At 41.5% G+C, this 121,896-nt stretch overlaps 2 protein-coding genes across 5 annotated transcripts; one reads left to right on the forward strand and one right to left on the reverse strand.

Annotated features, from left to right (window-relative positions):
• The first annotated feature begins 30,980 nt into the window (after nucleotides 1–30,980).
• On the forward strand, nucleotides 30,981–99,010 carry IKZF1 (IKAROS family zinc finger 1). 4 transcript variants are annotated; one of them, XM_068395979.1, is made up of 8 exons: nucleotides 37,191–37,260; nucleotides 42,381–42,434; nucleotides 50,501–50,620; nucleotides 80,700–80,960; nucleotides 86,703–86,870; nucleotides 88,856–88,981; nucleotides 93,376–93,510; nucleotides 97,761–99,010. In XM_068395979.1, exons 1-8 carry the CDS (start codon nucleotides 37,236–37,238, stop codon nucleotides 98,465–98,467), a joined length of 1,596 nt encoding a protein of 531 aa, XP_068252080.1. In that variant the 5' UTR covers nucleotides 37,191–37,235; the 3' UTR covers nucleotides 98,468–99,010. The 4 variants fall into 4 exon arrangements, with proteins under 4 accessions (XP_068252077.1, XP_068252080.1, XP_068252076.1 ...); XM_068395976.1 differs by lacking the exons at nucleotides 37,191–37,260; nucleotides 80,700–80,960 and adding an exon at nucleotides 30,981–31,033; XM_068395975.1 differs by lacking the exon at nucleotides 80,700–80,960.
• Nucleotides 99,011–117,329: 18,319 nt separating this feature from the next.
• Nucleotides 117,330–119,467, reverse strand: FIGNL1 (fidgetin like 1). Its single transcript, XM_068396843.1, has one exon. The coding sequence runs from the start codon at nucleotides 119,465–119,467 to the stop codon at nucleotides 117,392–117,394; it is 2,076 nt and encodes a 691-aa protein (XP_068252944.1). The 3' UTR covers nucleotides 117,330–117,391.
• Between the last annotated feature and the right edge of the window lie 2,429 nt (nucleotides 119,468–121,896).

Here is a 121,896-nt window from a genome sequence, read left to right on the forward strand (position 1 = left end):
AGCATTTGGTCCAGTGCAGGAGGCAGTAAAGCTGCTGTAAGAACAGGAGAAGCTGCTGCCAGCCTCCCAGCTGTGGAGGATCCCTATGGAGAGGGGGATTCTCTGGGGAGAAACCACAAGTGCTCGTGGCTCCCTCTGTGCTGCACAAGCAGTACCAAAAGGTGTAGCTGGGTGGAGAACCCAGCTAAATTTTGTCATTTTGGAGGAATACCTGTTTGAAGAATAATGTGGTGGTAGTTCAGAACGTACCTTACCCTATTGAGCTGTTTTGGCTGATGCCTCACTGTTGAGTTTTGCTTTCCCTACTGTTTCACATGGTCTCTATGTGACACTTACACAGGCAAAAATGAGGTGTCGCTCACAAAGACTTTCCAGAGCAATAGTAATGGGGGGTTTTGTTTCCTGGACATTAGTTTATAGCTGATGTGACTCAGCCTTGATAAGGTCAGCTTATAAGAGGGCAGCTGATCATGATTTCAGAGGGGGGGGGGTAATTTTTTTTTAAAAAAAAGGTCTATTTTTAACCCAGAGTGCTATTTCATGGTTAGCGTTTGTTCCTAGAGAAGCCAGAACAGTATTGCAGTCAACAGCTGAAGGGTTAGATTTTAAAGGATGAGTCTTCATAATCTGTGTATTGCCTTGTCTTTGTCACATGGCTCACTGAGGTGATACTGCCAACGTGCTCATATACGTACTGTATCTATGCTTCAGAGAAATTCTGCGCCTGAATGTCTCTGGTCTGCAGGTCACTGGATAGGCTTTTGCTTTCTACCTCAAGAAAAAGAGTTACATTCAGAGACAAGGGTGTAGTATCAAGCTACACAGGACCAGTAGCCGGGTTCTCTCAAAATCCAGGCTAGGGCTTCTTCGTCAGTGCCTCTTCACGTGAGGCTGTATGTATGAAGCAGGGGGGTTTAAAGGTCCATGTGTAACACTGACAGGAGGACTCTTAGTCTAGGAAAAGTTTCAGTGAAGTTAGTGCAGAACTCTGTTTCAATTGGAGCACTTTTGGGCTGAGAGAGCCATCACTGCCAAATTTTGCCGGTATTGCTGCATTAGTTAAGGGTGAGAAACTAACCACAGCACTGCCACATATATATGCATATATATGCCAGGCTGCTGCAAACAACCACCACAATCCTTTTTCTGGCAATGTATGTGGTGTTTGAGGAAGGCAGTTTAGGTGTGCCAGCATAAGGGCTCTGTCAGCAGAGACAGTTTGTAGCGCAGCTGGAGGATTTACAAAATTATCAAAAGAATTTTGGAGAAAGTGGTTTAAAAAAGAAAAAAAATGTGTTTTTCTGTTGCTGAAAGAAAATATTTATGTACAAAATGTCCATTTCTGGTGAATGTTTGAAGCATGGAGTACGTGGGAGAGAATGGCTGAAAAAAGAAAAAAAACAACATATGAAAAATTCCAAATTTTGAAAACCTGTTATTAAAAAGCTTTTTGTTTATGGTGGGGTTTTTTGTTTGCTTGGTTTGGATTTTTTTATTAGTTCCTTATGAGGAAAACAGTTTTCCCAGTAAGGTGTGTAGTTGAATGGCACTGTGAGAATTGTCATTAGTTATATGATACATATAGTAAATGATGTTTAAGATGTGCTCTAAAAAGCAACTTCAAATTTGGAGCAATACATAGTTTTTGTTATAACTACCCTTTCTCTTTGGAGATAATAAAACATTGCATTCTTAATTAAAAGACCATTCAGAGATGCATAATGGTTTGAGTTTAAGAGACGCTCAGTAGATGAGGGTATACTCTGAAGTGTTTACAGTAAAACTGTTGATACTTAGGAGGAGCAACTTTTTCTGAGGCAAGTCTGAAAGTGCTCCCTACCTGGCAAGATGCACTGCTCAGTGTTCTCTTCTCTCACCTGCTGCCCACCCAGATTATGTGAGAAATGTTTGAGCGCTTTACTATATATAGTCAAGACTTTATTCTCCAGTGCTGAGGTCAGTGGGAGGTGCTGAGACCAAGATGGGGAGGAAATGAGCCGTGTGGGAGTGAGCTGGTGCATCCTGAAGCTGGGAGACACTGGGAAGAGATGGGTCAGCTTTGGTCACCACATCCAGCAAACCTGTCCGTGGGAGTGCAAGGCAAAGAGACAGTGCAAAAATAAGTCATTAATACTTGTGCGGGGGTGGAGTGGGGTGTTTGCTTTAAATGAGAAGCTTGTTCTGTATGAATGAAGCTGCAGGGAAAAGGTGGGACTGAAAGACACTGGTTAGAAGAAATTGTGAATATGATTGCAGCTCCCCTTTGTGAGCTGGCAGTGTGTGCTGGGACAATCTCCATATGTGTTGTGCAAGAATGACATAGAAAGAGTCATATATTCCAGTAGCCATATGTGATAGAAAAGTTCCCATGGCTGAAAGCTTTGTCATGGCAGAGTTAACCAACCTGATCTCTTTTTATGACCAGGTGACCTGCCTAGTGGATGAGGGAAAGGCTGTGGATGTAGTATACTTGGACTTCAGCAAAGCCTTTGATACTGTCTCCCACGGCATTCTCCTGGATAAGCTGGCAGCCCATGGCTTGGACAGGTGAACTCTTCGCTGGGTTAAGAACTGGCTGGATGGCTGGGTCCAGAGAGTGGTGGTGAACAGTACTGCATCCAGTTGGCATCCGGTCACTAGTGGTGTCCCCCAGGGCTCAGTACTGTGCCCAGTCCTGTTTAATATTTTTATTGATGATCTGGATGAGGGTATCGAGTGCACCCTCAGTAAATTCACGGACGACACTAAGTTGGGTGGGAGTGTTGATCTGCCTAAGGGTAGGAAGGGTCTGCAGAGGGATCTGGACAGACTGGATCAATGGGCCAAGGTGAACTGTATGAGGTTCAACAAGGCCAAGTGCCAGGTCCTACGCTTTGGCCACAACAACCCCATACAGTGCTACAGGCTTGGAGAAGAGTGGTTGGAAAGCAGCCTGGTGGAAGAGGACCTGGGGGTATTGGTGGACAGCCGGCTTGAACATGAGCCAGCAGTGTGCCCAGGTGGCCAAGAAGGTCAACAGCATCCTGGCGTGTATCAGGAATAGTGTGGCCAGCAGGAGACTAGGGAAGCGATCGTCCCCCTTCACTCAGCAGTGGTGAGGCCACACCTTGAGTACTGTGTCCAGTTCTGGGCCCCTCATGTCAAGAAAGACATTGAGGTGCTGGAGCGAGTCCAGAGGAGGGCAACAAAGCTGGTGAAGGATCTAGAGGGTATGTCCTATGAGGAGTGGCTGAGGGAGCTGGGATTGTTTAGTCTGGAGAAAAGGAGGCTGAGGGGAGACCTCATCGCTCTCTACAACTACCTGAAAGGAGGTTGTAGCGGGGTGAGTGTCAGCCTCTTCTCCCAGGCAACTGGCAACAGGACTAGAGGACATAGCCTCAAGCTGTGCCAGGGGAGGTTCAGGTTAGACATTAGGAAAAATTTCTTCACAGAAAGGGTTATTAGGCATTGGAATGGGCTGCTCAGGGAGGTGGTGGAGTCACTATCCCTGGAGGTGTTTAAGAAAGGACTGGATGTGTCACTTAGTGCCATGGTCTAGTTAAGACAGTGGTGTTAGATCAAAGGTTGGACTCGATGATCCCAGAGGTCTCTTCCAACCTGGTCGATTCTGTGACTCTGTGATTCTGTAATCTGTCACTTGTAATAGACATTAGTGTTATAATCTATATAGTTGACCAGACAATATTCCTCAACTCTGAGAACTTTCCTCCCCTCAAGTTGAAATCTGGTAATGGAGAAAGACTTTTTTTTTTTTGAACAGGTTTTTTTGTTTAGCGTTTTGTTGGGTTTTTTTTAACAAAGTATTTTTTTTTTTAATTGAAAGTTTCTACCTGCACTAATGATTGATTCTTACTTGCACCAAGATCTTGTAGCTTGAAGGGCTGAGTGCTTCACAAACAGGTGCAAAGAAGGAGCCCCTGCTCTGAGCATCTCTCAGCCTTGGAGGCTCAGAGACAAATGGTGCATCTACTTTGGGGGGAAATGAGTGGTGTGTTAATATTTTTTTTTAAATAAGGAGTTTAAATTAAAGACACGATAAACAGTGAAACTGCAGGGGAAAGATAACACAGCTTTGAATGGGAACTGCAATTTATTCTCCCTGTAGATGATAAGTTTGATGGCTAACCATGAGCACTGAACAAGGATTAAAGCAACTTCTACGTAACTTGACATGTGCTTTTCAAAAATTAAATTCTTTTTCTTGGGTAGATGAGATTCCTTCTGTGAGGAAGGAACGTGCATCATTCTAATTTTACAATGGGAAAAGGCTTGCGCTCACAGAAGAATAGCGAAGTGAGGAACTGGACACAGGTTTTCTTAGCCAAAAACCTTTCTTTGATGGTTTCTTTTAGAATTTGAGGAACATTTGTGAGTTTATATATGAACCAGGCTCCACTGGGTTGAGTAGTACCCGCTTCCAGCTCAAGGAATCTTAAGCAGCTTTAGGATGTCAAACAGGCAAAATCTACGTATCCTTCATATTTCAGAAGAATACATGTGAGTCGTATATTCATTGGGTGAATTTTTCTTTCAAACCCAATGAATGAAAAAAGATTTGGTGTGTTGGACAAAATGCTGTGTTTTGGAATTAGAAAAGAAAAAAGGAAAAGTAAGGTGGAAAAGAGGAACCATTTTATTAGGCTGCAACTTGCATTCTTTATTTGGCATCTATTTCATTATCTTCTATTTCCTGATGATAGTGTAATGTCCTCTCTTTTCCTGTTACTCAAGCACTTTGCAGAACATGTATTGCACGCCTGTTGACAATCATGGACAATTTGACATTCTCAGCTTCTTTTTATATGACTTGATGCCAATTCTTTTTCAAAATACCCACCCCCCAACAGCAGAATACATCTTCCCCTTCCCATTGCTGCATTACACGCTGAACGGTAGATGTTGTCTGCAACAAATTTTAAGGCTACAGATCCATTTGTGTGCACTTGGACTGAGCTACCATCCTTGGCTGTTACCCTTTTGGAATTCAGGGGGTGCTCTTGGTGGTCCTGGGGGCATGGGACAGCCTGCGGCTTTCCAGGTGTTATGAGGAAATGACCCTGTTCCAACCTCCTCCCCGGGTGGGTTTTAAACAGCAGATTTAGACAAGCTGTAAGGTCTTCTGCAATCACTGTGGATGTCTCAGTGGTTTTTGGGCAGTTTGGACAGGTTCTTTATGTGAGACCCAGAGACATGTTCCCTAGCTCATGTCAGGGATATTTCCATATGTAAATATAAAGCTGAACCAACATCTGCTCTTAAACCTGCTGAGATGGGTTCCTCTTCACCCTGGAGACCCATTTAACCTCCCAAGCACAGGTCCACCCTTGCCGGGCAGCAGGCAGCTCCCTCCATTCAGCAAACAGGGATCTTGGAAACGTCACCAGCTCTGAATTGCTCTGAGTCTCCTCTCCCACTTGGTCCTTGGTCTCGCTGTCTGTCCTGGGCCCTCAGTGAGAAACGGAGATACGTTGTCGCAAGATAATACGCCCACTCTCCTTTTCCACAGCTGTCTGTTTCTTCACTGGGAAAACATGCTCTGCTCAGAGCATCTGTCATTGCTGCTGGCTTGGCTTGACATGACCTTACCCCTGCATCATAGCATTTTTGTTTGAATGTGTGGGTGGTATCTGTGTAGATCCACACCACAGGGACTTCTGTATGACATTTTCTCATAGGTAGTGACCTGATGAATCATCACTTCTGAGGTCAAAGGCAGGACCACTGAAACTATTACCTGAATCTATCCCTTCTCTATCTTTTTTCAGGGTGTCACCAAGCAGATGCTTAGTATCTCATCCTCTCATCTCAGCTTGTCATCTTCTTTGACATAACAAGGAAGATACAAGGATCTTATCGTTGGTTACAATCAGTGACTTATTTTCAATTATCGTGGGTTTGGATCGATGCAGGTCCGCAGTCAACGTCAACATTTTCTGACTGATGAAAGTTTTCTGAGTTCAGCGATGCATTTTCTTGTCAGGTTTGACAGTTCGTTCTGCAGTGACTCCAGTGCAGGCCATGAAGTGGTTAGATTTCCTTTGTCACTTCCACTCCTGCCTTAGGTCGGGGCTTTTTTCTTTCCGTTTTTCATTATTTGTTCCACAATGTATACACTGGATTGCTATTGTCATGCATGTGTTCTTTGCTGATCCCTGTTTGTCCTGCTACCAGGGCTTCTTTTTTTTGCCTGGACTGAACTAGTAGCTATTAGGGTTTGTTTTGCAACTTCTTGATCAGTAAAGGTGAACTTGTTACCTGGAATTTCTCTAGAGTAAGGCTTGTTTCTTGCATGAATCTTCATTATAAGAGGAGTCTTTCTGATGTCTCCAGTGATGCTGAGTGGGGATCCATGTGAATGCTAGCGTCCTCAGGTGTCTAACATAAGTATCTAGTCTTCTTTTTTTACTTTGGTTTTCGGGTTAAAATAACAAACTCAAAATCCTGTATTTCTCAGATGTCTATCTCGATTTCAGTAAAGCGTTTGACACAGTCTGCCACAGCATCCTCGCAGCTAAAGTGAGGAAGTGTGGTCTGGATGATCGGGTAGTGAGGTGGATTGTGAACTGGCTAAAGGAAAGAAGCCAGAGAGTGGTGGTCAGTGGGACAGAGTCCAGCTGGAGGCCTGTGTCTAGCGGAGTCCCTCAAGGGTCGGTACTGGGACCAGTACTAGTCAATATATTCATTAATGACTTGGATGAGGGAATAGAGTGCACTGTCAGCAAGTTCGCTGATGACACCAAACTGGGAGGAGTGGCTGACACACCAGAAGGCTGCGCAGCCATTCAGAGAGACCTAGACAGGCTGGAGAGTTGGGCGGGGAGAAATTTAATGAAATATAACAAGGGCAAGTGTAGAGTCCTGCATCTGGGCAAGAACAACCCCAGGTATGAGTACAAGTTGGGGACAGACCTGTTGGAGAGCAGGGTGGGGGAAAGGGACCTGGGGGTCCTAGTGGACAGCAGGATGACCATGAGCCAGCAGTGTGCCCTTGTGGCCAAGAAGGCCAATGGCATCCTGGGGTGTATTAGAAGGGGTGTGGTTAGCAGGTCAAGAGAGGCTCTCCTCCCCCTCTACTCTGCCCTGGTGAGGCCGCATCTGGAGTATTGTGTCCAGTTCTGGGCCCCTCAGTTCAAGAAGGACAGGGAACTGCTAGAGAGAGTCCAGCGCAGAGCCACGAAGATGATTAAGGGGGTGGAACATCTCCCTTATGAGGAGAGGCTGAGGGAGCTGGGTCTCTTTAGCTCAGAGAAGAGGAGACTGAGGGGTGACCTCATTAATGTTTATAAATATGTAAAGGGCAAGTGTCATGAGGATGGAGCCAGACTCTTCTCAGTGACATCCCTTGACAGGACAAGGGGCAATGGGTGCAAGCTGGAACACAGGAGGTTCCACATAAATATGAGGAAAAACTTCTTTACGGTGAGGGTGACCGAACACTGGAACAGGCTGCCCAGAGAGGTTGTGGAGTCTCCTTCTCTGGAGACATTCAAAACCCGCCTGGATGCGTTCCTGTGTGATATGATCTAGGTAATCCTGCCACGGCAGGGGGATTGGACTAGATGATCTTTCGAGGTCCCTTCCAATCCCTAACATTCTGTGATTTTGTGATTCTGTGGTCTAATTCTGCCAGTGGTCACTAGTGGTCAAACACAGCTACCAGGATTTACTGCTTTTCAGGCACTAATACTGGCAGCATTCACTACAAAACTGCTATGGTGGTTATTTAACTAACTGCCAGTAGGCCATGAGTGAGTTGCTGAAGACCACACTTCCTGTAAAAATGTTTTAAAGAATTAGTATATAGCTATCAGATATTGCTATGCAGAGCAAGAAGCTGATGTACCCCTAGCCAGAGAAAACTGATATTTTATCTGTAATGTATAGACCATCTGTTAATCAGCAATGGTTCCTGAATTGCTAGTAAGTGGAATTTAAATATAATTTAATATACAGAGGGTTCTACTAAATCCCCCAAATTCTCCCTCTTTCAAGCTACTTTCAGGGAGGAACTTCAGTATACACTTACTTGGGTAAGTCCATACTTCTGTTTATGTAGATATTAATACATACCTTCTCACTTATGCTTCTTATTAAAGGAAGCGACTAGATGTGAGAAACACTTACGTGGGAATGTGAAGAATGACTTATTATCTTGACTGTTTTCCAGGCAGAATCTTAGGGAAAAAAAATGTTATATTCCTTAGATGATATCACTTTACAATATCACATTATGTATCAGCTAAACTAGCAAACCTCCCTTTGAAGTGCCTTACATGCATATGTGGGGTTTTTTAATTAAACATCATCTTGGATAAAAATGTTATGAAGAAACAATTCTTCCACCTTATGATTGTAGTGTTTGTAAGATTCCTCTTGTACTCTTGCTGCATGCGAAATCTGCAGTGTTTCAAAGCCTTAGCTGAGGGAGATTAATGTCATGATGGTAAGGGTGATAGACATGGACCTCTAAGAGAACGTTCAGCCCTTGCAGCTGGGGTGGCTTTCACGCATGAATCCTCCATTGATTCCTAAAGCAGCAAGTGGGCATGAGTTTGAGACGATCTGGTCTAAGAATAGAGACCGAAGAACAAGAAATTCCTGTTCATCGGAGTTTTCTGTCTCATCTGGAACATCTAGTGCTTCAGAGGGGAGGAAATACTATCTATGGCAATAAGGGGGTGGAGGAGGAGGGCTCTAGCTGCCTACGCTTTTCCCCATAAAAGTACACCAGCCGAGTGCAATGATAGGAGTGCAGGAGACCTGAATAAAAGAATCTCTCTTGTCCCTTTTGAACTGTGTAAGCATGGATCTTTGGCTAGAGCACCTATTGTATTGAACAGTGAGCAGCTGCTGCTGATTTGCAATGGAGAACTGAAATCTATTTAGAGAAATAATTGCTTTAGTTTCCAAGATGCTCCTGGAAATAAGATCTAAATTTCTTATTATAGTCTTACCTGGCAAATACAGTATGTTCTAAACAATAATTTAAAATTCTTAAATTAAAAATTCTTAAAGAAGGTGAGTTAGTCTTTCAGGTTTGTAATCGAGAAACAAGTAGGAACAAACAATCTTCTTGTAAGGGGAGAATACTAATTGTGTCCTGTTCTCTCATTGGAGTGAGAAATGGAACATCTGTGCTTATCCTCTCCCAAGTAGTGCTTGGGACTGTATTTTTCACCTGGAGTATTTTTCCTGAAAAAAGAAAAAAGAAAAAAAAAAAAAAAGGCAAAAAAGAAAGAGACAATCTGGATACCTTTGTTTTTCCAGTCTATCCCATAGGATATGATGTAGAGTGTTTTATTGCTGAAATTTATTCCAGATGAACTAGTGCATTTGGGCAATTCTTTTTTAAGTTGTTCCCTCTTAAATTGCTCTTAAGGGACAGTGCTTTTAAAATGCACGCAAAATTACAAGTAACTTTTAAAAATGTAGCCAGCTAGCATATTTCTTGCATCTTGCTGTTAAGTGCCCTTGTTCCTTTCTTATGCTGATGATCTTCAGGATCTTTTTGAATGGCAGAACTGACAGCCCATACAGTGGAGGAACACAGGTAAGGCCCTAAATAAACAAAATATTGTTCATATAACTATCGTCTTAGAGTCACTTCCTAAATACTATCTAATACTGGGAATCAGGACATTGGTTAAGAGGTTACTGATTCTGAGAATTCATCTCCTGCATTTTATAGTTAAGAATTTCTTCCCTTTTTTTGTACTTCACAACAAAGATTGTAACACTTGCAATCTCCCTTTTAAGTGTGATAGCAGGACTAAAAATCTCCGTTAAGGTAGTTCAGTTGAAAAACAAACTTTCCTTACGTGGCATCCGAGTTCTGAACCAACCTTATATATGCTATCATTTCTATATCAATAAAAATGGATGACTTAACATTTTAGGGCATCACCTCCTACCTTTTTTTTTTTTTTTTCCCCCTGTTCCTACTAGCCCATATGGGTAAGAACTGAGAACTGCAGGATTAAACCAGCAGCAGCAAAAGACTTATTTCCAGAATTTGAATTTTGTTTGCACAGCTGTCCTTCTAAAAGCCTTTATTTTTAAATTAAAATCCTACAGTGACTTCCTGACAATCCTATCTTACACTGTTTGCCTGACTTTTTCCAGAAGTATGGAGCACTCACAAGTCTCATGTCTCAGCTGAAATGAAGCCTTGTGAGTGATTTTTAAAAAACACTGGTTTTGCTGAGTGAGATAATAAATGTTCAGCCTTTATCTCTTAATCCACTGGGCTTCTGCCTCACGAAGTGCAATCGTTCCCTTTGCTGTTTATCACACAGGAGTAGTAAGAACACTGTACCATCTTCCTCTATTTGATGAGTCTCCTGATGTGCTACCAGTTGAATACTGGTGCTGACAGGGGCCTTTGGGGGCTCCTGTGCCATAAAGGCTAACTATGGAGAAAGTGTTAACATCTGCTGTCTGGATTCAAACATTGCTCTGAGATTCCTTCAAGTGCAAGGGGACTAATCCTGCAACCTTGTTTCAAACAAACCACATCTTCTGAAGGCAAGAGAAATGCAGATAATCTCCAAGTAGACTAGGTAAGGTAAATACATGCCTTACTAATGACATTGGAAAAATAGCCTCCCACTACAACGCATCCTGTTCTTATGACCCTGTCTTGGGGAAGGACAGGGACTATTCCTCTTTAGCAGTACAGCATCAGTGTGGAGTGTCAGTGGAGCTGAAGAGTTGTTGCTCACCTGTGTTATATCACAAAGCATAATTAAGTTACTGGAAAAAGAGAGGGGAACAGAGAGAATAATTGATAGCACGTTTTCATGGGCCATCTCAGGTATGAAATCTGTTTTCATGGCTTAACTGGTTTCCACCAATGCAGACAGATGAGACGGATGGCTCACAGGCTATTTTAAAAATTGCTGGGGAAGTACTTCCTTCTGTAAGTGAAATTAGTCTTCTCAATGACTGAACAAGTCCACATCTAGATAGGACAAATGAGGCAGAAAATGCTTTGGAAGCCTGATCAGTTTCCCACCATAGTGCTACCCAGGTCTTCTGTGCCTGAAAGAGCTGAAAAGGAAAAATGTGCAGACAGTTATGGGGCGTTTGTCCGGAACAGGGAAAATTGAAGGGAAACAGGCCTTAAACTAGTGACAGGAAGGTAACCTATGGGCTCCCTGATCTCTGGTTAGGTTGAAAATCTGTTAGCTTACCAGGCATTAAACCTATTCTGTAATTTTTTTATAATTCTCCCCCCTCAATTCTTCATCTCTCAGACAGTTGGAGCATATTGCAGGGGTGCCTGCAGGAATGGTGAATTACTTCAGCTAACAGTGAGCAGGGTGGTGATCAGTATCTCATAAGTTTGGGCCCTTCTACCAAGATTTTAATAATTGGAGGAAGAGAGCAGGTGGAAACCACTTTCACCACAACCCGACTTGGACTGCTGACTGCTGTGAGTGATACTGATAGGGGGCAGAAAGCTAAAAATCCACCCTGTGCCTCACAAGCCGAGTAGCAAAATTGCATCAGTTTAACTGTGAGCTAAGAAAGACTCAAGAGCAGTTATGATCTATAATTACCCTAAGAACTAGTTTGAGAGCATTATTACTGTTACAAAATGTAATAGCGGTATTACATAAGCAGAAAAACAGTAGTATATCTCTAAATGGTCGCAGACTGCCTCTTTTGACAGCTGTGGTAGAAAATGGATCACTGGATGGTCATGAAATGAATATTTTCCCTAATCAGAATGGAGAGCTTTATTACCCTTATAATTACTTGTTTAGCAGTCACTTATTAATTTTTTTTAGCCCATGAGTAATAAAATGGGCCTGTTTATTAAATAACATTTTAATTAGGAATCATTTTTAACATGTGCCAAGTTCTTAATGTTTTCTCCTATGCAATTACTTAGATAAATGCTTGTATTTCTGATAACTCCATTGACACAATTTGCCAAACTAAGCCTTCCCTGGTATACAGCTCATATAAAATAACAGGCTCCAGATGCCTTAGCTTCCCCAAAAAGCTAATTTTAACATATTGCAATAGAATATTGCTTATTTTACTAAATAGCTTTTACAGACTCCTGCTAGAGACTATGTATTTACAGCTCATTTGAATTCAAATGTACTATTTTTGCTCAGCTAAATTTCTTATTGACTGCACTGGAAAGCTTGCATTTAAACTTTTTTTTCAGGAAATTTCATATTTTCATTAAAACACACCTCAGAGGCAATGTTGACAAATTGTTTTGCAAATGTCTGCATACTATTTGGCCATGCATAAAACTTGTTTAAAACATTATGAATGTTGATGTAATGTCGAGTAAATATTTTAAGTGTTGATCTCAAAATGAAATAGTCATGATCATTCTGATGAAATGAAAATGTCTGTCTTTTGTGTCTTTTACAAAAGCTGAGCTACTTGGTTTTTTTTGCTTTTTGCTGCTATTTTTTTGAATGAGGATCAGCACCATCAGAGTTCATGCTTGTTTGCACACGAGATATTGGCACAGTTTTTCTCGTGTCCTGAGACTGAAATTCTTGCTCAGGTCAAGAAGAGAGATGGCTGTCTTTTCACTAACATGGAACATGAGTTGATCAAATGCCTTGTGCATGTTTGTGGAAGTAAAGCTCTATTTGGCCAGCTAGTACACGTAATCTTGGCATAGGAATTAGGCTAATGAAGTATGAATTCTGGTAACAGCATCGGACCTACGGATTCCTTGCATAGTGCCAGGTGATTTTAGTAAGCCTTTGCTGATTTATACTCACCAACAATTTTGCTCTCTAAATACATAGTTTCCACATGCTTATCTATTGCTTCCCTATCTCTCTGTACAGGTTTGGGGCTAAAACTGGCTGTCATAGGTAGCAATACAAATTGTCGTGTCAGACTGAGTTTCAGACATGGGCTTGTATTTCAGTCCTTTGTCATTTTTAGGAGTTTCAGCCATGTGTCTCAGAGCTATCTGGAGTACTAGCCATTCAAGTGTCTATGCAATTTCACCAGGACAATACAGCCACTATGAGGCATCCCTATATAAGGGATGCCATGTGTTCCCTGCTTTTTCATTAAAACCTTTTCTTTGGCATTATTCTAGTATATGCTAGTTACCATTTCTCAGTAAACATTGAATGCATAAATCCTTGTTTATAAATTTAAACCCAGTTTTGAAGGAAGATTGAAGTGGGTTAAGAGTTCAAGCTGACTGTAAATAGCAAGTGCATTCTGTTCTGAAATGAACACTTCCATTCATGCACAGAAACAAAGGAAATAAAAGAAGAAATTGTCCTTTTCTCTGGAAAATTTCTACAGCATTTTTCACCACATGGCATTATCAGTGATAAGAACATAAATCTGTGAAAGATCTACGTTTATTTTTTTTTTAATCTATGGATTTTGGACAGCTCTAAAGAGAGCAGTCTTAGCTCACATGTAAACCTCAAATTCTATACCTCGGTCACTATGAGAAAAGAACTTAAAAAAAAAAAAAAGTCCATGATCACTTCTCCAGGTAGCAAAGAGACTTTGGAGAATGAGGCTTCCCAAAAATGTAAGAACCAGGTGAATTTGACTGAGGACTGGTCTGTAGACCCAACTGATGGCTTGTCTGCACATCAGGTAGATGAAGCAATTTGCAAAAATTGAGGGGTTTTCCTTGTTTTTGTGCTGCAGGTCATTATTTCTGCAGCTTGTTTCTTCTCTGCTTTTACTTGGGTTGGGTTCTAGCCAGTCTTGGGTAGTCAGTCTCACCATCCCATATGACTTTGCTCAAGTTTTCTCTGCTTACAGTTGTATACCGTACCTGGTAGTAGAAGCTCTGGACCCAATAAAATTGCCTTTGATTCTCACAAAAATATAATCCTTTGACTGGCATCACTTACAAGTGAAGCCTTGGTTATATTGATATTTCTGTGTAGTTTCTCCCAGTTTATCTCATGCTAAAGGATGGTGTAACTGAATGAATGATTTTCATGTGGTTAGAAATGGGATTTGAGATCCATATCTGGATCGTGGGCCTTCTTTGGCTTTATTGGAAATTGTCTCCAACACAAAGGTGTTGCAGTGTTGAATTAAAATGACAATTCAGAAGTTCCCTAGATTGCTGCCAGGTAGGGCAAATATTACTGTCTCTGGGTCATGTTGCCTAATTCCTAGGAATAAGGAAAGTGCCATCATGTTCTGGTATCATCAGGGCTCTTTGGAGGCTTTCTGAGTTGACTCAGAGCTTAATCAAGTTTAGTTTTAGGGGAGAGCTGCAGTGTCACTTGAGTGCAAAAGCCATAGATGGCTTGGGCAGTGTTGCTAAACTTCTCAGAACAAGATCTGCCCAGGTCAGTGCACGAGGAGGGAAGCACCTCAGCTCTGCTCATGTTGACTAGCTTACGGTCCTTCTCTTAATCAGTCACATATATAACTCTAGCCTGCTGGGAAACACAAGCTGGTACTTGATAGTCACAGCCCTGAAATCTCCTTTGATAGTTTTACCCTACGATGTCTGCCTTTTTTTCTGACAAAACACAGCAGAAGTCCCTCCTCTCACCCTGCTTCCTGCTCTCCCCATGCAAATTTTTATCTGATAGTCCTTGTTACAGCTATAGGAGACCTGGGTTCAAGTTCCCCATCCGCTTGTAAGAAGGAGCTTATATTTGCCGTAAGAGAACGTTGATTGAATTGCTGAGGTATTGACCATTCAGGATAATGCTGTCTGTCTTGCTTGTTAAATCCTAACAGCTTTATACAGGTGGGGAAGAGGCTTGAAGCTAGGTCCTGTAGCTGAGTGCTTTTCATGACTCCACAGGAGTGACAGGGAGTTGCAGGGATTCAGCCAGCAGAGTGCACAGGTAAATCTGAGTTTGCTCGGGCAGAGGAGAGATGTCCATGTGGATGCACAATCTGTGTGCACGGCCTAACTGCTGGCTTGTGGGGTAAAAGCAGGGTGCTGACTTCACTGGGGAAACACAAACTGAGGGGCTGCCACATTGAGGTGGCAGATGAGTCTTACTTTGAGACTCTGGATTGTTCTACCAAGATACCTAAGCATATAACAGCAACATAAATGTCAGTTTAAGACCTTTTGTGCATCAGCTTCCTTGACAGTTGGATCTGAGGCTTGGACCCTGCCTGTATCTGAGCTGCTTCTTCCTCTCTGAAAAAGCCTCCTGATGTGAAGATTGCCTTATCATGACAACCTCAACTCGACTGAGTGTTTGGAAATGTTCTTTAGACAAGATAAGTTTCCTTTTTACAAGAAAAAAAAGAAAAAGAAGAAAGAAAAATGAGGAACACTGGTGCACTAAGGATTAATAGAAGCTTTTCTACTTAATTAGTTTTAAAGTCTGAGAGGTTGCTACTATGTCTAGCTGTTCTGGTTTCAAGGAGAGAGGCAAACAATGCTTGTCAAACTTGATTCTGAAAAGACACTAGCTTTTGCTGTGGTGGTACCCCTCAGTTTCCATTGCACTGGCTTGTCTTATTTTAAATTTGTAATGAAAGAAAAAATTCTAAAGCTGGTAATCATGTGCCTTCCTTGTATAAAACACATCTTGTTTTTATCATCAGTAACCTGTACTACACAAGAGCTCTGACACATACATTTCAGGATAGATTAGGAATTGCCTGCTGCATTTACATAACATTAAAATCACTGTCTAGATACTAGAGAATTGGGAAGGTATTCATTTTATTTTGTGTATGGACTTGCATGAAAACGATTTTACCTTGCTTTCATTTTTTTTTTTTCATGAATGCAACAGCCCCTCTCTTTATTTAGTAGATTGGAAGAGAAGGATTTGATAGATGAGTGAGGGGACACCTATGTAATTTTTCTGGCAGACTTGGACAGCATGCTTACTGCATTTAAAAAAAAAATGGGGGGGAAAAGTGTTGCGAAAGAGCATATGGAGTGTGTGACAGCCTAGACCTATCTGGCTCCCCATCATTCCTTGCAGCTGCCGGAAGCCAACCACTCGTCTTTCCAAACCACAGGCTCATGTGGGTAATGATATGATTTCCTCTGTCTTGTGTTTTGTGTGTGTGCTTCAAGAAAAGTAAAGCCCCCAGAACTCTACACACCCAGTTAATCAAGACAGTACTGACTTCTCTCATCCTACTGAAGTGATTCTTGCAATGGTGGGACAAGCAGCTGGAGGCTTCATCTTCTGTCCCAAGCAGTGTTCGCCATCATTTACATTTTTCTTTCTTGCTTTGGGCTTTATCCTCAATCTCACTACTAAATAGTGCCCTCACCAATTGAAAAAAAGAAGGGAGTAGAGTTCATACAATCTGGTTTCAGACTAGTATGAAATCTTCAGTATTTCACTTTCTTGGGAAAATCACTCGCATGTTGCAAGAAAAAAACGCAAAATCAAGACTTCTTTGTTGCAGTTGTGATCACTGTTCTCTATTGAGGACCTTTAAAATGCTGCCTGTTTGTCTATAAATGTTGGAAATAACAGATGTTTTACCAAGAGAAGTAAGGCTATACTCATGTTGGAAGTATCCATATACTGATTTCTTATGATTAGAAATACCATAGAGTTTATTCTTCAAACAACCATCTTGTAGTCCACATGAAGCCTTTCCCACTACATTATAACTATAAATTTCAGTGCTTTTATGACTATTAAAAACAGCCTGTTGGTTTTAACTTTAAGAAACAGTAATTCTTATTTCCCACAAGGCCATAGGTGAGAACTTTGAAACAGTGAAGGCAAGGGTAGAATCAGGAACCATTCGGAGTGAGGAGCAGCATGGGAGAGAGAACAAAGGTTCTTGTTTGAAAAATAAATTGCTGGATGGTGGAGGCAAGTTTCAAAGGCCCACTGAATGTCAGGGCTTACCTCTGATAGGCAATGAGAGATTACAGGCCAGAAAGGACTCAAAAACCCCGCAGATTCCTTCCTTTTTAAAGTGATAGAATGACTAGCAGATGGAGGTATCTAGGAAAAGATTTAATTTGGTTAAAGGGGCAGGCAAGCATAATGATCTGTCTAGCCATATTCTGAATGAACATGACGGCATCTAGATGATTTTTGTCATGATTAGAAGAAAGAATATTGCAGTAATCAAGATAGAACGGGATGAGAACTTGGAGTTATAATTGTTGCATGTATAGCTGAGATAATTTTTAGAAATGTTCTAAATTAGTTTTCAAGTATTGGCAATAGTCTGAATGTGAAAAACATGAGAGAGTTCTGAGCTGAGGATGAGGTTTTTGGGTGATAGTCTCAGAAGAGGCAGGATGCTGATTTGGTGTACTATGATTCAGAAGGAGGTCGCGGTCAGAACTTGAGGGAGAGGAATGACACCTGTTTTGGCACTGTTGAACTTGGGCTTAGAGAAATATTCACAAAGCCATGTTAGAGAAGGCTGAAATGTCAGTTTGGACAGATAATGACAGAAATCAGACAGGAAAATCTGGTTGATAAGTCTGCCAATAATCAACATAGAATTGTTAGCTGGAATTGTTAGCTGAAATTGTAGTTGCAAAAGCACCTTGCATCTTCTTATTTTGGAGGGGAGCAGGGGGAGAAGAGGTCTAGGACAGAGCCCAGAAGCCTCCCCAGAAAAAATGGTCAAAGAACAAGAGCAGCTTCCAAAAAGCAAGATGAAGCTAGGAGGAGAACTAAAAATCAGCACTGGTTTTGAACTCACCAAGAAAAAGGAGATTATGTAAAAGAATGTAGACAGGACAAGAAGGAAAAGAATAAGCAAGTTCTGGCTCTGAAACTAGTCTGGAAAGTAATCATTACAGACTTTGACCAGAACTGCTGGAGGTGATGGGGAGAATATCCCTATATCCTTGCCCATACTGATAACACTTCACAGGCATCTGGTTTCGGCCACTGTGTAAGACAGAATATTAGGTTAGATGGTCCTCTGCTATAACCAAGTTCAGCTGTTCTTAATTTCAGTGGAAAAAAAGGTGCAGAAACTAGATGAGACACTCTAGGGTGGAAATGGAATACAGGAAGTCTTATCGGTGCTTGCAGACAGTACACTCAATGTGTTCAGACATGAAGGGGAAATGCAGGAGGTAACTGGACAGGTGAGGGAAGTCAAGGATTGGAGAGACTGCTGCAGAATTGGCACGGGAACAGTGGAGATGGATTATACAGAAAAGTAATGAAGGGAGTGAGAATGGGTGTGAGGGAGATTGAGGGATGATAGAGTGGATGGGGTTGCTGGGGAAACTGGAAGAATTAGAGGAAAATAATTGTAAAATTCCTGTGCCTGTGAGAGCGGTGAAGGAAAGTTGCAGGAGATGAAAGAGGCAAAGTGGTCCTATTGGGAGTGTAGAGGTCATACTGGGCCAATTTGCAATTGTTATACCTTTGCAAATTGTGAACAGGAATAGCACAGTGAAGTGCAATTGAAGTCATCTGTTAGTTTCCATCCTTTTTATTAACAAAAATGAAATTATGCATGGAATATAAGGAATGTTATGCACTTACAACTTGCAGTGCTTTGGTCAAACAGCTGTACACAGAGGTGACCAATTGCTGCAGTGGCCTCAGAATAGGTAAAGAAAGTGTGATTCCCTCAATGCTTTCTCACTCATCCTGGGGGTGCTGGAGGGGTTCCTCTTCCTACACCCTGGCCGCAGCAGCAGCAGCCAGCTTTCCCTCCATGATGTCTCCACCTCCCTGGTCAGTGAGAGGCTGGGCACGTAGTTTGCTTAGTCCTGCGCAGTCTCACTCAAGGCTCAGGAATCCAGGGTATAAAAGGGACTGACAAGTGCCGGAAGGTGTGTATTATATTTAGATCTTCCACTGGAAAAAAATATTTTGGGGGACTGTTTCCCCCGAAATGGTCTAGATGATTTAGGAAGCCTGTGCCACCATACACTGGCCGTACGTTAGACAGTCTGAAAATTCTGTCCTGGCAAAAAATGGTAACCTAATGGCAGACTAGTCCTAATGAGAGTACCTTAATTTGCCACATAGCAGTCAATCAAAACTATGTAAAATCCATTAAGATCTCAACTCACCTGAGGAATACAAATTTCAATGTAGTAGCATAAATGTATCGGATGAACTGGAACGTGTTTTCACCTGGTAGTATGGGAAATAGAAAATCGAGGTTTTTCCCTCAAAAGCCAAATTCAGCAGACAGCTTCTGAATTTGGTTATGTACTACTGCAGCAGGAGAGAAATGAGAACCCTAATTGCAGCTCTTTAGAGGGTAAAAGTAGTTTTTCATTATTTTGCTTAGTTATGTACTTATTCATAAGATATATTACAAGGTGTGTATGTTCATGAATCTTTATACTTCCCCTGTCTTAATGTAGTTAATAATCTCAAGTTACTTTATTTCTGTAAAGCATTTCTGTTCTTAAATTTTCAAAATGTAGCAATGCTTCTGATATTTCTTTTCCTAATTCTTCATGGAAAAAAAAAAAGGAGCTGCCAGAATAACCATAAAGATTTTTTTGTTAATTTGTTTATTTCTGTATATTTAAATAGTATTCTTAACTTTGTTTCCCTATGCATTTTTCCATGAAATATTACTGTTTTCAGATGGTAGAGAGATCTACTAGGCCAAATTCTCACTTAGTATAGATCAGACTAGCACTTTCACAGATGATTATTTTGCCTCACCGAAGTGTGGAATTTATTTATGTGATGGAGTTTGGGAGTGGCAAGTTAGAGTTTTGTTTTTGGTTTTTTACTAGTAATAACCTGTAGCAGCAACAACAAGAACAACAAACTGGCAGGAAAAGCTTTTGTAGTAAAATATTTCAGCATGTATTTGGAATAAAGAAGAAAAAAGATGAAAGTTCCCAGATTCTGAAAATGCTGAAGTTCTCAAATAATGGTCAACTTCTCATTTCCTCTCTTATTTCAAAGTCAGGCTGCCAGTTGCAACTGAACAATAGTTAGGATGCAGAGCTTGAAGATACATAATCACAAAACAGGTCCCAGGATTCCCTGGATGTTCGTACCAGTTGTTTAAACATCCACACAAAGAAATACTCCAAGAAGTTAAAAATAACCAAAAAAAGAGAGATGTATGTGGAATATTGATTGCCTCAGCTGAGTTCAGCAAGTACCGTTGTTATCTGATTAGAAAACTGGGTCATATATGTGGATGTTTATTATATGAGCTCAGCAGATGTGAGTGGTAGTATTTTCTGAACCTCATATACAGCATTCTACATATTCAGTATGACTTTTTTTTTTTTAAAACCCTGAGCCCCACAACTGTTGGAGGTAAGCAAGAAAAATGTTCTCATTTACTCTGTACCTGCTTTTATCCAATTACGAGCCAAACTTTTTCTCTATGTAAGAATAAGTACTTATTGATTTAAGAAGAAACAGGTGTATTGATCCAAAGGGAAAATACACTGTACATGTTGATCGATATTTACTTTGCAGGACAAAACATCCTGATATTCACTTCAAGGCATCAATATATACATATTACTGCATGTTTGTGTCATTAAGTCAGGTAACTGGGCTAGATTTCCATCTAACAGTATAAACTCTCTTAATGATTATTTTTTTCTAGTCAAATATTAGTCTCTAAGGGGAAGAACAAGTTAGAGGACCTTAAAAAGAATAATTGTTCACCTCTCTTGATATAAATAATATTTTTCATTAAACTCAGCTGATGCCTATCAAGAGCTGCTAGACTGATTATATATTATAAGCAAGGAGAAGTCCTCCAAACTCCTCCTAAAATTATTTACCTGTACTAAGGTAAAATTGGAAATTTAAGCATACATGTCTGAAGATATTTAGGTGCCTAGCTTGTAATTAGTTTGATGTCAATGAACTTGTACAAGAAGGAGCTGTTTCCTTTTAATTTCCAAAGACAGAGTGCATCTGAGTTCCCAGAATACCTTTAAAAATTCTGTGCAATACAGGCATCACCAGCTCCTCTCTTTCAGCCTCGCTGCAGGCCAGGAGTTTCTTCTTGCTGGAATTCATTGACATAGAGCTAACCATAAATTATACAAAGATAAACTAATTATAGCGTAATGGGGCAGTCATGGGACACATTTTTTTTCTCTGACATTTCTTTTCTGTCCCATAATAGCTGTTACACTGGGTTAATCATTTTTATTTAAATGTTTTCTTTATGGCTAATTTCACCCTAATATCACCCATCTCCATCTTGAGTCTCCTGAGGCGCTCGCTATGAAGGACACACCCAGGGAAGGGGCAGGCATGGGACAAAGAGAAGCTGTGGCAGCTACACAGTTAATATCTATTCTTGACATTATCAACTCCATAACAAAAATGTATAATACATGTTGCTTCAGACCAGAATAAATAATGTAGCCCTCCCTTCAAACCACCTTTGCTGTCTCCTCCTCTAAAGAATATACCTGAAAACTGTGGATACTTTCTGCATGATTTTGCCTAAGTGGGGCTCTTCCTAAGCCTTGCCCATAGCTGAAATTCATGTTTAAATTCTCATGACCTTGTGTCTCACCCTTGTCAGAGACAAGTCTATCCTGTCCTGTCCTGTTTATGTCCATTCAAAATGCTGGAAACACGTTGCCTTAACACGTGGCTTGGGAGTTTCTATCTGCTTCTGGCTCTCCATCCTCGATTTAGTCTAAGATTTTCTTTACTGACCATAGTTCTGCTGGGAAGCTCTTGTATCCCTGGCCACTTTCCCCAGCCTGCGCATTCTCTTTTCAAATCAGCACTTTTTCTGGTTACTTGTGGCGATGGGAAGGATGTGTCTGTACGTACCATCCCAGCTACTTCATTTTCTCCCTTGAACCTGTTTGTAGCTGTTATCCCTACAAAACTTGGTAACAGCTACAATGATGTTGTGATTTGAGCCCCGGCCTATTGATTTGCCTGATAATATCTCACCGTTTCCTTGTGTTCCCTGAGCTGTGTGTAGCTGTTGGTTTTCCATTGTCTGATTAAATATAGGTCATGAACTGTTTGCACACTGCCACATATGATGGAGTCCTAGTCCCTGAGTGGCATCTGCTTGCTTTCAGGTAATGCAAATAATAAAAACAATCTGAAGTACGGCCTTTTAGAAGCCCAAGTTGCAAAAGGCTGCTGGCCTGCCAAATGGGCATGCTTTCACACAGATGAAGGGAAGAGATGCAATGTTCCCTACCTTTGCTGTGCATCCACTGGAGTAAGCAGCTCTACACTGGGAGTCAGACAGCCGTGCTGGTATCTTCAAGCTAGCATAGGTGTGGCTCTTTGTCTTCCAGCCCATTGGGTTTACATAGCAAGGTTTTGGTAGGAAGGGAGCTGCAGGGGTGCCTTCTGTGAGCTGCCCCATGTCAGCTCTAAGACGGACCTGCCGCTGGCCAAAGCTGAGTCCATCAGCAATGCTGGTGGCATCTCTGTGATAACAAATTTAAGAAAGGGTAGAAAATGCTGTGCAGCAGCTGTGAGCAAGTGTGAGAGAAACAGCCCTGCAGACACCAAGACCAGTGAAGAAGGAGGAGGAGGAGGTGCTCCGGGTGCTCAGAGATGCCCCTGATACCTGTGGAGAAGACCATGGTGAAGCAGGTTGTCACCTGAAGCCCATGGAGGACCTTGGTAGAGCAGATATCCACCTGCAGCCCATGGAGGACCCTATGTCACAGCAGGTGGATGTGCCCTGAAGGAAGCTGCACCTCGTGGAAAGCCCATGCTAGAGCAGGCTCCTGGCAGGACCTGCAGCCCATGGAGAGGAGCCCATGCAGGAGCAGGTTTTCTGGTAGGACTTGTGACCCCATGGGGGACTCAAGCTGGAGCAGTCTGCTCCTGAAAGACTGCAGCCTGTGGGAAGGACCCACGCTCGAGCAGTTCATGAAGGACTGTCTCCCGTGGGAGGGAACCCTCACTGAAGCAGGAGAAGAGTGTGAGGAGGACGGAGTGGCAGAGACAAAGTGTTATGAACTGACTACAACCCCCATTCCTCTGTGCCACTTAGAGGGGGGGAAGTAGAAGAGTCAGGAATGAAGCTGAGCCTGGGAAGAAGCAGGGTGGAGGAAAGGTGGTTTCTGGTTGTTTTTTTTTTTATTTCTCACTATCCTATTCTGTTATCAATTGGCAATAAAGTAAATTCATTGCCCCAAGTTGAGTCTGTTTTGCCCATTATGGTAGTTGAGAGTGATCCCTGTGTCCTTATCTCAACCCATGAGCTTTTTAATCATATTTTCTCCTCCGTGTCCTGCTGAGAAAGGGGAGTGAGGGAGCGGCTTGTTGGGCACCTGGCAGTCAGCCAAGGTTAAGCCACCACAAGCTCACAGCTGGCTTGTCATTTGGCCAGCTCAAAGTGAAGGCAGAGAAGCTTGAATCTGCCCTGTAGACAAGCCCTTATAATGAATTCCTTTATTACACTTCCTGAAATTTTCAAAATGTTTACACTGTCCTCTGTATATTCTTGTGAAATAAAGAAGTGTTAACATTGCCATTTTCTCCAGAGAACTATGGTACAAGAAGACTGAATGATTCACCCAAAACTGCACAGCGAACACTGTCCAAGCCTCTTGCTTGTAAATTGCAGCACCAATCTCCAGAGCTTGCTTTATTGTTCTGTTTGTAATAGAAGAAAGCTCCCCCTTGGATTCCTTAACAGAAAATTTAACTGCTATTAAATAAAAAAGGTTTCCAACAAGTGATAGAGATCACAACAGTACTCTGACCACAACGGCACTCTGACCACATACCTGCCACCATTAACTATAAATAAGATAATCCAGAGAGGAGATGTACACTCTCAGCTGTATTGCAATACATTGAAATAGGAAGGCACAAAGATAAGGAATACAGTTTACTTAAAATGGGTTTGTCCAGACTCAGGATATTTGGCACATGTGTGCAGCAAGTATCAGAAGTTATAATTCACCACTAACTATATACAAGGATCTTAATGGACAGTCTCCTGAGCAAGGTAGGGCGTGCAGAAGATGGTAGACCTCACAGACACCAGTGGTGTTTTCTAGGGCCAAATGAATGTATTTATTGTAAAGCTTCATCTCTGCCGGGGTAGATTACGTCCTAACCACTGTGATCTTCACGCTGTAGACAGCCATAGCATGTCCACAGTATAATATGTGTGCAAAAAAAAAAAAAAGTAAATTCTTTGAACCTCAGATGCAATGGATAGCACGAAGAAAGTGTGATAATCCTGCTTAGTTCAGCCTCTTTTGTAGACATAGAAAAGTTTTACCTCTCTTTTCCAAAAGGAAAATGACTTGAGAAATTTTAACAGCAGTACAGCTATAGCTATAATTTATGAATTCAAAGGTTTGGAAGGGATCAGTAACGAGAACTAACATGATAGGACATTTCTCTTTTTAAATGATCTCTGAAAGGCAGATGATTGCCTTTTTCTAATCACAGGCTCTTGGGATCATCTTGTCCAATCCCCCCTGCTCAAGCAGGGTCAGCCAGAGCTAGCTGCCCACGACCACATCCAGATGGGTTTTGAATATTTCTACAGATGGAGACTCCACAACCTCTCTGGCAAACCTGTTCCAGTGTTTGACCACCCTCACAGTAAAAAAAGTACTTTCTTGTGTTCAGGTGAAATTTCTGTGCCCATTGTCTCTTGTCCTATCTGTGAGCACCACTGAAGAGAGCCTGTCTCCCTCTTCTTCATTCCCTTCCATCAAGTGTTTAGACACACTGATAAGATCCCCTCAAGCCTTCTCTTCTCCAGGCTGAAGAGTCCCAGCTTTCCCAGCCTTTCCTCATAGGACAGATGCTCCAGTCCCTTCATCACCTTCATTGCCCTGTGCTGGACTCAGCATGTTTTCCCTCATGTCTGATCAAAGAGTTCTGTAAACCTTACAGATATGTATTAGTACAGAAATGATTGCGGTCCTGTTCTGAGGCATTTTAAGTAAGAGAAGTATCAATTAATTTTACATTTGTGACTGACTAAAGCATTTCTGTTCTCACTTTTATCGTTGGAAATCTAGAGTAACTATTGGATTTCAGTAGCTGTCTCCAGATGTAACTGGAAGTTGATTTTGTGTATATTCTGTATAAAACTAGCTACAGAAAAGAAGCATAAACTAGACCTCTCATTTAAAATAGCTGAAGCAGCAAAACTTTTTTCCATAGGCCATAGGGGGCATTTCAGAACAGAAAGCCAGAATTTTGGTTTCAGTTACATTAGACTAAATCCTATGTGCCATGTTTCTATATGCAGAGTAATTGCTGGGTGGTCTTCGAAGCAAGAAGTGTGGTTCCTGCAACTCTTTAGTTGTATCCTAGCTGAGGCTGCTGTTGCTGATAGTAGCGCCTTAGTCTTCTGTAGTCAGAACTTTCTTATTGTAGAAGGAAATTGTGTCCTTCCCTCCTCCCCTGACACACAAGTATTACTGTGTGTAACCAAGTCCCTGACAAGACTGATTAGGCTGTAAACAAGAATGTCCCATTTTGCTAGATAGGCTAGACAATTCACATTGCCTGAGAAGACAGTAAATTCCTTGGAACAGCTTGTGGTAAAGTGACACCTATTAAGTAGCACCTCTGCACTACCTAAACATAACTATCAGTAATTACAGTGTGTCTACCCTATGAAACGGAGTGGTGGTGTGGCTGGTTTGTATCCCCACCATACTTGTCCTGTAGGCAGACCCACTGGGCAGTTGTTCCACCAACAGGTTCTTCAGGTTACCAGAGCCATCTGAGCAAAAATGCCAGAGATCATCTGGCAAAGCAAGGAGATAACAGGCTGGATGCAGAGAGAGCTCCTGGATTTGTCCTGGTTCCACGTTTAGCTTTGGTCCAGATGTGACTATGAGCAGCAAGTTTTAGAAAGGATACTTTTCAACCAGTGATATGATACAATGAGTGGGACTGATGATATCTTTGGTACGCCCCTTCCCAAGTGTTTTGTGCATGTGTGCATGTGTGTGTGCGTGTGTACACCCATAACCAGAGTGTTTAATTCCACTAAAATCGTAAATGCATGTAAACTTGAGATGCTCCTTGCTGAATAGCAAATGTCATTCAGCTTCATGGTTCCACTTCAGTCAGTCACCGGTCATACAATATGTACCTGTCGTTGATGCCAAAAATTGTCTGCAGTCATATTCAGCCTGTTACATTCCCTTACTGTAAAATATCCTTCTACCTTTTTTAAAAGAGCAAAAACCCCTCCCTTTGCATTTACTATTCCTAAAATGTAAAGAAGTTAACAAAGATGACAAACTGTTAATTTTTCTCTCCTTTCACCTACATACAGATGAAAATCTCACAGATGTGATCAGCTGTCACCCACATTTCCTTACATTATTACAGCAATTATTTATCTTGTGTTTGTGGTAGTGTCCATAAGGCACTAAGAGTTTCTCTGTCCTCTAGATAAGAAGCTCACAAAAAAATAATCGAGAGGCTGAGGTATAGAAAACAACAAGGGGGGCTTTCTAATTGTGCACAGGTAACTCAAAAAGGGTAGTACAGTAGAAATCAGTGGAAAATACACAGACTGGAGACAGCAAGGGACTTGTAGTGGAGTTCAAGGAGGTCCGTCAGTGAAGAAAAGTTACGTGGGAAAAAAAGCCTAAAGGCAATTGCCTGAAATGCTTATATGTAAATAAGAAATGAGAATGATGGGAGAGATCAAGTAAAGGACAGTAGGAAGCGGATGCAAGATAAGTTAGGAGAGAGGTGAGTGAGAGGTGAGTAACAAATACATTGCAATGATGGCTGAGGAGTCAGCACAGCAATGACATGAACAGATTGATGGGAAAGTAAGAAGACTTTGGTGGTGATATTTTGTATTTATACGTCAGTAGCACAGGGGGTATTTCCTGTGATGTGTAAGGAGAGGAAACCATGGACTTTCGAGATGCTTTTGAGGCAAAAGCATTAGAGCTTTGTTAAAAGGTGACAGAGTTCTTTTCTGAAGTTAAAAAGCTGAGACTACAGTTTAATGGATCAAAAATTATAAACAACAAAGATCTATTAAATGTTAGACATTATGTGGAATGGGAACAGCTATCTGTATTTCCTATGTTATATTCAAATAGCTGCCAATCAACTGTTTAGTACGAGGTCCATGACATTTCCTTAAGCACTTCTGGCACTGCAAAGTATGAAGAGCCATCTGAGAGCAAAATAGGACTGTGAGAGGTTTCTCAGGCTGGGGGGCCTAGGTACGATAAGGACTGTGAAACAAAGCTGGTCACAGTATTATAGTAGAAATCATGGTTTGGGAGAGATTTCTGGTGGTACAAAACAACATCTATTACCCTTTTGTGCCTCTGGAAATTTACCACGCTTCAGGTGATAAATCTTCACCATCCTCATCTTGAGCAGAGCTTCCATTTTCCAAACTGAATGAGAACTACTCATCCAACAAGTTCACAATCCTGCAGGCAAACCCTCTGGGTGCTGTGCCTTGGCCATTCTCTGAAGAATTTTTAGGACTACAACATAAATCTCACACTGGAAAGGCAAGAGGAGCATCTGCCTGCTGCACTCCAGCTGTTGTAGAGAATATGCATGCTCCGTGCTTAAAACTTTTTTGTTGGTTCTCAATTTGCAAAAATTTTCTGTTGTATTTTCGTATTTTATGATCAACACCTGCCCGGTAATGGACTGAGGCAGCGTGAATGTGGCATGCTGTCGGTTTTGAGGATTCAGGTTGGTAAGACTGCTGTAAGAAAGCAGTAAATGGGAAATAGTAACACACAGCAATAGAAACATTGTACATCCTGCAATAGTAATTACTATTTGTGTTTAAGAACAAATCTGAAAGAAACCCTTCACTGTGCAACCTTCTTAGATGCTTCCCAGAGTAAACCTGGTAGCAATGGAAAAGTTTCTTTAGTAGGTTTAGTCTGAGATAAGATTTAGCTGGCAATGAATTAGGCAACTGTAAGGCCACTTGGGTTTTTTTGCTATACATTGCTCTATGTTATATCATTTGTAACCCACTTTGGGTCATCCAAAAGTCCCAGTAATGTCAGTGGAAATACTGCAAGAAAAGGATTATAGAATCTGGCTCCTCAGGCAAGTGCCTAAGTGTATATCTGCAACTCGACCTTAGCAGATATGCTCAAGCTTGCTCTAGCCTTGGTAAGCATCACTGGGACAGTGGAGCTCTCTTCAGACTACCCACTGCTGCTACCCCAGCAAGAAACTTGCACAAGAGAGCAGGCTGCTGGCGGTGAGCTCAGTGCTGCCGTGACTATTACACTGGTAATTCTCAAGGGTGCCAGCCATAAAAGGATCTTCACAACATCTTCTAAGTCCTGAGAGCTCCTATGAGCTGTTAACAAACCTCAGTGCAGCGACTTGCAGAAGATGCTTAACATCTCACAAGATTTGTCTTCAGCAGGCTCAGCTCACATGTCCAGCAACTTGATTCTGACCTTAAAACACTTATCAAATGTTTAATGAGAGATCGTGGCTTGCACAGTGTGAAATCTGCCTTTAAAAATACACGTCAAGCCAACTCCCCCCCAGTAGGCTGGAGCACACTCAGAGCCGCTGGCCTGTGGGCCCTGCAGCAGCTGGAGCACAGGAGAGCAGCAAACAGCTCCTGAAAGCGCCGTTCCTCAGTGGAGTGTCGGTTCTTTTGAAAAATGTCCGGACACATGTATCTGTGGAAAGTTGCTGCGTTCCCTTGAGTTCACCAGCTTCCACTTTTCAAGAGGGTGGTTGGTTGAAGCTCTCCCTGCCTGTATTTCCCAGTCTCGCTGAGGCAGAGCTCGCTGGGATTTCCTGGAGAAAGGTACTGACTGCTAAGCATATAGTGACACCTTCTGTGGATCTTTTGGGGGATCTTTTTTATTTTCTTTCTTTCTTTTTAATGTTGAGGTGTGATTCTACTGATCAAATGCTCTTGTTTCCCTCTAAGCAAACCTGCTGGAAGATGTGGAGATATTCTGGAATAAATAAGAGGAGAGTTTAGCCCTGGGTTTCAACCCTATCAGATACATAAAGTCTGCTTATAAGTTGTAGTGAAAGGAGGGCTCTGCATCTCTGTGAAGATAGGTGAGAAAAATCAAAAAATTGAGAGGCACTAGGTATACCTGGTTCATCTTGAGCGTACCCAGGTATTATCCCAGCTTGTGAAGCACACAGCGGTCATGTCTGCAGAGGGAAGGAGTGCCTGAAATAAATCCCCAGGTACAGTCTTGCCATTTATGTTCTAAAAGACCCCCAACAGCATTGGAGACCTCATTCTGTTGTATAGTATAGACTTTCAGTAAGTAGTAGACCATTTCTGTGCTGAAGAGCTTGCATTATAAGGCCCTGATCTTTCCAATGCTTACATGCTTGCTTAACTTTGCATCTCTGAATTGTCCCTTTTAAGTCAATGAGATTACTCACGTGTGTAAAGTTAAGCTTATGCCTAACTTTTTTTTTGTAATATGAGAGCACAGATAAAGATAGGATGTGAGAAAGGAAGTATTATTATCCTCATCTGCAAGATGAGGAACTGAAGCACAGCAAAAATGAGATCCTGATCCTCCACAAAGTGTACAGGCGCTTAATTCGTAAGCATACGAGTAATTTCCGTCAGGTTCACCGTGCCCTCTGGACTGAAGCGTGAGGTCTGGATTTCAGTGACTGGCTCTGCCACCGATTTTGAGTAAGTTACTTAAGTTCTGATCCTGCGCCGTTACTCTCAAGTGCTTGGAAAGCGTGGGACACGTTCTGCACGGGGCGCGAATGACCCGGCTGAGATAAAGGAGGATGATCCGACACCTTTAACCTTCGCTCCGAGGCGTTACAGGTGGATGTCTGCATCTGACGGCGTGTGACATCCAGCCGTACCGCCGCGACGGGGTGCTGCCTGCCGCGCGGGGACACCTCAGCGTCCCGGCGCCGGACGAGCCCGCACCCGGCAGCGCCCGGCGGGGCGGCGCGGAGCCCGGCCCCTCTCCCGCGCCTCCGGCCCGCCGCAGCCGGTGGGGCGCCCCGGTAAAGCCCCTCGCCAGGTAAAAACCCCTGAGCGGGAGCCGGCGGCCGCCACGCTGCCCGCCCGGGCGCGCAGCCACCGCACCTGCGGGGCGGCGGCGCCGGCGTTCGCGGGTGCGGAGCGGGGCGGAGGGCGGGCGGGAGCGGCGGGGGAGGGACCGTGCGCGGAGCCACCGCCCGCGGGGCAGCGCCGGCACATGGAGCGGCGCCGCGCCGCGCCGCCACAGCTGCTGCCCGCCCCGGCGCCCGCCCCGGCCCCCGCCCCGGCCCCGGCCGCGGCGTAGCAGGTACCGCGGGGCGGGGGGTCCCGGACGGGCACCTGCCCCAGCCCCCGGGGACGGGCGGGCGGGGAGTCAGCCCCGAGCGGCTGCGGCGCGGGGGTGAGGAGGGGCCGCGCGGAGCCGGCGCTGCGGGGGAGAAGTTGCCGGGAGCGTAAAGTGGGAGACTGCGGAGCCCAACAGGCAGGTCCTCCCGTCCCGTCCCATCCCATCCCATCCCATGCTATCCTTTCCCTCCTCCCCGTCCCACCCGCTTTTTTTTTTTTTTTTTTTTTAAATTTGAAAACATTGCGCCGCAGTTTGGGTGTAATCCAGGTGTTCTGGAGCGCTTCCTTAAAATTTCAGAGATGAGTAGCCATCAGGAGCTGGCCGAGAAGGGGTGTTCATTGATTCAAAGGAGAGGGGAGCGGCGGGGCGGTGGAAGCGTTGCCCCCACGCAGGAGCGGGTGCGGACCGGTCTGTTTTCACCTCCTCGAGTCAGCTCCAGCACTGCCGTTCATTCGAAGCCCGAGTTCAAATTGTTTGTGCCTATAATGTGCAGAGGGGAGGCAGGTACAGAGGTTGTAAAATCCATTAGGAACTTATAGAAGTAGCAGCCCCCGTGCGCTTGAGGGGAACGGCGCTAGAGGAGAAGTTGCTGACTTCCGAATAGCGATGCCACCAGAAGTTTTCCTCCTTGCGATACAGCCTGTCACAGCTGGAGGTTTCCTTTCACCCTGCTCCGCAAAGTTACCCTCTCTGTGAAGGGACAGGTTTCGGTGTGTGGTCGTTATTAAAGAAGATGCGTGTAGTTAGAAACTGTGCATGTGAAGAAACAACTTCCCACTGCAGCAGCCGATTCTGAGGAAACTTTTAATTTTGTGCTTCAAGATTACTTCTTGGATTACTTCTACCTTGGTCTAGAAGGTATGGTAACGCTGCCAGACATTGTGCAAAGCATTCTGCTTCCAAAATTGTTAAAAGTTAATAATACTGTGTCAGAAAAAAAATGTAGCTTATGATTGCAAATTATCTCAAAAAAGTGATGTTTTGTGGAATGCAAGAATTTTTAGACCGGTATGGCCACTGGCTTAAACTATGTAAATTATTGTAGAGGAAAATAATGTTTCTTTTTTCATCTTTTTTTCTTTTTATCTTTTTTCTTTTTTTTTTTTTCTATTTTTTTTCCTTGCACTGAGTCTGCTTACACATATAAGTGCAAGTAGTGTTTTCAAAGGACTTTGTGTGGGGATCAGAAGTTAGAATGAGAGCTTCCTGACTAGGTATTTTTCTTTTCAATAGCTAGATACTACCAAGGTTACATCTGTATGCATTTACTGTCCAGCCGTCCAAAAAAACCCCAAATGAAATAAACCAGGTATCTAATCCTGATTATATTTCATGCATTCACCTTAACAACCCATTTGCTAGACTTTAATAGTCTAGTCTTAAAATTGGAAGCTGTAATGCATTGCCAGGGCCAAATCCTTTAAAAGATGCACTCTGTTAGCTTCAGTTGACTGCTCACATCAATTGTAACTCGCATACATACTGGAGTACCATGTAGTGTGACTCTCTATTAAACATTATAAATGATCATTGAAATGTAAAGAAAAAGCATATTAATATATTGCATTTAGAAATAAGTACTAAAATTCCTTCCAAATACTTGGAAAGACTTTGTTCAAATCAGCTAAGCAGGGGCGTGTTCTGAGTGGCTTGCAGCACGGCTCTCTCGCCTTGCTAGTGAATTGCATCGTTTAAGGTGTTCGGAGTCTTAGTGAAATAGAAAAATTAAGGATGGGATGGCTTTCTTATGTGAAAATGCAGTTGTCTCTGAATTTTCCAAACCAAATTTTTGCCCTTAGGTAACTTTGTTTATTCCTTCTTTCTCTTCTCTAATGAGGGAAATTTTAAGTCAAAAAAGCGAGAATGGATTTGTTCGTGTTACCATGAAAACGCCCAGTATTCTTCTTCATGGGTTAATATAATAGCAGCATACGCTAGTTATACGATGTCGCTTTTCTGAAAGGTGTCATCGCTCGCATGCAGAAGCTTCTTTCTAATATTGACATACTCTGCTTTGGTTTTAACTCATAAATGATTGTTTTAAAACTGAATTAAAAATACAGGATATACTGCTTAGACTGCCATATATTTCCTGCTCCCTGCCTCAAAAGGTAGCTCAGTCCTTAGCAAAGCTAAGTTTAGTTTGATGGCCGTATGCTTTATTGCTTTATCAAAGCCTTTGAAACTGCTGCATGTGGACATGAGAAACTAAGTGTAGACCAAGTGCAAGACCAAGAACTCTTAAAATGATAGCTGCCCTTAACAGAACTGCATGGGGAAGTGCCCAAAATACTGCAGAGCTCTGCACTTTCCTTAGTTCATGTTTCTATTATCCCAGACTCGCTTCCAACCTTAAAGACTTTCTCACAAATATTAATATTGATGACTATCCATGTGCTCCTTTTCTTTCTTTTTTTTTTCTGAGTAAAGTAACCTGAACTCAGAACTTGATATACTTCAAGTCTAAAAAAAAAATAAGAAATAGAAATCATATTCCTAACAATAAAGTAAATTTAAGATAAAAAGCCAAGGAGAAGGCAGGTTTATCCACCGAGTGAGAAGACTGACCAGACTGAAGTCAATGGAAGTCCAGTACTGGACATCCTCAGGAGCCAGGATTGCAAACCTAATGCACTGATACCTGCAAGAGTCCTCTGCCTCCTGGGTACAGCTTCCAGGGGAAGCGACAGGAAGGCAGAGGCATAATGTGGAATTGTACTGACTGTCCTAATTCAGTCAGGAAGGACTGGTGGATCCCGGTAATTAAACAGAGATCACTACTCTCTCAGGCCCAACGTAGCAATGGGCAGGCAGGGCAGAGGACTCTTCTCTCTTTGCCCCTCATGCTCCCAGTAACTGGAGAAGCTTAGATGCTGATCCTGTGTGCATCATTTATCCCAGCTGAGTATTTCCCAGGGTGGCTACCTAACTCCAAGTGAGCAAAGTGAGTTGCAGTAGAGAGACAAGCTTGTCATACACCTGTGACTTTCCACCTCGGCTCCTGGCTGCCAGTTCTTACTCCGGGAATGATCTGGTTGAGTGTTTCCTTATATACGCATGAATGACACCTTTGTCATTTGTGTAACATGCAGTGTACAATTAAAAAATGCAATATCTCCATCTCAGCGTTACTATAGCAGTTTTCCTTTCCCTTGTGGACCTCAATACCAAAAACCTGGTCTGCTTGCCACTTCCACTTCATAGCAATGCAGAAATGTAAGTGGAGAAACAATCCACAGAGTTTTACAGCAAAACTTATTTCTCATCATTAAAATTGGATAACTCCAAAATGAAGCCAAAAACATTTCCAGACAGATTTTATTTGAGCTTAGGTACTTCTTACACTAACGCCACAATCTTGCAGAAAACAAGGAAATGGATCCAGTCCGTATTTCAGCAACAGAAAACAAGGGCATAATGAATCATATGCTGTTCTGGCAGATCATTTTTGGCAACATTTTCATTAAAAGTCCAGAGGATATCAAAAGTCATGGATCACAGCCTAATTGTGTGGCTCTTTGTCAGAGAAAAACTTCCACTGAACACTTGTGGGATTTTTTTTTTCTCCTGTTTTATGTGCAAGAAGAGTCCATAGTGAATTTTATTGGTTTTCAGTCAAGACTCACATATGTACTTGATTACGTTTTGACCAGTCATTACTTTCTACTGTTATTAAAATAATAGAATTAGACCAAAGAAAACATAATAAAGTAGTAGAAATGTAGTGTAGCAATAATGAGATCTTTGGAAAAAGTTGTCATCCTTACGAGCGTACGGCGGGATGCGCTGCTGGCACTGTAGTGGGCTCCCTCAGAATTCCCCTCCCAAGCAACAAACCCCACTTTTCTAAGAAGTATAAAATCACACAGAAAGAAAGGTTTGGGAATGATTTTTTCTTCTCAGAACCCTTCCCCAAAAAAAGAAAGGGAGGGAAGGAGGCTGTGCTGCTGGACAAATGCTGTTGAGTTAAATGCAGTTGCCAGATACCTTCAGGAGAGTACCGGGAATACATTATGTCAGTTGAGGAGTGGAAGGTAAGGGCTCTAATCAGTTTTTCTGGGAGTATGATTCTTTGAGAAGCATTTTTAAATGCTTACAACTCAATGCAAGAGTCAAAACAGGAAAGACCTATTCCTCACTGGTATTTATTTCTCTAATCCAGAGATTTTTTCCCTCACTGGAGGGGAACAGCATTTAGAGATGAGCGTGAACTCCATCTGAGGCAAGATAGGCAGCCTCGGTCTTGTCAGCTTTATGGCAACTTTTAAACAGGAGGCTACTTTAAAGACCTTCCACTCATCCAAATTAGCTGCAGGAGTTTTCTCGCTCTAGGGGCTATCCAGCAAAATGGACTGACTTCAGCTGGGAAACTCCCTGCTTCCAAGGTCATCTGTGGTTTGTTGTCCCTACGTCTGTAATCTATACATAAACATAACTACAACTTGGAGTCAAGAAGAGTTTTGTTTGCTCCCTAAATTTAAACAGAATTATGTTAGACACCGAGAGTATGTTATGATGCATCTTTATTAAAAGCCCAACAACTTCTGCCTCACCCTTCTCCTTAAAGACACACCTTCCTCCATGCTTTAAGCTGGTGAACAAGAAGAGATTGCAATTTGGTTTTTTTTTGCACTGAGCAGGTCACTACCAACACAGTGTGGTGACTGCAAAGGTAGGTCCTAGTCTTGAAAAGATATGTGCCTGTTCTTAGTTTTGTTTGTACCATTGCAAATTCATGGGGACAGGACACTACCGGTTTGGGACCTGCATGAGACGCTCATGCTTCTTGTATAAATGCCTCAAAAGGCCATTCAGACTGCAGTTTTTGAACAGCAGTCACACTGAAAGCATCAATATTTTTTAAAGCAATGGGAACTGTCCACTTCTTTAGCTTATTTTGAAGTGTATTTCTTGTGAAAGATTTGCATTTCTTCTTCTCATCCTAGTTGCTCTAGCTTTCTCAGTAAAAGAGAAACTTGCTCTGTAAGATAGATCTGATTCCCCGCTGCATTGCTTCATTTTTCTGCTTGTGTCAACTCACTGAGAACAGTGGAGCAATTGCAATATAAAGCTGGAATTGTCCGTAGTGGATTGGGTCCAAAATATTTGCAAAAGCAGAGTGAGTTAACTGAAACATGTAGTGTGGAGAAACTTGCTAATTCATTTCAATTATAGTAATTTTAGGAGTTATTTTTAGCTTTATTTAGGGGAAAAAAATCACACAGATCTCTAATATGCTTATTCAGGCTGATAATGTCCTTAATAATCCATAACATCTTGAACAGTTTGAAGGGAAATTAGGAAGCAATTCTGTGATCATGAAGCAGAATTGTTGAAACATCCTATAATTTGGACAAATCGACTACTGATAGATTGTTGGGGATACTTGGCAATAACAATTCTAGACATAAAGGGATCCTTTTCTGTTTTCTCATTGCATATTTAGATATGCTGTGTTAAGGACATCCTATACTTTTAAAATTATATATATATGTATATATATATATGGATACAAAAAGTAGAGTTTTGCATCTGCTGCTTGCCTTCTCTTGAGTGAGAGTCCTGGAAGAATATCCAAGAGCTCAATTTGGGCACTTGAGCATGTACTATGTTCTTAGATTGAGTGTCTTAATTTACACACTCCACCTTTTTTTAGTCAGTTTATTTATATGATGGAAATGTGTGCATTTTCTTTGTCATGGTGAATTTATTCCACTTTTCTGCTTGATTTTTAGTGAATAAAGGTGACAGAGTTTAATGATTTAATAAAATGTGGCCTTAATTAGGAAAATTACCTTCATATTTTCTCATATTGTGGAAACAATTTATGATGACTCTGGTTGCAATTCAAAAACTTGAAGGAAGAATCTTTTTCGTATTTGCAATGATATCAAGTTTAGTAATTTGCACACAAAGTCAATAAAATAATGGATTTTTTTAATTATCTCCTTTAACAATGAATTGTTACCTGAATACAGCTTAGAGATGGTAGAATGCTAAGAAGAGTGCATATGGAGAACACATACACGCATACAAGATGCAGTTTTTATCATTTGTCAGTGCTTTGACAAAGAATTCCCAAATAATTGAGAATTACGTAGGATCTTTAAGACAACTTTTTTTACACCCTCACAATTATTCACTAACACAGAAATTAATTTCCCATGTGCCAGACATAAATGTTTCACATCTGCACTGTTAGCAGAGTTCTTTTCTTAATCTTGTGTCTTGAATTACAGTGCTTCCTTCATTTTGCAGACAGGAGCTCTCCATTGAAATTTGACTGTATGCTCATAATTGTATCGTCAATTTGTGTAGTTAACCAGAATTTGCACTAAGCAGGAATAGAGAAATGACTGAATAAACTAAACATCTCCCTAGCCTTTGTAGAAAATGCTGAATATGGAATTAGTGTAGAGGGAGAGAAATTGATCCACTTAGTTTTAACCTTTTTTCTCTTTTAATGCAGTCTTTTAAAAGACCTGGAGGTTGTTGTTTTTTTTTTTTAAACAGAAATGGAAGGACACTGAAGTGCTTATTATGATTCTCAGTTTTTAGTTTTCAGAAAGGACCACCCCTCATCTTTGTAGTTATTATTTACATTGAGCTGTGTGATGAGGCGGAAATTAAAAATAGAATTAAAATGGTTCTAAAGTAGAGTCATTCACAGAGATTGTGAAGTCTAGCATATTAAATTACAATAATAAAGCTAATTATCAGCTGCTTGCTGAGATATTGGATGCTTTTAATTAAAACTAGTTTGTAGGATTCTAGCAATTTTCTTCAAGTATTTCCACTGGTTGTGAAATACATACTACCTTTAACCCATATTTAACAGCCATCCTGTCTTGTGTTCAGTCGTATGTAGCACATTCATATGTGAAGTTAAAAGTCTATTAAAAAAAAAAAGTCTTTTGTTTAAAAGGAAACTAAATGTTAAATACTTTTACAGGGGTGTCTTTATTCATCTCCTCTCTTGGTTGTTGGTTCAAATTCATCGACTTCAGTGGATGCAAGAGGCTTGATTCTGCTAGGTCGAGACCCTCTGGTGCAATTAGAAATGCAGCTGTATTATCATTCTGCAGGTAGATGCAACTCCCAACTTAAAGAGACCGATGGCACATACATGATGATACGTATCACTCCTAACCTGTTGTTAATGTGCAAATTCTCCTGTTGGGGGGTTGAGGGCTATAGGTGTTCAACTGTACTGTGTTTTTCAGGCTGCAGCCTGGTTTTGCTTTATTAATCTATTTACTAAACTTCTTTGTATATGTCATGGGTGATTGAATCTAGGACCCATTTTAGGAGCTTTGCTTCAATTTAGGTTGTAAAGTGCGTTGGGGTTTTATGTTTTTTGTTGTTGGTTTGGATCTTTAGTTTGCTAAAGCTGCAGCCTATGTGATGAGGAGCCAATGAGAAATGTCAAAGACCACAAAGACGAGACGTGCTCACACATGAGCACTCGGTTAGGGCTAGCTGCTCCAATGACCTGTGCAACTGGTCCCTTTTCCTGCCATGGGGCTGCTTGCACAAGCAGGGGTTGCGAAATCGGCCCTTTCCCTGCGGTGGCTGTGGAAGCAAGGCTGGGGTTTGCCTCTTTGCTTGTTTGTTTTATCGCAGTTAACCCAGAGCTACCGCCGCTGGGGAATGTATGTTCCTCTCTCTTTTTATGCAGAGCACCAGGTCCCTTGTAGAAGGTTTCTTCTCCCCCACTCCAGACTTCTTGAGCACTCATATTTTCTGCTCTGAGGCTTCGTGGAAAAGTGTACCTGCCTCTACGGGGTGCACTCAAGGCAGAAGTGTTCCTTCAGGGACCTTTCTGTCTGCTCAGCAAGGCTACACCTACAAATAGCCAGGAAACATGCAGCCGGACATGGTGCACATTTGTGGACTCCTTGCAACACCAGAAATAGAGCTATTTGTAGATGGAAGGACAAGTCTGAGTTTAGGTGTGCTGGTGTAAGTCCAAAGTGGCTCCACAAATATCAAAATTTGTGATTTCATTTCCATACCATAAGTGAATTCCCATTGTGCTGAGTGTGAAGCTTGTGTTGTCCCAGAGAAGTCAGTACATATGTAGCTTGGGAAACGAAGAAGAAAACAAAATAGCTAGTCTTTGGCATTGGATTAGGTCATTCCATTGAATTATATCAATGGCCCAATCTTGCAATCTTTTAATATCCTAAGAGAGCAGGGTTTGTAGAAGGACTGACATGTTTACGTGTTTGTTTGAATTGATAAAACACTGTATAAATGCTAAGCATTCATTTTCTTGACAAGGAGGCTTACTTTGGAATTTGCATTGTAAAACAGGAGATGAAATAATAAACCAAGACTTGCAAATAAATAATTTGCTGTATTCTGGAAGAGTAGAAAATCTTGACCTTGCAATGACTTCTTTGTATTTACACCCAGAATCCTAAAATGTCCCAGATCCACTTTTGGTTGTAATTGACACCAGGTATAAATGGAGCAGTACCTCAGTGATTCACAGAGCGTATTTTGATATATTCTTAAGACAGAGCAGAAGTTATATTGTAGAGAGAGTTGCAAGGAGGGGAATCAGTCACATGTAAATTTTCTTTGGGCTCAAGATGGTAACCTGGACAAATGCTGACTAATTTAAATCCAAAATTTTTGTGTAAGCATGGTCAGTTAGGTGCTTCCTAAACAGATGGGACTGCATCGAAGACAAGGAAGTCATACACACTTCTTATGCTAGTGATCGATTTGATTCTGTAGATATAACTTACAATGAAAAATTGCAAAACAATTCTTTTTCTTGCCAAAATAAACAGTTATTTAGGGTCTAATGTCATAAACATTTCTAAAACAGTGTTCTTTTGGATAAATCTTTGTAAAGATCTATTAATTTACAAACTGATATCAAGTGGATACTTTAGTGTAAATCCTGGTATCTGTACATAGGGGTCTCTTGCTTCCTGGGAAGTCAGTGACGTTTCTGCTGATTCAAGAGAAGAGGAGAAAAGGGAGGAAAAACAGGGCATAGTTTCCTATTCATAGATTTACCATACCAAAGGCAAAGAGGTAAATTCTACTCTTAGCACTTAAAATTTAGCCCAAGACATGTTATGCCCAAGTCCCGTGTGAAAAACCTTTTAACAGTCACAGAGCCGATACCAACACACTGCTGTCATTGCAGAATTTGGAGCGGGGGGTTGTGGTGGTGTCCTGTCATGTATTCTTTGCTGATACAGAGCCTAAGCTGAAGTTAGCTGGGATTTCATTAGATATTTACCAGATACTGCAGGATACTAGAGTGTTAAGAGTACAGTTTTCCTCTGGGGGCGTTTCAAAACACCCTTTAGGATTTTTTAAAGTTCTGGTTTTTTGCTTTTATCAATTTGCTTAGTGCTTGTGGATCTTAATCTACATTTAGGAACCATGCTTTATTGTTCTAAGTCATCATTAAGGGAAGAAAAATCTTTCCCTCATCACTTTTCCATCAGCTCTATTTTCTCTCCATGTTTCATCCCCGGAAAATGGATCAGCTTTGTCGAATGTCCCAAAATCACCTAATTCAAGGATAAACCCTGAAGTCACCTCCTTGAGAATTGAGGGCATCTGTTTCAGGACGGGCAGTCATCCAGCCTCACAGAAAGCAAGCCTAGGAGTATTCCACTGAAAAAAAATAAAACAAACTGTACTCCAGTTTACCTCCATTAAAAAAGAAAACAAACAATCTCCACTGTAGTTTACCTCTTCATTTAAGAATTGGGAAGTGTTTTCAAACTGAATTCTGCCTGATGACAGCAAGAGGCAGGAAGGAGTACAGCTGAGAAGTGTGCTGCTTAAGTTGCAGAAATGCTGAACGTAAGGCTTGTCCTGCCAAAGGCAGGTAAATTCTGGAATACCAAAATAGAAGAAATTTTCTCCTTTGCCGGCTGCTCCCCTTGTTGCTCCCAGTCCTGCTGAAGCCCTAGCAATAGTGAGAAGGCAGGTGCCATTGGAATAAAGTACCCTTCATGAGTATGGCTCCCTTCTGGTGGGTATTTTCTTGGGATGTTTTCTTTGGTTGGCTGGTGTTCACTGTACTCTGTGGAAAAATGTGTAGTAATCAACTGATTAATAGTAGCCAGATGACCCTCAAAGGCAGTAATAGATGCACAGGCTTTTCTTTTTTTCTTCCTTTGTGTTCAGTCATGCTTGCAGGGGAAATAAGGGACTATACCGAGCACTTGTACCATACCACCTGCCATAAATACACCACGTTTCCAGTAACTGAGCAGGCTACCATTATAGGGTTTTCCCTCCTGCAAGAGAAGCTGCATTTCCTACTGACTACTAATTAAAAATGGACCTATTGAAAGCTCTTCAGTCCCATAGGAACTGATGCAAATTGTTGAGTGGTAGGTGGCTTTTTGCATTTTGCATGGCTGTAGTCATTTCTGAGAATTATATTTAGAAGTTAAACAACTTGCTTGTCTGGAATTAAAGTTTAAGAGCAGAATAAAGCAAGACAGAGCATTATTGGATATTAAGCAGTGCTGTGGTACATGTGCAACAGGCAGAATGCTCTGTGAGAATACTGAACTTTTTTTGCAAACTGCATAAACCAAAATGTGTTCCCCAACCTATCAGTCTGCAATCCTACAGTCTACACACTCTCTTTTGCATGGACCTGGTGAGGGAAGCCAGCTTTTGCAAGGGAGACAGTCAGCAGTATATTGGATCTCGGATGTACTGATGACATTCAGAAGCAAGTGAAGAGACTATAAAATTTACAAAATGAATAAATATGACCATGGCAATTACACTTTCCCACTGCAGCTTGTTGGGTAGCAGGCTGAAGATTTTTTGAGGAAAAAAAATAAATTATGGAAGTTGGGCTAAAAAGGTTAGGATAAGGTTTAATCTCTTTCTGTAGGAACTCAAGCCACTTCCTCCTCTGCTTCCAGCCCTCAAGAAAATGCATCTTCTTTAATTCCAGGAAACAGGGTTGGTGGGGCAGGTAACTCAATTATAAGGAACCGCAAAGAGCCAGCTCCTCTGCTTGGTAGAATGTGAAGCCAGCCACACCAGATAAAGAGATGACCTAGCAGACCATGGCTGAACAAAAAGCTTGTAGGCTTTTTGTCCTCTCCCCACCTGAGGCTACCTCAGCTGCCCACACCATACTTCCAGGTGGACACCAGGTTGTGCTGGGACTACCTGCTCCGGCAGCACATCTATTATCCAAGGGGCCACCAGCTGTCTGCAGCCGGTGCTTGAGCCCTGGGACCTGCAGTGTCCCCTTTCGACGGAAAACCTGAATTTTGTTTCTACCCCACTAACCCTCCACACGCTTCTCCCTGGTGCTTGTGGTCACTGGTGGCTGGCTCCTCGGAAGGTGGTGTGTCGCAAGCGCAGGGCAGGAGCTTCCCGGTATCGCTCACCACGCCATGGAGCCAGCCATCTGTCAGCAAAACAGGAAGGCACGGGTTCCCTTTCCCTCCTGGGCTCGTTTCACTATTTTCGGGAGCTGTACTTCTCCCCCACACAGCGCTGGGCTGGTGCGGTCTGAAGGAAGGGCTCCTGGGCGAGCGAGGGGCCAAAGCCTGAAGCTGCTGCTCTGCCCATCTGCTGCGGCTGGAGGTGTATTCATTATTAATGGAGGTAGTGGCGGTTGCTGCTCAGATATGCAGCCCTGCCTGGGTAAATGAGACATTCTTCAGCAAATTGCTTCGTTTTTTGATTGCTGATTGTACGCGTGTCACCAAGCTGACTCAAGGTTCATCGATGCATGCTCAGTAAATTAGAAAGAACATAACTATGGATCAACCAAGAGAATGAATTCTGTGCCTACAATGACCCAGGGCCATTTAATTTTCTGCTTAATTTTGTTGCAGTCAGTTTGCATTTTGGGTTATTATGCAGTAGGAAATTAACAATAAATAACAAATTTGGTTCTCCTGTGCTTGTAATGATATTTTTATAAATCTTTGTAATGCTGTTTTTAAAAGGATCAAGGTCTGTGCCAGTCTGATACTCCAGCAAGTACGCAGGAAGGAAATAAAGAGAAAAATACATTATTCTTCCCAGATAATCTTATAGTTAAATAGTAAAGGGGCGTGTTTTTTTTTTCTTTCCCCTTCTTTCTCCTTCTCTGTGTGTGTGGGTTTTGGTTATTTTTTTTCTTTTTCTGTGTGTGTGTATGTGTGTGTTATTTTGCATTAACTTAAGGCTCTTCCTCTCTTCTCAGATAACTTGAGGAAAATGGAAACAGATGAGGCGCAAGATATGTCCCAGGTTTCAGGTGAGGTCCTTAACGAATACTTCTACAAAGAATATCCTAAATTCCTGCTCATCTTTCTACCACAGTACAATGTTTTTCTTGTTGTCAATAGAATTGCTTTCACTCTTTTTTAAAACCAGGGTGGGAATTGAGATATAATTAATGATACCAGTTGACATCAAGCCCAACAGTGCATGGATTTTTTAAAAGGAACTGGGTAAATAAAGAAGTCAAGGGAATATAGAAGCATAGATGTAATTTTACATTAAACCTGTGGTAGCGTATCCCTGAAGCATGGTCAGGTGCACATTTACACTCTTTCTTTTGGGAGCAAAATTCTGATTGTTACAAAATAAATATAGAACAAACAAAGTTCACCAGGTTGGAGAGGGCAAATACTAATTAAAAGCAAACAAACTGTATTAACCACATAGGTTTATTTGACTTTTTCCAGAGCATGCAGTTTTACTTATAAACATTTAAAAAAAGAAAAAGAGGGGAAAAAAAGGACTGATTGACATGAGGCTTTACACTTGTAACTGGTTTTATCCAAGATTATAATATTTCAAAAAATTTTTAAACAGCAGAGAAGTTAGGTTTCTAAAATTTGCCCTGTAGTGGCATGGATAGGATTCTGCAGTCTTACCTCATACTGATATTCCTATGGGGAATAACCTTCCTATGGGGGGGGTTATTCTTAACTTCCTTGGAAATTGTTTCCTTAAAAAATTGGCTTAGCAAGATAATACGTATTCATACTGTTCTGCCCCCGCAGTTGAAAAAGGACAAGTTAGTCTCTTTCCTAGTTTCCCTAAGGTGTTGGCAGCTGCAACGGTTAATGGCTTTCAGTTTTCACTTTTAGTGTTCAGCCTGGAGCACGACAGCCCCATCACTGAGGTCGCTCCCAGCAGATACCTGGGCGTGTGGCTCTTTCTTAAGAGGCAGCTCTCGGGCATTGCCAGCTCAAGACCTGGAGGCCAGCTATAGGAGATCATGAAGGTCTGGGTACAGTGTGGGTGGCTAGGTCACTGGGTTTTCCTTAAATATATGAACACAATTTTCTTCCTTTTTTTTTTCCCTCCCTCCTTTCTAAACATGTTGAGAAGTTTTCTCAAAAATTGGAACCCAGAACTTTTAGTGTCATCTGAAAATTGAAAATCAAAGACATTTTCCATCTGAAAGAACAATATAATAATCCTTCATACCAATAGAAGATTTTCAGTTATGTTTAGTATAGAGAAGTCATTCCTAGTCAGCCCTGTGGAAGCAGGTTGCACTCCCCTCCTCAAGTAACAATTTTAAAATTGTAACTGGATATACTTACACATTAGTGTTTTGTTGCATGCTGAAACAATTTGTAAATGAGATAAAACCTGTGCTATACGTGCTGTGCTTGGAGCATGCGTGGCCCTAGCAGAAAAAGCAGTGAGGTTTTAATCCTTTATGCAGACAAAGCACTGTGGATCTGCTTGGAGCGGTGAGAGGTGCTGTGATTCGAGCCCAGCTGCTCTGCATGCTGCAGAAACCCTTTCCTGCTTGTGTGAGCTCCTGGGGACAGGAGCACTGACCTTCTCTTCCTCTGCAACAGCACAGGCTCCCCTGGATATGCACACCTAACCTTTGTGGTATTTTTTACAACAGCGCTAATTTGAGCTCTGCACCTGCTACCTCTTACCAGGGCATTGGTTTTTTTTTCTCTTGACGTGGGGAGGAGCAGTGTGGGAGATGCTGCCTTGAGTCAAGGAGTGGATTAGAAGGTCACACACTTTGCCTTCCTTATGGTCTGTCGCTCCCCTTGAGAAAAAAGATTTGCAAGAAACTTTGCCATTTTGAATGTTTGTGTGTATGTAAATATATATGTAATATATGTATATCTATGTATATAATTTGTAGTCCTCAAAGTTTTCCAGGATTTGAACCACTGTAGTACTCCCCTGTGCCCTTCAGCTTTTCTAGCAAATCATGCTGATGAAAATAGTATTCTTCTGCAATGAGAGAGGGTTCTCTTAAAAAAAAGAATAAAATATATCAGTGTAAGAGGAATTTTACCTCTGACAAGAGGTAGACCTACATAAACAGATTACAGAAAAAAAAAAATCTGCTTTGAACTCTTCCTGCTGTTCCTGTCACTGAGCATCTGGTACTTTCTGTGAGCAGAGGCTGTGAGTTGCATTGGGTTGTTAGGTGGATTTGTGAACAACTAGCCAAAGATAGAACTTGATAATTTACTTTCATTTATGATCTGAGTTATGTGTGAACTCAGCCTTCTGGAAAGAGGAGTTTGTCAGATTAGGTTCCACCAATATTGGCTCTTTGTAAGCTCTTACTAGACCTCAAAAGTAGAGGATCTGAAGGTAGAGGGATATTACCTACTTCTTTCTCATAGCCTGGCGAATCCAGAAAGGATTTTTCCCCTCTTCTCCTCCTCTTGGGGTTCTACATGCTTCTGGGATGCTTCCTCGCATCATGAGGGAGCTCTACTATGTATTGGGAACCAGTTAGACAATTGCATAGTTTCAGGAGCGTGAGATTGTCTTATCAGCTGAAAAACACTTTTATTTATTTCTCCTGCTCTGTGAGTAATGCTTGTCAGGTGTAGCTTACTCTCTGAGCCTAGGAATTAGGTGACTGGGTTCACTAGCACACTTGGTTGCATTTAAAAAGAAAAAAATTAAAAATAAAATCAGTTTAGGGGGTTTCTCTGGGTTTTTTGTTTTGTTTTTTAACCCAGTAATAAAATAGTTCTCTAGAGACAGTCTTCTCAGCTCAAAAGCACTGTTTTGCAGCCTTGTGCTTTATGCAGCTGTAGCTGACTCAGGTGTGGCAGGGGTGAGATGGGCCAAGAGAGTATAAAACTAGTATGTGCAAGCCAGACCCCGTGTGCGCACAGGCATTCCCACTTCTGGGAATCCAGGCATGGCTGGCTCCTAGAGGAACTGAAGTTGCGTGTGACCAGTGCAGAGTTCACACTTTTTATTTTTCTCCTGAAAGTGATATTTCATGAGGCAAGCAGTTGCAGTTCTGAAATGAGGAGAGAGCTGACATACATTTAACCAAACGGTATCCGGCACCCATACAAGAGAGTCAGAAAACACAGATAGTATCTCACTTAACAAGCAGTATTTTTCCTGCCTTTTTTTTTTCTTTTTTTTCTCAGTTCTAGGGCCTAACAGTTAAGGAAGGTGAAAAAACAGTACAAATGTTTCCACATCTAACACAAAAAGATCCCCCTAGCAACAACCAGGCTGTGCCACGCTCTGCAAAAGCAGGAAGAAGAGTTTTGCATTTGATGTTCTTGCTAGGTCCTGGAAAGGTGGAAATGAGTGTATCCTGGGCTGGTATCTCCCACCTGAGAGCCTGGCTCCCATCCCAGAGTGACTCTCTCATCACTGGAGGTTTGAGGTTCTACTAGTGAAAAGAGGATGTGAATTGGGTTGTGACTTCATCCAGAAAAATGTGTATGTTGCTTTTCTTTGCATAACTTCTCCAGTGATTCTAGTGTTTCCATAGGGAACAACCCTCAGGTACTAAATACACCCAACATTAGTTTGTAAAAGGATAGAGAATGAGATTTCTGTAAGAAATCCTGCCCTGGCTTTCTTTTTAACAGTTGTAGCTCCAGCAGCACCATCCTGGCATGAACTGAATTGCTTTCGGAACTGAATGGAGATGTTAAAGAAACACCAAGCTATGGACTTTGGTAGGAATAAAACCTCACTGTGCTGGGCACTTTGTTCCCATCCTCTTTTTCCTCATGTCTTTAACTATACTGCTAGGGTGGAGATGAGGAAACTCAAGTAGAGAGAAGTTGAGCGTCTTACCAGGCACCGTTGACAGGTTAGGCACTTCTCTGACAATTTTCATACAAAAATGGCAGTGTTTGGAAACCTGACACCATCTTTCAGAGCTTCAGGATTTTCCTGGTTTGGCCTAAACCAGGCCAATTTTCCTTTCAGTGATTTTTACTTTCAGCTAAGTCTCTTCTAAGTAACTGCACTTTCTGAAAGTAACTGCATGTTTTGCAGACAGTGTCTGCTTCTAGGACTGATAACACTCGAAGTTTGTAGTTATCACTGAGGCACTGGTAGGAATGTTATGTAGAAAGGCTCTTGCTGTACTTATTCTTAGAGAAACCAAGGTCATTGCTAAATTCCTCACTGCTTACGAGTGAAGAGCTGAAGGGGGGTCACACCTGCAGGGAGGAACGGACAGGGCAGGTGACCCAAAATTGACCAGCGAAGGTATTCCATCCCATACACGTCATTCTCAGTATAAAGCGGGGGGATCATGAGGGTCTCGCCCCTCCCTTTCCCTTGCTTCTTCTGCTGGTTTTGGGTGCTTCTGCTGCTTCGGGCTGCTTCTGCGGCTTGAGCCTTTGGCCAGTGTCCAAGGAGGACTCTGTCCGTTTTCCTGCTGTCCCCGATCCCGATCCGTGCATCCCTGAATCCAGTTCTCGACTGTCGCTAGGCCCAGCCTGGGCCTTCCCGGAGCCTGCCCTGCAGTGCTGGTGGTGACGTGGCCGACATCGGGGGAGCTCGATATTGGTTTTGTATATATTTGTATATATTTGATTATTCCAATATTATTATTATACTTTTTTTTCATTATTATAGTTTATTAAAACTGTTTTAACTTTCCAACCTGTAAGTCTCGCTCCCTTTTCCCTTTCCCCTCGGGTGCGGGGGAGGGTTAACAGAGAGCGTCTGCCACAGGTTTAATAGCCGGCCCAGCTTTAAACCGTGACAAGGATGAACTGGGGGAATGTATGATACAGCCTGCAGTTGAAGTTATCTCCATTTATGACTTAACCAAGGGCACCATGAACCAGTGGCAGTGCCAGAACAGAACTTTAACTCTACAGCTTCCTTGTCTTTTTTGTTTCATATGTCAAGTGGCTCTTAATACAAAAATTAAAAAAAAAGACACCCCCCCCTTCAAGATTAGATGGCATTGTTTATGCTTCACTTCTTATTTTTGAGCAAAAATATAAAATGGGAATGGAATAAATCTATGGTACTTTGCTCTGCTATGTGACATTTTAATAATTTACCCCAGTACTTGCCAGTAGGTGTTCTTTTTTAGCTCCATCCCTTCGACCAGGACATGCCTGTTAGAAAATAAATGGGAAACTGTTCCCTCCTTTCCCTCCCTGCTTTCCATTTCTAAATTCATCGGCAAAAGGATGTTAGTGAGATTGCGTATCTGTAAGATTACCATGCAGTTGTGAACCTATCATGGTGTAACAATTTAGATGTAGTTAAGGCATGAAATACAATTATCATGCTCTAGAATCCAAGACTCAGAGCTCAACAAATGTATCTATTTTAAATCCAATATTTTTACCCTGCCTTTTTGCATGCAGGGATTTCTTGATCATGTGTAACAGAAAGAAATCAAATGATATGAAATGAGGCATTAAAGCCAAGTTTACTAACTTTTCTTAACTACAGTCTCCTGCAAAGAAGGAAGTGTACCAGATCTCTGGCTTCTGCCCCACCAAGTCCGTGAGGCTAGTCTGATTCATGCCACCTGCTTAAACGGCTATTAATTTAACAAGTAGAAGATTGGTATCTGTTTAGTGAACCAAACAGTTCACCACAAACTGTGAAAGTACTCATCTACTAACAGGTTTCTATTCCAAAAGACTGCTTTGACTTATATTCAAAGCATCCTACTTAGCCTGCTTATTGTAGGATGCCTAATTACACACTGAGAAAGTTTTGATTTTGTTTGCTATCTGTGATCTGATAGGTCTGATTTTATGTGTTTATATTGGTTTGTAGCCAGAAAAGCCTTCAGCTTCTTAGGGTAAGTGTTCTTCTGAATCTAGACTAAGTCAAAGCATCAACTTCCATTGTTGTAACTGGGAGCACAATTTGAACCTTGGAAGATGCAGGTGGCTTTTGATTACTATTACTTTTTAACAAATTTCCTTAACCTGCGTGTAGTGTCAAGAGAGCTGTTTCTGACCAGACTGCCTCTTGCCCTCTGATTAAACATCTGGGTTTTGTTTTTGGTTTTGTTTTGTTGCAGGGGGAAGTGTTGAAAAAGCTGAAATATTTCAGCTGTCTCTCCTCACCCATGCATCCTATCTGTAAGAGATACCTCAGCTTGGCAAGATGGGACTTGCATTGGAAAGTTGTTGGCAGTTCTTTAAGTTCCTTATATCCCATAAAAATAGCACAGAAAACTACTGGAATAACTAAATACGGAGCTAAACAGTGAATGGCAAAAACTATTTTAATGAACTTCCTTCCTGCTTTTACTTTCCTCTGCTGTAAAATTCATAGTCCTTCTTTTCCATTTACGCAATCCACCTTTGCTCTTGCACTTGCATCCAGTGGGTGTGATTTTGACCATTAAAGAATACCCTGCAAAAGCTGGAGATGGGGGGTACCTTATGAAATCATCTAGTCGGTCCTTCTGCCAGTGCAGGACTGTTCCTTCGTTACCCTCGAGTCTTCTGGCTGCAGTTTGAGATGGTTCACCTGATGCCGCTCCCACCACTCCTGCTCAGAGATTATTCCACAGTCTGATAGACGCATCATTAAGAAATGCAGTCACTCACTCATTTCGTTAATTAAACCCTAGATATGTGCAAACAACACAAACCAGCTAATTTGGAAGATTACTTAAACCTACCTGTCATTTCCCCCCCATCATGATCAGTATAGATTGGAAAGCATGATGCTTTTCTCAATCCAGGAGGTTGGGAGGAAACAGTTTCCTTCTTTCAGGTCAAATCCATAACTGGCATCACCAGACTGTTGTCACTTAAGTAAGCTATATTTGTTTTAATTTTTCCTTTTCTGAGAAGTGACTTCGGAATTAATTATGTTTGTGTGTTAATGAGGGAATTCTCATTAGAAAAAACACTCCTTTGCTAGGCTTTTGTGCCATGAAATTACCACCCTTGCTGGTGTGCTGATTGCCATGGGATGTCCAATAGATTGCATCAGTGTAAATTGGTAACATCTCCATTTTGGAGACCAAGGTCTTATGTGAACATTACTGAGTTCAAATCCTCCTCTGGGCCTATTCCATTCTTTGCTATTAATGCAAAGACCAGCATTTTAGTAATAGTTGATGAAAGTAATCACTTAGATCATTCTTTTGGTAGTTGTTTCCAAGGCATGCTTTTGTTACAGATGTCTGAAGTCATTTTAAAAGAAGCTCTGCAAGACAGGGATAGTACTGTGGGCAGGACATGTATGCTGTGACTGAGAGCTAAAACGAGAAACCTCACCCTTTCTCGAAGTGCAATACTTAGCAAGAGAGGTATTTTCCTTATTGTATTCCATTTGGCACTAGAACAGTTCCATAATACTTACAACATGCTAAAGCACCAGACTGTTTTCTTCTACAAAACCTTGTGTACACAAGATACTGGTTTTTTTTCCTCTTCACAAATAAGAGACAGTAAAACCCTTGAAGTCATGTTTTTGACTGACCTCTGCTAATTGTACATGTTTTAGGAAGTCCCAACACCTACAGGCACTTAATTACTTGTAGGCACAAAGACCAGCCAAAGCTTGATCTGTGGGTATTAGTGAAGCTTGCTGAAGATGTAGTTGAATTTTTAGTTGGAGATAAAATTTTATTTTTCAGGTGGTTCTGTTAGAGCCCCAGAATACTTGTGGGTTAGACTTCACTATGTCATTGAAGCAAATCCGGTTGTGCTTTCAAGGAGCACTTGTGGAAGAAAGAAGAGTTTTTACAAAAGATGACCATTTGATAACCTTTGTAAGCTGTCAGTCCACATTGGCTAAACTGGATCTTCTGAGCATAGCAGCTGAAAAATATTCATGTGTATTACAAATATCCAAAATGGTAAGACTGATAACTCTGTATCCAGACTTCAGTAAATTTGGAAGAGACATTGGCCATGCAGTCTTTTCACAAATATAATTGCCCTGTATTCAAAAGAAGCTTTCTCTTCAGGACAGCAGGTTTTGTTCCTAATAATATCATGCTTTTAGTAGTGTTTAGGTTTTTTGTTAAGTTTAATTTGGTTTGTGGTTCCTCTTATGGTATTTGAAAATGAGGCTGCTCTGATGACTCACTGATGCTACTTTCTTCACTACTAGGAAAGGAGAGTCCTCCAATTAGTGATGCCCCAGATGATGCAGATGAACCTATGCCTGTACCAGAGGACCTTTCAACTAGTACTGGAGGACAACAGAGTGCTAAGAATGAGAGAGTCTTGGGTAAGATGACTAGTTCGCTGTGATAAGAAATATTAGTACATAATATAATATGCCAGTAATGTTAAAGTGCTATATAGCAAGCTGGTGTACAAGCAGGTCCTGTGCCTTTTCATCTTGTTCAGCACAGGATTAGTCAGGTGCTTAGTGTTTTTTTGTGCAACCTTCTCTTTGGGAAAGGCATTTTGAGGACAGCAAGCCTTTCATCCACAGAGAAGTCATAAAGATACTACTATTTATCATATTTCTAAAACATAACTGATTGCATGAAATTCTCCCAAGGAAAGATGGTTTTCATTCTGCATAGGAAATAGAATTAAATATGTGGTTCCAGGTCAAAATTATCTGAACTTAGATTTGATAGAAATTCAGTAAACTCTCGGGTATTTTTATTATTATTTTTATTATTAATCTGAATGCTATCTTGAATGTTATCTGCTATTCAGATTTCTCCAGAAATGCCATATTAGAATACACATAGTATTCATATGTTTCAGATTCCAATATCTGATCTTTATTTAACCTTGATTTTTTCAGCTGGGTGAACTTTAGAAAACACTTGAATTTTGTTCTTCTAGGTAAAAGTTCACAATTGATAAAGTCTGTTGGATTAAAATAAATTACTGTCCAGAGATGATTTTGCAAAATGCTGATTCTTAGAGATCCCAGACTCCACACCAAGGACTAGCAATGCTGCTGGCTACTGCATACATCAGCTCACATGTAGTCCACTAAAAAAGACTAGATGACATTACTTGACCATGATGTTTGTTTACTAGTAGGAAAAAAAAAAGGGCAAAAAAAAAGCACAGTGACTCCCAGAATGCTGTGATCAATGCCCTATATGATAAAAATATTTCAGGGGAGTAGTGACTATGAAAATATGTTTGTTTATCCACAAATAAAAGTATTGCTCATCATTTTTACATTCCTATTGTAAGAATGAGGGTCAGGGTGGAAGACTGTTTACAGAAAGATTGCAGGTGCCTTTAAATGTTTATTGTCTAAGGAAGTACAATAAAGGACGGTAGGTGGAAAGGGAGGCACAGAACACAAAATAAGCAAGTTAAGGTAATACAGCAGGATGGTGTCAGCATTAGGAATAGACCCTACTCTCAAAACTCCAGCACTAGGTAGTAGAGGGTGAAGCATCTTACGCATCTTCACTTTATTTACCACTTTTTCCCCTCTTGCCAAAAACGTGAGCATAAAGTTTAGCTCCTACATGCATATTGGCATACCTTATGAACAAATTATTTTTTTAAAATGCTTTTTAATAATCTGATCACTTACCTAGTGCTTTGTTTCTCAGTCTAAAGCTCTTTGGAAAAAATCTTGCTTTTACTGCGTGTGTGTCAATGCAGTAAAATGAGTTTCTTTCTCCCACAGTAACTAAACCCTACAAAATATTTAAGCCTTAGTTTAAAAAATAATAATAATTTTTTTAAAATCCCTTGTTTAAACCCAAACAAAGAAACAGGATTTTTGATTGCATTGAATTTACTTCACCTCACAAATATACAGAACCAGCAAAGATGAAATTTGTATTTGATGATGATGTAACAATTCTCCCAACAGTTCAATTATATATCAATATAAACACATATCAGAAGTAACTATAATAAAAGGAGAAAATATTTTATTTGGTATCCTAAATATGACGAGTTCCATCTGTTGTTCTCATTAGTTATACTTTGTGCGCTCAGCAATAAATTAGATTTTCCATGTCCTGATTTCAACATTTTTTTACAGCAACTTTCTCTACCCATAGCTCTTTGGTTTTGAAGGGTCACATCTTATAGTGAGACATTTACCATAGTCAACAGAAACAAAGACAATTCACAGCACTCTGTTTTATGGATGATCTTAAATGTAGGTATCAACTCCAGTGCTTGCAATGTTTGTCTTTTCTGTAAAGCTGCATACACTTTTACCTCTTCTACTACTCCTTTTTTTAGCCCTAAACTAACTTTCTGAAAACAGTATACTGAAAAAATTAATTCTCCTTTTTTACAAAAAGGGTCTGAACACATGCCCCAAACATATCAGGAGCTGTATGATTGTTATGCACATTCTGGATCATCATCAAAAGAAAACCTGTTAGGGATAAACCAATGCCTTAGAAGCGGTGTTTGGTCTATATGATCCCATAGATGTATTAGGGATGAAGGGGACTGTCTTTCTATGTAGGCAGTGGCCTGGCAGTGTAGACAGGCTTGGTGTTCAGTGCAACGCTGTCATCTCCAAGTCCTAAGATCTGTTTCTCACCTCATTTATCACTAAACTTAGGTAGAAAAGGATGATCTGAAAAAGTAATTTGAAGAATGATAGATAGGTGGGAGAGTATTGTAAAGACCCACTGATATTATAAATATCATAGAATCATAGAATTGTTTTGGTTGGAAAGGACCTTTAAGATCATCGAGTGCATACATCTCGTAGCTGGGAGCTACTGTGGCCTATGATAATTGACAGGTGATGCAAATGAGCAGATACGACCAGGCTACAATTTTTCTCTATATGACTTTCCTAATGTCCCATATGCTTCCTTTGTCAAAAGGGAATCCCCTACACACTTTGCTGTATTTCAATATATGATTTACAGTGCATTCCACTTAATCTGTAACACCCTGGGAGATCAGTTCTCCATATGGCATGCACTGAGGAAGGGTAATTTGAGTCAGACTTTTATGGAAGAAGGCCACTAAGCTCTGGAGGACTTCTTTGTACATTTAGTGTTATAGAGGCAACAATGGAAATTGCAGGTTTGTTAAATGAAAAGAGTAAGTATTTACCTCATCTTACTAAAATTAGGTGAGAAATCTGTTGTTAATTTTAATCAACCTGTGAGATAGAAATGTTCAAATGACCGTTTGCTTACTCAGATTTGTAGTAACACTTCATGAAACCTTTAACCCTGGAGTCAAAAGTTTAATTACCTTTTTCATAAATTTAACATTTTAAAGGTCAAAGATTAGGGGAAAGAAGCTATTTTTAGAAAAGAAAGATAGGCTCTAGCTCCTCTGCGTGTTTTCAAAAATCTCCTTTCTTGCTTCTTCCAACCCTAGATTGAGACTTGAACGTGGTGCTGTAGACCTGATAGATAGAACCGTTTGAAACATCTCTCTGTCCCTGGGAATGAAGGTGTAGTAGACTTCAGAAGTTCAAGTACTCAATTCACTTGCCAGAGTTTATTGGGTGCCTTCCGATTTTGAGTGTCTCACTTAAAATGACTAGGAAGAGTGCAGATTTCATAAGGGAGGTGTCCAGAGGTTCATGAAAAGTATACTTTGACTTGTGTCCCAGACAGAGGCACTCAAGACATGGGTTGCTTCTGACCAATGCAAAAATGATAAGCGGGTGTGAAAAGGTCATTTGTGGAAGTAAAGTCATCAACAGTTTCTAGTAATAACCCCAAGCAGCACAGCAAAGCAGAAACATTAAAAGATGCGTTCTGGTCACTGCTATGTCTCTTCATTTCCTTGATGAGCTTGCTATGTTTTTAATGTTGTAACTCCCAGAATGACACTATGTGTTGAGGAGCTTCCTCCTGCAAACTTCATTTCTGTTGCTCTGTCCACTAGATCTTCTTCCTTCCTTGTCCTCTTCTCCACCCCAAATTTCCTTCTCAGGCTGATCTGGCACCTATAACTTTTTTATTAATTTATTTTTTTACTTTGCTAACCCACCTGCTCTACATTTAGTTTTTCTAGAAAACACAGGGATCATTTTCAGACAAGCAAAGAGCTAGATTTTCACAGCTCTTTAAGGCACTGGAGACTCTGTTTTACCATCTCTCCTAATATCCTTCTGAAATTTTGATCTAAGTTATTTAGAAATACACATCCCACTGAAATTCCATCCCATTAAAAATTAGTGCTTTGCAGCCTATTTTGGACAAGCAGCCCTATTTTGCATGCTAACCTATAACATAGGAGCTGATTTGAAATATCTTCTGCTGATTCTTACTGTCTCCACTCAAGTTTCATGTTAAATGTTGAGTGCACCTTTTGTGTGTAATTGGTACTGAACATCCTATATGTGGTAGGCGGTTGCAATTTAGGTCTGTTTCTGCCCTGGGACAGTATCCTAATTCAAGCCATGTGCGGGAAGCTGATGATTCAGTGAGCTGTAGGTCAGACCTTACTTCATGCAGAAAAAGCCATTTGCTGCAGTGGTAGCATTTGCCTAGAAAGGCAAGCGGTACCTTCCTTTACCCGTAACTGCCCATACCGCAGCTGGCCATTGATGGGTGAAAACCAAAAAGCTGTCTCGCAGTGTTGCTGGCCTCAGAAAGAGGCTGTGGGCTCACCATTTCTGCACAGGCAGCTGTCTGATGCTCAAGATGACCATTGAGACTTCCAACACAGAAGTTAAGGCTTCTCACTGAAAAAAGTGTTCACCACCATAGTCACAGCTTATAGTCTGGACCTGGAATATATAAAGCATACAGATATTCGTCTTCCTGAAAGGAAGAGGTGGGGAGAACTCATCTCACAAAACTGGGTTGAAACTGTTGGACAACTGACAGAAGATGCCCAAAGTAACAAGTCAAGGTGATCCTAGACATCAATAGAAGACAGATGAGATTTATATGAGGTTAGAAATTCTCTATTTGCTTAAACTAAAGGACACTAGTGTGGGAAGAGACATTAAAAGGAAAGAGCTTTTTGACGTTTTTCTCCTCTGGTGGGAAATGTCAAGTGACTGATGTTACCTCCCTCCCACAACCCACTTATTAAAGCAGATGCCTGTGTAGCTGCAGAGCCTCAGTGCCTGGCATCACTGGGACCCTGGCATCACTGGGAATCTGGCATTGCCTTCGCATCCTTGGGACTTCCCTCCTGGCCGTGGGCATTCAGAGGTGGTAATCTACATGAGTAGCTAGTTAGTGGTGCAGACAAGTGTCCTCACTCTGAGCTGCTTCAGTGCTTTATTGCCTTAAAAGGAGCTCAGCATTTGAAAGCACGGACACAAGCATTGCTGAGGGGCCACCAGGCCAACCACAACAGCTTGCCATTACATCAATCTGCTGCAACTCACACGTAGCTGGGTGGAGGCAGAGTAAAAGTGTGGAAAGGCTGCAGACAGAGGGGAGAAGGGAGAAAAGCCAAAAGGGGAAGTGCCCCACCCCAGCTTGCAAAATCGGTCCTGTTGTTTGAGACAGGTCCAGCTCGCTACTGCCCCAGCACTTCTGTAGGCCAGGGAAAGGGGCTGAGGAAAAAGGCTGCCATAGCTAAATGCCTTTGTGTGCTCCTGCTGTAGGAGTACAGTGGCTGTGAAGGCAGTGTGTTGTGTATGGGTAATAAAAGGCACGTGTGGCATGTGTGTGTGTGGACACATAGTCATTCAGAGAGCTAAAGTAACCTGGAGGGCTGTGTTTTACTTGCTCGGGTTTCAGATGGACATCTCTGTTGCTGAAGGGTATGAAAGTGTGTAGGAGCTGATGAGCCTTTGTAAATAATTGCTGATAATGGCTGTCACCTGATGTAGCCCTACTGGCTCTGAGAGCAGGGACAAAATTTGTTTCAAGATTGTTTGGGGAGCTTTAAGAATTGTCTTTAACCCTCCACAATGAAAAAGGGCTTGAAAGACCAATTGAGGAGGCCTCTGTAGGAATTGAAAAACTTGTAACTAAACTATTTTTAGGAACTTTTAAAAATAGGGAAGTTGGGAATGTCCCCTCTTATTTGGTCCAAAGCCCCTATTTCTAGCCCCAAAGTACCAGTCCCCAGTATGGGCTGGTATTGCATGCTCTGAGACCCTGCCAGTATGACTTACTTGTTTTTAGGGGAACGCAGGAGATATTTTTGTCAGGATTATTTTCATTTTGTATGCAAAACTCTTCTGGGGATTGGTATAGAGGAGTATGGGAGTGGTTTAGTGGGAGAAGGCATGTGACAAATTTCATGAATGCCCTTGTATAGACTGTATGGGATATATGGTATATACCAGCCTTCAAAGGTATGTTTTGCATGTTCATAGTGTGAAATAGTGTGCTGGAGTGAGGTGCAGAAGGCCCTGGTATATGGGGCTGCTGGAAAGCTGAGGAATTTGCCATGCTGCCAGAGACAAGCTCTGGTCAATGTAATGACTTACAAATCAGCAAAATGTGCACAAATTTTCAGAAAGCCGGTGAAAAACAGCCCTCTTACTGAAGGCAAATTCCTTTATCAAATTTAAAAATGCTTGCTGCAAGTGATGGAGGGTGAACATTTTCAAAACACACTTGCAAGTAGTTTCTTGAAGGGAGGGTGAACCCATCTGGAAATGAGAGCCACAGCAGTCCCAGCGTAGGCTGCTCTGTATTAGCACTTAACTCAGCCCATGCAAAGCCGGGGCAGAGCCACTGGGTAAGCAGTCACGTAAAAATTTGTTCTCTCATGCAACCAGAGCGCATGTTAAAATCAAATCCTTGAGTAGAGAACTGATCCTAAGAGACAGTAGTACTTTTCCAGGGATGTCTATTTCATTTTGCGAGGAGTTTTTCCCCTCCTCGCCCATTTGGTAGAAGTATGGTTTCTGTTGCCACTGTGTGGCAACATGATGTTGCGGTGGGTGGTGAAGCTATGGATTTTTTCCCTTATTTCTCCAGAGCTGTGTAGCTTGTGGAGCTGTGGCCAATTTCATGAGTGCCTGATGGGTACTGCTATGTTTTCAGAGGGGAACATCAGTGCAAAAGCCAGGGAAAGCCTGGGAGCTGTGCAAGTTTTTTTCTTCAGCGCTGAGAAAGCGGCAAGCGTTGTTTGAACTGGAGAGATGCAGTGTGTTTAGCTGTGTGGCTTTTAGGTACGGATACTGAGCCTACTGATCTAATCTGCAGTTAGAGGAAGTTGTCTTTATCTGAGCAGAAGAGATGTGCCTCAGAGATAAGCCCCATTCTAGCTCGGGAGTTAAAATTATCTATCAGGATCTCAGCCGTGGCTGCAGCACGACTCAGAAATACAGGGCTCTGGCTGGAAGCGGGGCACATTTTAAGCTGGGGAGGACCTCTATAACTGCAGCTTGCTAAACCTCAGGTTATTTTAAGGGAATGACTCTGCCTCAAAAGGTTGGATGGACCTCCCAACACCAGCCATCCCTCTACTCTGTGTTATTTCTTGCTTATTCTTTGTTGTAGGCTTGCTTTTTCCCTGGAGCAAGTTCTCGTTCAACCTGAGTGCTCTTCAGGAGTGCACCCTGAGTGAAAAGCTTAATCACTGGGCTGAGATGCAGTATAGGGACCACCTACCTCTATATAGGTGCCGTTTCAGAACAAGCTGCTGTTTTGCTTTCATTCAGCCTCGCCTCACATTTCTGTAATTTCAACTTCTGCTATGGTACTCCCTGGGAGGAGACAGTTTCTGGCTGCACAGGACCTGCAGTGATGCTCTGCCCTCAGGTGCAAGCTCCCCAGGCTCTGTCCCACAGCAAAATGTGCAAATGCAGTGTCACTGTGACTGCATCCCCACATTAGAGATTTTCAGGGAACGACTTACAGCATGGCCATGCCACCACAGGTTTCTTCAGTGTAGAACAAGCCCTTTATGGTAGAGAGCAGGGGATGGAGGGAGCTTCTTTTTGGACCTGTAGTCCTAAATCCAGGAGGAAACACCACACATTGCAGCAGGACAGAGATTCATCCGCGAACCTTTCTCATTGAGCTCACTATGTAAGGTTTCTTGAAGCCTCAAAAGATGGTCTCTCTGGTAAAAGCTTTGCCCCACGTTCAGTAGGTAGGTATGCCATAGCATCCAGTGCAGGCTTACCCTCAGTGTGTCATTTATGGTGAAGAAGTGTGACCACAATGACCTGTTAGCTTGTGATGGTGGAGCAGCCAGCACCCCCGGATTTTGGCCTCCAGAGACAGCTTGTTGGAAACTCTGTCCTGCCTGATCTAGCTGCCTCCCTGAATGAGCAAGCTAGCAGAGCAGCCCAAAAGCAGGTTAGACCTGCAGCCTGCAATGTGAGACACTTTCTTCTGCTCCCTTCCTCCCCAGTAAGTGAATTCTGTGTTGTAAAGGGGCACGTGCAGGGCACGTAATTCCTACTAAAGTAACCCATTTGGTGTGTGCTTCTCTTTCTTTGACTTTTACATATTTTTAAGTTAGGAATAGTGCCCAGTTCTTGTATCCATTGCAGTTTAGGGACATGTTTCCCAGAAGCATTTAGGTGTCTAATTTATAGTCGTAAGAAGGTATCTAATCTGTCATTCCACCATCAGCCATAGTAACACCACAGACACTAAATGGGATTTTCTGAAGTAACTCCTACTCCTTTGATGTAAATAAGATTTCAACCCTAACATGCCAAAATCCGTGCATAAAAATGGGATTAAGAACCCCATTGAAGGTTTGCAGAGAATTAGTAAATGCAAACACAGATTACTCTCAATTTCCAACCAAAACAGAGCTGATCCAAAAATAAAAGTTAAGGTCCATGTTTTGCTCTTTGGTTTTCACCTTCCATTTCCCCTGTTTCTCCTCCCCCAAAGATAGTCCAAAATTATCTCATTTGAGAAGTGTAATAAATGTAGCAAAAGTGGAGAAATGTGACCGAATGAATTTACTTCCACTCTTCCAAGTCACATATCGGCATTTAAAGAGAAAAAAAAAAGAGAAGAGACTGAAGAGTAAGGAGAACTTTCACATAAGCTATTTTTTTTACCCTGGAAATGTTACTTCTGAGGAAGTGGCTCTTACCAGAGTTTTCAGTAACTTCTAGATTATTTTATGGAACAATGTAAGAACTCGCCTGCTCCCTGACCCTTCCTTTTTAAAAAACAAATAAAATTGAGAGCTTTAAAAGGAATTGCTGATTCCTTCATATAACAGAGAGTATCTGCACATGATTTTGCCCTCCTTGCTGATTAAGTAATATAACAGAAATGTTTAATGCACTGGAAAGGTGGATTTTAACTAAAGTTGGTGACACTTTCAGCTTGTGTTGCAATTAATAGAAGAGGAAATATTCATTCTTCGTATTTCATCATTTAAAAGCATCCTGTATTTGTAAGAAGCTGTGATCAGCCAACATCCCCACTATGGATTTGAACTTCCCAAATCTTTGGTCGTTTTTGTGTTTTGGTTTTTGTCTAAGCTAAGAGCTTTGCATTCTGATTTTTAATGATAGCTTAGGGTTTTTTTGGAGGGAGATCAGTCCCTTCTCATTCACAGTACTGCGCACCTCAGCATTATATGGACTGAGTTATTGAGCCTGTTTTTTCCTGCTGTGAATATGTGTTGCAATGCTCGGAAGTGGTGGCAGTGGTTGGTGTTGAAGTGGGATGGTTTCATTAGCACCGAAATGGCGACTGCCAGCTAGGGAACACTGTTGTTTCTGCACCCCTCATGCTGCATCTGGGTTTCAGAGATATCTTTCTGGGTCTTCCCATATGAGAATTTATTTTCAGGGTAGAATAGCACATGCACATATAGGTTCACCGTGAAAAATTTATTTGCCTTATTGTGGGGTGGACTGAGATCCACTGCTCGGTTTTTGTGCCCAGATTTGCAAAGGGAAAGAAACACCTATGTGGCCAAAGGAAGTGTCAAATGGTCCGTGATCCATCCCTACCGTGCCCTGCAGCTGGCTGTATTCACAATTCAGGCTGTGAATGTCTCTGTCTCTCCTGAGCAGAGCACCCCTCCTGGTTTCCCCAGGCTGAAGCCATGAGCGAAGAGGTGAGAACATCCCTTCTGCACTGACATGGTGCCTTCCTTTCTGAGTCAGGGTTCATCCTTTTTCCTCCTAGAATTCAAATCATTTTGTAACTGGCACCTCCTGTCACTGGATGTTGGAGGGGAGGTGGGGAAGCCCTGATGGCCAGCGTGGTCTTCTGCAGGTGTGGACCTACAACAATTTATCTAGAAGTCAAATGGGAACTAGGCTTTTCTGGGGAGGGGTTGAGCTTCCTGCCCATTTGTCCACATAATAGCAAGTAGAAATAAAAATGAGAATTGATAATTGTTCTAGTAAAAGGCTTCAGTGGCTTTGGAGCCCAACACATCTACAAGACGAGGAAGGAATAATGGCAATGAGGCATTACCTATGGTGTAGCAACACATTTGTTTAATCTTACCACCATGTTGCTAGTAGATCCTAGTAAAACTGGTATCCTATCATGGGCTTATTGTGGTGTTAGGTGGATTTTTTTTCTCCCTGCAAAACAGACTAGAGAAGTCTGATATTGTTTTTTCTGTAATTACACATTAATAAGTCTTTACGTTCACTACACAGTGTAACCGTTGCTAATAAACTCTTTCCTGTGTGCCATGAAAGAGACTGATTTATACAATGCACGATTTAGCCCTTGGTGTTAAGGAGACAGTGCAAAAATATGTTTCATTTCTAAGACTTTTTGTAATTCATTCCTTCTCTTTAATACTCCCTTTGAAGTTTGAAATGGCAATATATTTTCCAGCCAACAGGGGCCATTTATTCCATTTTCTCTCTTTTACATTTGTAAATGCACACACATATACACGTGTACATACAAAGATATGTCTGTCAGCACACTTCAAATTATATGCCTGCAAAGTCAAATGTCTCTGTGTGTATGTCTGTGTAAAAAACTAAAAACCAGCACACATACGCAAAAGAGCATTTATCTTGAAAGCTGAGCTTTTCATTCCTTTTAAGAGGGAAAGAAAAGACCTATCAAACATACACTCTACAAAATAAACGCATGCCATCAAAATGTTTTTTTTCAAACCTAAAAGAGGAAAAGGTTAGTTCCTGCTAATTTGTCTGTATCCCTATAAGAAACCTAAGTGTAAATTCCATTTGGGAAGTGGGCAGCAGCGGAGGAAGACTGGCTTGTACCCACTGTGGCTTTTGCAGTCTGTGTAGAGCTGCCGGGCCAAGCTGGCTGTGAAGGCAGACAGTGTCATGGTACTAGAAGAACCACCAAAGAGTTCATGAAGAAAGGGGGAACTGGGGAAAGGAGAGAGAGACACGCACTCCCTCTCAATCCTTCCCGCTGGCGTTCCTCACGCGAGGCGATGTCCCGGAGAGGCTCTCCTGCCTGCTGCTGCTGGCTCAGCAGTGAAGGGGTGCATGGGCTCTTGGGATCCTCCCCCCCAGTTCACAAGTGCTGTTCCTTCCCACGTTTGGAAGTTTTATTAGCTTAATTTCTTACAGTGTTATTCAGGTAGGGTCTGTGATGGAGAGTGAGGGATACATCGATGAAATGTTTTTTCCAGAAGATTCTTTTATAGTCCTATACCAAATTTAGGAGTGCATAGTGAAGCTTTGGGGGATGTCTGGTCCTCACAGTAGAGGGGTACATGGCTGATATTGAAATAATCTAATGGAAAATGCAGATATAATATCTTGTATCTCCCATTTGAGATACAGCTTTCCACTAAAAGCTGATGCATGTCTAACTTGGTAACTTTCTTAAAGATGTTTCAGTAGCTAAATGAGCTACTGAATGCAAAAGTACAATTAAAAGAACCACTGTAACAGATGTAGCGATGGACCTTTCTGCTCTCCCGTCCTGGAAAGCGACAATGATATTCAGAGAATCTCCTTATGTGCGTCTCAGGGAGCTACAGGTTAGTGCAAAATGCAACCCCTCACAAAGGACAGGCTAATTGAGCAAAATGCAGTCCCCGGCCTTCCTGTGTGAGGACTGGTGTTCGCTGTGCAATGGTGGTTTTTTTCACCCCTTTTTTACCCTCAGTGAGACAGAGCACAAATAGTTATATTAGTTTCATACTTCCTGAGAACACAGCGATCCACACATTCTGGGCTGCGGGTTGTGTTTTTCACGTTCAGGCATAGGATGGGAGTTCATCAGATAGCAATGGGGAGCTCTAGCAAATAGCACATTTGCATCAGCAGAAACAAATTTCACAAGACTTGCTGGGAAGGTTTGCCACAGCATGCCACGGTCCTGCACTACAAACAGCCACTGCACATTCATTTGATAAAAAAGATGACAACAGAAAATGAAACTTTTAACGTACTCTTCTACGAACACTTGAAAAGCACATTACCCCAAAGGCGTGAGCCTGTGGCTCACATCAGCTTCGCTGAGACCCCATGGTGCCTTTGAGGTAAAGGCATTTGAAGCTGTGGATGAGCTGAGCTTCATTTGTCCTGGTGGCAAGGAGAGCTCTCAGCACTGCTCTGATGCAAGTGACAGTCCTGATGTCTAACAGTTTCCAAGAGTCCAAATGCCTGCCAGTAGGTTACTGGGATCGCTGGGATCTGAGTGCCTTATGTGCTCAGAAATATTCATCCAGCACAATTTTGTCTTTTTGTGTTGGACAATGCAGAAGCAACTTTCCTTGAGATGCTCTCCTCCAAATGAACAAAGCATCATTCGTCAATCCCATATTTTTGACTCTGGTTGCTGACCAGTTTACCAGGTAAAGGTTAATTTTCTGAAGACCAAGTCTGCACACTTGCTGCAGCCTCTGACAAACTTGACTGACCGTGACCTGGTTCAGACTGTATAGACCAATAGCCCAAACTGTATTTCTAGATGTATGTGTTCCTAGGTGGTGGAGTTAGCAGGATTTCTCTTGCATTCTTGACCTCACATTGTACTCCACAGTGCAACACGGCCATGACACAGATATCAAAGTTTACCTTAGCTAATAAGAAATAGCAGCTTCTGTAGAGCTGCTTTGCATTTTAATGGAGAAGATTTTTCACACTTTCCATTTGCCTCACTCTTAATCCAGCCACACTGTCTGGGTGTTAGTATGAAATTTAGGCGCATTATGAATCCTGGATTGAGTAGTACTGATGCACACTCTCTGGCTTGGTAGCAACAAGGAGTTGCAACTTGGTAGTTCATGGGAAAGAAGAAGGTTTCCTAACGTGTAATAGCACATTAGGACACACATTTGGGTGTTTCTATGCTTAGAATCCTTTGTGTTTGGTAAAAATGCAACGCAACGTCTGTTCCTTTGCTATATTTGAAAAGCGCTTGAAACATAAACTGGGCAGATACTTTAAAAAGCGACAAATGATTCCTCCAAGTAAAAGGCACTTACAATGTCTAGGACACGCGACTAGGAGCAGAGAGGAAGTTTGACAGAAAGTTTGCCTGCTAGACACTTTCAAATATTCCATAAATGCTGAGGGCAGGAAATGCCAATGCTGGTGGTCTGAACAGATCATCAACCCTTATGGGAAGACAAGTTTTGATCGCTCTCTGAATGCCTGGCGCCAGTTTTCACAGCACAGATCTTGTTCTAGTTGCGTATAATTGCATGTCCTCTGTCCATGTTAGTGTTTATGTAAGACTGGGAAGGGGATTGGATTAAGCTTTGCGTGTTTCTACTGCCATTTGTCTCCAGTTGTTTTGTTGGTTTTATCTATGAATTTGTGTTGTGGCACGGGGTTCCTGGAAAAGGAACAGAGCTCTCTTGCTGTAGACACTGTACAAACACCAACAGCACGCCCCAAAGAGTTTACAATCTAATTAAGGCTATATATACATGACTGATTAATTAAACCTTACAATTCCTAGCTGAGGTAAGTGTGAGGTAGGGCACAATGAGATGTAATCAATTGTGCTGTGGAATCTAAACCATAAATAGTATTCTGAAGACCAGAGAGCAAATTTGTTTTCTAATAGCTGCAACAAAATAGTCTTGTGTGTTCTTTCAGGGTGCAGTGGGATTGGTTTGGTTCAAAGTACTCAGCTGTGTTTTAAACAATGTGTCTCTTCAGCTTGAAAAGTGAGATCAAAAAATATAAAACAGGTAAACATAAATAAATGAAGGATTTGGTGATGGTACATGTGGGAATAATAGAAACATTGGCAGTGAATGACTAGATCATTTTGGGAATCAGGAAATAATTAATTTCCTGACTTCTAATTAGTCTAGATCTTAGTACAGAGGAGCAATTCACTGTATCGCTTGGACTTTTGGAAAAAGGAAAGGGTTGATTTGCAGCTCCATGCCTGATTTGTACAGGCAGGAGTCATGCCAGTGCAATGAGTGGAATTACAGCCTGGTGCCAGCGTGACAGAGCAGTGAGTGAGGCTGGTCCTGGGTGGGCAGCTGAGGATAAAGCTGGAATATAAGCCCAAATTTCAGGGGGTAAAATCCATACTCTTGTCCAGGCTTTTCTTTTTACTGAGATGTTTCTGAAGATCTTTTGCATTACAAAAAATTTGGTTTTGGAGTGAGATTTCACACCTCATAACTGAACATGTATGAGAAGCGCTACAAAGCTGAACTGGAGATGACACAGTTTTCAGTATTTAGTCATTTCCTACAAAAAAGGTACAGGCTGAGCCCCTCTCTTATTTCCTTTCTCAGACCACTGATAGCTTCTGCCATGCTGGCTGCAGTGTGGTGGGAAATTAAAAACTGGTTTGGATTATTTTAAACAGTTTATGCTTTTTTTCCTTGAGGTAGTTGCCTTTGGGATTTTTACATCTCTCTTGGAACAGAGTGGTAGCATGGGAAAAGGCCAGTTAAGGAAAAATATCATTCCTTTCCTGCTTCTGCATCATTAGTCTGAGGAAGAAAAAGCCTACTTTTTGACCTTTGGCAATCCCAGATAAGGGAGAGCTGGATGAGGGCTCCAAGCACTTGATATCCAGTATTTTATGGGTGTAACCGAGGTTTGTTAGGCTGGACAGTAATTCTACCTTTGTATAATTCTGTAGGACACAACACAGATTATGGGTATCATTTTCACAAATACCAAAGTGATGCAGCCTCTCGAGCTACCACTGCTGCCTGCCCCGTGATCCCTAGTCACCTTCTGTGGTACACATGCCAGGAGGGTGACCAGTGCATGGCCAGATTTCAGCCTTATGTGTTAGGATACTTGAGAGGCATGTACCCAGATACAGGAATCACTCTAGACAGCAACAGAGCTTTTGAGTTTCCCCATTTAAAACAAAGAAAAAAGTCTTATCTCCATTAAAAAAGAATTGAAAAATGTGCAGATAGGGAAGTAAGGGCACATGATGGATTAAGTGCCTTTCCCATGGCCACACAGGAAGTCTGTGGCCAAGCTAGGAATTTAACCTAGATTTCCTCAGTCTGTATCCAGTGCCCTGTCCCTCTTTGAGTCCATAAAAATTTGTTATTGAATGCTCTATAGGCTGAAGCAGAAGGCTGCTGTTTGTGAGGAAGAGAATTATTAAAAGATAAGTACTATTTATAATTGGTGAGAAACTGAGAATAGTTCTGGACCAAGTATGGCCCATTTCTGTTGCTATTTAATGTTCTCTTTTTTCCAAGTTCACATCAGCATAAAAATCCCCTTGTGGTATTGCTCCTTAACCAGGCAAACTACTCATGCCTTTCCTTATGGCTAGGATTGCAGTAGAGGCCAATGCTTAGTTGTTTCCAGCTGTCCTGGTTTAACAGTAAGTAGCATTATGACTGTCTTGACAGGAAAATTATCATATTTCTGCCTCTTTTGCTGCATCCAAAATCAAATAGAAAAATTGCATCCATTTTCTGTGGAGAACATCCACAGCTAAGTGCTCTCTTACAACACTTATTTGACTTGACATAGCATTGTTTCTTGAACAGCTGCATGACTGTTTTTTGTCTTTGGAAATGCTGAACTAAATCAAGAGGGGCTTCACTGAAGTTAAAACCAGACCAGAACAAGTAAAGCCAGAAGGCAGCGGTCAGGTCATGCCCCTCAAACCCAAAATACACACCAGCCCTTCTCTGTAATAGGTAGGACATGACAAGCTAGGCAAAACCTTCACAATGGTCATGGTCCCTCTCACATAGGTGTACATGGGTATTACACAGCTTGGTCACGCTGCCATCCCTAGACAAATAATGCGGTGTATAAGCTATGCCTCTGTGAACTAGAGGTATTGGTGCTGTATCTGTAGAGAAAAGGAAGAGCAGTCAGAGCTGCAGGATGGGACATGCACTGCAAGTCTCCAACAGTCATAACATCTAAGGGGCTGCTGCTGTTCGCAAGAGGAAATGCTAACTCCTTCCTACACAGGTAAAGTCATCTCTCCTCTGTCCCTCACGTCCCAAAATACATTAACTTTAGCTGAAGAAATAAACAATGGTCAAATGGCCCAGAAGATACTCCCTAATTCACAGATAAATGGTAGGGAAAATAGCTGAGCCTGTTGATATTCTCTGTGCAAGAGTGTTTCAAAGAAAGTGAAGCCTCACTAATGTCCATTTCTTATCACCTCCTGACAGCCTCCTTTGTGGGGGAATAGCCACAAATGGTTTTGAATGAGCTCTTACAACAGAGTAGCTTTCATGCAGTGATGAACAAATAATTATAACCCAGTACACCTTTGTGTAACAATCCTGACTTCATTTACATGTGGGATTTCACCACTATATTCCTGAGAAACTACAAAATTCAGTTAGCCACTAGATAAGATAAAGCCTGGAGCTTGACTCAAAAGGGATGCATAACTGTTAGCGTTGTGATATTTGGAAACGGTCATTTCTCAAGTTTTTACTTTCTACTCAGCCCTTTATCAGACAAATTCTTGCTGAAAAGTCCCCGAGAAATGGGAAAGTGTAAAAAGTTGGGTCCCGCTCTGTTCTTAAAGAGGTTAATGTTCTGCTTTGTATCTCTTTTGCCTGCAAATGGAGAAGAGAAAATTCTTCATGTGAATTTCAAATGCTTTCTGCTCCAGCCAAGTTTCGTTCTGAACGAGCGGGACAGAACAGTACATGATCTCAGTGGAAGGACTTCCTAAGCTGTCTGCTCCATCCGCTGGCAGCTGGGCAGGATTGCCCAGTTAGGCAATCCCTACTCTGCTTTAGCCAATTTCCTTCTGTACTCTTCCATCACTGTCCTCCGTGGCTGCCTTCAGTCCATTGCCTAATTGAGCCTTCTCACCCTGAGGTTAGGCATGTCGAGGCCTTTTCTTCATGTTTGATTTCCCTCTTTTCTTTCTGAGAGTGATTTGAGGAGTCCCTCCTCTTGGTTGATATGAGATAAGGAGGGTGGTGGTGGTGGGTCCAGGTTTGGTGAAGTCCAGCCACACACAGAACAGCACAGTTCAGTGACTGTCTTACAGTAGGTGAGGAGGGGAATACAGGTCAAGTGGTTGAAAGTCAAAGAAGAAGAGTAATCTAGAAGATTGCTGCAGAGGCAGAAAACGCGAAGCCTATATATTTTTTGTTTGTTTTAATTTTTTTTTCTGCTAAGCCACCAAGTATAATTCCTGATCTGTGCTTCCCTTTCTGTCACTTCTCCATAACTCTTAGCATTTCAGTTGGGCTGCTATCTCTAGGCTGCTTCCTCTTTTCCTGCTTTCCTCTATTTCATTATTTGCCCTCCTTCCTCTTCAAGTGCTTTTACAACAGAGCGAGGAGGATGTGGAAACCCAGTTACAATATGACACACAAACTGCAGTGTCACAACTACAGCTCTTTGGTTTCACCTCTGGGAGTGCGCAGAAGGAGGTCAGGGTGAAGAAGCAGGAGTGGGGGGCTGAGGGAAAGAAGGGAGAGATTTACAAATAGGGAAGAGAAAAGAGAGAAAGTCACAAGGTTTCCAGCACGGGTACTTAGAATAGTAGCTTTCCACATAGTTTAAGATAATCCCAAACTGAATCATCACTGTGTCCTTGAATGCAAAGGAGAGATGGCAGTCTGCGCCAGTCTAAGGGTCTCCCACAATACTGCTGCCACAGAGAAGATATAGCCCTGATGCGTTTCTGAACTTGCCTGTAGAGACATGAAAGCTGGGCAGAACTCTAGGCCTGTATTGTGCACAGCTCATAGCATTGCCCTTTCAACAACAAATAAAGAAAAAAACAATAAAACCTCAAAAGAAAAATTATTCTTAGTGCCCACATCTGTGTGTGAAGTAAACCCTTGAAAGATGCTGTGGATGAAAATGAGGAGGTGCTGCAGCTTGAGATACCAGGAACTGGCAAAACTCATGCCCACAGACATTGCTCCAGGTACTTCATAGGGCACCCATTAATTAGAGGTGCTCCTTCTCTTCTCTTCTCTTCTCTTCTCTTCTCTTCTCTTCTCTTCTCTTCTCTTCTCTTCTCTTCTCTTCTCTTCTCTTCTCTTCTCTTCTCTTCTCTTCTCTTCTCTTCCCTTCCCTTCCCTTCCCTTCCCTTCCCTTCCCTTCTCTTCTTTCTCTTCTTTCTCTTCTTCTTTCTCTTATCTTCTTTTCTTTTCTTTTCTTTTCTTTTCTTTTCTTTTCTTTTCTTTTCTTTTCTTTTCTTTTCTTTTCTTTTCTTTTCTTTTCTTTTCTTTTCTTTTCTTTTCTTTTTTCTTTTCTTTTCTCCTTTTTTTTTCCTTTTTTCCTTTTAAAGTTTTTTTTCCTTTTTTCCTTTTTTCTCCTTTTTTTTCCTTTTTTTTCCTTTTTTTCCTTTTTTTTCCTTTTTTTCCTTTTTTCTTTTTTTCTTTTTCTCCTTCTCCTTTCCTTTCCTTTCCTTTCCTTTCCTTTCCTTTCCTTTCCTTTCCTTTCCTTTCCTTTTCCTCTTTTCTCTTTCCTTCTCTTCTCTTCTCTTCTCTTCTCTTCTCTTCTCTTCTCTTCTCTTCTCTTCTCTTCTCTTCTCTTCTCTTCTCTTCCTTTATCTTTTCTCTTCTCTTTTCTTTTTCCTTCCCTTTTCTTCCCTTCCCTTCCGTCTGGGGTCTCCTAGAAGCCTTTCAACTCTGTTGATTTAAATTTACACCATAGCAACTGGTGTAGGACTTGCTCCAAACTTCTAGGCCATGACAGATGCTAAGGAGATAAACAACTGTGGGTTGGGAGCAAATGGGTAATATGTCCAGACTGCTCTGTGTGTTTGTGGAAGGAGTTAGAGGAACAGTAGATAGAGGTTTCCTGTTAAGCCGGACAAGGGGGAAGCTGTGATGTTTCTCGGCTATGGCTGTGATTGGACTCAAGTTCAACAGCATTTTCAGTGTGGGTTTGCTATTTCTCCACACGCCATGAGACGCTCAGGTTGTCTTAAAAGTCTGAACAACACTGAAAGTCAAGGAGATTTAAGCTCCTGAATAATTTAGATACTTCAAAATTGCTCTCCACTGCCACACAGTTGCTTGCAGTGTGTGGGCTGCTGCGGTGGAACAAGGGTTTGATAGTCACCCTCTGCTGCAGATTGGGAAGCAATGCTTGAACCTGCTCTTAGCATTGAAATCGGAATATGCCAATACATGTCCTTTTTGTTAACTACTTCGCCACTGATCAACTTACAGGTTATGGCAAACAGTTTGTGGGGAGCTAACAAATGCCTGCCTGCATGTGCATGCTAAACAGAGGGTGGTCCTGATGATCAGAGGTGACTGATGCCTAGAATTCAGTTACGGAGCTTGAGACAGTGGTCTGATTTCTCAGTGACCAGTGTTGTCCAGGTTGATCTGTTTTCTGATAATATAGTTTCATTAGTGTCTGAAGTTGGAGAGCTACAAAACATCAGTTGCTTTTGTAAAAATCTTTTGTTGATGGACAAATGTTAAAAATTGGTTGGTAGGGATATTGAAATGAGTGGAAGAGTTTAGAGAAATTCAAGCAGTATTTGAATGCTCGTTAAACCATATTAGATTATTCTGTTCTATACCTCAGCCAGAAATGAAGGCCTTGATGGAAGAATTTCTGTGATCTGAGTTATGTAGGTTTCTCCTGTTCATAATAGTCAGTTTTGGGCTATTCGTGACAACTTGGTCTAGAGTGGTGCTGAACCATTTAATTCAACAACTATTATTTTGAAAGCCTTTTCCCTTGAAGCTCTGCCAGCAACACATTGGCTTGGATGCTTTGTTGATCTATCCATGTCAAGAAAACGGTTGCATTTTGATGTAAGATAGTGATACTCAGCACGGTGATTGTGACTGTTTGAAGATTGTGATCTTGACTGTGTTTCCAGTGAGTTTCAAATGTTGGATTATTCGTTCAAGAGAGCAGTAAAATATTTTTAAAAAGTGCTTTTACATTCACCAGCCTTAAGCATTGCTGAAGATTTGTTCAGGGTTTGAGGAAGCTGTGCCTCAGTGGATTGCCATATTGGCCTTTCTCCTCTGGAGGAATGATGATACTTGCACCAGAAACCCAGCTAAACCTCAGCTTGGAGTTCCTGTCTGTGGCACAGTTGCTTCCTGATTTTGGAGATACCCTTCAGGACAGGAATAGGGACTCCTAAATTCAGTAGTTTCAAACCACAGCTGAGGTGTGCTTGCAGAGCAAAGCTAGAAAGTTCAGCTAGGATGCTGTTCCTGATGTAATATCTTTTACATATAGAAAATTCTTTAGCCTGAACTTCTGTCGTATTTTTCCCCACATCTTTCTGAAAAACTGGACTTTTAAAATAATCTCTCTGTCTTTTTGAGTCAGCTGTTGCAGAAAGCTAGTGAAATCTAGGTTTTTCTCTTAGCATTATGTTCAAAGACCCAAGGAAACAGTACACAACTTCGCAATTGGTGGATGCCTCACAGGAGAGACATCCAACATCAGGGATGATTCCTCATAGCGCTAATATGGCTAAGGTTGGATTCTGTTCAGGGAAGGGAAGGAAGGCTTGTTTTTCCTCAGGTAAAAGCAAGGAAAGATCTAGTATGAAAAATGGCCAAGGAAGTGAGGAAAGACAAGAAGTCTTTTGAAAATGTGAACTGAACTGAGTTTACAGACTTTCAGAAAGATCCAGAACTCTGAGTGTTTGAGAGTCTCCCAGCATCATTTGGGGTTTCTTGCCATTTCAGCACAGAGGACTGATTGCCTGAGGGGGATTCCAGGACCCTGTAGCAAAGCATTGGCTGCAATACACGGTGGGAAAGTATAATTTTGTCCTGACATTTTTCTCCTCAGGAGCTATCTGGTATGTTTGCCTTCAGAGAATTTCTTTAGGATTTGTGTAGAACAATTTATGCCTCTTCCTCAGAAGATGTAGATTAGGATTTCTTTTCACTGGACTACTGAGCACACTGTAATGAGGTAAACAGCAGTTTACATTGCAAAACCTTCTGGTAATATTTCTACAACCCAAAAGGAAAAAACTTCAATAGCCTCAGATGGACTTCTAGAAAAATAACTGAGCACTCAGGATTGACAGATCTAAAGCAGGCTGTCTCAGGATTACCTTCTTTACAGAGTCCCGAGAGAGATCATCTACTTTATCACTTATAAAGCGATGACTACATTTGATCTGCTTTAGCCTAAAGTAAACTTTCAATGTCCCTGGGGTTTTTTTCCCCTGTCTGGTGAGGGTGACAGAGAGGACTCTGCTCTGCAATTTGTTTTCTGAGTAAGCAAGATAATAAAATTGTCATGAAGTATTCCCTCTCAAGTGCAGAAATGGCTAAGTTCCTCTCCATTTCATCCTCCAGCCTCTTCTCGAAATAGGAGACTGACAGTGCACCGCCTTGGCACAGCACCCATAGGCACCTCCCCAAACCTAAACACAGCTGCTTGGTCTAATTTTAGATCTACTGACCCTTTGACAGCTGGGGAACTACCCACACTTGCATAGAACAGCACTCAAGACATCATCACGGTAGCTGAACAGTCCCTGGTAAAAGTCCCCGCGTCTGTCTTGCTGACAGCAAAGGCACAGCACATTAAGTGTTCACATGGGTGTGCTTGTGAGGGCCTGACCTTGAGCCAGGGTAGCTCTGTGCCACTCCAGGGACAAAATTAAAGACGTGTAAGCAGCTCACTGAGCTGAAGAATGAAAAGGGGAAGGTTTGCAAGGGCTAACTTTGCATTTAGGGCAAGGCAAATTTAGGTGCTCTGAAGCAATATACAAAACAGTTCATCTCCCTGCCTGTCCCTGTGCCCCCCCATGCACCACGCTGGCTGTATGGCAAGCCTAGGAGCTGTGTCCTCCCCTTCCTACAGCAGACCCAAGGATACTCTGTTGCTCCCAAGTGGTAGCTTTCTTCTGCAGGATAATGACTGCTGTCTTCAGCTGGTACAGGTCTGACCAATACCGTCTGTACGTGTTCAGATTTCACAAGGTTTTCTCTTGGTCAGACAGGCTTAAAATTCCACTCTAACTACAGTTCACATCATTTGATTGTAACTGATCACCTATCTAGCTCTGCTTTACTCGTATTTCTGCATTTTTTAAGCCCTTTGCTTTGGCTAGGGATCCCCACAGTAACCCCCAGGTTTGCAGCAGAGTGAGGACAACTTCCATCCATGGCTTCATGCAAGAACCTGCCCGTCTTTCCCATCTGTGAGGAGCTTCTTTGGTCTCCTCTTGGAGAAGAGGTTGCTCCTCTTCTCCAAAACACTAATCTTTGAGGGTGCACACTCTGTTCACATTCTCCCAGGTTGCCACGTGTGACTGCTATTAGATAGAATTTTATTGCATTAGTTGAGGACAGGTTAACACCTATGAATTTCACGAAAGCATGCTTTGTGGAAGGATTGGAGAAGGAGGATGCCTTATAAATGTTAGATTACTGTATGTCTGAGGCTCTGCTTCTTGTGGGTGACTTTTGCTGTGTGGGGAAGAGCATAAGCCGCAACGTTTGTGCCTATAGCATTTCTGGAGAACACAGCTTCACAGGTGCCAGACTCAGCATGTAAGCATGTGTATCCACACAGATACGCCTGTGTGAGCTGAGAATGTTTTCATGTATGGTAGTGTTTTTACGTCAGTGTTGTGTATGGTTACTTGAGATTACTTTGCTTTTTAAAAATTTCTTGCTAAATGCCCTTTTGCTACTTCTCATCCTTTAATGCCCACATTAAAAAATCTGATGGAAGCAGAAGAGACAAAGACTTTGAGGATGAGAAACTCTGTTCTTGCCATCATTTGTCAGCAAACCTTTCCCTCCAGTTTAAAAATCTTCCCAGCTTACTTCTCAAAACAGAAAAGTGTCAATAAAGTTTGTTACTGGCAAGCCAGCAGCAGTTCCCTTAGCTTCTGCATCATGCAGCCGCTAAAAGATGCAGAACATTTCGTATAGAGGAAGCATGGGTTACACATACATGTGGAACTTGAGAAATAGGTTTAGCATGGCTTTTCTTGAAAATGCTCTTTCTCTCGACTTTAAAGCTTAAGTTTTACTAGTAATTCAGATGATGAACATCAAGCAGCCAGGTAGTTAACAGTCCTTGGAGAAAACAACTTGAATTCCGTACAAAATGTACCAGCAAGTAGCACAACAAAGACAATAAATATGAACTAGAGCAGCCCCTTGGCTTGGTTACAGATCATTTCCTGCTGAAACACAAATTCAGAAAGATACATAAAAAGCACCTAGCTTCAAGTGTGTAAGTGGATTTCAGGGGCATTACTCGAATCTGTCTTTAACCTGTCCATCTTTACTAGTGCATTAGAGGACTCCCATAGGTAACTACTGGGAGGTTACTGGGAGTCTGCACCATGGAGCAAAACCCACTTCTTGTACCTTTTTTGTACCAACATACTTTGTTGGTTGTTTTGTTCACTTGTTTGCATTCCCTATGGTTTGATCTCATTGCAGCCCCCGGAAAACCACGTTGATGTGTTTTGCAACGCAGTGAGCACAGCTCCTTGCTCCTTGCAGCTGAAGCTGAGTCGTGCATGCCAGCAGGCGCTGGCACGGGCTCTGGCATGCCAGGCACCTCTCTGTGGGCAGCAGCAGGGCACCAACAGTGGGAGGAAATGGCAGTCGCGGGCGATGACGTGGGTGGAGCTCCTCACACTGGTTGTCCTGTGGGAGATAGCTTATCTGCGGACGCCTGTGTTTCTGGAATAATATACATTTGATTGAAAGCCAAAATTAGAGTAGGGAAGAAATTGGCTGCCAAGGGCTGATTGGTGCTTGGAGTCAAAGGAGGGGCAGCACGGACCCCGCAAAGAGGATCTGCTTATCCGTCAGCACCAGTCTGTTCCACCTGCAGGTGTGCCCCAGTGGTTCTTGCTACTACTCTTCTTTCTGGTATTTTTGTTTCTCTTTCAAAAGCCAGCTGACAGCCTCTCATTAAGAAGCCTTCATTCTTCTCTGCTGCCCCCTCCCCACCGTGTTGCAGCCTGTGGTAAAGACTTCAGCTCTCTCGAGCAAAACAATAAGGTGCCAGCACCGTGTCATTGGGGTGCCTCACTGGCCTCAGACATTCACCTCCCGCTATGCTAGTGGTCCAACTGTCCTGTGACACAGTGAATGCTGGGCTCTGTTTTAATGGAAGCCCTACATAACAGCTTGTGTAACATGGACTGCATACAGCCCCTTTTATTTATTGTTGTGTTTCTTTATGAACATAGCAATAAGGTTGCATTGTAGGCTCTAACGTTTTAGGCAATTCTCACTGGCCTCTAGCTTTCAGCATTTTGCACATGCAGATACCACAAACGCTCAGTTAACTGGGCAATGCAGTGCTATATGTAGAAAGGAGAGGGCAAAATAGACATTTTTAACAGCACTTGGATGCATTTGCTTTTTTATAGCTAAATAACTAGTTACTTTGAATCAGTCCCACCTATGTTGTGTTGTGTCTTCCAAATTTTACTGAAGAAGGGCTGAGGCCATTGCATAACTAATTATGGTTGCTATGCCCAGACCTTTTGTTGGCCTTTTTTACACATACATGATTCTTCATGTCACTTCAGAAGCTCATAAGGGAAAGATACTATGAATGGAAATGTAATTTAAGTTAAAGAATCAGTCTTTGTTGTTGTCAAACTTAGCCAGTGAATACTGACTCCTTAAACATTCTTTGGACAAACAACTTGCTTGTGTGCCTTACATTTTCGAGAATGTCATCCTCCACCCGTAGTGCTCTTATGTGGTGAGAACAGAGCTGATGCCACAGTAAATGACCATGATGTAAAAAGAAAAGGGGGAAGATTTGGATTTCAGGTCGTAGCCCAGTGATAGAATTTGGTGCACTGGAACAAAACAGAATAGCTGTTATGTCTTATATCAGAAATAACAGGTGGAATTGCTGGCAATATTCTGTTTTCTGGTTTTTGCACCTATGTGAACAGGGAGAGATCCTGTCTGCTTTTGTTGACACATGTTGGCATGCTGAGGTGGTTTATTTTGGCCTGATAGGCTTTTTTTCATCTTATTCTGCCTTTTTAGCAACACTTCCTATAATTTGTTAGAAAGGATAGTGTTAAAGGTTTTCTCCTCCTCAGCATAACAGTGCTAATCCACTGTTCAAATCTGCCAGGTATTGTTGCAGCTTCATCTGTCTGCTGCTTGAATAGTTATGTTGCCTTCATGAAAAACTCTTGTTGGACTTTAAAGCTAACATTTAAGCATCAACAAAATACTTCTGACTTGTCTTGGAATAACAAATGAGCCATTAAAATAAAAAATTACATACACCCAAATTATTTGGAGCAACTTGAAGAGAGGTCTTTGCTGTTGGCTACAAAGTACAAGCAAGACATTGCGTGGATCAAAAATCAGATTATCGTGGTTATTTTCAAAGAAAGGCTAAAGGATAACTTCTTAAAGGCAAGTATATGCCACAAGATGCAGTTAAGTACCTACTGGGATAAAAGTACTTAAAGATGCTCAAATCCTGTTAAAAATCAAACGGAGTTAGGGAATTCTATTGTTAAAATGCCCCAGAAACTTCAGTGTGGTTTATCTTCCTCTGTTACTCTCTAAATTCCTTTAATAGCCAAGTCTTGTGCTTTTTTCCTTCTTTAAAAATCCCACTGGAGAAGAATATGACTTGGGAGGTGAATACTCCCTTCCAAATGGCATTTTGGCCCAGGTACTTAAGCCTGTGCTGTTGCCAAAGTATCACAAAACTGAAAGGATTTTACACCTGAGAAGTCCCATAGCTATAAGAGAAGGTAAATTGGCAATGGATTGCCAATTCTTCACATGCTTTTTTTCCCAGCTGCCTATTTCTCTGTCCTTTAAAAGCCACCCTCCATGTTCTGTTTCTCAGGAGGTCCATTTGGTTTCTCCTTTCTTCCCACTACTGACTCCTTTACTTATTGCAAAATGCCTCCCTTCCCTCTCCACATTGCTCAACTCTTTCCAGGGACGTGTGACTCTGTCGCCTCGCCCTTCATCCTGCCTTCATGACTGTCCCAGCCTGAGTCTCGTGCTAAGCCATCTACTCTGCTTTTCAGTGATAAATCATATCATCGTCCCTTTCCCCTTTGACATATCAGTTCTTTTTTTTTTTTCCAAAGGCTTGCATAAACCACCTTTAACCATAGAATACAGTCTTTGTGACATAAATTTCAAATGCTCTTCAGAAAATCTTGAGTGAAGCTCCTAGTAAACATTGGGGAGCACAAGAGACTCACCCAGTGCCCTGCTTTTGAGTAACTTTCCACACTATGGGTAGGTGAAAAGGCAGTGAGGCAGAGCTGTCAGTTCAGTGACACTGGTGCACTCCACACTCCCTGCACAAAAAAAAAGCGTTTGGATTAAACTCCCCTGAATTGCACTAATGTGTACAAAGAGAGTAAAATACAAAGCCTTTTAAGGTCATCTCCAACCAAACTGAAATAAATTAATTAATGAGTGATGTCTTAATGTTGTTAGAAGAGCCAATGAAAAATTGTTACCATGAATTACTGTAGAGCTAATTAATGTCTGCATGTATGTGCACATAGACATGGTTGTGCATAGAAATTATTTCTACAAAGACTACATTGAGTATCTGTTTGAGAAAACCTGTACAAATGCTGAGTGTGTTCTTGATTAGTGCCTCTGAAAAGTCTGATTCCCAGGTATTTGTCACATCATCATTTCTCCAAGAACGATTTTCCCCAGTATGGCGAGGGAGAAGAACCTCTCTCACAAATGAAAAAGAAAACACTGTTGAATTTTATTTTCAGTCTAAGTCTCCAGAAAAAAAAAAATGTATAGCCTGCCTTCCCATTTCTCATTCAGATCTAATAAAAATCCTTAGTATTTCTACGGGAGCAATTTCTCTTTCTTGTTGTGTCTTCTACATCAGTGAGGCTTTTTTCACTAGTTTTCATTTGGAAAACAGGTTTGCAAAAAGTGCTAAGTTTGAACATGAAGAGATTTTGTTTATTAATTAGACCTATAAAATCTCCATGAGGACCCAGGGCAAGTGGCCTCAGCATCCATCAGCTGTCACTGGCAAAGTGAGCTCCGCAATTGAACCAAGCCCCTGCCATGAGCTGTTCTGCTGAATGGATGTGCTTTTAAGGGCATCCTGGATGCTTGGCCTCGTCTGCATGGGGACATTTATGGAGCAGCACAGCTACGGCAGTCTGGGGGCATAGCTGCAGAGAGCTTTAGTGAAGACTGACTGGATCAATATCCCTATCATTTCTTATGTCAAGTAATGAACTCCATCACTACTTGTATCAGTGTGCCTCATGGCATGTTAATTTGCATGTGGCTGCTCATAATATGAAGAGTATAGTGTGTTTGTTTGTGCAGCTACTTTTGTGTAGATGCATTGTGAGGACAAGCTTTAGAAATACAAACAAAAATATACACAATAATATGTATATATAATTGAACTCCCTCCTCTTCCATTGCATGAGACAGCAGGCATGAGAAGAAAACAATGCAATTTCACTTTTTATAACTGCAGTGGCTAGAAACAAGGATGTATAAAGAAGAGATCTCTGGCACACAAAGAGGGCATGTTGGCAAAAACTAAATCCTGAGAGGAAGCTTGCACTGTAGGGGCCTGTGGTTTCCCTGGGGGCGGGAGAAGACTGTGTTAGGTACTCTGCTCCCATTGACCCTTTAGAGACACTTTAGCAAAAGTTCCTCTTGACTTCAGCAGGAGTTAACCTGCGAGCAAAGGGAATACCCAAGAGAGGTTATGTGTTTAGAAAACATGATAAAACTTGTTGGATGCTTTGGAAGAAAAGGGCATTTTTACAAGTGGGAATTGTTCTGGGCAGGTCAGGATTCCCCCGCCAACTGTCCTGCTGCCATTCCTGCTTCATCCTAAACTGCTTGTGTTGCTTCTGTGATGATAGTTCTGTCTTTCTCGTAGGTATTTCTCTTATAGCAATAATGCCATTTTCTTTTTCATTTACTGCTAGCAGTACCACAAACCAGCATCCTGTTTGCCTTCTTTATTGCAGCTGCATATGGGGCAGAAGGTTTTAGGGACTTTCATGCAATAATTCCCAAATCTTTTTCCCGTAAGTATACTGCAAACTCAGTTCATTACAGAGCATTTCCATCTAGTTCCTACTTCTATGATTTTTGTTTGTGTCATTTAGCTTCTCAGTAATGTACGTTTGTCTGCATATGCTACCAAAGGGCTTAAGTAGTCGATCTTTTTGCTTCATTCACATGTATTTTGTTTTAACTTAACATAAAACCTACTTCAAAAGCCACTTTCTCCAAATCCCTGGCAGGCAAGGAGCCTGTAATTGTTTTGTATAAATATATTTACATTCAAATTATTATTCTTAGGAGAAAAAAAATAGGTGTGTGAATTATGGAAAAACTGCCATATGCTCAAGCCAAAGAGTTCTATTGCTTCCGTTTGCCATGGTGAAAACAGCAGTACAGGGTTGCAGTCCACTAAATTTGCAGAATAGTGTAGGTCACTTCTGTTTAGCCAGTCATACCATCTTTGTAAATCACTGTTTGGTCACTGATTTTTTTTTCCCCATATCTCTAAATTATTCCCCATTTTAGGGCATACATTTTAAAGGAAAACCTGCTATTTATGATGTGCACTCATTCTGTCTTGCATATGATTGCTATTAAAAATGCAATATTTGAAAAATCATTAAAATGCCTAGATTAGTAGACTTTATAAAAGGTGTCCAGTCAAGCAGTGCTCGGAAATGTGAACACCTTCACACTCAACATGTTTCCCAGAGGATTTGGAGTCATATACTCTTGTCAGTCACATCCATGCAATCCTCCTGAGACACCTGGGAGGTTGCAGGTTGTAGCAGAGAAGAGTTTGTCAGACCTTTCAATTTCAAATGAATGTCAAAGTCTTTCATCTCTTGAGGTAATTATTGCCCATAGCTTAATTATGTTATTGCTACACCACCACTTATGAATAAGGCTACCATGAAACTACTGTTCCACAAAAGGAAAACACCTGGTCCTTATTGGGTGAAACAGATCTCTCATGTACTCAGCTAGCCATTAAAGTAAATGCTCTCCTTTTTGGGGTGGGGTGGGGCAAAGGAAGAGGTTTTTCATGAAAGAAAAGTAAGATTTGGGGCAATGAAATGGTCTTTTTCAGCCTAATGAAGTACTATTTTTTCACCAAAATCATCAGATTACAAGAGGGAAATAACTGTGAAGATTATTTATTCTACAAAAAAATGTCATACAGTCCTGTGGAGAGAAGAGGAATGAATACTGGCATTAACTGATCTGAATCTTGGCCCTTTTCCATAACGTTTAGGTTTGCTGTGTTCATATCAGATCAGATTTACCAACCTACATGTTATCATATACACTAAGGCTATGCCAAATTTATACCTGAATTTTTCTCCTAGCTGCAAGCAATTATCACCTATGGGATTTTAACACACAGGACTTATCCAGTAAAGTCAAAACAGTTCTCCCACCCACCTTTGTTGATTTGACTGTTTTTTAATAGTAGCTTATGGCTGTAGAGATCCTCTTCTCTTAATCAGTGATCCTAATCCTGCTGCCCTAAAAACACAATTACCACTCCTATAATTTCCTGTAATGCTAGTTCTTGCTCTTAAATTCTTCCTTCTATCCTTTTCCACCCTGGTTTCTTTATCAGAGTTTGTACTCTTTGCTTTCCCATTGTCCTTGCCTACTCCATAGAACTGCAAAACAAGTATTTGGATTCAGTACAACTCTCAGGATCTTCCTGCCAAGTGGAGAATGTTGCATTTTCAGTTCATTTTCATCCATTGTCTTTGATGAGTTATTTACTTTCACAATTTTTTTGGACAAACTCATGTGAAGTGTATTCATTTTAAATTTCATTCCAATTAGCCTGAATTGTCAAAATGATATTACAAATGCAAAAATCTCAAGCTGACCTAGGAACAGACTTGTAATGTTGTTTGGGTTCCCAGACCCCTGGATGCCTTGTGTTTATCTTACTGATATTCACTGTTCATTGCTCCATGTGTTACAAACTCATCACATTGCCCATAGAAATGTAGTTGTGTTTGTAGCTTTTGTTATTTAGGTATATTGTACATGCTGTTTAGAAGTTATCTCCTTTGATGTGACTGTTTCTTTGCCACCAGATTTATTCTGTAACAAAACTGAGTGGCATCCTGTATTGTTTTTTTCAGCCGGTAATATTAAAATAGAGACTCAGAGTGATGAAGAGAATGGGCGTGCCTGTGAAATGAATGGGGAAGAATGTGCAGAGGATTTACGAATGCTTGATACCTCGGGAGAGAAAATGAATGGCTCACACAATGGCCCAGGCAGCAAGGCTATGTCAGGAGTTGGAGGCATTCGACTTCCTAACGGAAAGCTAAAATGTGATATCTGTGGGATAATTTGCATCGGTCCCAATGTGCTCATGGTTCACAAACGAAGCCACACTGGTAAGGCCTGCCGTAGTTTTTCCTTTAGTTGACAAGAATTGGCCACATATTAGGAACTAAGAATTATTTTCTGTATCATGCACATGTTCCCTCTTGTAAGATAATGCAGCGTCAGTGGGCATTTGGAACTCGGTTATTTTGTTACGCCATTTCGAACAGCACAGGAATTGAGATTTCTTCTTGATGGAAGTCCATCTATTGGGCTGCAAATTGTGCAGGTTGTTTGGTTTGAAGCTACATGAAAAATTTAAATTAAAAAAAAAAAGTAAAGGAATCTTATTTAATTTCTAAGAAATTTCTAAGAATTGCTGAAGAAAAACCCATTTGTGGCTAACTCTGAAATCGACCCAGTTCTAATGTTTCCAACAATGCAACAAAGCTCATTATGGATCAGTGATTATGAAAGTGATTGGCAAAATAAATGTTAAGGGAACTGTACTGGCAGTCTTAGTAAAAAGGGGGTTAATTTTATGTCAAATGTTTCATGAAGTAAAAGCAAGTATTGTCACTGGGCAAATCTGGACTAAAGGGTTTCCACTGGGACACTAAAAGAGACATGTAAAGATTTGGGCTCCATAGAGATGGCTTTTCATTATACAGTGCTGTGAATCTTCTTGCCTCAATTTTCTAATTCTAAATAGTCTCAAAGAGTGCAAAAAATGAAGAGGCTGAAACAAATGAAGAAGTAAAGACCAGGGTGAGTCTCATCTTACCTGATATAAGCTGTCTAAAAATTAGGCTTCCAGTCTAAACTCTGAGGTCATCTGTAGTCAAAGAAGAACTGAACTGTACTGTTGTGCTATACAAGTTACTTTGAAAATAAATAAATAAAGTATTTGGCATTTTTGCATGAATATTCAAATGAGAGGGAATTTTTAAGGTAAGAACGACCTGTCCGATGGTTAGATTCCACTGAAATAGTTGTGCAAGTGAACACAAAGATACTTTCTTCCTCTGCATCCCCCCAATGATGCTTAAATTATTTCCCCAGAATTACTAAGGAGCGAGATTAACAAAGTGTTTTCAGAGTTTAATGGAGAGGATCCATGAAAAGTCCCCGAGTGTGGTCCATCCTCGCCAGTGCTAATGTCTGTCATTGTAACTGTGACTGTTCAAGCTCTGGAAGGGTGCAATCTGTTAGTGTAACATGGGTTAGCCACGTTCAGAAGCCGTGCTGGTGATAGTTAGCAATGCTGATACATTGCCTACTTCAAAGCACTCTTCAATTCAATATGATAAATCCCTCTGTCAGGGAAGAGCAGATAATTCTCTTTATTGGAAAAGCCACAACTAGTTCTCAGAAGAGAGGCTGTAGCCTACTTCCCAGATATAATAAAGTGCTTGTTGGTCAATTGTTTCCTTTTTTTTATGTTAAATTAAATGTTAATGTGATCCTTTAAAACTTGATAAAATGTATATGGAAAATGACTTGGACATGCGGCCTTTTAAACAGATCCATGGGATTGAAGAGGATGGTGTAGTAGTTGAAATAAAATGTTGCAATTTAAAATGCATTTAGAGGTAGAAGTCTTTATGCTTGTTTAAGGAGGCTGCTGTTTTATTAAAAGTATGCTGTTGCTGCTTTGGAGGAGCTGTTTCGAGTCCCAGAGGGTCAGAGGCAGCGTTTGCACCACGGCTGAATGGCCTGTGTCGGAACACACCTGGTTTTAGGGAGGTGGTGGGCAGAGCTGCCTTTGTTTCTAATGCACTGGTTGATACCCGGCAGGCTGAGTCTCCGGAGAATGAGCTGGGCTGCCTGTTCCCTGTGGCAGTGTCCCTGGGGGCCACCTCACTAGTTTCCCTGGCACAGACCTCCAGCTGCCCGAACTCCCTGCCTGGCAGAGGGACTCATGCCGGCCAAGGGTACTCGGGGTGCTACCACGCAAGGGCTGTCACTTCGAGACTTCTCTGTCCTTTGCAAAGCCCTCCCCTTGCCAATGGGACCCTCTTTTTAGTCAGGGAACGTAGTTAAAACATACAGTGGAAGTACCCCACAAGTTGCACTTCGCTCAGCAGGACCTCCTTCTTTTACACTTAATAAAACTAAAGGGTGTGAAGTTGCGTCCCTGAGTCCTTCCATGGAAAGAAAGCCTTTGCTTTCCCTCCTGCCTTGCCCTCAGCTCCTCTCCTGAGCAGCCTTTTCGGGTGAGCTCAGGCAGTTTTTTGGGGGCTGGCAAGGGAGTGGAGGCTCGGAGCCGGCAATTTAAATTAAAGGGATGTCATGGGGAAACAGTGGTGACTGCTTTTCCTGTCAGCTGCGCTGTGAAAATTAAAGTAGAAATGGAATATACTATTACAGACATTAAACTGACTACGCCAAAGCCCATTTCAATACATGCCCAGTGAAGGAATAAGCCTTGCAAATGAATCACTTTGCTGCTAATTCATGTAAAACCTGCATATGCAGCGAGTTTTCCTTAAATAAATATTTGATAAGTGAACAAAACTCTAGCACACTAAAGTGCCAAAATAAAATGACTGCCTGACCTGATAAAAGGCATAATTACTTTTAATGAATACACCTGCCAAGTGCAGATATACAGAGCAGCACCTGATCTTTCTGCCCCCTCCTGTCTGCAAGTAGCTGTACAGCACTGACTGCTTCCCAGCGCCTTACCTGTTGCTCCCGTCTGCGGAGCGAATACCTCTCACAGACATCCTACTCTCCTCACTCTCCTTCCGCAGGGTTTTCAGTACGTTGATTTTCTCCAGCTTGCCACTGTCTTCCTTGGTGTTTAGGAGAAAGGAGATCTAGAAAGGAGAGAAACCCCTTCCTGCTCCCTGGTGCTGAGACCTCAGGGCACAGATTCAGGCTTCATTTGCTCAGTGTGCACATATGTGTGTGCATGTGTGTGTATTTATATATGTGCATATATATATATGTGTGTGTGTGCATATGTATATACATTCCCTCCTTATATGTACACTCCTTTAACTTAAGCCACCAGTCAGATCACTTATGTCTTGTTACTTGGGTCTGAATGTCTCAAATTTATTTAGAAAACTAATGCCCATTGAAGAATGAGCATTAAAAAAAAGAGAGAGAGCTATGCACGTCTCTGAGTTTTAGGTGATTTTGTCAGTATATTGTTTAAGAAATGACAAATATTTCAATTAAGATGATAAATATTCTTCACTGAATAAGTAGTCCAGGGCCTGTGCTCCCACTAAGGCTTGTAAATCACTGCAATGGTGGTTGTTTCAATTCAGGGTTCTGTTGCAGTTTTTGCTCCTGGGCCCATATTCGTCCATAGCTACACACCATGCAGTGAAATATGCCCAGGATAGACATGTGCTGTTCAGAACTGGCAAGAAAATAACACAAAAAATGGAGTGTTTAAACAAAAGATGCATTACCTATTTTTTCTTTCCATCCTGTCCCTTCCCCATTTTCGAGGGATAGCACCGCACCCAATAACCTTCCATCAGTGACCGCCTCCATCCTAGCAGGGCTGGGAGCTTTGCTGGGCTCACAAGGCAGGTGTTCCCCACCCCAGCAGTTGCAGCATGGATGACCAAGGGCTGGCCAAGCTACACATAGTTTCAGGGTCTTTCAGTGATGGTGTCATTTCCCTTGTACAGCAATGTGAGTGCAGGTTCCCTCACATTTAATCCCACTGTAAGTTTTGTAAAAATATTTGGTATGCAGCAGTCCCATTTGAAATGCTCCATCCGTCTGTCTTCTCCACTCAGTGCAGGATTTCACCCTGTAATTGCGAGAGCTGTAGGCTGGAGATACATTTCTTTCTTACTTTGCTTTACATTTTATTCCTGGAGTACTTTTGTGATCCTTGTTCTCTCCTCTTACGCTCCTCTGAGTAAAAATAACAGAAGTGAATGCTAGAAAAGCTATTTAGTAAGAATTAACCATTTCTTCTGAATTTGTGTCAGACAAACTGACTTCTTCATTACTGTTTCAGTCCATTTATGAAAAATACCTTCCACGCTGAGTAACTGCCCCAGAGATTAAGAGGTAAAGGAGACAGACTCTTACTCGTTTTCTTTTTTCCCTAACAACTGCTGTGCATGGCTTACGAAGTGCATTGCAAAATCCTGTAAGGCTAATGTTGGCATTTTTGTGGGCCACCCCAGCTGAACCAGTTGCGGGTGTAGTTTAGATGAATACAGCTACTTGATGGACAAAGTGAGCTCATTTGGCTTGACAGGGACTATGCTGACCTGCTTGAAGCTATTTGACCAATGAAAATATCTTGCCATGAAGTAGATTTATTTTACTGTTTGCTGAATGCTAATGCTGCCAGCCCCGATGGTAGAGTGTGCAGATTTTTGGGTTGGGACTGTGCTGCTGTCTAATTGATTTTCAGCTGTTCTACTGCATTACCCAAAAGCCAAAAATGATCATGCTGCACACATATGCACATGTATGGACATACAAGTTGGTCCTAGACGTGCAAAATAATACATGATTGTTAAGTGAGAGAGAAGAAATAAATTGTTTAACTTGGTTTTTTTTTAATATATTTTAACTTCAGCACTGAAATTTTAAAATCAGTATTATTGTTATATAAAGAAAATCAAAACTAAAACCAGGTCATCTCTGGGCTGTTTCTAATATTGTTGATGATACATTATAATTACTATAGCAGATTACATTTATGCCTAAGAGAAACAGAATCTTTCAGCAAATGAGTTTCAAAGGCTGGTTTGACTTAGTCAAGGGCTATGGAGAAATGGGCAAGCAGGAGCGGTTCCTGCTGATGGAGTGCTCTCAGATACAAAGTTTTCTTTACTCCTATGTGGTACAACAGAAAACATATTTTATTTCCTACTGACTTGAGAAAAGGCTTCATCTATCTTAAGTTTTTAAAAAATAGCTAAGCAAATAAATGAGCGTATTTATTTTAAACAGCACTAAACAGCCATATTAATTTTTGCAAAGGCTCGTTGATTCGCTTCCTTGATAACAGGCACCAGTTTAGACAAATCAAGGCTGTGTCTCTTCAAGTTTTCCCCTGTGTCCATCCAAAGTGTAGACCAGCAGAGTCCATTTGTGCAGGTCCTCTGTTCATACCTGACCTAAAGAAGAGTTGGGGCTTTGGTACGGAAGTGCAGGGCTTCCTTTCCACTGTCTTAACTTATGTGATTTTACCCTCTCTCTTTCTCTCTCTTTCTCTGTCTCTTTCCTGATTTGGCTGCTTAGGGACAGACAGGTAATGGAGAAGAAATTGAAAGGGAAAATACAGGGAAAATGTAAATGAAAAGAAGTTATTATAACTGTTATAATGAAGTGCCTTTCATTTAAATATAAGAATGTAACGCTGAAATGAACTTGTGATCCTGAAATGCATTTTTAATGAGTTTCCTTTTTATTTTGCTGCTTCAGTGGCATATTTTAAAGACCCTTTGAAAAAAGCCACATTAAAAACCCCACCAAATGCCACAACATGCAAAATTGGATATTGGTTTATTCCAAAACTGCTGATCAGGAAGAGTGGCTCTTCAACACAAAATGTTGCAGTCACTTTATTTAAATGAGTTTGAATTTGCATTGTGATGTGCCATTCTGATTTAGGAAAAAAAAATTAGATTTTCAGATCAAATTGACCCAGCCAGTGAAGCATTAAGAAACTGGCAGGTTTAGTCTGAAAGCCTCATGTTATATCAAACCTGCAGCTGGTGGAAGTCACAGAGCAGCAGTGAGAAAACAACTTTCTCACTGAAATCTTCTCTTGTTACCATGCAAGATTTTTGTTCTCACATATTTTCTCCTTCTCCCTGTAGGAGAACGCCCTTTCCAGTGCAATCAGTGTGGAGCCTCCTTTACACAGAAGGGCAACCTTCTGCGCCACATAAAGTTGCACTCGGGTGAAAAGCCCTTCAAGTGTCACCTGTGTAACTATGCCTGCCGTCGCAGGGATGCCCTCACGGGACACCTGAGGACTCACTCGGGTAAGTGAAGGTGTGGGACCATCCAGGGGTGCTCATCACCGTACCCGTTGAGGAGACAGGGGCATTCATGGCCACCAGGCCTGAGAGGTCTTCTCACCCTGGGGAGGTGAGTAGCCCCATGTTGGGGTTAACCAAGCTGTGAGTTAGCCAGTGTTTTAGCAGCAAAGAAGTGACTAAACACATCTCACGCTCATGATCCTTCACCAGAAGAACTGCTTTTTTCACATACTTCTTGGCTGATTAAAAGTTTCTGTATTAGTGTTTCATCTTACAAGCCTCATGTGAGTAATCCGTTTCATGGAACTATGAACGTGAATTAACGTTGATGAATGTTTTAGGGTTTGGATGGCGTTTCTCTGCATATAGAGATAATATAAGGTCTAAACACAGTAGGTTTTAAGTCACGAAGTCTCAAAAACCTCCAGTCTGGTAGTCATTCTTGACCTAAGGAGTGAATACCACCTACAGCATTTAGCAGCGGTTATTTGTTTCACCTTGTTATTACAAATACTTTGAAAGAGAAAAGGTAGGGAGGAGGGAGAGGGTGGGAGAGAGAAAGATAATAATCTTCCGAAAAAGAGGACTCTTCTAGAGTTTTTCAGTGTTCTGTCTCAACTAATATGGAGATCTGAGTAAATATTTTTGAATAGCTGCACTTTTCCGTTACCATGAACATCTCATTGTTTGACAGAAGCCGTAGTCACATACCTTCTGTGAAGCAAAACTAATTTAGCACCTTTAAAGTGCCTTTAAAAGCAGAGTGTTGTCTCATCTAGTTTCCCAAGCTAAGCTGGAAATGCAAATTGTTATTTGGATACAAGACCTCCAAAACACATTGGTGGAACTGACGCTGGTAACTTTACTTGCGAAAGTTGGCTTTGGGACCGAGTTCTGGGTAACAGAAGGGGAGCTCTCAAAGTGACATTGTTGTGTTGCACACAACTAAGGAAATTCTTCCCTAGCACACACATTAAATTATAAGATCCCTTGTGTTGGTCCCAGATATCGAAAATAATTTCCACTTCTCCTGTTCAGTTCTGGCCCGATTCAGGAAAGCACATCTTTAAAATACTACTTTGTCTCCCTCTCCCTTGCTGTTATTGATTTTCATGGCTGCACAATTTTAAACAGAATTTTTCACATATACATGAAATTATACCTAGACACTTTTGGTAAACTCTGAGGATTCCATAGATAAAGAGACAATGCATAAACTATAGGTTGTAATTAGTTCCTGCAACTGGCAAAATGACATCAATACATTATAAAACAAGTTGGATGTCTGAGTCTGATTTTCACCTGAGAATTTGTAAGTAAAATTCAAAAGTTAAGCTCCGCAACCATCTAAAATTGTGAAATCACATATAATGTGACGGTCTTATCATGCTAAGACAGAAAATTCAGGTCCAAAAGTCCATGAAACCATATTGTTACTGTGAAATTCCTGGAAGTACCTACATGTGGATTGGTGTAATACAGAAAAAAATTTGTTATGCCATTTCTCTTGAATTTCCAGAAGCAGAAAACATGTGAAATCTAACATTGTCCTAAAAGGGTTGAGCTGGTTCTGGTTGCATCAGAACAGACATCCAGCCGTGGGCAGGTGTCTCTGGCTACACCACCAGTTCCCCCGTTGGCAGTCTCTGTGGGAGCTCGGCACTAAAGCAACTACACTCAGACCTTTGAAGGTGTCTCAGTTTCTAACTTGTGTAGATGCCATTTTTGAAGATTTAATATTACAGTCCTTATCTGATATGAATCATTTGAAGTCAGCTTGCAACACCCACAGAATTGGCCTGGTGATGTAAAGATATACAACTAGTTTTCCATTAGGGTTTTTTTTTTTTTAATTGACAAAATCTTTCATCAGTTCACCACAGCATGAGTTTATTTTTGGGGTGGGCTTTCTTCCTGTTGTTCTTACCATTATTAATATGCTGTTGAATACCTCATCCGAATCTCTCAATTAATTGTGTTTTCTCCAGTTGGCAAACCCCATAAGTGTGGATACTGTGGTCGCAGCTATAAGCAGCGCAGCTCTTTGGAAGAACATAAAGAACGCTGTCATAACTACCTGCAAACCATGAATATCTCAAGCAGCCTTTATTCAGGTAATAAACATGTCCGTTTGGGGATTAACGTTGTCCCGTCATGCATGCAGAAAAAGGAATGGAAAAGGAACAGTAGTACCATTTGTGGCATCTTTTGCACTGGGGAGGGGCACACACAGCCCCTATGTATGATATTGCATCTGGATTTATTCTATATTTGATAAATATTTGGCTGTTATCTTGTTTTGTTTAGCTCAAACAAAAAGCCAAAGTAAAACTCAGGCATGTAGCAAAACACTTGCAAGACCTGGAAAATTTCAGTTCACCGTCTCAAGACAGTATGACTACGTCATCTCACCACCTTTCCCTTTTGTTTGGAGTCCTATATCGCAGTACTCTTGTGGATGTATTCTTAATAAAGACTTAATATCAGTGTTCTAGGTAGGGCTGCAGAATCTTCTGCATTGCACATCTTCTGCCCTTCCTAGGCACATCTTAAGGGGCTTACTTGACCACTAGGACCAACTCATCTAACAAGGATGAGCCATCTGTCCTAAATCTCACTCTTCCAAGCAAGAGGACGTGAAGCCAGAGGCATTTAATTTAGCCAGTTTGACTGAGACGGTCCAGAAAGGCTAATAATTTGTTGACAGCCTTCTTCCCAGCCTCCCCTTTAAAAGAAAACTGGTGGGAGATGAGGGGCTGTTGTGCTTCTCTGAGAGACTGGTCTTATGATGAAGGTAAAGTCCATTTCTTGGAGAAGATCAAATCTAAAACTATGCCCAGAAATACAGCAAGCAGATATTGCAGTTTGGATTTTTTTTAACAAAGATCCTAAAGATCTTTATGGGATTGATTGCAGTAAATAAGCATACAAAATCCCCCTACATGTGCAGTTTTAGATAGAGAATATAAGATCCAGCTTCTGTGGTGGAGTTTAAGCCCATCTAGTTAAAGTTACATTTCTTGCATACCTTTTTGATCCTGTCAGTATATGTTATTTGGTTTGTCAAATGACAAAAATGGAAGGTTCTCTCTGATCTGTTTGCAATGATGCCTCATTTAATATTTTGTATCTGGACAGAACCTGAATATGTTTTTACATGATATCAAATAATGTAAAGCATATGCACATAATGATAGCAGTGAATACAGCTGAGATGCTTCGGCCAGACAGCATGTTAGAGCATTTTACTGAGCATCTGGAGAACGTATAAATAGAAAAGCTCAATGTAATATACAGGAAGCAGCAATACTTATTCCTCAAAGAGGTGATAGGATTTAGAAGCAAATATTCGGTCTTGGGATTTGAATTTTCAGTGTCTGGCACACGGATTTGAATGCTTGCATGCAGAACATGAAAATTTGTGTGAATGAGTAGCTGAACTACTACTGAAGTTCTAGAAAGCAAAAATGTCCAGATGAAACTGGTGTCAGGAATCATAAACTTTAATAAGAAATAATACAATTTTAGACATGGACCTTTGTTTGTAGCAAATCATGACGGAAGAGTTTACACTAGCTTAGGACTGAATATCTCACATCTCAGTGGGATGAAAACATGCGGAATTCATGAAGTACTTCTTCCTTGCGTGTACTGAAAGTATCGTATGCATCTATATTTGATGTAATAGGACTGCTTTTGCAAATTAGAAAAAAAAATTAGAGGATTAACTTCAGGGTTTAGACCTTGTATCCAGCCAAAGATTTCACTCTTAAAAAAATTTAGCACTCAGTTAATAAATCAATACATTACGTTTCTAAAAAATGAAACTTTCCTGCATTTTTCCTACTATTTTGCATTCTAATCTATTCTACATCACTTCAAACATATCATTTTGCCATGTTTACGTAATTTCCCTTATAAACTGGAATATGAAAATGTACAATGAAACAGCTGAGAATGAGTGGGTGTCGTGGGATTTTTAATGCATTCTACAATACATCTAGAAAAGCAAGTACCTATACGACCACTATTATAATATTTCAGGGTGTGATATGGAGCTATTAGAGTCACAATTCAGGCCCTTTTTTTTTCCAGAATCAAAAAAGTTGGTACAAAAATCTGCTAGAGCATCTGATTTGACATTCTGCTACAGCAGGATTGCTTTTTACAGCATTTCTAAAATACTTTGTGCAGTATACATCGAAAAAATGTCAGTTGAAAGGACCTAAACTGGTAGAAACTTTCCATCAGCTTGTAAATCTAACAAATATAATTGAGAAGGTACTTAAATAAGGGAAAGATTAAGCAAAGAGAAGTAAGGAGAGGAATGAGAGATCATATTTATATTTTGACGTTTGTCTTCTTTCTTTAAGAGAAGGAGATTCAGCATGAAATTAGGAACCTGCTGAATTTAATGGCAAAATTTGTATTTTAGAGGACTAGAATCTCACTGTCCATGTGCAGTTCTTCTCTTAGAGATATTATTTGGAGTTTTGCATTTGAGTTGAGTGGAAATGTGCGGAAGTCTTCCCAGGCCTGTATAAAATAACAAAAGAAATAGTTTATGAAGTTGAAAAAGGGTCAATTACAATTCTTGAGTCACTTGTGGATTTTCATTTGGAAAGATAAAATGATGGTTTTTTCAATTCACAGACACCAAATTACAGAATAATAGTTATCAGGTTGGTAGCAAATTTCAGCAGGTTTCAGTTGCAAAGGCTGGAAATTAGTAGTAATTCAATTTGACCTTTATTTTTTTAAATAGCAATTTTCAAAATTTGAAAGTTTGAAACTTGAATACATAACTTACCCTCTCTTGAACTGATTAGAAATGGAATGTTATTATATCTTAAATAGATATTTCTTGATCATTTCAACTTTTAACTGAAAATTTAATCTTTTGTTTCCCTGTTGAACGGGCTGCTTTAAAACATTCTCTGTAAGACTCTTCCTGAAGTGGTATCTGGAAGCCTTAGCCAGCACAAGATGGTGGCGTGTGCTTGTTCAATGATGACTAGGTACCATCAATGTGCTTTGCTCTTCTGCACTTTCATGACCAAATTCTGCTCATATCTTGCATTGGTCACAATCTTTAGCATCTTATGGAGCTGGGGCATAATTCCATGACACTCCCTGTTACTGTCACTGTCACTGCAGTGTGTGCTACTGCAGCAGGGACTCAAGAACCAGTTGTGTACTCTTCGGTTTGATATCACGGAGTGATGTTGTCTAGGACACTTCACCTGCTCCTTCCAGTTATCCAACAGACCCTGATTTCGCATCTTTTGGGAACAATGAAACTCTCTCAATCATCCTTTTATGGCAGTGGTATATTGCCAAAATAACATTGCATAGGAACAGCGTGCTCTCAACTATTGAGAAACACCCAGGTACCAGAGTAGTGGCTTCTATGAACCAGTAATCCAGTGATAAATTCTCAGCAGGGACAGAAGGCAAACCGTAGCAGAGTGGTGCACCTAATTGAAATAGCTAGCAGAATCAAAGTCTAAAAATAATCTTTTGCTTCTCCCTTTAATACCAACTCACAAGTTCAGGAAAAGTATCCATATCCTAGTACCAGATAAAAGTAAAATTAACCCCTTTCTCTCCTGTCTCTGACCTCCCTTGCCAAAAAAAAAAAGAAAAAATAAAAACCCAGTTGTGCTGTGATATTGCTGTGTATCACCTTTCCTTTAGACGTTGGAAGTCAGAAATACCTTTCCATACATTTCTCATAGTCCTTGTTTTGACAGTGCATTTTCATACATGCCTTCTGTTTCTGCAGGAAAGCACTGAAGTAAAATGTAGTGAAAGTGAAGTAGTCTCCCTTTCCTAGAACCTCACAGCTAAGCTCCTTTCTAATTCTACAGTGCTTCAGCAACAGCAGGAGGTTGGGAAACAGGTCTGAGTGTTGCAAATCAGTGCTCCACTATAGATGTGACTTTAGCAACTTAAATTGTCGTTTAAAGTCTAAAATTACATCAAGGAAGTATAGAAATATTTACTAGGGAAAACAAAGTGGGTGGGGAGAAGGGTTGGTGTAGCATCTTCCACTGCTGGAGTTGAGAAGTTTGTCCATTTTACCTGTAAAAGAAGCAATGATCATACAGGCAGTTCCCCTGGGAGAGGTGCAGAATGACGGTGGGGTTGGCAGTGGGAGGGTGGAAAGATGAACTGCTTGATGCCCAGTATAATGTTAGGACCTCATTTATTCACAGAAATGCAGAGTGACTGTAGAACAAGGGTGGAGTGATTATGTTACATACAGGCAGATGGCTTGCAGTTGCAATCTCATTTTTTATCCTAAACTAGGGAAACATGAACATGTACATAGATTAATCAGCATGAGGGACTTGGTTACCAGGAGTCAGAATAGTCTTGTGGTGAGCTCCTTCTTCCAGCTGCTTGGGAGCTAAAAGACATTAGCTGAGAAACAATAATCTGAAGACAACAGTTCCATTAAAATGGAACAAGCCTGCCTAACCCTTTTGATGTCATTTAATTTCAGTCATAAAAGAGGAAACTAACCAGAGTGAAATGGCTGAAGACCTGTGCAAGATAGGGTCAGAAAGATCCCTCGTGCTGGATAGACTAGCAAGTAACGTCGCCAAACGTAAGAGCTCTATGCCTCAGAAATTTGTTGGTAAGAGTTAAACGTTTGCTGTCTCCTAAAAAATAAAATAAAACCCAAAAAATATCTCACAGGATTTTTACTTTTGCTTTATGATTTTATTTGTTTTACTAAATTATCAATATCTATCTCTATAGAAGCAGATACAGCGATGTGTTGGGGGAAAAAAAAACCCAACCAAACTTCTCCAGTGTACATTTCTGCATGTTTAATTTTCCACATCTGGAGATCAATTTTAAGTCTTTTTCCTGTCTTTTTCTAATGCTTATGAACAGGATTGTTACAAGATCTGGACAGGGTCTTGAAGTTGCCTTAAAAATCTGAAGATAGGAATAGATGTTTCCTATGGGGAAAGCATTTGACCACACTTTCAGGGTTATTTTATTAACTTCTTGGATGACATCCAGATCAGGGCATATTGCTGTTTGTGAAAGCATTTGTAAACAGTTGAGCATAGGCTGGATAATATTCTTCTCCCCTTCATAAAGTCTGTATACTTTTACAGCCCCAAATGATCATGGAAATAAATAAACCTAAGTCTGAGAATAATACCTAAATGAAAAGATCTTTGGGTACATTCTGTAAATGATGCAAAAACTTCATGCCCATTTGCATCTAGTAGTTTTTGTCTTAACAATAAAAAAATGGAGGCTACACCTATATTGTTCTGTTTGGTAAGCCTGTACCAAGTAGTGGTTACATCAGTTTTGTAACAGTGAGACCCACAGACAATATTTTGTCAGCTATGTAGACTTAGTCTGAAATGAATAAAAACATGGGAGATCAGAGGACAGCATATACTAATATCTAGCTAGATTCTTTTATAATTCTCTTCACATTCATTTATAATATTATTTTATATGAGACAATCAGAGAAAACTGAAGTCTTTGAAACAAAACACACATTAAGAAGGTCTTCAGTCAAAAGTCAAGGCAAAAAAAGACCAGTTTATGGGACAGATATTCCAGATATACCTTATTCAATGAGGACACAAGGGTGAAAGGAAAATTAGTATTTCTGAGACAAGGAAAGGGGAATCTCAGGTACATCAGGAGGTGCAATAAAAGGTTTGAAATTAAAGTCCAAGATTGTTTTCAAGCCCAAAGGCAACAATTCCAGGAGGCAGTCAAGGATAAGAAATGCTTATGCTTATAAAAGGACAAAAGTTGTAGTAGAGATGATAGTTACTAAAAATATATCAACTGTGTGAGGCAAACCTGATTCGTTTAGACACACTAGTAACTGATTACATTAGGCAAAACACTATTTCTATGAAAGCTCCAGGAAGACCAGAAGTGTTAAAATTTAAAAGGTACTAGCAAGTATCCTGTATGTGATGTATCCGTGGGTGTGGACTAGCTTTTTTGTTCTGCTTTTCTATCTTCACCCTGAGAAACAGTAAAGACAGCTAGTTTAACTACAAGTCTTAGGAGGGCAGAGTTTCCTGTCAGTTAGTTATTCAGGGTGTGGTGTAGGAAGACAACCTACTGACAGTAGATATTTATGGAAATTTGCTAACCTTCAAAAGGACGAACTTTTTTGACAAGAAAATGCCCCCAAATCCTTTCCTTTGCAATCGGCACCTGCTGCTTCATGTAATAGGTACATTCCTGATTAACACAAGGTTGGGCTGGCTGGTCAGGAGAGCTTTTTGGTAATAAAACATGTTTATTGCTCCTGTAGATTACCGTGACGTCCCAATCCCCATGCTGAATTCCAGGGAGAAGGAGCAAATAGCATCCTTCGCATAAGGGAAAGACTGTCTGTTGCTTCACTCGTCTTTCTCAAGGCTAATTTCATTACCTTTCAAAAGTGAGATTGTTCACCAAATTAAGCCAGTTATGTGTAAAATTCTCTCTGTATTCCGAACTGGAATAACTCCCAGACCCAAAAGCAGAACTGGGCCATCCAAACTAGAGAGTGAGAACTGCAGGCAAGGTTGACATGTTTGTCATTTTAAAACAAATGGCAGCAAAGAAAAGAGAAGGGTTAAAAACAAAAAAAAAAAGAAAGAAAAAAATGCCCACATGGACCGAGTGCATTTTTACTATATAGGTACCTGCTGCAGAACCCTGAGCAGTGTAAGGCTTGAAGTGCACCAAACCATTAGCAGTTTAATTTACTTATGCTCTAATAACCACAGAAATGAGCTATTATTTTTAATGAGTGCAAGTATTACCTGCATTGCCCAGATATAGAAATGATACCTGCCTACCTCAAGTTTGTGTCTGTTTCAGACACTCTGCTTGGAAACAAATTTTTCTTATGAGCACTTGATCCTCTCAGTCCAACTACGAACTAGTTATGCTACATAAAGCAAATACTACCCAAGAAACAGCTATTAAAATCACGCCTTCTGGATGCCCAAAATTTTGTGTATAATGAAGACCAGTCCCACTTTTCAGTGATATACAGTGCCCATGGAATATAAATGATTTTGACCTCATTTCTTCCTCCTTGAGTCAAGGGTATAAATTCATATTAGAAGAGTTTTTCTATATTTAATTCAAGAGTCTTTCACAACACCTATTTTGAATCTTAAGCCTCAAACTCTGCCTGAAAACTACAGCATTAGAAAGGGTAAATCTGGAAGAAAAAAAGAAAGCACCCCAGTCAAGGGGTGCTCAAATTGGCAGAATAATAGGGAAAGTAAACAAGAGGAAGTAGAAGCTTGTGCAGCACAGCTAGAAGGTGTCTGTACCCTGCATCCCATATAGGAACTTACGCAATGCTCAGAGTGTTTCTTGCTCTGCTTGCAGAGCATGGAAAAACTGGTATGAAACCATATCTTGTGGGAAACGTAGACAGCAGGACTTTCTACACTTTAGCTCCATCATTGCAATAGTGTCATGCTAGATGTTTTGTGGGCTCTTCACTGAGTTTGAATAGTCAACTTGAGTAGAAACTGGGTGTGAAATTGTTGATAAATTAATTTGCAGATCTTCTGGTAAATTTTCCATGCTCCTATTAGCATTTCTTTTAGACAAATTAGGACTTTCCAAGGCCTACCAGCAATGTCATGTTGATTAGGAAATGGTGATAGCACCTCATAGAGGTGTTTGTGTCTTTCAATTAATATCTCAAGATCCGCAGAGCTAGCAAATCCATCCAGACTGTAAACAATGTCTTATTGGTAGTTCTAGGAACCTGTGGGAATTTTTTACCCCTTTGCATTTGCACAAATTTATTAGGAGCCTGATAATAACGTTGATGGTTTACACTCTTTGGGAAGACTGTTCAGGTTCATAAAATCAGCATCTGTGCATTTAAATAGTTTCTTCCACTCCTTACTTTTACCTTCTATGTTTTGCTTAGTTCTATCTGTCCAGGAATTTTGAGAAATTGTAGTGAAACTCAGTATTCAATACTAGGGTATCCAGCTAGAGATACATAAGTGCAGTCTGATTTTAAAAAAATTAAGAGTCCTCCCTTATTTTTGGCATCCCAAATCAGAGTCGAAGTAACAAGTAACAAGTAATCTTCCTCTATATAGGGCTTTTTACCTCATAGGAAAAATATATTCCAACTATAAATGCACTTAAATTTTTTCCATGGTTCTTGGCTGCTCCTATAGATGATAACTTTTTGACACAAAATTTCTAGGAACATGAATAGCTTCTTGGTAACGTGTCTAACATGGCTTATATAAAAAACAAGGTGTCGGGGAGACATGGCAATATGAAAAGTTAAGTTTTTGTTGATTTTTCTCCGAAATGACATATGACTACATTGCCAATGATGTGGGTTATTTTTAAGAACCTGAAAGTCTAAGACTAAAACATACAATTTCCAGTTTAAAATTGTAATATTTTAGGGAAAAATATTGATAATGTGCTTCATGCTCTGAAGCACGAAGGCCAGGCTTGCTATAACTGCACTGGTACACCGTCTTCACTAACTACAAAGGCATGCCTCTGCTCACTGTACCAGGCAGATGAGGGAGTCCAGTTAGGAAGGAGAAAGAGAGGATGAAGCACTCAATCTTTAGCTCCCAGAAGTACCCATATAATTAGTTCCAAAATCTGTTCTCATCCATTTTGTTTTTCAAAGACCTCAAATTATTTTGCAGGTTAAAAAGAAAACATCAGTCAATCATTTTTCTGACCAGCTATGTTAGAGAACTATGAATACCTCAGGTGAATTTCAGAGGTGGATTTGATCAACTCTTTTCTTCCATGTTGCTGTTTTATTAATCCATGATGTTCGGTTCCTTAATTATGTAGAAATCAGCCCTCTAACTCTTGACTGTTTTTCACTGCAGGTGAGAAATGTCTGCCTGATCTTCCATACGATGCCACCACCAACTACGAGAAGGAGAATGAGATAATGCAGACGCACGTTATAGACCAGGCCATTAATAACGCCATCAGTTACCTGGGGGCAGAGTCCTTGCGTCCCCTTGTCCAGACACCACCAGGTGGTTCTGAGGTGGTGCCCGTCATCAGCCCCATGTATCAGCTCCACAAACCTCTCGGGGACAATCAGGCTCGCACCAACCATACAGCTCAGGACAGTGCAGTGGAAAACTTGTTGCTGCTTTCCAAAGCCAAATCTGTCTCCTCTGAACGGGATGCCTCTCCCAGCAACAGCTGCCAAGACTCAACAGATACAGAGAGCAATAATGAGGAACGGAGTGGTTTAATTTACCTGACAAACCACATAGGTCCCCATGCAAGAAATGGCATCTCTATAAAAGAAGAAAACAGGCAATATGATGTCTTGAGGGCAGGTACTGACAATTCCCAGGATGCTTTCAAAGTGATCAGCAGCAATGGGGAGCAAGTGAAAGTTTACAAGTGTGAACACTGTCGAGTCCTTTTCTTGGATCACGTGATGTATACAATCCATATGGGCTGCCACGGGTTCCGTGATCCTTTTGAATGCAACATGTGTGGCTACCATAGCCAGGACAGGTACGAATTCTCTTCCCACATAACTCGAGGTGAGCACCGTTACCACATGAGTTAAAACTCCTCCAGCACAGATCTAGCCCCAACAGCTGCGTTACTGGAGCTGCACAAACCACAACAGCAACAAAGCCCAAGTCAGATGGACAGTAAAAGTAACAAGAGAATCAAAAGTTCAGATATCTTCTCCCACAAGAAAATTTTCCTTTTGGTAGCGTGTGTTGCAACTCAGTTTTCTAAATGAGTGCTAAAGTTTTTACTGAAAATGTTTGATCACCAAAAACCTTTAGTAATGTAAGTAGGAGCTTTTGTAGTCACATAGCTGAAAGCCCTTCCCTGAACTGCTGCTTCTTGCAAACCTCCCTTGCCAAAACTGTTAACCATGCACAGCATGCACGACGAGGACGCGACAGGCAGGAGTGGCCAAGCTTTCTCTCTTAACACCCTGAGCGTAGGGCTCTTACACTAGATGTACATTTTTTGACTTCCTGGTATTATTTGACTCTTTTGGGAAAATTAAACTCAACTAAAGATGGAGGGGCCCATCTCAGATGACTTCACAGACAGCTGTGGTGGGACAGGACCCCCCCAGCCAGAGAGTTCTGAATTGCTTTGGTGGTAAAAAGTACAACGTTTCCATCTGCAAGGGTGCTGCTGGTATTACATCATGGCATGCCTTGTTTGTGTCACTAGGCACGCGAGCAGGTATGTGAAAGATAGAAGAAACACCCTTGTAATATACTCTGTGAAGTATGAATTGCATTTAATGTATAGAAAAAGGTTATTGTTGGCTCTTCTTTGAATAAATGTTTTCTCTCCCTATCCAATAAAACCCCATTTTTCATTAAGGAACCCCTCCTCTCTCTGCATAAACAAGTTACAATGTATTTAATTTTTCTTTCTTTCTTTTTTAAGTTTTAGTTATTTAGAAAAGTATGATGTACAGTTGAGAAAAGCACTAGCTAGAAATACGTGTGGGGAAAGTCTCCTTATGCACATTTTTCATCTTTTTAAACTGCCTGGAAAGTATCCAAATGTCCTTCTCTTACATATGAAAAAAAATCCCATTTTCCTTGCACAGAAGATGTTGTCTTGTAGATTTTGTGGCTCTGCTCCTGAGTGTTGCACTTCATTATTTTTAAAGCACTGAGCTGAATTAACAACTGACAACCAGCCAGTTGAAATTTGTAGCCTTCTTCCCTTTTCCCGGCACTTGCTGTTTAATGAGGGACCAAGCCCTGTAAAGGTGCTGGGAACGCTGGCTTCCTATTCAACAAATCATTTCACCATGTGCTTTAAGTTACTTTTACTTCAGCAGAACTAATCTTAAGGTTAAAAAAAATTGTATTTTGTTGAATGGAGACCAGAGACTGCAGCACTCTGCAGAGTGCAGTAAAATTCACCAAGAGCTTACTCCATGGTGGATTCTGCTGCAGATAGTGTAATTCCAGTTAGAATAAAAACTTCTATGACGAATCGATTTTAACCCCAAACACAGCTGATATTAAAAAAATATATTTTTAAAATCTTCTTCTTAACTTCCTCTTCCAAATAGTTCATTCCTCTCCCTGAACACCCTCATACTTTAAGATTGGGCAAAAAAGAAATTTTTGCAGCTGCATAAAAATCTGTCATCGGTGCTGCAATACTTCCTGGGCAACATTTGTAAAAATAACCCATCGTATTACCTTAGTGTGTAAATGCTCCCACTCTGCATAATAAATGGATATTCTCCAATAAACACAATCTTATAACCAACAAGGCTAGCGGTCTTGTCAGACAGTTACACGTTCTCCATTCACAAGTGCATGCAAGCACATATATTTATTATAAAAGAAATCCGATGGAACCATGAACACTTGTACCTAGGCCAATTTGGCCTGATATGTGTAGCTATATTTGATATACATTTCCTATATATACATACTATTACAGGCACACAGGGTTCCTTCTTCTGCTTTCACTTTTGCAGGTGTAAGTCAGGAGCAACATCACTGAAGTTAGAGGAAAGATACTGATGAAATAATGAATTACAAATATATGCTTTTACAATCTCATGTCTTACCTTTTCATGCCAACTTACTTCATGTGACATGTGAGCACAGTGGTGTTTACACTGAAAGTGCATGCGTGCATGCCTATTTAGTAGCTTTGTCACCAGATGTGAATGCTGTGTATGAACTGATGCATTATACCCACAACAGTGAAAACAAATTACTAGTACATCTTAGGTAGGCTAGTACATCTTAGGTAGGCTAGTACATACAGGATGGCCAGTGACACACCCCCAAAAAAGCATACTGTAAACTACAGGCCCAAAGGTGATCCCCTCTACTCACACATTGTAACTCAGTTGCCTTAAGAGACATTATTGCTTGTTACCTTCCAGCCTGAGACACTGTGCAGGGGGTGGGCACAAGAAATCATCAGCCACTTTCATGCCCCAACTATGGTTTTGTCATCAATGCCTCCTACACATTCAGCTTCAAGACAGACTGTACCTGACAATGAGGTGGCTGCTCATGGCTTGGACAGGTGTACTCTTTGCTGGGTAAAAAACTGGCTGGACGGCTGGGCCCAAAGAGTTGTGCTGAATGGAGTTAAATCCAGTTGGCGACCAGTCACAAGTGGTGTTCCCCAGCACTCAGTATTGGGGCCAGTTCTGGTTAATATCTTTATCAATGATCTGGACAAGGGGCTCGAATGCACCCTCAGTAAGTTCACAGATGACACCAAGTTGGGCAGAGGTATTGATCTGCTTGAAGGTAGGAAGGCTCTGCAGAGGGATCTGGACAGGCTGGATCGATGGGCTGAGGCCAATTGTATGAGGTTTAACACGGCCAAGTGTCGGGTCCTGCACTTGGGGCACAACAACCCCATGCACCGCTACAGGTTTGGGGAAGAGTGGTTGGAAAGCAGCCTGGTGGAAAAGGATCTGGGGGTGTTGATCGATGGCTGGCTGAATATGAGCCAGCAGTGTGCCCAGGTGGCCAAGAAGGTCAACAGCATCCTGGCTTGTATCAGAAATAGTGTGGCCAGCAGGGCAAGGCAAGTGATCATCTCCCTGTACTCAGCACTGATGAGGCCACACCTTGAATACTGTGTTCAGTTTTGGGCCCCTCACTACAAGAAGGACATTGAGGTGCTGGAGCGAGTCCAGAGGGCAACGAAGCTGGTGAAGGGTCTGGAGGACAAGTGTTATGAATGGGTGAGGGAACTGGGGTTGTTTAGTCTGGAGAAAAGGAGGCTCAGGGGAGACCTTATTATTCTCTACAACTACCTGAAAGGAGGTTGCAGCGAGGTGGGTGTCAGTCTCTTCTCCCAAGTAGCAAGTGATAGGACGAGTGGAAACGGCCTCAAGTTGCACCAGGGGAGGTTTAGATTGGATATCAGGAAAAATTTCTTCACTGAAAGGGTTATCAAGCATTGGAACAGGCTGGCCAGGGAAGTGGTGGAGTCACCATCCCTGGAAGTATTTAAAAGATGTGTAGATGTGCTGCTTATGGACATGGTTTAGTGGTGGACTTGGCAGTGCTAGGTTAACAGTTGGACTCAATGATCTTAGAGGTCTTTTCCAACCAAAATGATTCTATGATTCTATGATTTTGTATAGGAATGGCCTGAAGAGGACATTCAAAGGAGGAGCTTACAGTGATGACTTTCCTTTTTTTTTTTTTTTTTTTTTTTAAAATGAAGTTGAAATGGGTTCATTTTTGCATAGCTGGTAGGGATACATTGAGCTGTTCTTATCCCTCTCCACTTTTGACTGATACCAACCAAGTAGGGACAAAGTAATTTCCCAGCCCTGCTGCAATGTCCTGTGTGAGGTCAGATGTTGACTGTCCAGAAAAAAAAAAAAAAAAAAAAAAAAAAAAAAAAAAAAAAAAAATCTGCTTTTACTGCTCTTACACCTCTTTCCTACTGTTCTTAGATTTAGGCCACTATACAGCCCACGCCATATTTTTTTTTTAACCCTTCATTTTAAGACACCCCAAGCTATAAAGGGGAGGGGGGACAGAAGCTTGCTCAGGTGGTTTTGCTTTTACCAAAATCCCACACAAATAAAGCCACGTTCATTAACCGTGTAAAGAAGCAGAGCTCCAGTGGAGTTTAAGACTGCCTTGAACTTAGCTTTAAAATGTGGTTTCTGATGACAGGACAGGTTCCCTGCCTTTGCAACATGTCGGTGCACACATGCACCTGTATGAGTTTCTGTGTCGCTTTTCTTGTTGACATGCACATGCCCTGTCTGTGGTTTTGTGTATCATTAATATTTTATATACATATGTATGTGTGTATATATATCTAAAATGGTTCATATGACACGATGACGCACCGTCAGTCACAGTGGGTTTGTTTCCTGGGTCTGGAGTTTTCTTATTTATACTATAACAGAATATGTTGATGTTGTATATTAAACAGTATAGTAGCATAAAGTAAGTATATTAAGGCACAGTGCATCAGAGGGCATAGTCTAAAGGCAGGAACAAACAGCATTCTCTGTTCATTAAGGGGCTTTTTTAGATTTGCTTTTTTCAGTGTTTTTTTTTTTCTTTTTTGCACAAAATCATCTTCAATTTGTTTAGAAACAAGTTTTTCAATAATTTTATTTATGAACATACGCAAGGATGGCATGAAAATAGGATGTGTGTGTGTACATCGAAACAAACTGTGCCCTCAGCAAACTAGTTTAGTGTAATCTCCCTTTCTATCTTTTTTTTTTGCTATGGTGCAATACCCTGATATGGTTTAGCTGAACCCTAAAATGGGTAAATATGGTGAATGACTTTAAGTTTATATCTGTTTTAAAAAAGTAAAAAATAACTGCTTCCCAGCCCTTCCCCACACATCTCCTTTTCTAATAGAAAAGTTGTATTTACACACTTCGTTTTTGCTGTGATTTTATATTGTAATTTCATTTTTCTTTGAGAACATTGTATTTAAGAAAACCAAGCAAATTTCATAAAAATTGGAAATGTTATTAAATTATGTCTGCAAAGTGAGACGTATCTTTTAAGACAAGAGAACATGGTAAAAAAACCCAAACCCAGAACATTTCTGTCCCTCTCCGAGTGGGTGAAGTCGACGTGGGATATAGCTGGAGGCCCTGTGTGTGTGGGGTGGTGACTCTGTGTGTGTGGGCAATGTATGGTGAGATGCAGGCAGACAGCTTCGTGGGCAGTGAGGGAGCGCTGAGCATCGTGCACGGCCTCAGCTCTGCTGCTGCGCCTATAGCCTGCGTCATGGCGAGTTCATCCTTGCTGTCCTTGCAACCCCATCTTCTGTGGCCAAAAAAAAGGTCACACTGTGTCAGTCACCCTGCGCTCAGCAGCTACGTGAAGCAGCCTTGCTAAGCCAGCTCCAGCTGAAGATCAAGTCCTAAACTGGCTGCCTCCTGTCCAGAGTGTCCCTGGCCACAAAACTCACACAGCTCCTTTGCGCAGCTGCCTTTGAGAAGGGCGTTTCCTTTCCAGCCCTCTCCTCTTACCCTTCCCTCCCACCAGCCAGCTGAAGTCATTACAGAACACAATTACTTCTGCATGTAGAGTCACAATAATTCAAAATAAAACACTGAGAAATTATTTCTGCTATTTGCCATAATAAAGGTGATTTCTCAGCAGGTGTCCCCGTTTCCTTCAGATTCCAGCACAGTAAATTTCACATCACATATTTAATGCAAACAAGAATCACTGTTTTGCTTAGAACAAGCACCATTTACAAAGTTTTAGAAATATTTCCATTTGCAAAACTGTATTATTATGAACAAAACGAGATTAAAGAAAACCCCAAACTCTAATGGTATTGCAATCAGCTTTTTTACAGGTTCCCAAAAATCTAGATTTTCCTTAAGTTACTGTAATATGGTTTCATCATAAACTATGACTACTTTTGTATAAGAAGGAACATTTAACATCCTAATTCTTTTGTTCAGCATCATAGCTAGTTCTCAGTAAATGAAATGAACTACAAATTTCTGTTTCAGTGGGTGACTCTTCTGCAAAGTAAATATGGTCTGTTAAATAATAATAATAACAACAACAACAAAAAATGGACCAAATGTAATATTCTCCATCAATGTTATTAAATCCTTGAACTAATGTAGAGACATCCACAGATTTAAATGCAAGTTTGTGTACCTAAAAATCTATTCTGGGTATCTACCTGTTACATTTCCAAGACTTTCTTAAAATCACCATATTTTTTTCCTACTCCAATAACTTGATTAAATTACAGTAGAAACTGTTGTAGGTGCCAAGATACGAATTGTTATACAGACACAAACATGCAACTACCAGGGGTGAGTATTTTCAGCCTCAAGTCCCCAAACAGGCTTCCCGATCCATATGTAAGCATCTAAACACTAAAACAGTATTAAGATGTGATCAGCAACCAAAGTTTTCTAGATAGTCTTTCAAATCAAGAAATACACTAAAACACACAAGATTCTTTTAGTAGATATGAAAATGAGAACTCGGAGGCAGACCTGAAGCAGACAGATCTGATAATGTAACAATTTCCTATTTTTTTCAGGGTGGGGAGGGAATCATTCAATACCTTATTTGGGGAAAAGGGGTTAGAAACACTCCTGACTTTGCCAATACACTGAGGATATTGCACTGGTTTTGTCAGCTTGTGAGAAGGTCAAAAATAAAAGAGAAGCTTTCACTGAAAGCTTCAAGTTTCAGCAGCAGCAGCGACAATTTGAAAGCTGAAAATGTTGCAACTGGAAAACCAAAATGTTTGATTTCTAAAAGCTGTTCCTGCCTGTCTTGTGGGTCAGAGCTCCAGGGCATCCCTCTCTGCTATGGGCCAGTCAGGTTGTGTCCATCATCAGAAAACACAGTCAACTTCTTGTCCGGAAGGAAAATGGTGCATGAAAACCAAAAATCCCTCAGACCTGGCCTGTGGAAGGCAACAGAAGCCTTAATCTTCACAGGAGGTCCATTATCCTGGTTTCCCAATTTTAATTTTTGACGCATCTTTTTTTTTTTGGCTACACAGACTTTAAATTTTCAGGGCTGCTGAACATGCGGTTCTCATTTAAGTCACTGGTAGCTGCAGACATGCAGCATTTCTGAAATCTTGCCGTAACTGCCAGAAGATGGGTATTCAGAAAACAGGAGGGACAAAAATGTGCAGAGTTTCACTGAAAATGAGACAGACAGGAGTGAGAAATCCAAACCCGGGCTTCAGACGGCAGGAGTTCACCACATCTAAACATAAAAAGGATGCAGTGAGCATGGCTGAAACCCCGCTCTTGCTAAATGAACAGATCCCTGTTAAATGCAGTGAAATGCATTTAGCATTACATTTTTTTCTTTTTTTTTTCATTTAGGGTAAGGTCTCACTGCTTTAAAGCCCGTCCCAGGACACGGAACAATTCCCAGTTTTATCTGTCCCAACCACACATATGAAACACGTGAGTGACAGGGGGCAGCTGCTGCTGTTGCTGCCGCTGGTGGCGGCTGCAAATCACACAAACCAACGCCTTCCTGTCCCTTGGGAGAGAAGTGAAGGTTCTGGTTTATAAGCAGTTAGAGAAGAAAAAAAAAAAAAAAAGAAAAAAAAATCTACACCTTGCAGCAGACAGTGAGCCTGGGGCTGGCGGGGTGAGGAAGTTAATCAGCAGCAAGCAGGCTGTTCGGGATGAGGCCAAACAGATGGCTCCTCTCTGAAACGGCAAAACGGGAAGCAGATGTGGCCACCGCTTCTCCCCATGCATAACTGGGAACCAGCCGGTTGGTGAGGAAATTTGCATAACAAGGATAATTTGGTATCAAAACTGTCCCTAGAAGTGATCTGAATGGATCTGGGCACAGTTGACAGTTTTCACTTCTTGTTTCCCACTCAATGTTCAACCAGATTAAATTTTAATTTTGAACCTACTGTTTGCCTGAGGTTGCTCTCAGCTATCTTGTAGGGAAACCTATGATGCAGGCAGGGAGGACCCGACGGTCTCTAGTGAAGCTTTTGGGGCCAAAACCCTGATCTCTGTTCAGTCAGTTGAAATTTTAGTGACTAATTTCAGCGGGCTCTCATTTTCAATTTAAAGTCCATAAACTTCATGTCATCCTATGAACAACCAGCAAAACCGAACCTGAACTAATATCCTCTATTTGTACGCACTGAAATTCATAGAGCCTGGATACGGGTATGCTACAGGCCTGGGCTAACGCCCTTTTTAAGCTCCTTTCTACCACGAGCAGAGTCAAGAGCCCCAGACGAGCCCAGCATCTCTCCCTGCTGCCCTGGGGGAGCAGGGGGGGTCCAATCCTCTGACTGAAAAGCCTCACCAGCCTGACAGAGCCTTTGCACCTGCCAGTGCTGCACAAAAAAAACTTTACCAAAAAAAACCTGGGAAAATCACATTAATATTGAGGGGACAGTTTAACACGTAGATATGATGTATTACAAGGAGGGGTTTCTTTCTTTCTATTCCACCCTATTTTGTTTCAAAGGACATAGTAATGTCTATTTGACTACAACTTTTACTTTATAGTGTTCCTGTTGCATTGACAAGGACTAAATATACTGCCCCATCAATACACCATACAAATTAAAACAGAGATCCAAAGAGCTCTTAACATTAAGGGAGGTTCAAATCTGGATTCAAACACTCTGGTATTGCTTCACTGATAGCTGTAGTGTACAAAAAAGCACCTTTATCATCTTCGGGAGATTCCTGCGTGTAGCCATGGGAGAGAATATAGGCTTATTCTCCATTGTGTTGGGGAAAAAGAAGAGGGAGTAAATACTTGCTGAAAACACATATTTGCAGGCACTAACAGAAGCATTGTTACATTAATTTTACTTTTTTTTTTAGCACAGCACATATGCAATTTACCTCCCCACCTCAAAAGTCCTACTCTGAAACATTCACAAACTCTTTATTTTTGCATCGCATCCAGTCACTTAGTTCTAGACTAATAATATATATAGTATTTTATTTGCATAGTCTAGCAAATGCACATGGGAAATGCACTTAACACATTTACACATATATGTAGGGGGTTTTTTGGACTTATTAAATATTGGTACAAATTAGAATGATTACTTCTGCTTTGGAAACATCTGTCTCTCTATCCCTTTGTAAATGTAAGCTGGCTGAGACACAAATCAGTTTCATAAGGTCTAACACTGATATTATGATAGTACTTGACAGGAGAATTTCTACTGCAGTAACCAGAGTAAACCTGAATAAGTGAAAATAATCAAGCTGCTGAAGAACACACAGTACGAACAGACCCTGCAGTTCAGGCACGTACATCACGGTGCTTCTCCCCAAGACACAACCACATCGCATTTAACTGACCTTTAAACAAAAATTGGATCCTGATCAGCAGAAAGAGGAGAAATACACAAGAAGAAAAGCTAGAGTGGTTTTAGGAAGACAATGAAATGCACGTATACTAAGAAGTCTAAAATTAAGTATTTTCAACAAAATTCCAAAGCCCAAACCAGGAGAAGGTGACTATAGGCATCTGCCTGAGTTTCGTTAAATAGTTCTTGATAGTTGAATCATAATTTGGTCATTGAAGGTAAGGGCAAATGTACCAGAAGTGATACGAAGAGCAGAAGGGAAATGAAGGGTGGTAGAAGATTGGGTGGAAAAATTAACACATGGAGTTCAGCAGTGAAGAAATTACTCTCTACCACAAGGGTTATCACCACAGAATCAAGAAAAGCCAAAACCAGTGCATTTCAGGGGGAAAAAAAATATTATACGATTCTTAATAGTTGCTTGCCTTTTATACTATGGAAGAGTTGGCCTCTCCTCTTGATTATCCTTAAATCTAAAATCAATTTGTGAACTAAAACTATTTTTTGTGTGGAATTTAGCAACCTTCCCCCTCCCCCCCGCCCAAATCCACACAGCCAATGCAGGTGTTCGCACTGTACATTCAATTCATACTTCCTTTTTTTCTTCAATACCTGACAAAGCAGAGAATCACATAGTGTAAATCCTTTTTAACAATTCCTTTCATGTTGTCATTAATATTAAAAAAAAAATCTCTTTTCTTAATAGCCCAGTCTCTGGAGACACACAGTTCTGGAGAATATCCATTTTTGTTTCAAGTACAGGAGGTGTGTAGCTGTATTGACTTGGGGGGCAGGGGGCTAAGAATATAATAAGTGGAGATGAGACTGAACCAAAAAGGAATATCATTTCATCCTAATATCTTTAAATTTATTCTATATTTTCCAAAATCCAAGATACAATTTCTGAAAAGCTGGTAAACAGCAGCACTACTGTGAAACTATTACATCCTTCCCCCTTCCCTGATAGGGAAATTGTAGCGCAAAAAAAAAAGCCTAAATTCCTTACACAAGATCATGCAATGAGTTCTTGACAAAATCAGGATTGGTAGCCAGGTCTTCTAACACCTGCTCATTCTCCAGCCACAGACCTGTCTTTCGCTTCAGTGGGTAGTAAACGTGGGAATCCATATTTGCAGACTCTTGCACTAACTTCTAAGAGCTGTAAAAAGGCCACAGGTCGTGTGTGTGTGTGTGTGTGTGTGTACTATATGTGTATAGACTATATATGTGTCTAATTCAAAATATTCAATGATTTATATACTTTTAACCAACAGTTGCCAGTTTTCCTTCCACTTCTTTGTTACTGAAAATATGTTACCTAAATTTACAGAATATTTTGACCAAGCATACAAAGATACATAATCCTTTCCGTGATCAGCTGTTGGACAGCTTTTTCCTTGCAAATGTCTTTAAATGATGCACAGATAAAAAGGAGAACAATACCAGGAGAGGGGCCCTCAGCCTGAGGTACAGCACCACTGGCCCTCTCTTGGTTTCCCTGTGGACACATAATGAGCTGCTCAAATAACAGTCTTATGGTAACCAGCCGATTTAACAAATTGGGATGCTTTTCTAAGCCTTAAAAACACAATGCAAAATCACTCTATTTACCCTCCCAACTATCCCAGGAAAAACAGAAAAAAAAAAAAAACAAACCACAACAGGGCCATGCAAAAATATTATGCTCCAAAGAAAAAGAAACCTATGATGGCTTTAGTCAGCCGGCTAATTTACAACAGAAAACAGAAGGCTTGCTGGAAACTTTGCACAAATACCAACGTGCAAAATAGAAACTTGAGATAAGCTGTGGAAAGAGGGTGGGATTTCCAGAAAATAGGGAAGGACTTGTCACACCCTCCTTGTCAAATTTTGCAGGATCACCACAGCTTCTCTGGAGAAACAGTGTGTGCAGAGGGGGAAAGCTAAGAGCTTTCCTTTTGGTTCTGCTTCTCCTAAATAAACTGCTTGCCTAATTTCCTTTGCAATTAGAGAAATATTCTACTCAAAAGCCCATCCTTTCCACGTCTTACTACACTGTGTACTTTTGCCACTAAGCCTCTGGCTACTTCCATAATTTTATATTATTAATATTATAATTATATCAATACTTTCCTTTTTCTCAAACACTAGGTTGCACTAATATTAAGCAAGGTAAAGTCGCCGGGACAGCGAGAAGAGGGAGGATGGTGCCATCTGGCAGCTCTCGGCAAAGCCTCTCCAAAAAGCGTGCAGGGATGGAGGGCCAAGTCCCTTCGCTGTTTCACGCCACGCCAACACGGGAAGTTACACAGCCCATCTTCCTCAGTGTTTTCTGAGGTCATCCTTGGAGCGTTTTCTCCAGAAAAGCAGAATAAATGCTTTGTCAGAGGCAGGCTAGCAGGGTCTTGCTTTCTAAGCTCTCCCATCGTGACTGCCTCTTCCCCAGCGTACGCACGCCCGGCATCTTCAGCCTGGGACGTGCCCTGCTGAAGCCCACCAGCTCCTCCAGTGTCCAAGCTGCAGCAAGGGCACCGGACGGTGCAGGAGGAAAGCAGGAAGTGCCTCAGCCCCAGCCCGAGCCACCACACAACCGCCTCAGGGGCACTCGTCTGCCTCTGGTCTTAACCAGGCACCAGAGACACCCCATCTCCTCACGGGGACGTATTCAGCCCCACAGCACACCTTGGCAAGTTTGCCAGTGTGCAGTTAGAAAGGAAATACCTAGAAGAAACAAACACACAGAGGTTTGGTGGCAGTGGAGAGGGGAAAGTAAATTTACACAATATTAAAAAAAATATTTGGGGGGCAGTAAAATACCAAAAATAATTTCTTCAGAAAATTGCACTTTGCTCATTCTTGGCTTCTTCAGACTAAGCCTGCCTCTGCATCAGGAAAACTCTGGGAGGAATGAAGGTAGATGTAAAAAACACTGGCTTTTGCAGTTAGCTCTCTAAAAATTTTATTGCAGTGATAAAGAAAAAAAAAAAAGGAATAGTACAAATGCCATGTGCAATCAGCATACAAAAAGTGGGCCTGGAAACAGCTCCTGCAAAGATGCATATTTCAGAGAAGGGATTTATATTTTTTTAAGGTAGCCTCATATTAGTTTTGATTTTAACTATGTATCAGGTAAAAAAAAAAATAGGGATTTTTGGATTGACTTATGGAAGACATTCCTGGACCCCACGGAGTACCTTAGCCTGCTTTAGACACAGAAATTAAGTACAGGATCTGAGAGTGCACCTCTCTCCATTCAATAGGCAGGACAGCTATGTGACATGGCATCGTCCCAGACGCCAACAGGAGACTCCTCCAGTGGTCACTCCTAGCAAGATTTCAGAAGCAGTGTGTTCAGACCCATAGGACAGAACAGGAGAGAGATGTTACCGCCATTTCCTCTCTCGTCCCTCAGACGATTGGGCTTTAAAGCGAATGCTCCCTTCGAAAAAGGGAATTGCAGGGGCATACGGCTTTCCCCCCGACCACCCATGCCACCGCTCTGTGCCGCTGCCTTTCCAGGGATCTGCTGAGCGGCACTGCCCTGTTGAAGACCGAATCCGTAGTCCAGTAATTTGTTGGTTCAACAAAAGGCATGGCTGAAACAAGCTGCCTGACTCAAAGAGCGTACGCTTCCTGTTGTTGGCAGAAAGTGAGACTTCGCGCTGTTCCCCCTGGCTTCCTTTAAAAACAGTGCCAGGAATTGATGTAAATTGGCTGCAAAGCATCTGACCCACAACGCAGGGAAGTGAGAAACCGTGGGACTCGGGAAGATAGAGCAGTATTAGCCACCTGTATCTAAATATATATGGGTTTTATGTATATTTGATCAATGATCTTACTTGGCATCAGTGATTTCACTTGAAATGTGCTCAAGGGGCTGAAGTCTTCAGCAGCTCTGAAGAATTCTTTCTCTGGAGAAATCAGTCAAGTGGTTTCTTCAGTCACGAAAATGATCTACAGTGCCGACCACAGACGGGCACGCCTTACACTGCCCCGACAATTCGGGCGAACGTTAGCAGAGGGATCACCCAGAAACTTCACTAATTACCCAGCACGTAGGAGCTCTGTCTTCTGGGACTTCTGTCAGGTGGGACAGGAGAAGGTCCCTGCACTGCTGGGGTAAGAGTGGTGCCAGATGTTCAACCCTGTTACAATACCACTTGCTAGCAACCAAAACTCAAATGAATTGAGACTTGAATTAATTGGTCTCAGCTCCTGTTACCTGTTATGTATCCACATTTCAATGCGTTTTTCAGGATCTTCAGCCTGGGAGACTGCTCATAGCTGCTCCTTTACTCTGCTATTAAAATTCCTAAGTTCGAGGACCAGTTTCAACACAACTGCCCTGTATCGGGATTTTCACCTCTTTTCCCAACCCCAGTCTAATGTTACAGCCTGAAACACAAGGTAAAATTAATCTTTAAAAATCCTATCTTTGTTAAAGAGGGAGTTCTAGAGATGTCAGGCTGGTTTGTACAGCTTCCTCCAAAAAAATCTTCTTAAAAATCAAAGTCCACACAACGAATCAACGATAATCCTTAATAAAATGCCAGTAACAAGTCATTAATACTGGATGATTTTACGTGACAAAACAAGGAAACATAACTTTGACCACTCTTGGGCTTTCCTTAAGAAATTGGGTGGACTTCTTTGGGAAAAGATCCCCATCTGGTGGCAGGCTATAAAAAAGATCAAGTCAACACCACAGAGCTGTTACTTTCCCTCGAAAAGATTGCTGTTACTAGGAATGGAGTGGATTGGTTGTGGATCATTTTTTTCTCCATAAATTTCTAAACCTTATATAGGATAGACTGAGTAAGGCATCTTTTTAGTCTTGCTAAGTCTGTCCTAAATGCATGTCTACCAAAAGCATTTCAGCTCATCTGGCTCATGTTTCCCATCGCACAATTTTTCCTGCTGACAGTGCTGTGGGAAAGACATTCCCCGCCTGCGGGTGATGAGAAGCAGCAGCACCATTGACACCTGCATCTGCAGGCAGATGTGTCCAGGACGTTAGGACTCACCTACAGACAAGAGCTATATCCCTCTACGGTGATATAGGTAAGGCGGTTCTCCTTTCCCACTGCTGTAAGGGCAAAAAGACTCTCAAAAGATATAATTTTTTTAGGGGGATTATATTACAGAAATAAAAGGTAACCTTCCCTGGTATAAATTACCCCTACTCTGGGGTCACTAGAGGAGAGGGTTTTACTATCGTAACTATTTGGGGAGTTCTACTACCATAACTATTTTTTAAAAGAACATGAGAAACAGTTTTCATGAATGAAACTACAGTGGAGTGGTCCCTGGCGTGCTAAAGTTTGTACCTTCTGAGATGTTAACAGACAGAGCATTAGTATATATTTTTAGCATATGACAGCAAAAGTTTCTGAAAATTTAATCTTGAGGTCTCTTGCATTTCACAGAATCACAGAATGGTTGGGGTTGGAAGGGACCTCTGGAGATCATCTAGTCCAACCCCCTGCCAAAGCAGGTTCACCTAGAGCACGTTGCACAGGGTTGCATTCAGGCGGGTTTTGAATATCTCTAGAGGAGACTCCACAACCTCCCTGGGCAGCCTGTTCCAGTGCTCTGCCACCCTCAAAGAAGTTTTCCTCATATTTAGATGGAACTAGCCACACTGCAGCCCATGGACAGCCCATGCTGGAGCAGATGGATATTCCTGAAGAAACTGGCCCATAGAGCGTCCACACCAGAGCACAGGAAAAACATGAGGGTGAAGGAGCTGCAGTGAGAAATGGCTATGTACTGGCCATAACCCCCCACCCCCTGCACCCCGTGGCAGCAGGCCAGGAGAGCTGGGAGCGGAGTCGAGTCTGGGACAGCAGGGAGGAGAGATGGTGTTTCACTGTGTGTCTTTTTTTGTTTCTCACTACCCAAATCTATTTTAATCAGCAATAAATTAATTTTTCCCAAGATGAGTCAGTTTTGCCCACAATGGTAACTGGTGGGGGACCTCCCTGTCTTTACCTTGGCCCACAAGCTCTCTCATTCTGTTTTCTCCCCCAGTCTCACCGAGGACTGGGAGGGGCCTGGCGGGCACCTGGCTGTTAGCCGAGGTTAACCTGCCAGAGGATCTCTGTAGGTAAGAAACTACTCTTGAGCCTTCTTTCAACACTCACCCAAGCCTGAGCTGAGCTTTCATTTACATTTCAAAGGAAGGCGCACTGATGAGTTTGAAGACAAGTGCAAGCGTTGTTTGTATATCTACAGTTCGCAGCATCTCCTAAATCTTAGTAAATATAAGTGCTCACCAAGACCAATCCCTCACTGCCATCAAAATTATAATCTTAATAGGAAAAGTGTTCGTTCGTTCGTTTGGTGGGTTTTTTCCCAATGACATATCGGCTTGGGAGTAGTTCCATAATTTCTATTAGGAAAACAGAAATTGCCTTATTTCAACAGGACAATCTTACCGATGCTTAGAGGCCAGTCTGGTTTTCATCCACCTGCCATCAGCAGACGATGATCACTGCTGCCTCATCAGCTTTTTACCTGCCTGTGTTGGCACAGTTTTCTATAAATGAAAATTCATCTGGGGATTTCATGCCGCTCTGAGACAATTTAGCTAACTCAAATACAAGATGCACTGAAAAAATGAAGAGTCTGAATTGCCTTGCTTATTAGTAAGACCTCACCTTTCCAGGACTGCAATTATTTACCTTTATTTAAGAGAAACTAAGAGACTGTGCACCAAACGTTACTGAACCACAAAACCAGAGGAGAGTCCTGTGTTTCCTCCTACGAAGTTCAGCCAGCCAAAAAGAATAAATAATGAAGTATGTAGGTTTCTGCATACACTAAACAGATCCATTAAAGTGGATTTATCTGCACCATTTCCCTTAAATTACAATCACGCCCTACTTCTGTGCAGTTTTCTATGTTTTGTGAAATTATGTTACTGGTGATCTAATCTCTCTTTTGATGGCACCGTTACAGCGGGTTATGAAATACATATTGGGCTAATATTGGAAGTCCTGCTGACTTGTGAGTCCTGCAGCAAAGCCTCAATACTGCTAGATGGCTGGAGAGATAGTCATATTACCCGCATCATTACTAAAAAAGAAAATGAATAAATTTTACCTGATGTTCCCTTTCACTATTTCTATGAATTTTCTAAACCAAAAGGATGCTCAAGTAATTCAAGAGAGTGCTAAGTAACACATAGCATAAGAAGGAGGAGCAGGAATACTCTTGCCTGGTGCTGTGGTTCTGCCTTTTCTCTTGCTCACAAGCTCCACTTTGCAGAAGACAAACACAGCGACACAGCACTTCGCTCCCAGTCCTTGTCATTTTCAGAGGTGTTTTATTCTCTGTCACCATGTGCATTCTCACTGCTCCTGTCAGTAGAGCCACTGCCATTAAAATGTGAATATTCAGATACACAGATGAGCACACTATGCTCACATAGCATACCAGAATAATTCTCAGCATAAATAAGGCAATTATTTAATCATACATAAGGGTTTTATTACCCTTGAGCAACCCTTAGGTTTTACTAAACAATTACAATTCTCTGGGGTTTTCATTCACTTGCCTGAGAAAAGATTTTAAAGTACGTGTCTTCATTAGGGTTGGAGAGGTGTTTGGAGCAAGCAAAAATCTTCTCTCGTACATGTTTACAGCTCTCCAGCACTAAACTTGTAAGAGCAGATTTAATCTCATAATCATTACCTAAGTGGCACAAAAGTCAATCAGTTTGGACCACATCACACATTTATTCTTACAAAATAATCTAATTATTCTACTTTCACTGTTTCAAAAATTAAGATAAATTCGCATACCTGAAGTTTTACATGTCTGAAAAACAATTTCTAATACAAACCAGACTTCACTAAAAACATAAGCTAAGAATAGAACTGACTTTTTTATGTTTAAATCAAGATGAGCTCTAAGAAATGCCAAGTCTTCCGAACTCAAGGTTCACTATAGTCTCATAGCCCCTGTAGTTCCCAAATGGCTTTAAAAAAATGCTAGCTGAAGAGTGTTTATCCATTTTTAGAAAAATCTAAGTACGACTACCTTTCAAACACTGCCTTTTCCCCAATAGGAGAGAAAGTGCTTTAGAGAAACTGAAAATCAAGCATGGACACCACTGCAGCCAGCTCTGCCACACCAAAAAAAGAATCCAAAGGAAAGCTTTTAATTTATTTTCCATTCAGGGGCAGCTCTGCCCAGGCAGTGGGTGAGGACAGGTTTATGGCGAACAAAAGGCTGTGCATTTTCTTTCAGACCCGAGGTAAGAACACCAAGTACCATAGCTAGCCAGGAATTTTACCTCTGGTTACAGGAACATTTTAAGGAGCAGAGGAACCCAGCTGACGCTGGGACACAGGATTTCTCCTTCCCGGCCACTAGAGTGCAGTCGGGTGCACTCTCAGACTGAGGCTTCTCCCATCTTAGTTTGATGGATGAAGCTGCCACTGATTTTGCTTGCAGGTCCAGCCAAGAGTGAGGCTGAGCCCCTACTCCGAAACGACAGATACACACAGACAGGAACACAGAGCGAGCAGTGCCTTTACCAGCACGCACATACACAGCAAACGTGCTCACAGAAATCCAACACCACAGCCACATCTCGTCCCTCATCTCCAGCCGAAGACTGAAGCTCACCAGTCAAACACGCAGGCCCCCACACTCTCCAGCTTCACAAGGACACTGCACTCACAGAGCCTTCAAACATTGTCATGGGATTTAAGTTCATCTAAAATCCATGCCCAGACCCTTAGCCTCCTTATCCTGCCACTGCCTTATATCTTGGCTCTTTCCAGGTGCTGGTTTCCTCCTACTTGCCAGCTAGTCCAGCTTGATGTTTGCTAGTGAGTTCGGTTAGCGAGGTTTGCACGCACAGCGGGATCCCTGCAGCACCTGGCCCTAAACACATCGGCTAGCCCACGGCTGGCCCTCAAATCCTACAGCCCCCTACAACCCATGGCCTCTTCTCCAGTTGCAGGTGCCCAGCCCCCCTGATGGACACACATCCCCAGACAGACGCAGCATGGAAAGCAAGGTCAAGCAGAAAATCATCAGAAAAAAGGATTTAATAAGAAGCTGGGATAGACTGCAGTGACGTGGCACAGGGCTGTCAGACAAGAGCACTGCTTACATGAGACCCTCCCCTTTTACCCAGCGTTCCAATCTTCCCACATCCACCTTGACCCTTTCCTTTCTCTGCTCCTGTCTCTTCCCAAACAATGCACCCCCAACTACTTTTCCCCATCAGTCCCAGCTCTGCTACACCCCTACCCAAAATTGGTATTTCTGATAACAATGCCCAGGTCCCTTCAGCCCAGCATGGCGCTACTGACACAGCACAGTGGGCCTTGCAAGATTCCCCCCAATACTCCCTTCAGTTACATGTGAGGTTTGACCATCTTCCCCTTAAACATCAGTGCAATTCGTCTATCTTTCACAGCAGCCATCCATAATTTTTTCAGCTTCTCACTCTTACTTGTGGTCAGCAATTTCTTATATCGTGACCAGCAGGTTCTCACAGTCTTTTCAGTTGGCTAAACTGTCAGGCCAGGGCCTAGACATCTGCCAGCATAACATAAGATTTATTTCTAAGGCAGAAACAAAAAAGAAGTGCAGACACCCTAAATTATCGCGGGTTTAATAAGTGACAGCACTGAAGTCATGTGTCAGTGAAACAGCTGGGAGGCAATTATCTACCGCAGCCAAATGTCTGGTTCCAGGATTCATACAGCGCCAGGTCCTTCGAGGAGACACTGGGCCGCACGGCTCTGAAGGCGCTCTCGAAGTCCAGAAAAGCAATAGGCCGTACTTGGTCTGGCATGATGGTTGCAATGTCCATGGACTGAAGACTGCGGATAGGGCCCAGAGAAGCTTCTCGGCAGAGCTGTGTCATGTCTGCCCCAGAAAATCCATACGATTTCTTAACTATGAGTTCGATTTCCTCTTCATTTAGAGAGCAGTGCTCCTTTGACATTAGACGGGTAACAATCTGCTTCCTAGCAGAGGCTTCTGGAAGAGGAATGTACAGTCTCTTCACTAGTCTTCTTCGGGCAGCTTCATCGATTTCTTGGGGTCGATTTGTTGCTCCAACCACCAGAATACGATCTTCAGAGGAGGTTGTTGCCCCATCTAACTGGACCAGAAATTCAGTTTTTATTCTTCTCGATGACTCGTGCTCCCCATCTCCACGCTGAGACAACAGAGAATCGATTTCATCGATGAAAATCACTGCTGGCTGTTGACATCGTGCCACAGCGAACAGCGCACGGACCATCTTTTCCCCCTCACCTACCCACTTGGAAGTCAGAGAAGAGGCACTGATGCTAAAAAAAGTCGCTCCAGACTGGCACGCGATGCACTTGCCTATAAGAGTCTTGCCAGTCCCAGGGGGGCCAAAGAGAAGGATTCCTTTAGGAGGACCACGTAACCCGGTGAAGATGTCTGGCCTCAGCATAGGCCAGACTACTATTTCTTTTATGGTGGCTTTAGCAAATTCAACTCCCGCAATGTCATCCCAGTTGACAGGAGGCCCATGGTCCATGACCTCGTGCATAATGAGGTCAACCATTTTTGGTTCTATGTTTTTCAGTCTTTCATCTACAGGCAGCGACGGATCTGTTGGTCCTCTTGCATGAGGTTTACACTGTCCTCCTCCGTTTTCATTTCCATCTTGTTTTGGAACTGGAGGAACAAACTTGCCGAACGGACCCCGAGATCTGCCTGCACCGAGCGATTTTTTTCCACCTCCATATGACGAGACTGGTGCACGCTGGGGTAGGTTTTGAGATTTCTTTTGCTGATCCACCCACATCTGTTCTTTTGCAGTTCTAAAACCAGGAACACTGCTCTCTTCGTTTCTGTTTCTATTCCCTGAAAAACTGCTGGTTTCTGTACTAATGGAAGCCTGGCACGGAGCAAGGCTAGGAATCACTGTGCTGCCTTCATCAGCCAGACCATAAAATGCTTTTCTTTTTCCAGAACTTGTGGACCATGCAGGTACAGCTGACTGATTGGAAAGAGACAGATTTTGTCCATCACCACAGTTACCTGACATTTTCAGAGAACTACTACTTGTCGCTTCTTTACTTCCAAATAGTGGAGTTGCCTGGAAACCTGTATGAACCTGTTTGTTTAAGGAGGCTGAAGAGGCAAGAAGGGTATCCAAAGTTCTGGTCACAGGAGGCACACCGCTTTGAAGAGTCTTTGAAGATGAGGGATGCTCAAGGAGATCTGGTCCCTGACTTGCACATTTTGCTGAGCCAGCACAGGGCTCAGTCTCTCTGGCACTGCTGCAGATACTGAGTTTAGGAAGAGCTGGAGCAGCAGAGGCACTGACCCCTTTACCAGCAAGTACACAGGCATCTGTTGGTGCCATCTGAAAGCCCTGGAAATTTTTGCCAACCTGCATCCTCTCTTGCACACACTTTAGTTCAAATACATTATCTATTGTCAAGGCAGATTGCCACTTGTCACTGTCATTTTGCTGACACTTTGCCAAAGTCAAAATGTTTTCAGCGTAGTTATTCAAGCCAGTCTCTATGTTGTCAGAGTCAATAATTGCAGAGTATTTCTCTGCGTATTTTTTAAACAGGTTGGCAGCACAGACCTCAGAGATCTCGGAGTTTGCCCATGCATACTGAATACGCAAGATTTTGGCACGATATTCATCTGCCTTCTGGCCGGGTGTGCAGGTGCCAGAGGTAATAGCAAAGTAACTTTTCTGCCAGTCGCTCAGGTGCACGGTGCTGTGCGTGGGGGTTTCCATCACTGACACTGAAACATACATAAAATACCTGCTGTTATAAAATGCATTTCACAGCTATTTGCTTTGGCTGCTTTCCCCCTTTCCTAAACACATATACAAGAAAACATACATTATTTTAATTGAGAGAGACAGTGCAGTAGATATTGTAAGCTACTTAGCCAGTCTGGACACTTTACGACTTTAAAAAAGCAAGCAGCTTTGTGGTGTAAAGCCATTTAGACTGAGGTTCTCTTTTCTTCCTTGTTCAAAGAAAGAAAAGAAGAAGGGGGCAGGGGAAAAAAAAAAAAAAGAGTTTGCTTCTCACCAGAGGTCTCCTGGGGAGGTAAGTAGACTGCAAAGAATGGTAACAGATGGCCAAACAAAAATTGGCCTTGTTAAATGAAATCACCAGTGCTTTCACTCTTTCTTGACAGAATATGGCACAGTGCAGAGGCAGACAGATTATAGATCAGTCAGAATGATGAAATTTATTACAGTGATGGTAATAAAAATGAAACAATGAAGCTAATAAATAAAATTATTTGCAAAGTCTGTGAAGGGAAATAAAAGTGGAATTAATAAATCTAAATTTAGTAAACTTTCAGAGTAAGAAAATACTTACAGATTCATAGCAAATGTTCAAAACTATTTATTCCATTTAGACCATACTAAAATCTCCCCATTTTATATTTTAGAGAAACAAAGCTCTTGTGTGTTTAAAGCGACGCTTGTTTCTCAGATTTAGAAAGCGGAATTTAAATTCCTTCAGTGATATTTTAGTTAAAGAAATAGGAAAGATGATATTTGGCTAGGAAGGTGCATTTTGCCAGACTTGAAAAGATATGCTGTCATTTACAATGTATTTTCAGTTGGACTAGATGATCATTATAGACCCCTTCCAACTGAAATACTCTATTCTATTCCATTTTTAAGTATTTCTCTGCAATGTATCATGTGCAGAAGTATTTCTGGTAATGTCAAGGATTCATTATTTCAGAAGAGACACAGGCACAAGCAAAATTAGAGGAATCCACCACTGCCTCAACAGAAATGTTTGCAGAAAGCTCCTAACACACAGTAATTCCTGTCTTCTCATCTGTCCATAATGGACATGTCTAATGTGACATGACAGAAATATATCAAATTCTAATTTCTTTTTTTTTTAAACTTCAGTATGTACCGGGATGTTCCAGCCAGAGAATACTTAAAACAAAAACTGCTAAAGTGGAGGTCCATATATTCTGCACCCCTTCCAATACAGTACAAATCAACTTGCAATCTTCTTCTGAATCAGCTCCAGACTATGTACGAGTGACGATTAATGTACAGGTGTAATGTACATACAAGACTGGGGAGACAGAGCTGAAGGAATCCAGGGTGTGGGGGAGTCCTCTCTGTTTACTTTCAAAAAGTCTTGCATCAGTGTAAGACAACAGAGAGCACAATATGATTATGGCAGGAGGGGTTACACACATAATAAACAATAAGGAGATTTTTTTTCTTTTCTGAATTTTTTGAACCTCAGCCCAACTCTGTAGAGCTGTTTAGAAAAGTCAAAATATCTTTTACCTGCAAATTCGGTGCCTTTACATGGGAAGCCAATTTAAAAAAAAAAAACAACACAAAAATAAGACTTCCACTGAAAAATTACTGTCAACTTTTGCACTGTGAGAAGTCTAACTTGCACCTACCAAATGAGGTGCAAATTCCCACCATAATCCGTCTGCAGCTGAGCAACGGGTGAACAGGAGACGGAAGGCTGCAGCCTCTTATTTCTTTTCGCTAAACTACTACTAAACAACACACTAAACGTCACTGTGCACGTAACTGTTTTGTAACTGTTGAATCAAAAACATCCCATGAAACATAAAAGCTAAGTTCAGAACAAGTTCAGTAGCAGGCATTTGTTCCATTAAATAATTCCATAGATTTACATCATTCAGAATATAAAATCTCAAGTTTGCCACCACTTTTAAAGATTTAGTAATCATCAGAGCAGTGAGGGAAGGTCATAATAAGGTAACAGTGGTAGCTAGTTTAAAATTTCAGTTTGATTTTTCTCCTTAAGTATCTTCTAATATCATATTCTCTCGCTATTGTAATTCCCATTAGTTGTCCTCATAGTCTTACTGTTTTTCCCCAAGAGACAGCCAAATGTGTATGCAGTCAGTGGTTCTTCAACAGCCAAAACTGTCCCCAGGTGTTGTGGGCATCGTACTTTCATGCAAGTGTCTAATGTTGGGGGTTTATCAAAGCGCTGACGATAATGAATTTCTGGCATGCAAGTGTTCAGCCTCAGCACACAGAGGGGTAAGTACCTCCCTGACAAGCCAGGTGCGGGATGTCACTGCATTCAAACACGAACATATACATACACCCGTTCAGAACACGGGGAAAGCCTGCTTGCCCACAGGCAGGAAAACCAGAAGGGAAGCACGCCCGCTGCCCAG

Source organism: Nyctibius grandis, chromosome 3, assembly GCF_013368605.1.
Source record: "Nyctibius grandis isolate bNycGra1 chromosome 3, bNycGra1.pri, whole genome shotgun sequence".
NCBI classification, from domain to species: Eukaryota; Metazoa; Chordata; class Aves; order Nyctibiiformes; family Nyctibiidae; genus Nyctibius; species Nyctibius grandis.

Bases quoted from the DNA above. Each gene is read 5' to 3' on its own strand.
- IKZF1 (XM_068395979.1), top strand. From the start codon at position 37,236: ATGCAGCTGTATTATCATTCTGCAG. The intron at 50,621-80,699 runs GTAAGATGACTA...TGTTTTTTTCAG, and splicing joins TAAGAATGAGAGAGTCTTGG to CCGGTAATATTAAAATAGAG. The intron at 88,982-93,375 runs GTAATAAACATG...ATTTAATTTCAG, and splicing joins CTCAAGCAGCCTTTATTCAG to TCATAAAAGAGGAAACTAAC.
- FIGNL1 (XM_068396843.1), bottom strand. From the start codon at position 119,467: ATGGAAACCCCCACGCACAGCACCGTGCACCTGAGCGACTGGCAGAAA.